At 37.1% G+C, this 144,179-nt stretch overlaps 2 protein-coding genes and 1 long non-coding RNA gene across 8 annotated transcripts in view; 2 read left to right on the forward strand and 1 right to left on the reverse strand.

Annotated features, from left to right (window-relative positions):
- Positions 1-12,577, reverse strand: part of LOC136855408 (girdin-like) — a 454,012-nt gene extending 441,435 nt beyond the window's left edge. Inside the window, 2 exon segments of the mRNA XM_067132402.1 lie at positions 7,223-7,311; positions 12,293-12,577. Of these exon segments, the coding sequence (XP_066988503.1) occupies positions 7,223-7,311; positions 12,293-12,346 (143 nt within the window). The 5' untranslated portion in view covers positions 12,347-12,577.
- An 11,049-nt stretch (positions 12,578-23,626) lies between these two features.
- LOC136855405 (protein dopey-1 homolog) lies at positions 23,627-114,923 on the forward strand. Of its 6 annotated transcripts, none has more exons than XM_067132395.1 (23): positions 23,627-24,057; positions 28,664-28,811; positions 33,833-34,019; positions 34,331-34,496; positions 38,497-38,686; positions 38,899-39,074; positions 39,419-39,721; positions 39,894-41,766; positions 52,235-52,453; positions 54,353-54,486; positions 58,407-60,699; positions 65,816-66,046; positions 70,338-70,559; positions 70,770-70,896; positions 76,489-76,642; positions 77,334-77,545; positions 78,059-78,211; positions 81,709-81,904; positions 87,935-87,949; positions 100,527-100,694; positions 103,067-103,202; positions 108,490-113,210; positions 113,986-114,923. In XM_067132395.1, exons 1-22 carry the CDS (start codon positions 23,975-23,977, stop codon positions 108,751-108,753), a joined length of 7,650 nt encoding a protein of 2,549 aa, XP_066988496.1. In that variant the 5' UTR covers positions 23,627-23,974; the 3' UTR covers positions 108,754-113,210; positions 113,986-114,923. The 6 variants fall into 6 exon arrangements, with proteins under 6 accessions (XP_066988496.1, XP_066988497.1, XP_066988498.1 ...); XM_067132396.1 differs by having other exon boundaries at positions 65,825-66,046; XM_067132399.1 differs by lacking the exon at positions 23,627-24,057 and adding an exon at positions 24,604-24,732.
- An 11,872-nt stretch (positions 114,924-126,795) lies between these two features.
- On the forward strand, positions 126,796-138,074 carry LOC136855407 (uncharacterized). The gene is made up of 3 exons (XR_010858018.1): positions 126,796-126,985; positions 131,178-131,320; positions 134,625-138,074. It is a non-coding gene; the product is annotated as an uncharacterized lncRNA (long non-coding RNA).
- Positions 138,075-144,179: the final 6,105 nt, after the last annotated feature.

Raw genomic sequence — 144,179 nt, forward strand, 5'->3', positions numbered from 1 at the left:
TGTATTCTTTCAACTTATTTTCTCCCTTGTATTATTTTCTTGAAAAAAAAGTTACCTCACAAACCTTATCACGAAAAACATCCCCTCCCACACACACACACACACACACACACACACACACACACACACACACACATATATATATATATATATATATATACAATAACATATATATAATATTACATACATATGTATACATATGTATATACATATATACAGTAGGCTATATATATATATATATATATATATATATATATATATATATATATATATAACTGCATATATATGTATATGTGTGTGTGTGTGTGTGTGTGTGTGTGTGTGTGTGTGTGTGTGTGTGTGTGTGTGTGTATACATTAAGCTAAAAATGCAATTCCATATCCAATTCGCTCTACCTCGAGAATATCAGAGAAGGGGGAGTTATAACTGATAAACGAGTATGCAAATGGGAGATTCGGGCGCCCGAAAGTACGGATAGACGACTGACGACTTCCAGGGGCGGTACAAAGTCGTCGATCCGCGCTGTAAGGGCGTACAAATCGCCCAGGGGCCGCAAAACGATTATCAGATTTATATAATTCCCCTTCGGCGGTATTCCCGTGGTGCAGCCAACAGGATATTTATATATACGATATCTGTGGCTTCATGTTTCTGAATATAAAAAAGTCAGGTGTATGTGATAAAACTGTGTATATGTATATGTATATGTATATATTATATTTATATAATATACCGTATATTTATATATATATATATTTATATATTATATATATGTACTATATATATAGTTATATATATATATATATATATATATATATATATACATACATATATATATTATATATAATATATATATATATATATATATATATATATATATATATATACATACATATATATAGCAAATGGCAGGCAAAATCACAGAAATGCCTAAGAGGTGCTACAGGGTAGGAGCAGTTACGAAACTAGCTCTTTAAACCGCATATAGTTAACAGCTCTTTACATAACAGCCACTCCATTGTGGTAATTAACTGCGTAATTCCTTTGAAGGAACAGCACTTCGTTTGTATAAAATTAGCCTTGTTAACATCTTAAGTGGAACGGAATGGTTTGTGAAGATTCACTTTACAGTGAGATTCATCAATAGCAGAAGGCTGTGATCTTCTACATAACTGTATGAAAAGTCTGAATAATCTGCAAATAACTGAAGGTAGGCCGAAGAAAATGCATTGTTACACAAGTACTTTGTCAATATTGTTAAGGTGTATAAGCAATTTATCCGGCTTACCGAGTAGGCTAATTGTACAAAACCTGTATGATTTGATGTCAATATCAATAGGGTTTTCATTTCTAGATAGGTTGTGCTTTTGGTCATATAAGCATATGATTTGTTAATTTTTGTCAATATATATATATATATATATATATATATATATATATATATATATATATATAATTATATATATATATAATATATATATATGTATATACATAATATATATAAGTATGCATATACCTATATAAAGTAATGTATTTATATATGAATGAAAAATTAAAAACTCGACCGAAGCTACTAATTTCGTCTAATTGACATCAAATTTGCCATGTTCCTTTCGTGGCTCTACACATTTTAAAAGGCCATCACGTGTTAACCCTTCATAACATTTACTCAAATTATATATATATATATATATATATATATATATATATATATATATATATATATATATATATATATATATATAATTTTATCAACATCTCCTCCAATGCCCCTTGATGCACAGGGCTTCTATGAAATTCCACCACTATCACTCCCGAGCTTCATCTTCGACAAATACCCACTTCTCTCCAGCCTCCCTTCTCAAAGTTCTCATCCAAGTAGGTCTGGGTGTCTTGAACTAGGCCTACCACTAGAGATAAAAGTCCTTTCTAAGAGCGGCCAGTCCAACAGCCTGTTGTTGAGTCCTCTCTGGTCACATTTTTTTCTATGCCTACACCAACTCAGATTAGCCTGGCATCTTCATTACCTATCTTTTACTGCTGACACACCCTTGACAACACGAAACACCCTACACTTCTTACCCCTTTTCGATATGCCCTCTCTCGCTGGGTAGAAGAGACATCTCTTCTAGAAGGCCACTCTGAAATAATGCAATGTTCTGCAATCTTAGATGGTGCCAGAGCCTTTGTACCTGGGTCTTCCACTATCTTGGATTGCAGTTCCCTTGCTTTGGGGTACATTCAAGCACGTTTTCCTGTCAGTTCCTTCTTCCTCTTGTTTTTCAAGTGGTGTGTAGGGCAAGCTTAACAGAAGGGTCAAGAATGCCTAGGGGTTTTACAAGGGGCTGCCTTATCCTTGTCAGTTTCTTTTTATCCAAGACTTCACTTTCGAAAGCATCACTGCTGTTCCTCCTCCTTCAGTGTCTGGCAAATCTGGTGATGTCATTGTCCTTCTTGGGTGTGCCAGCTCCTCTCAGTTGACTAGTTTAATTTTCCAGAAATAATTTTGTCTTTTTATGCGCATACATTTTGCTATTTTGATTTTACATGTTTATATTGTGCCTGTTTTTTCGAGTTAAATTTGCAAACATTCCTTTACACTTGTATATATAGTTTATCTCTTCTTTCTGGCAATACTGAACTTAAACCTGGTCCACAGAATCAATCACAGAAATGTCATATTTTTCATGGAATATCCGTGGATTATATAAGACTGAAAAAGGACCTGGATGTTGCTGCTGATAATTTTGATATCCTCTTTTGTTTTGAAACTCTTGAGTCTGATTTGCGAAACTTTCCAGAACTGCTGATTCCAGGGTTAAAGAAGCCTGTCGTCGGTTCCCTCTCTAGTCACGTCTGCCATTCCAAGGGCCCGTGGGGTTAATGTCTGTGGATACTAATAAATCTTTATGCTTCTGATAGGTGTAGGAACTAAGAAGAGTCTATTTATGGCTGCTTGCTTACAAAATGCCAGCAATTCAGGAAGCTGACTACAAGGCTCATTTCATGTTTGCTGGTGATTACAATGCTCACCACTGAATGACTGAGCTCAGTTGCTGCCACAGATAATCATAGCGTTGGTATTTACATTTTCCCCACTGTTTCTTGTTCTGAACATTTAATAAATAAACCCATACACCAATCCGTCAACCATCTTGACCTTGCAGAATACAGAACAGAATATAGAAATTAGGCCAAAGGCCAAGCGTTGGGACCAATGAGGTCATTTAGCGCTGAAAGGGAAACTGACAGTAAGAAGGCTTGAAAGGCGTAACAGGAGGAAAACCTAGCAGCTGCACTGTGAGAGGTGTTAGAGAGGGTGGAAAGTCAGATGAAAGAAAGAATATGAACGGAGGTACCATAAAAGGAATGAAAGAGTTGCAGCTAGCCGAAGGGACGCTGCAAAGAACCTCAAGTAATGCATACAGTGCACCACATGAGGTGCACTAATGGCACTACCCACCTACGGGAATCTTGACCTTGTATTCACAGATGTTACATGGATTGTATCTTGCGGAGTACAGTAGGTTCACACGGTGGGCTCATCTGATCACAGTTTATGAATAAAATGTGGAGATGGATCAGGCTGTACCTGATGTTGGCTTTTCAAGGGAGGAATACTTGAAATTCTAGGCCAATTGGAATGGTATTCACCGTGATCTTCTGAAGCTCAGTTGGAGTGATATTTAGTTATCTTAACACTATTATCGAGAGGAGAATTCTAATATCGTCACGTGTTGTCTTAAAGATAAGCCATGGTTTACTGCAGTATGTAAGCTTGCAGATAAGAAGCTTAACATTTATCGAGGAAAACTGATCAGATGTCTTTTGGCATAATTACATTGCAGTTACAAGTCGAGCTCAGGCTGTCTTTGAGAGAGCTGAGAGAGCTTTTAATGAGGGTGTGAACGAGATCCTGCCCTCCAGTGATGGTGACCATAAGTGGTGGTCTACCCTCAGGTCATCACTCCTCTGGCATGGAATCTACATTAGGATATAGAATTTAGGCCACAGGCCTAGCGCTGGGACCTATGAGGTCAATCAGCGCTGAAAAGGAAACTGGGAGTAGGAAGGTTTGAAAGGTGTAACAGGAGGAAAACCTAGCAGTTGCACTATGAAACAAATGATGAGAGGTTGGATCGCAAGGTGGAAGAATGAGAATATGAATGGAGGTACAGTAAAAGGAATGAAAGGGGTGCAAAAAAAGTAATGCCTACAGTGAACCGCGTGAGGTGCACTCACACGGTGCACTGACGGCACTATTCCTCACCCTACGGGAATCACTCTTCTCTGGCGCGCATTCTAGCATGCTTCCTGCCTCTTCTCCAGACCACTGGCGCGCATTGTCCCAATCAGCAGGCAGAACTTTTGGTTCAATGAACTAGTGAGGTGTGTCCTGGTTTTCCTTGACCAATGGCCTTGAGTGAACCTGACAGTTATGGTGGCATTGAAAGGGATCCTGCTTTATTTTTAACTCAGTGACAGCTGTTCTAAGATTACCACTATTTTCTGAAAGTTAGTGTGATATATATATATATCTTACACATATATATATATATATATATATATATATATATATATATATATAATGTAACTAACGTCATAGACTCGTGATCTAAACCTACCGACAAAAAATGAATAAAAAGAGTCATCGTGCAACAGTTCCATCAAACTGACAACGAAAACGAGGACTAAAAAACAATGTGCTCGTTACAAAAAAAAGGGCTCGTTAAAAAAAGACGATGTGCTCCTTAAAAAAACGATGTGCTCGTTGATCGTTAAAACATATATGTGCTCGTTAAAAAAAATGTGCTCGTTAAAAAAGACGTGCTCGTTAAAAAAAGTGGTTAAAAAAAGTGGTTAAAAAAAAGATGTGCTCGTTAATGAAGCTATAAAGGTCTTATTGTTTAAAACTGATATTGGAAAAGCCATCAACTGAAGGCGCGATGGAATCTATGCAACAATGGTTTTTTAACGGCGGGGATTGTGACCACAGACTGGCAGGCTCAAACTGGCTCTAAGACCACACAAAACGCAGTGTGCATTGGTCTGCATTACTGAGAGGTCACGCTGGGCTTTCTCTCCGCTAGCTTGTGTGTTTGTGCCAGTATTTTGTTGCATATTATCTGGAATGCACCTTTAGGGGAAGACAATTTTGGAAAGTGGGGGGCGGGAATAGAATGACATTCTGGTGAAATGGTGCATGGCCGAAAAGAGGTTAAGAACCACTCCTATACAAAGATGAGTCAGACACATCTCGATGAGAGGAGGTGTTAGAGGTGCGAAGTGTCATGGGGGATACGAGAGGGGAGGGGGTATGGGGCTGGGGAAGTAGTAGTCTTCTGCTGAAACACGGAGCCAGTTGATACGCAAGAGGACACTGAACCTGTAATAAAGTGGCTCATTTGAGCTGGAAATTAATGTTAGATATGACGGGCGGAAATGATCAGCTGCTTTCGCTCTCATTTACTGCTGTTCATAGATAAGGATAACTTTAGAAGCTGCGTTTGGAAACGTGATATAGTGTATCGCATTTAATTTCGTCAATAACGAAAAAGTCCATGCAAGCACTTGTTCTGGGTATTAACCCGGTGTGCATCACCTGCCGTCACCTCCGAGGTGCTAGTACTAAACTTGGCGGAAGCTCAATGGGACGCCATGTTTAGTACTAGCCACTCAGGACTGAAAGACATCGCTTATTATTAGACAGAAATGTATGTATTTACTACTTTGATCCCCGAGGGACTAGTGCTAATCACGGCGTCCACTGAGCTCCCGCCATGTTTAGTACTAGCACCTCGGAGGTGACGCGTAGGTGGGTGGATACCGGGTTAATACCCTTGTTCTGTTATCATGTTAACTGTAGTCAGAAGCTTCGACGAGGCCCGGCCCCCATCTTCTTCAAGGTTGTGATATTCTGCACCCCATCCCCCCAACCCCCACCCCTGACTCTCAGCCACATTTGAAATAATGGCAGATAGCAGTTGCAGCTTCTGAACAAAGGACATTATCTCCGTCTCTACCTCCTGAACAAACTACTTCACTCCACATGCGCGAACGCCAATTACCCCAGTGATCACTGCGCATAACGAACGTTTCCACACACGCCCACACACGAGCTAAAGGTCTCCACCCACTAAGAACACCCGCACGCCCACCGTAATGTGTGGGAGTCCTGATCCGTGACTTTACACCCAAAATCATAAGATGGATCGTTTTGGTATAGACTCCGCTTCTTATGGAGGCAAACTTGAGAGAGAGAGAGAGAGAGAGAGAGAGAATATACATTAGCCGTCACCTTCTGTGTCTTTGCGCGGCCTTTCCATTTCGACTTTCTCGATGAAAGTTGATTGTTTGTGTGACAGGACTGCATATATAGACGTCCTTTTCATCTTATGGAATGCAGAGTTTAGGCCAAAGGCCAAGCTCTGGGACCTATGAAGTCATTCAGCGCTGGAAAGGAAATTGACAGTAGGTAGGTTTGGAAGGTGTAACAAGAGGAGAACCTCGCAGTTGCACTATAAAATAACTGTTAGGAGAGGGTGGATAGCAAGATGGAAGAAAGAGAATATGAACGGAGGTACGGTTAAAGGAATGAAAAGGGTTGCAGCTAGGGGCCGAAGGGACGCTGCAAAGAACGAGTCCTCTCGAAGCTGACCTTCACGCGAAATAAAAGTAGGTCGCTAAGATAAAACACATAAAATCAAGGTCAAAATTGCATCCCATTTCTGGTGCAGATATGCACTGAGACAGCAAATGGCGCAACGCGAAATGAGACGGGAAATTAAGTTCGATTCTCAACTACCGGCCCTATTTCCAACCATCAGCAAACCCAACAAAAACTATGAGGCTTGTTAAACATGCTTTTTGAATATAATTAAATTTAACGAGATACAAATTAAATAAAATTATACATATATATATATATATATATATATATATATATATATATATATATATATATAATTTCCTCGAAATCGACAAAACAGAGATGTGCAGGGTAACAACTGCACCACAAAACTTGGCTTAACTTCCGCAAAAAAAAAAAAAAAAAAAAAAAAAATAGACAGCACCACGAAGTTTATTCACAATCAAGATTGAGCTGTCCCCCATTATAAAGCTCCTACAGACTTAAAATCAACACACAAATGAGTGAAACCAGTAATTAATTTTCTTCACACATCTCCCATCATTTGAACAACAGGACACTTGCTGTACTCACATGTGGTTCATGACGTCATACAGAAAGACGCCATCCGCCAAGGCAGCGTAAGTGAGGCCACCTCCGCCGTCGCTTTCGAAAGTCCGTACCTGGGGGAGAGAGAGAATAGTCTTTATCATGATTTTCTGCATGATCTGTACATACCTGAAAAAATAACAAGAGCCAAAATCTCCCTAAACAAACCCGGCCTAACGCCAACACGAGCATTTTTTATGTTTTCTGTAAAAGAAAACCATTTAAAACCAAATCTTAAAACTACTGAGGCTAGAAGGCTGCAAATTGGGTATGTTGATCCATCCCACCCCCTCCAATCATCAAGCATACCAAACTGCAGCCCCTGGACTCTAGCTTTTATTAGTTTTCTGTAAAGAAAACTGTGAGATAACTGTTGTTAATCACCCTGTCCGCCCTCGGATCTTAAAAACTACACAAGCTAGAAGGCTGCAAATTGGTGTTTATCATCCCACCCTCCAATCATCAAACATACCAAACACAGCCCTCTAGCCTCAGTAGTTTTTTATTTTTATTTTGAGGTTAAAGTTAGCCATGATCGTGCGTCTGGCACGCTATGAGATTACCAACAGCTCCAACCACCCAGGCCGTGGCTGAGAGTTTCATGCAGCATTATACGCTGTACAGAAAACTTGATTGCGCCAAAGAAACCAGCGCATTTTTTACTTTTTTTTCTCCTTCGCAAGACAAAGAACATCATCCAAGCAAAACACGTGACTTCGAGATTTCGTTTTGCTTGGACTGAATGGCCAAGGAAACTCTTTTCTCAGGGAATTTGTTTTTCTCTTCTACTAAAAAAAAAAAAAAAAACAAAAAAACACTACAACATTGAGGAAATAATGCATGTGATAGCCTCACTGCTCGTTGCCGTTAATGCCAAACCCATTAACGAGATAATGAGATAAACAAACAGAGTCACTGTTACGGGGTGGAACTACTTGAGTTGAAAGAACTGCTATAATTTCTACATTAACTGCTCCCTCACGCAGTTAGTTCTTGGCAAGAAAAAAATGTCTCTCTCAGTCAAGGGCAGCTTTAACAAAGGGAAACGAGTGGCCGATATCTTCCCTAAGAGCTCCAAGGGGTCCGCCGTTTTCGCTGGGTGCCTACTGCCAGCCTACAGCTGGTGCTGGGACCAAAATGAGTTAACCAGTTCGAGTTTCTAGCCTACCCATTACACCGTAGAACCTCGGCCGTGTCTCCATAGGGTCTGTTGTTCAAGACCCCGGTGTTCTTTAGTTTTGGCTTGAGAATCGTTAGCAATGACAAACGAGAGGGATGGAAAGTACAATAAGAATCTAAAGAAAACAGGACACAAAAATACAAGTTAATAAAGATGCCACACGTCATTTAAAGAGCACGGTCTAGATATCTACTGGAGGCCGTGGTAAGGAGCAACGGGGACAATCGAGAAAACGAAGTCGAGCACGATTCACAACGAACAGTCACAAGCGAAGAGAAGACCCTGCAGTTATCCATCTACCCGTAGTTTTCCCAAGGACCACAAAATCAGCCGATATTCCCTGTTCCACTACCACCCCGTGCTATAATGATGACATGCTACTGAACATTTACGAAGTCTTCAAACGTAACCCAATTTACAGAAAAGAAATGCATATAAACTTCTGGAGAGAGAGAGAGAGAGAGAGAGAGAGAGAGAGAGAGAGGGAATCTGCCATGAAACCGTGCATGAACTCGAAAGAAAGTAGGCCTACCCTACACGCCACTGGCCTCCAAACAAATTCCATACACCTGGATAGTCTGCGAACGAAAGCGCCCAAATTAAAAACCCATTTACATAACGGCATGTTACTCTGTAACCAACGTACTGCACAATACTGAGAATCAAGGCCCTTTAAATATACTCCAAAGGACCTTGTTGAGAATGACAGTATACACAGACCAAATAGCTACATAACCAATACCGGTATATCATCCACACAGAATTACCCCTGTTGATAAGAGGCCTGGTGACAGATATATGCCAAATGCTGTTAATATTGGGAGGCAGGTCGCAATATAACCCAAAAATGGGTGTTACTAGACATAATTCAACGAGATAATAGCACATAAGACAAAACCAGCACAAAATAAATACAATGCAATACGTAGTCTTCCATATCCAGCAAAATTCTGCTAATGGAAATACTAATCTATGAAAATATCAATCGATACAGGTGAAAGTTTTCTTGGCCTTTTCATCGTCCTCCATCAATAACGATAAAAAACCTCATCAAATATCACGTGTGATTAACCGGACTGCTCAGCTGAAAGATGAATCAACAACTTCAAAGATCGCAGTACACCGAGAGACTTTCACTTCCACTGAGCTTTAAAATACATTATTATTATTATTATTATTATTATTATTATTGACTTACCTATATGACAACAATTACGGTACTCTTACTACATCAATGTCACAATTTGGCCTCAACTACCTTCGTCTTTCGGTTGTTACTGAGTAACTATCACTTCATTCGTGCCTTGCGACTATTATAGACTATATAGCTAGCGCAATTGTTTTAGCTTTTTACCGCTATCAACGACCGCCTATCTCTTTAAATCTTTCACACTGTCTTCGTCTAACAAATGACAGAAGAGAGTATTGTGGATTAAGCCAGCAGTAACAATAAACTACGTTGAGCTCAAAAAGCCATCCTCGCGAGTTCGGCCGCACGACGTAGTTAACCTAAAATTCGGATACGCAAGTAACTACAATGCATTAAACAACTGACGAATTACCGAATGGGTAGCCTATCAGTTAGGGGCACAAAGCAGCGAAAACTCACGTGTTGTTTGTGTGTGTGTGGGGATCTAGATCTTGTCTACGAAAGACTGATGACAGAGGAACTGGCAAGGAAAAAACAAAGTCTAGACGTGTAAGAGGGTCTGTAGATAGACTGTTTATGAAACAGTTACCACATCTAAAGTTAGGAAGTAATAGGGTCAAGGTATATGGTCCTGGAAATGACTGTGAGGCAATGTGGATGGTGCTGAGGATGTAGGCTATAAGTACGGTATATGTAAGTTGAGGAATTATAATATATCACGTTTTTATTGAAACTTAATATAATGTTTTTCGTGTTTAGACATTAGATTGAATGACTCGTTGAGACAAGGAGAATGGACAGCATATGTACGTGCAAAATACTGAAATTAGAAACTGAGTCACGAATGGAGAGTGGAATTCCTGATATTTGCAGATGGCACAATAATGACTGGGGACAGTAATGGACACTGTCTAGACCGTGGTAATGGGAAACAGCAGGAATTAACGAAGGACGTTGAAATGTCAGCCTGCGTGAGCAAGAGTAAACGTATGAGGCTAAACTGAAACCACAAAGATGAAATAACGAATATTTAAATGGCTGGTGGAAGGATGAAAACATAATGGATGAATGTAAGATATGAGCAAATGAATGTATGTGGCATCATATACCGGTAAGATGCGAGTTGAGGTAGGGCACAGAGCTGATGAAACAAGGAAATCAACAAGTTGCAGAATAAGTGAAACAAGAAAACAAGTAGTCACAAAATAAGTTAAACACGGAGTGGCCGGGTGTGTGTTAAAGATTAAAAAGCCGAGGCGGGAGTGTGTGAGGGCTGAAAGCACTGTTGGGGCAGTGATATGCACAAGCTAGCTGATTGTAAACGAAAGAAAAAAAGGTTGAAGTTGGTCAACGGCCTAATGATAAGTTAGGTAGAAAAAGTTGTAGAATTGTTTGCTTCATTAAGTGAAAATATGACTTCAAGTGTTGGAAGATGGCTTGCTTAAGTGAAAAGAATGGCGAACGTTAGTTTCGTGATGGGGATACGGTTCGTTTAAAGTTAGGAGACGGGAGAGGAAGTAAACAAGAGGTTCTAAGGCACCGTATACACTGCTAATAAGGTCTGTGTTGATGTTCGTAGGCTAATTTCTTGTAACTTTTTTTTACAGGAGAACAATCCAACAATTCAGCTGTTAAAACACACTTTTTATATATATATATATATATATATATATATATATATATATATATATATATATATATATATTTATATATATATAATTTCATGTTGTCTGCTTATTTTTGCCTAAAACTCCAATGATCTACACAAATGCCTTAGTTTACTCAAGTTTGCAAACAATACGTTCCACAAAAATATATTTATTATAATACGACTTACATGCTTCAATCGGCTATATTCGTCAAGCCTTGGCTTCAATCGGCTATATTCGTCAAGCCTTGGCATACCAATGTTCATACAATTTCCAGATCTCTTTAGGCTAGCCTATACAGTATATATAACCTTTCAAGTGTATATATAACCTTTTAAGTGTTTGTGAATGAGCTGTATTAAAACTGTTTTTAATTGTATATTTCATCTTTTTTTTTTTAACAATACCATCATGTAGGACTGAACACACTGAGTTAATTCTACAGAAATGCCCCGTTTGGTATCAGCCCTTAGGAGACACGTAAAAACAAACAAAAGGTAAATTTCTCAAATTACCACCGTAAGGTTCTCAAATTACCTAGGTAAATTTCCCAAATTATCTCACATGTATTGCATTAGGCTACAGTCACCCTTTTCTATACTGTTCAGTCAAAAAACTCTATAAATAAACGATACCCTCATGGGAAGCTCTTCTGTAGAACGACCCACTGAGGAAAATATTTAATAAAACTGATATACTGAAAACCTATTTCATATAAACTGTGTACCGTGCGATTATTTATAGCAGCAGTTCAATGCAAATACATGAACCTATTCCAAAACACGACAATGACTGTCAAATCTATGCTCCCAATAGCAATCATTGACTGATCATTCAGATCAAAGCTACCAGCATTTTTTACTAGGTCTTGTTCGTTCCAAAACACAATATAAAATAAAATACCTTTTTTCTGGGTTACTACCCCATTCTAGACAATTCAGACAGTACGCTACTTAGCCAAAGCTCGTTAATTTTGAATGGTTCCGGTTTAACCTTTATCCCTGCGTAAGACTTCATTGCCTTATAAGTCACTAATTCTCCAGGGAATTCAGATTACTGTATTTGAAGATACGTACCCATGTCACCAGGGCCCCATTCATAAACTCCTCTATAGGATCCGACGATGCCATGTTGACCGACGGTTCCCCTAAAAGACTTCAGACCCAAAATTCACCGTCACAACACATACATCACATCACTATAAGGCCTCTCTCGGCCTCACCCTCCTCGAATTATAGGACACAATCTAAGGAACACGAACGAAATAATTAAAATATAAAACCAATTCACTTTCACATTTTCATTTACTTGTCACAGTAGAAGGCGCGCGTGATTCAACTCCCGAACGAACTATTGACACTAAATTGTGAGGAAACTAAACGCGCGAATCACGACTGCATGGCTGCTGCCAGCGGAAAACGTCTTGTACTGCTTTTTTCGTTTATTCATGAATCAGAAGCTCTTGCTTTTCGAAAGTTTAATGAATGTATAATTGAAAAGTAAAATGCGGAAATGGAGATTTGGTGTACCATGTTATGCCGATTTATTGCAATTTCATCGTAAGTTAACTAGCCACAGAGAAAGCAATAACAAGGTGGCATGCCAGACGTAAAAATTTATTCCCTCCAAAATTAAATAACATTGATTTCAACCTTTTGTAATGTTGAAGCATTTCACGTAATTTCATAGATGCGAGACTGCTATTAGAGTCTGACAAAAGTAGTCATAATGGGAAATGGTTTTAGAAATTCGAAGATATCAATAGTTTGAAAATCCAGACGACGAACTGGGTAAGGTGTACCGTTATCACGGGCATGAACGCTGACCACCCGACAGGTGACATTGATGATTGCAAGTTTTATATTTTGTGTCGTAACTCCCAAACGGCATGGACTTTCATGAGCGACTTGCATTTTTCATTAATTTTATTGTTATAAAGAAATGTGATGAGAGAAAAAAGTGTATTTCATGCAACCATGTGTATTTTTATGATCAAGAAAACTCTCATGCTTTATCTCTTAGCCATTGATGGGTGATGGAAGGAATTACATTAGCCTCTTTAGTCTCACTCCGCTGAGATGCTGTGCAGTGACATTCGAGAATTCATACGACGTGTTCCATATTTATTTTTAAATCCACACTGTTATAAAACACAGAAAATAAGTCTTTAGCTGTCCCTTGAAAGGACTGATATTTTCAGTCCTCCTGGTATCAGGTTGGAGCTTATTGCACGATCTGAAGACGGCAAATTTGAAGACTATAAAACCAACATTCGATTGTAGCTTGTCTCAAATAACTTGAAACCATCTGTAGTCAGTCTCGTGTTGACTCCATCCTTCTGTGTTTGCACAAGAATTTGTTCAAAGATTTTGGACTTACGGTCTTGATAGCTTGATATTTTAAACGTTATTCTAGCTCTGAAGGGGAATTCAGTGCAACTCAAACAATACAGGGGTAATCCTATTCCTTACAGACAATTGCCAATAGGCTGATTGACTATCCAGTAAAGCGCTTGCCCTTTCCAGGTGAATAATTAAATGTTCAGGCATCACAATCAATTCAGAACGGGTCTGGTTTTGAGTTTGAAATAAAAAAGTCACTCAGAACTGGTATAACAATACCTTAGACTTTATCAGGGTGGGAAACACAGTCCCATGTATCTATAACTTTTTCACCGTTATTCGGGCATGAAAATACAATTCAGAGTTGGTCTGAATCCAATTGCATTTTGAGTTCTGATAAAATAAAGTGAACCATTGAATCTGGATAGTCTTACTCCGGCATCACGGTCATTGCTGACCTGATTCGGGGTTTCAAAAAAAGCGGCATTTATATCCTTAACATTATCCCTCAAAAATTCCAAGAAAACTCTCAGACAGTTCTTGATCAGTGAATCATCAGGCAGCCCTTTTTTCCCCCCAAAAAAAATTTCCAATTCAACCATCAAGAAGTAAATACACCTTATTCAAATTCATTTTCTGATTGTAATAGTGTATTTTAGATTCCTTCTATCAAGTAACTGTAATGGTTCTTTACTATTCTGTATTCTTTCCACGCCGTTTCAGTCTTTAACCTTCGTTACTTTTTCTTTTTACTTTTTAGTTTTCTGTAAAAGAAAACAATTGTGCCAGCTTTTGTCTGTCCGTCACTTTTTCTTGCGCACTTTTTCTGTCTCCCCCTCAGATCTTAAATTACTGAGGCTAGAACAGAACACAAATAGTATGTTGATCATCCTCAATCATCAAACTTACCAAATTGCAGCCCTCTGGCCTCAATAGTTATTTTATTTAAGATTAAGTTAGCCATAATCAGCGCTTCTGTAACTATATAGGATAGACCACCCGGGCCGTGGTTAAAAGTTTCATGGGCCGCGGTTCCAGCATTATACCGAGACCACCGAAACATAGAACTATATTCGGTGACCTTAGTTATATGTTGTAGCTGCTGTAGAGAAAACTCGGTGCGCCGAGAAAATTTGGAGCATTTTTTACCTTGTTTAGTTTTAGTTTTCTATAAAAAACTATTGAGATAACTGTCTTGTCCGTCACTTTTCTGTCGCCCTCCAGATCTTAAGAACTACTGAGGCTAGTTGGCTGCAAATTGGCCTATATTGATCATCCACCCTCCAGTCATCAAACATGCAAATTGCACCCTATGACATATAGTAGTTTTTTTTAATTAAAGTTAAGGTTAGCCATGATCGTGCGTCTGGCAACGCTATAGGACAGGCCACCACCGGGCGGCCGTGGCTGTAAGTTTCATGGGTTGCAGCTCATTCAGCATTATATACTGTACATAAAACTCGAGCATTTTTACTTTTTTTTCCTCTTATGCACTGGAGAGAGGGTGCTCTCGTTATCACTACCTGACTCGCTGTTAATCACTAATTAATTTGGAACAAAGTTTAGCACATTCTTCAGTCGAAGTTGTCGTACAATCCACGCTATTAACAAATCAATGTGACACCAGTTAATCATTAGAGGCGACTTCTTCATGACTTCCTGGGTCGTTCATTCTTGGAGGTCTGTAAACAACTGTGGTACCACGTAGGTAGTAGTGCCGTCAGTTCACCTCATGCGGTTACGCCAGCAGGCGCCTTAGTCATGCAGCGTCCTTGCTTGCTTTGCAACCCCTTTCGTTTCTTTTACCTTTGCCTCCTTTCATTCTCTTTCCTCCATTTTGCTCACCCTCTCTAACAATTGATTCATAGTGCAACTGCGGGGTTTTCTTCTTGTTACACCTTTCAAGCCTTTTACTGTAAATTTCCGTTGCAGCGCTGAAGACCTCGCAGGTCCCAGTGGCGACTTTAACAAATTATGTTCAGTTAAACTAACAAGATAAAAGTTACTTTTATCAGTATGTTCAGAGTGTTACCTGGGTTCTCTTAATCATTTTAAGCTGAGAATAGCTGCTTAGATCAAAAGATCAGATTTCTTCCCTAAAATCCCTCTTGAAACATAAAAAAAAAAATTCATCATACATAAGAAAACTTAGTGGCACTGCGTGTTCCCTGTACTTCAGCATGTGGGGAATGGGTTACTTCAGAAGGACCTCAGATCGCTGACACAAACACTGCAACCAGTTGCTTTCAATTTGTTTGAAGAGAGGCTATAAACAGGGCTTTTGACAGAGGAACCCAAAATACAAAGTTGTTAAAGAGTAAACTTTATGGGTTAATGGATGGAAGAAATGAGGAGCTGGGGATAGTTGTACTTACAAAGCAAAAATAGGACAGATGGAGTGTATGTACTGATCCTACATACAATCAACAGAGAAAGTTTCATGGGTGGCAGTATGGTTTTTCTCTGGGGCTGGACCATATGGACCTATATCATTTAACCTGTCCAAAGCTTCGTTTATATGTAGGTCTTTGTCAAGAGTAATGAAGCTTTCCATTGCCATCATAGTTAGTGATTTTGATGTTCTGGCAAATGTTTATTGTGGTGATCAATTTTAGGAGCCTGTTGGGAGGGGTTTCTTCCGCCCTATTTCTAAATATCTGAAGAGTGTACCCTTCAAACAAGCTTTGTAATTGGGCGGGTGTTGCCACACTTCTCTTGCCACCTTACCTTGGAAAATATATATGTCATTAATAACCTAAAACTTTAAAGCTCCATCAAAATTTGTCCTGCATTCTGTGTCAGTCTTGGCTCTCAGCCACTGCTTGGCTAGGCTGGTTAATTGGGCTTCTTTCAACTGTCGAGCTCCTACATCTGGGATACTAGAAGCCATTGCCAGTGGCTTGATGCTATGTTCTTCTCAGTGAACTTGGGCTCAGATCGCAACTGCTGCTGTTTTTGTTCTAAACTTTTCCCAATACCCCCTACATCATTTTTTTTTTTAGCTGGTCCCTTGGTTGTCTGCTCCCTGCAGTTTTCTCACCCATCTCAGCCTTTATGCCTGGAATATTTCCAAGAATAAGTTCATAAATAGGGTTATCTTTAGTCACTGCAAAACTCAAGTTGCTTAAGTTTGATGGAAAACATGACATGACATGGACACTTTCATTAAAAAATTTGAGAGAGCCTAGGGACAAGTGAACCAATTGTCTAAGTCCATTATTAACAGGTAAAGGTCTGCTAGCTTTTTATAGCATGCCTTCTGATGAGACTTTGAATTATGATACCTAAAAATAATTGTTGAAGAGATATGAGAGAACTGAGGAGGGTATATCAGATTGTAACAAGGCTACAGAAACATTTCAGTAGATGGATTGAACCAAATGATACAGTTGAAGGCAGCAAGAAATCTGATGATATAACAAACATGTCACCAGTTTGTCATTACATGTTCAACCAAAATAGCAGTGTGTCCACCAAGAGATATTGGCAAGATGGTGATGGTTGTAGAGTGGTACTTTGAGGCTCACAGGCTAAGCTTAATGGAATGCCAGAATCCAGTGAAGAAGTCTTGTGGGGTTTTCAGAGACCCAAAGACTACAAGATGGCTGAACTGAACCTGACTGACAAAAGTAAAGGCAGGTGCTATGTGTATAATAAGCCAGGAACTGTGCTCCTCTTGAAGGTATGTGCTTTATGTGTTACAAACAAGGACATTTAGCAAATAACTGTGTTCTTGTAAAGAGTAAGGATCACTAGAAGTTCAAGCAAAAGGCAGCCAGTGCAACGGTAGTGGAAGAACTGAGGGAGGTAACTGCTATCATTATTTGTGAGGATTCTGACATAGCCCAGTTGAGACTACTGTCAAAGATGGCAAGGTGGAACTGGCAGTTAGTGAAGGGTATATAGGCAATGAGAAAGTTACTTAAATATTAGATACAGGTTGTAAAAGTGCACTTTGTATGTAAAAGTAAGGTAACTGAGGATCAAAGAACTGAAAAGAAATGAGTTTGAGGAATCACTGAAAGGAATATTCACAGATATCCATTTGCAAAGATATATGGAAATACTCTCTACCATGTGGCCAGATAACATTATTTAGGACCTTATATTTGGCAACATTACAAGCATAAAAGACCCCCCGAAAATTATCAAAATTTGAGCTGAGATGGTTCAGAAAGCTGTAGGGCTAGATAACCGGAAGAACTAGCCAGAGGAAACTGATGCAGGGATAGATTTGGAGAGATTAATACTAAGACAGCAGCAGTTGTGACCAAAGACCAAGTCCAGTGGGAGAAACACAGCAACAAGCAACTGGCAGTGGCTTCAAGCATCCCAGATATAGGAGAAGAACACTTGAAAGAGGCCTAACAGAAGGAGCCTAGTCTAGCAAAGCAGTGGGCAAAATCCAAAAAAGATGCAGAATACAGGACAAAGGGTTAAGGAACAAGTTTATTTTCCAAAAAAATCTTTGATTCAATGTTATATCTACATTTTCTAGCATGATCTGTGTGTGATATACAACAGTATCCAGTACCTATACCTGAAGATATTTTCCCTACTTTTGTTCAAACCAAATCTGTATTTTACTAAATTAGATATGAGTCATGCATATCATCACCTGAGACAAGATGAAGAATCAGATGTACACTCAGTAAGGAAAGTGAGGATACAGTTTTCGTTAGATATCATTCATCGAATTTTAATTTTTTTCTCACAGAAAACACATAATCTTGGTAAATTTACTCTAGAATATGAAAATACAATGCAAATTATATCATATATGTTAAATCTGTAAAACAAAACTTCACATACTAAAAACACCCATACATGTCCGAAGTAATCAGAATTTCTCGGATAACTTTGTTCATAGAGATCTAAAAGATAGTGTGTGTGGATATCTCGGTTTACTGTTTATCAGAACGGCAATATTTACTCGTTTTCAAACAGGCTTAATCATCAGAAGTAATTAATTTCTTTAATTTTTAGATTCATATTTGTATGAAAAGTCAGCTGGAATTAATGGCAGTAAATGTTGTGACAGCTAGGTGGTTGACCAAATCTATTTAAATCAAGAGCATTCATGATGTGAGGAGCAGCACGAGAACTTCGGCAGGAAAACACAAGTAACTGGATGTTTCTTGACGTTGCCATAGTCTCTCTCTCTCTCTCTGCATTGCTAAAATATACTATACAAATTTATCATAATGAGTAGCTCTACATATAGGCCTAGGCTTACACAACAACAGACTCTCTCTCTCTCTCCTCCTCCTCCTCTCTATCAAACATTGCATGGTTTTTATTGTTCCCCACACTTTTCGTTGGACATTGCTCAAATTTAACTCTTGATTTCATTATGGAAGATCGCGTTTCCGGTTATGCAGTATTCCGTTCATTGTGGCCATAAATTCATTTGTGTAAGGTTACTTGGTAGGTTATGTCGAAAAATGTTTATTTTGCTCAGAGCTGTTGCTGCAAATTACATCTTGAACGAATACTGTAAAGCTTGTATTGCATTCAAGTATCAATGATTTCAGAATCGTAGAATATGAATGAAAGTTATAGGAGGTCAAGCAAAAACAAACACAATAAGACTGAAAGCTTATAAAGCTGTCGCATTATTGAGCAATATATGTCCGAAGATTTAAAAACTGATCCCAACTTGGCCGAGTGTACATGGCTATTAATACCCATAAAAGATGGTTTTCTGTTACTAGGTTTACAGTATGGTCAAACCCTTGTTGGCATTTTCCAGTAAAATTTTTGAAGATTATTCCTAATGTGGAAGTGTGCTTAGCTGATATTTTGATTATTGGCCTCACTGCTGGAGCTCACCACAAACCCTTCAGTGTGTTTTGCAGACTTGCTAGTAAAGGGTTAAAAATAGAGAGAGAAATCCCCATTTACTGATAAAGAAGTGACTTATTTAGGACACAAGGTAAAGTTCTATCTGTATCCAAAGTTCTGAGGACAAGATAGTGGCTGATGTGAATTTTTCTAGACCAATGAATAAACAGGAGTAATTAAGTATACCATTTTAACCAGACCACTGAGCTGATTAACAGCTCTCCTAGGGCTGGCCTGAAGGATTAGATTTATTTTACGTGGCTAAGAACCAATTGGTTACTTAGCAACGGGACCTACAGCTTATTGTGGAATCCGAACCACATTATAACGAGAAATGAATTTCTGTCACCAGAAATAAATTCCTCTAATTCTTCATTGGCCGGTCGGAGAATCGAACGCGGGACCAGCAGAGTGCTAGCTGAGAACGATACCCACTTGTCCAATGAGGAACTAGAGAGTAAACAGGAAATGAGCATTTTCAGTGGCACTTTCGGTGGCATGGTCAAGTACAACTATAGATATTGCCTTGTGTATCAGAGGTTATGGCTCCCTTAGGAGTTTTAGAGAAAGAAAGTTGAGTGGATATGAGGTAGTGAGGTAGTGGAAGCTTAAAAGAAAGCTAAGGAGTTACTGGGGTCTGGTATTTTGCTTGCCCACCATGGTCCTAGTCTACCTTTATACATTACATGAGAAACAAGTGCCTACAGTATTGCTGTACTTGAACAGAAAGCTTATGCAGTGTGTTAAGACCCATATCGTATGCTTCCATCTCTAATTGCTTCCAAGTCAAACACAGAAAGAAGCTGTTATATGGGCTGCTCCTAAATTCAGTAAATATGTATATGGTAGACACTTTGACATTTGGACCAATCATGAGCCATTGTTAGGATTATTTGGCGAGATGAAGGGTGTGTCCAACACTGCATCAGGCAGAATTATTCGTCGGTCATTGCTGTTGCCTGGGTATGATTACAATCTTTGTTATAAATCAAGTTGTAGAATTCCAAATACAGATTGCTTATCCAGATTGCTCAGGAAAATAGAGGATTTTAACCCTCTACCACTGGGAGAAGTCATGTTACTGGAGCAGATGGATTATTCATGTATGAGGGAAGAGGATACTAGATGTGGACATATAGAGATCCTGCACTTTCTGTAGTAAAAACCAGTATGTTGCAGGATTGGACATGGTGAGCAGGGAAAAGTTTAAACCTTACTATGCTCGTAGAAATGAGCTGAATGTAATGCAAGGCTGTGAGCTGTGGGGACATAGAGTTGTGATACCTGCTCAAGGATGTGAAAAACTAACTGAGCTTGCATGACATACGGCAATGTATTGTTAGGATGAAAAGTTCACATCATTCTTATATGGTGGCCAAATATTAATAGACTCAGAGCAGAAGGTCAGTGAATGTATTATTTGTAAGTAGTACTACAACAGTGTTGTCCTTAAACCTCTACATCTTTGGGAGTTTCCAAGCAAGCCTTGGTCTTGGTTGCATGTGGATTAAACTGGACCTGTGGATGGTCATATGTGTCTTATTGTAGTAGATGCATAATCAAAATGGTTGGGGGTGATACCAACTGATGGGTGTACAGTAGGATAACTATTTCTAAATTAAGATTACTATTTTGTACACATGGGCTACCTGATGGTCTTGTAAGTGATAATGGGCCGTGTTTTATTCGTGAAGAATGTTGTTTCTAGAATGGCATTTTACATATAACTGATGCTCCTTATCATCCTTCTACAAATGGGCTTGCAAAAATGCGGTGGGAATCCTTAAGCAGTCTCTTAAGGAATGTGATGGAAGTTTGAAGATACTGAATAGAATTATGCTTGATTACTGCATAACACCTCATAGTACCACTAGAGTAACGCCCTGTGAATTGTTGAGAAGACAAATTACAGGTAAATTCGATTAAATCAGACTGATATTAAGAATTACGTAGTGAGACAGCAGGTGGCTCAGGCAACGTTTTACAAAGAAAAAGTGTCCAGCATGTTTGGTGCTAAGGAAGTAGAGCAGGTTTGTTTCAGGAATTTTTTTTTTAAGATATGTTCTCTAAATGTACCTGATGTTGCAGTACAAAACACTGGACCTATTTCATGTTTAATAAGGACTAAACAATGGGATCTTGTAGCCAGACATTCAGGGTCGTGCATAGACTTTCAGAAGAGCAGGGGCTCAAGTGGAAAAAAGGGCACTCTTTTAGTTTTTGAAAATTAAATATGCCACGTTTTACATGCTACAATTATATCATAATATACGATATATTTAAAAAGAACAAATGTTGAAAGGATATGATCCAATTAGATTATTATTTCTGACAAAAAGGGCACCTTAGCTATGAAGAAGAAAAAGGGAAGGGGCTCAAGCGCCCCAAGCCCCCTTCCCCTTGTGCACGCCCCTGTTACATCATGATCAAATGTTTGAATAAGCCAGTCCAAGATGTGAAACCCCTGAGGCTAGGTCTCATGATCATTTCAAACACACAGAGCCTGGTGATAAATTTCTTAATGTTAGTACTAAGAATTTCACTACTAGAAATGAAGCTGAAGGAAGGCTCGATGATGTAGATACTGATGTTCCCGTAGATGTTAGTAACGGATTGCCGAATGAGGGCAGCATAAATAATCTTCATATTTCAGATAGCATTGTGCCTATGCAGGTACCCCATATAAGGCGTTAATCTTGCATATGAAAGCCTATTGAGAGTCTTAATCTGTGACTGTTATCCTGGTTTTGTAAAAGGAAGTATAGTTAAAATTGCAGGAGTTTCCTTTGAGTACTAGCCCTGTATGAGTCCTAGAGGCGTGGAGTGTGGACTATTCTGTGGATCAATTGCACCTTACTGCATTTAGTGCCACCTAGTGAGTGTTTTTAGTACGAAGAGGAATAAACAAATATGGCGAGCGAGCAACCAATTTTATTTTTACCCCTCATGGCTTGAGACCTGTATTACGTACTGCTACCTCCATGCATTACAGCTGTGACATCATTAATAACACAGGACTGATGACCAGCGTTATTATATGCCACAGAATTCTTCATTATATATAGTGTATATGAAGCTTCATTGTATAGTTAGATATATTGGTTTATTATTGTATCTGTGTACCAGCCCCAGGAGAGCTGTTAATCAGCTCAGTGGTATGGTAAAACTAAGGTATACTTAACTAAATTTTGTGACCTTCAGCTAAATGAGCTGTCTATACCAGTATTCTATATGAGATATAGTTCTAACAATTGCCACCAGGCAAATGCTAGTATTGCTTCCAACCATTTAACATGGAACAAGATAAAAATGTGTAAAATATGTAAAATTCAAATAAAATCAGCATCGTGGGTAAGGAGGTCATTTTGGTTAGCTCGAATTCCAGAGTCTCTGGATTTCAGACTCTTGCCACTGTGTATAAAAGCAAAATTAACCTCACTTAGACAAGATCCTTGTTGGATTGTTCAGTTAAATTTTTGTATGGATCCACAATGATAGTATTTCTCAACAGTACAAAAACTGATACAGCTTCACAAAATTTGCAGCTGCGTATTTATTAGCTGCTGAGCTAAAGCTCGTCTAATGAGCTGAATTTCACTGCAAGTTCCAGCTTCGTTGATATCTTTATAACCCTAATAAACGTGTTCGTTTACTTCTCCCACCACCAGTTTGGATCACAGACAGTGAGGCGCGCACACACACACACACACGTGTGTGTGTGTGTGTGTGTGTGTGTGTGTGTGTACCAAGCTAGACTAATACGAATTATTATTATTATTATTATTATTATTATTATTATTATTATTATTATTATTCAGATGATAAACCCCTATTTACATGGAATGAGGTAAACAATTTCAGTGCATTTTCTTTAACGCCCTTTATGTGTTTGTTACAAGCTTATGTAATACTTTATGTTAAACGCCGCACTTAGGTCTAGTACTTTTGGCACTGCACAAATATCATAGTATGATAAAATTATTTATGCAGTAAGAGTAGCAACAGAAAATTGGCATTGATAAAAATCATGGCCGAAATGAGTTGCAACAACGATATTGTGATTTAAAGATCAATTACTGAAACATATTACAGTATTTAGAACGTGTATACCTGCATGTTATTGTGCACAGTATAATCTGTTTATGTCCAAACCCGTATCCGTCCATGACAACAGTGAAGATAGTGATCCAGATGAAACGGGATTTGGAGCACTGTATAAGCCTCAGCTTAGTGTGATGTGCCTAAACCAAACAACACACCGCTCTCTCTACTCCTAGGAAATTGTTACTTAATTACGTTTTTCCCGTTCGCTGCAACACATATTATGAGCAGATTATTGGTTATGTTGAACCTGGCACACTTACTGCGTTACTGCTATTAAGCAGAACCGTCTTTGCAGTGCTGAGTGACAATATAACTAATGGAAATCTTTGTAAATGAGGGCATTCCTATAGGGTTCATTGCCTGTCAGTCTCAGTTCTCGCTCGAAGCCATAGGCCTCGTTAGAGCAAGGGGCTCTCCTTTGAGTGATTTGAAACAAAGACACGGTGACTCTTATTGTACAGGATTATCATGTCGCTATTTCTAAGATTTTCAGTGGAAATGCAGACAAAGAAAAGGAATAGAGAACGATTTTTCTGGAGCACTGAAACGCCGTAAGTAGTGATTTTTACTAATTTTTTTAGTTGTTGAGATTACGCTTAGCTGTCGATATATGTCATATATGCATAAGCGAATCGCGCAGGAAAATAACAGGCAGAAGTTCAGTACCAAGCGCTTTCATGTTTATTAACACACATCGTCTGGGCACAAAAATTTTGTCCGGTAATAAACGTGAAAGCGCTTGGTACCGAACTTCTGCCTGTCATTTTCCTGTTGGATTCGCTTATGCACTGAAGTCACGTGCATCTACTGTGATTTTTAAAACATATATGCATGCGTTAAAGTCAAAGTTGAAGTCGCTTGCTGTTGGTTCTTCACTGCCTCAAGGGTACCTAAGCGAACGTTTAAATAGATTATCGAGATCGTTGAAGACAAAAACAGTGAGATAGGTGACCAGGCGAACAGCAAAATTATCACATTCTATTCACGATCCCTTGTATCAGTTACATCTTTTATGATACTTTTTAGCATTAATATTAACAATTATAAAAACAGATAAGATTTTAAGTTTAGATAACGATTCTAAGCTTATTATTGCTGGTGTGACAAAGAAGATCAACATATTAACGATCCCTAAATTTATGACGTCATATTCCAGCTGACAGCTGTAAATTGTAAACAAGAACGTACAAGAGATAGATAGATAGTTTACCGTGGCAATATGCTAGGTGAGTACTTAAGGAAGCGTAATGTGAACGGGGTTAAGGTGATGTGTTTTATGTTTTAAATTATCGACGAAGATTAACAGAGTTAGAAAAGTTTCAGTTCTCTCCTGCCTAAGTCTGACTAACAAACCCGTGGCTTAGGCTCGACTATAGCTGACGTAGCCTAGTCTAGTCGACGATGGGTTATCCTAATCTTACGTTTACCCTTGAGGTAAGATAAATTAGGACGCCATAGTTAATGTCATTGAAATGGGATTAAAAATTAATGGTCGATGTTTTCTTTAGCGTATACCATAATCACATTCTTGAGGTGAAACAGTAATTATCATATGCTTTAGTATTTTGAAAGTCAGGGCAATTCTGCAGAAGAGATCCCCACAGATTTATCGCCTATTGATAGAATAATTTGACCAAAAAATTCAAAATAGCACGTATATCATGTAGTACTGGCAAGGTAATTTGAGAAATTTGCTGTCGTTTGGAGGTACTGCTATGTGTCTTTGTGTTCGTCCCTGAGAGGCTGGTACTAAACATGGCAGATTAATAGTTTTAGAAATAGTGGAAATCCTCCTATTATCTTACAAATCTGAGGTGTTATTTTACTTTAAACCGCGTTTTGTTGTGATCGCAAGTTTCCTTAATGTGTAGTACGAAAGTATTGCAAGTATCTTTTACAAATTATGTTACCGAAAGTTCTTCTGATGGTGTGGTTACCTACTCGGATTTTTTCTAAGTTGTTAAAGTTAATACTATTGGGGAAGTGTAGCCTAGGTCCTGATCTGATTTCTTTGAGTGCATTATGGTAAAGGATGGATTACTTATCTGAAGTGTAATCTACTATTTTCCCTCAGAACTGTGGGTACATAGGAAAATTCAGAAACTTGACTGGTTGTTTTGTTACAATTTTCACATATTACATGCGATTGTGGAAATCAGGCATTACTTGAAAAAGCCAGTTTCAGTTTGCAGTTATGGTACCTTTGGTTTAGTTGTTCTTCTTCCTCTGTGGATTATTTTGGCTGCATTGCTAAATTCCTCACAGAATTTCTTCACCCTCACTCAGATACCCATATATATTTTCTGGAACATATATTACCTAATTCTTTGCAATGCTTCCTTAAATTATAGGGAAGAATGTCATAGGCCTATTTGGTATTACGGAGCTACAGTGAAACTGATGATGAAGAAGACAGTGATGAACTTTGTCAATTAGTTATTTCAAAGGTACTTTCAAGGAAGGTCCTCACCCTCCACCATGGAAGTTAATTTTATTCATGAACCACTGGTTAACCAGTCTGACACCCAACAGTCTTCAGTGGTAAAATTTTACTGTAAACCATTGTTATATTTTGCACTTGAAAACATAATTTTCCCGTGTTTTACCGTATGCTATGAGTGTTTCTGACTTTGGTTATGATAGAAAATAAGGAGTTATAGAGATAGTGGGCCCCACCCTTATATCCTATAATTTGGGGGGCCCAGAGGGGGGAAGTGGGGTTTTTGGGTGGGGAAAAACAGAAAATGGATAAGATATAGCTTTTGACCTACCTTAACCTAATGTAGGGTGTCTGCATCCTTATTTGGCCAAGGGGCTATCAAACCACCCTTGGACCCTCCACCTAACCAGGATGCCAGGTCCTCACCTAGACCTAAACCCTGTACCTAACTTAACCCCTTCACTGTGTGGGACTGTTCTTTGCAGTCATTAAAAGTCTCATCCATGACATGGAACTGATCTCCTCAGTCATCATTCCTTTGGGTTTCTTTAGGCAGCTGTAATAGAAAATGTATTTCCCTTGCCATTTTAAGGATCTTTTGTCTTCTGTATTTTAGCATACAATTGGCAGCACTTGATTTCCAACTTGCAGGATAATCACAGGTCAAGGGATAGAATTTCAGTAACCAAAGTGCTACAGATGGTGGAGGTTTTTCTTGATGATGAAGTAGTACAGAGTCTTTTATTTGGAAATTACAATGAGGTAGTAGGCCTGAACTGTCAGATGAAACCTGATAGTGACAGTAGTGAATATGGTGATGTTCAATATATCGTAGTTATAGATGGATGAGAGGAGGAGAGGCAATGTGGAATTACAGGGGTGGCGGGCTGTCATTGTCTTCTTCAGTGAGGATTTCTTAACCTTCATTTCTTCTTCATTTGGGGGAAGAAACAGTCAATGGAGATGGGGAGGTTCATGAGGTTGAAGGCACTGGTTTGATGAATTGGTCTAAGGAAGTTTGCATTGTATTTTTTTTTCTTTTCATTACATATGATACAATAACAATGCATATCATCTTTGATTGGTTGTTGCTACTTTTGAGAATCTCTAAATGAACATTTGGATCCTGATTCTCAAAATTATTCAAAGCTTTTTCTATAAGAGAAAACCCCTCGGCCAACAATTTTGTTTCAAACTTCTTTAAAGGAAGACGTTCCTCTTCTTAATGTTCTTCTGTTCTTTGCATTTCAGCCAGTTCCATTAAATCCTCTTTCATCAACTCCTCTGGATGAGACGCAAACCGTTCTTCAAAGTCTTCTTCCCCTCAGTCGAGCTGTAGCTTTTCACTTGCTGCCAGTGAGAGACATTAATGATTCCCTTTTCCTCCTCTTCCTGATTAAATCCTTTGAAATCATTGACAGACTGTGGGCATGTAGCCTTCCATGCTCCATTCATGTTGATGCCACTTACTTCATGCCATGCGACTTCAATATTCATGATGCAATTATAAATGTTGTAACCCTTCCTAAAGTCATGTAAGATCAGACCAGGGTCATTCGCTTCCTCCAGTGCTTGCCTATACGTACAGCGAGTGTAATATTTCATGACATTGGCTATTATGCCTTGATATATCGGCTGAATGAGTGAAGTTGTGTTAGGGGTAAATAAACAATTTTCACATCCAGATGGAAATCATCTACAGTAAGTGCAGTGGGTGCCCAGGGGCATTATCCAAAATTAAAAGAACCTTGAAAGGAATCCCATTCTTGCAGCAGTACAGCTTGACTTTGGGAACATAGTGATAGAAAAACCAGTCTTCAAGTACAGCAAGAGTCACCCAGGCTTTGTTATTGGAATCCAGATTATGGGTAGAGAGCTTTTTCTGATGTTTTTGAGTGCCCATGGATTTGCAGTGTGATACACTTAAGAGTGGTTTCAGCTTCAAGTTTCCTGATGCATTGCCACACAGTAGTAAAGTCAGCCTGTCCTTCGCCACCTTATATCCTGGCATCGTCTTCACTTCACGAATGCTGACATCTCATGAATTTCAGGTGTACTGGTTTTATTTTCCATTCCTTCGTACAGTACTGTATTTTTTATTTATTACCACATTCTCTCTCTCTCTCTCTCTCTCTCTCTCTGATGCTGATATCCCCTTGAAAACCTTATGGATTTAGTACAGTCTGTTGACTGTCCATTAGGGAGCTAAGCTGAAGATTTAAAGTAAGCAGGAATACAGTCCCCACTACAGTATACCGTTTTAGTGAAGGTGATCCATGCAGCTTACCACATGATAGGGATGTTTACTTAAATGATCAAGCGTTGGGATGTTCCATTAAATGGAAAAGAATAGTTAAATTTATTCCTTGATCAGTGAACTATTCACGTATGTAAATAAGTTGGTGTATAGACAATGTTAAGTTGTTTTATAAATTGTCGTTGAAGATTTTAATGTTTAGTGTTACAGTATTACTTTTGTTATTAATTGATCTTTTTGCTTTTGTACTCCATTGTGTGAGAGTGATTTTTACACTCAGTAGTCTTAGCTCTGCTCTTCTTGATTGAAAAGCAAGTTCTTGGTGTAACCATTAAACATTAAATGAGCTGAATGACAGGTTACGGCCTAAAAAAGATTTCAGATTTTTCGGTAAGGTCTTTGTTATGTTTGATGTACTGAATATTGTTATGATTATTGTTTTTTCTTCTCTTTTTTTCAGAATGAGTGGATTGAGTCTGGAAGAATATGATTTACTCGGCGATTCAAAGTACCGTGCCTACGTGGCAGCGGTTGATAAGACACTACGCAACTTTGAAAATACTAGCGAGTGGGCTGATCTCATATCCACACTTGGAAAACTTAATAAGGCATGAATTTTACTTTTCCCTGCTTGTATATATGTATTGCTTGCATATACAGTACAGTATTGTGATATTGATATACTATTTTGGTGCATTGCTTTGTTATAGTATTTCTTCAGCGAAAGGATTTTTAATGAATTACAACAATGCCCTCAGTTGTATTTGAGGTTGCTTACGCGGTGAAATTAGTGCATGGAAATAAATACAACTGCTTTACCGAAAGTATAAGTAATTGGAGGTTAGACTACTGTGTTACTAGTACTGTCCAGTGTACCATGATAACCATTAATATGTAGATCTACCTAATTGGGATGTTCATCCAAAGGTCTTTACAAATGTTTCCTATCTTTATAATTTTTTCCCACTAAACTCCCTTTTTATTGAAATTATTTATGCTAAAAGGAATACAACATGTCATAGCATCACTGTTATGTCAGCAATAACAAGAAATTCCAGGTTGAATATGATTTGAAGTGTTCCCTCATGGTCTAGAAAGCATTTTTCCTGGTCTGGCTGGAATTATTGCTGATATTGATATTGATTTTAAGCCTAACTACAGTGCAGTATAGAAATTTACCATTGAAATTAATACAGATGTATCTTCCTTTACTGACAGTAAAATTTTTGTGCATTACTATCCAGCAGTAATGCTGGATTTTTGGGAGGACATTATACTAAACTCGAGATGGCATTTTCCAACTGGAAGCCACATAAAACCATTCTGTTCTAGATAAGAAGTGTAAAGGAGCTTGTGAAAATTTTCGTATGCCATTTTCCTTTCTTACCATTACAGGTACTGTATAGAATAATAAAGCACTCAGTAACTGTACAAATAGTTATGCATATTGTTCTTTTGGAAAAGGAATATTAAGCATATTTTTTTTATTTTAAAAATTGTTTTTAATTGGGGAAAAATATAAACACAGGTATTGTATGTTGGGGTGTCTGTAACCCTTGAAAGTTGTGACATCATGTAACCTTCAAGTCTTAATTCTCACATTTCCAGGTTATTCTAATTACAATAGAATTATCAGTCTAGTCAGTTATTTCATCACAATAAAAAGCTTATTGCGTTCTTGATTTTAAGTCAGAGAGTTTAAAATGATTATTTTATTAATGAAATATGTTTTGAGGAAGAAAAAACCTTTTTTCGGTAGCTGCTAGAAGTCCGCAAAGAAGGTACTCTTATGGTCCCCTCAGGTCTCCATGAGACAGACCAGCCAATATCGAAGAATTCTCTTATAGTGGGTTAGTTATAGTTATAAATGATTTGCAGACCTCTGAACTCTTTTAGGGTTCCTCTTATAGTGGGTCTTGGCCAGGATAATGCCTTTGATAGACACAGTGATCAAGTATAAAAGGACTCCAGGCAAGAGGGTTCTTTCCCTTGCCTACAGTGATGACCCAGTTTTCCTTCATCCTTTTCTCACAGATGGCAACAGTGCACAAACTGGCAAAGATCCCCATTACTCGCAGATCTGTGGAAGAAAAATACTCTCCATAAATTTCCATGCCTTTTCATCAGGGAAAGTGGGTTAACTCACAGTGGCTAACAAAATGACTTTTTTCTTTCTCCAAAACCTGTTTTTGAGAGTGTAGCTGCTGTTCATCCTGAAAGGAACATACAAAAAGAAATTGACAGGTGACAAAATGGCGAAGCTCCTGATTAAAAAATCCCAACAACCCAGATGAAAAATTGGTCCATAGTAAAGTAACGTAAGTTTTTTACCTACCACCTTTTATTCAGGATATACATTAGGGTAAAGCAATGAAAGATAGGAAAAAACAAGATCCTGTGCTGTATAAAAAATAGGAAAAAACAAGATCCTGTACTGTATATGTGTAACTCTCTGTGGTTCTTAAGTGACATCAGATTATGCCAGGTTGGGATATAGCATTACTGTGCCCCTCCCCAGCTGTATTTCAGAATTATCACATCATCAAAAAGGCCCTTTGATTTCTACTAAGCTGCCTAGGGCACAGGGACTTACCACACCACCTACCAACACAGAGTGTACCCAAATTTGCTGGATGTCATGACAGCAGTGTTTGAGAAACACTGCCTCTGATGACTAACTTTTAAACTTAGAAACTTCTTTGCAAGAAATGTATCATACAGCAGTTAGGGATGCAACCATCTCCTGAGGGGTGGATTCCATCTTTCAAATTAGGGACACAATTCTCAACCTATGCAGAGGAAGTGAGGGGTGGATTCCATCTTTCAAATTAGGGACACAATTCTCAACCTATGCAGAGGAAGTGAGTTATTTGTGTTAAGATGTAAGAAAAAAGGACCATCTGGGATGTTTAAAGCAACACATAGGTAAACCTGGAGTGCTTGGACCAGGCATAACATATCTATAATTCTGAGTTCTTGTAGAAGCTGGTCTTTGCAATGCAAAGGACCGGATAAGGGAATTAAAACCTATATTTGGATCAGTACCACCCCCTTGAAGCAAGAGCTTTGTTATTGCAGCCTTTTATAACATAATTGTAATAGCAGCTTGGCACTTGTCCTCGGAGCGGTAGATTAGACACTGTTAAAGTGTTTCAACTAAGGCTCAACCAGCTCTTAGTGAGGAGGTAAACCAACCACACTTTCTATATGGATTGATATTCATGGATGAATGAAGTCCGTAGTCTTTGCACCAGGTACCTAACAAGGTTGAATGAATAATCTTCATGGCAGACTAGATTTTAAAAATTCCTCATGTGAAGACCATGTCTCAGAAGAGAGGATGCGTATACGACATTTCTTCTTCCTGTCTGGGATAGAACAGCAGACAGTATTAGGATTGATTTTCTTTTTTGTTGTTGAAGCAGTAGGAATGAATAATCTTGGCCATTTAGGTTACTAACAGGTGGTCTTTCTGAAAGTTAGGAGTTTGTTCAAAACCTTGAAAATCTGGGACAATGGAGGAAAAAGTAGAATTTCCTCCATTTGTTGCAGTCTAGTAGATATGTATCTCTTGCTATTGCCTGACTATTTAGGCTTGGAGACTCATACACTTGAAGTTGATAGTTTTTATGTGTGGGAAACAGGAAGCTTGTTAGCAGTTATTTGAAAGGAGGGTTTTTCTAGCATCCACTCAGCTCAGGCTGCCATCCGCCTTGACAGGGAGTCTGGTATGGCACTGAGTGACCCCAAGAGGTGGACTACTGACAAGTGCCACTTTTTGCCTGAGCCATTCTTAGGATAGACAGCATGACTGCACTTAGATGGTCTGAGTGGGAACCTGACCTCATGATACAAATCATCGATGTCATATTGTATAGGACCGACAAATGTGGGTCCACTTTGGAAGCTTCAGTTTTTTGAGAGACAGGAAGACAGCCATCAGCTCAGGGAAATTGATGTGACACCTCCCTAAAACAGGTGACCTTCTCTTTACCTGACAATCCTCCCAGTGGCCTACCCAACTTGCCAAAGAGGCAACCCTGTGTGTAACTACCTACATGGACAGAGGAGTCGGTTTGACTTGTTTTGCAGAATTCCCTTCCAGGTCCACAGATGGAATATCTTCCCGACTACTGTACCTAACTTCATGGGGAAAACCCAGGTTGAGCAAGGAACCTTTACAGAGCCTTTATTATTATGGTTTGAGTGTGGCTAGGAAGACAGCTGACCACGAAAGATATTCCAAGTAAGCCTCCACCACACAAATGCCTTTTTGGTTTTGAGGTGGGTGTCATGGGTGGTGACTTGTGTGTCTAAGGAAGGATAATAATAAGTACAAAAATTTCCTTTCTAATAAGTGCATGTTTTGTGAATGTCCAGTATGATGTTGTCCTGGGTTCATCTACACCCTTCATTGTATCCCCGTGGGGTCTGTGATGGAAAGCTAGAAAATTCGATGCCTAATGATGTAAGGTGTCATTGCATAACTATTAGAAGTTTCTAGTCTGGCGTGGTTTGATGAGCAGATTTTCGACGATGCAGCACAAGATTAATCTCTCTCTCTCTCTCTCTCTCTCTCTCTCTCTCTCTCTCTCTCTCTCTCTCTCTCTCTCTCTCTCTCTCTCTCTCTCTCTCTCTCTCTCTCTCTCAGTAAACTGTCCTCTCAAATTATATGGTACTTGCTCTCTTTCTTAGTAAATGGTCACCTTTAGGTAAAAAGTGCTAGCTCTGTCAGTAAGCAGTCACTTCAAAGCAAATGAATTGTACTGTATTTATGCACTTGGTAAAATTTAATGTATTTAGATTAAATTAGTATAACCACTATTATTACAATTTACTTTCCAGAGAGGACAGTACATTTTATGGGAGTAATTGATAAATATGTAACAGAGCCAGTTACAGAGCTAAGACAGTAAAAGGTGTTTGCAATAGGGAGAGGAAATTTTCTGCTTTTTTAGTGGTTGGCAGTTAATTTACATAAGCTGGTACAGTATATAGAAATGTTTCTTTCTTACGAGCTTTTTATTAGTTTTGAAATACTCCTTGTTACCTTTCTCTCACTCTTGCCCTGTGTGCATGTGTGTGTGTGTCTGATTAAGAGGTTAGTTGTTAGTAACATTTTAGATATTCAGTGGCAAAAATTAACATAAAATGCAGACAGCATTTTGCCATCAGACATAATCAAACCAGAGCCAGTGGATGAAAATAGAACTTATAAAGCCAGCCACTGTGGGAACTTCTGCTGGTTAATTTGTTTCAAAATACCAGCAAAACTTGTGAATATTACCTCTGGTGGCTAGTTCAAAATCAGATGAAGTGGTGTCCTTGGACAGACTACAGTAGTAAAGTATGTGAGGCACATCTATCCATGTAATTTTGTCCACTGGTCTGATGTTATGTATACTTGTTTGCCAAGTGTCTTTTTGAGATTTACAGTAAATGTTAAATTGATTAACATAATTGGGCCAAATTTCTGCCTAAAGAATAGGTCATCCTCCCTCACTCTGTCTTCTGAAGTTACACGAGATTTAAAGTAAATACTATAATATTTAATAGAGTTGGTTGAATCATCATGAATACATTTTTTAAGATTGCAATAAGTTTCTAACTCTCTTTATATTTTTAACAGGTATTATTATCCCACATGAAGTACCCTGTTGTCCCGAGGCGCATTACTATCAGCAAGCGGTTAGCTCAGTGCATGCATCCAGCGTTGCCATCGGGGGTTCATTTGAAAGCGCTGGAGACATATGATATTATCTTCAAATGCATGGGAACCAATCGTCTCTCTCAAGAACTTTTTATTTATAGTGCAGGTCAGAATGATTTTCCTTTGTAAATTATGACAGCTGTCTATTTACTGAATGAAGTTTATATATTTGGTTCATTTTCATTTGTTTGGTGTAGTGTGATAGTATTTCAGGTCATACTATTGGTAAAATGTTTGGGTAGAATTGATATTACACAATTTTATGATTTTTATAGTCAAACTGTTTGCCTTTCTGGACTTGAATTGGGAGGGATGACAATTGTTTTTCCCCCCAAAAAAGTGATGCAATCTGAAATGTTTATTGTACCAAAACATATTTGTTGGGTTAGTGCTGTATGTTTTCATGTCTCTTTGCAGGTTTATTCCCATTGTTCAGCAGTGCTGCAATGAATGTCAGATCTGCCCTTTTAACTGTGTATGAAACCCACTTTGTTCCTTTGGGACAAAGACTCCGTCCTGGACTCAATGGGTTTTTGTCAGGTATTCTGGCAGGGTTGGAAGAGGGTTCCGATCACTTGGAGAGGTATGTCTGTATCAAACGATTATTTTTATGTACAGTACTCTTTGATTTGACCATCTTTTCTAATTAGTTATAATTTTTATATGCAATCCATTTTTCTTGAAATTAAATATTTTTCAGTGTTGGCAGAGTATTGTGAGGTGTGATTATAGAATGCTAAGATTCATGGCCAGTGTTTGGTGGTAAGATTATATTACAAATAAGGAAGTGGTGGAGAGATTTGGTGTCCATCGGCTGGAAAATAAGCAAAAAGCTTAGAGAGACTAATATGTTTTGGATGTATAATAAGAGAGGATTAGGAGTACAGTAGTTAGTCAGAAAAGCAGTAGATATGGAAATTATCAACAGTAATATGAACAGGAAGGCATAAGAAGTCATGGGTAAAGGGTATAGATTAGAGCTTATACCTGATGGGAGTCCGGATTGAGGACAGAGGAGAGATAACTCATTTTACTTCTAACCTCACAAAGGGAAAATTGATGTAAAAGCATAAATAACAATGATGTGAAGAATTATGTTCTCTTAAGATTTTTTGTCTAATTTTATAAGAATTGTGTTAAGTTGTTTGAGATGGAATGTCCAACTTCTAATTCATAGAGAAAAATTTGAAGAAGATAAGAGACTAGTGGCTGGTGGGAAGGGAAGGAATCAGAATATTATCTCAGTAAAGATAAAGAAATGTTCGATATTGCAACAAAATTAAAGTTGAAGAGAAAGAGATCATGAAATACTGTAATGGAATTGAACCACCACTGATTGGAAAGAATGAATATGTTGACATACAGAGGATCAAGGACCATCTAGAATATCAAGCATTGTGTTGAAAAGTAGCCGGAGAACCAATTGATAATGAACGGTTCAGGATATATGACAATGCAATGAAGGAAGGGACTGGATAATTAAAACATTTGATATAAAGTTTAATCTTATTGAGATGAAGTTTTTTCTAGTTCAAAGCTGTGACTATTCAAGTTTTTTCTAAAGCTGTGACTAAAGTTTTTATAGTCTAAAGTTGTGACTTCAACAACTAGAGTTGATTTAGCCATCAGTGCAAAGGCCAGGTACTAGAGAGATATGATGATGAAACTTGGGCTAATTACCATATGCATTTTAGCTTGCTCTGGCACCACCACCCCTGTGTAAGCAAATTTACAGTCAGTGCATTTCTTGGATTCTTGCTGCTTTTGCTCAAATTTTGCTTATTTTCCAAAGCTTATTCTTGCTGGTGGACTTGCATTATAGTATCAGAATAAGGAGTAAAGTTTGTAATGTTGCAGGCCAGTCTCTTTTGTGAAATAGACAATTGAGATTCCGCTCATATGTATTCGTTCCTGTGGAAATACAAGCCTTCGCCTTGTATGAAGAAGTATCCTTCAGTGGAAGGAATTGGTTGTTGAAACTTGGTAACAGGGTAGCTAACTGGTGGAGATGGGAGTGAGTGGGGGAGTACACTTCATGGTAATAGGATAGCTTACTGGTGGAGATGGGGGTGAGTCGGGTGAGTACACTTCATAGTAACAGGATAGATAACTGGTGGAGATGGGGGTGAGTGTTGAAGTACACTTCACTGTAACAGGATAGCTAAGTGGTGGAGATGGGGGTGAGGGGGCAGAGTACACTTCATAGTAACAGGATAGCTAACTGGTGGGGAGGGGGGTGAGTGGGGGAGTACACTTCACAGTAACAGGATAGGTAACTGGTGGAGATGGGGTTGAGAGGGGGAGTACACTTCACTTTCTGTCACTTTTCACAGTGTTGTAGATTTACAGTGCTGTTCGAAGGAGTAGACTAATGCCAGTAAGGCTTACCAGCAATAGGTCTGATTTTTGTGGACAGAATATGAAAGGAAAACAAGAAAAATACAATCCTTTTACAGTTATTTTATTTAAAGAGAGAGCTTATATAGATTAGACTGTCAAAAATATGTGACATTACCATTTTCATACATCAGCCACCTACTTACCGGTTACCTAACCTAAATCTAAAAGAATGCTTACATACAGGTAGTCCCCGGGTTACGGAGGCTCTGACTTACAGTGTTCCGTACTTACGACGTTTTTTCAAATATATTCATCAAAAACTTGGTTCCGCGTTACGGCTGATGTTCCAAAGTTGCGGCACCGTAACTAGGATTATGGCGCAGTAATTAGGGTTCTGAGCGGCGTAGCTGTAGGAGTTATAACAGGGTGAGAAAACTGGTTCAGGGTTCACTATAAGGAGAGGAGATAACCAGTTTAGGGTTCACTATCCCTCCTTGAGGAAACCAGTTTATTGCCAGGGCAAAGCTTAAAAACCTGTTTCTTTCCCTAGGCTTATGTAAGTCTCTCTCTCTCTCTCTCTCTCTCTCTCTCTCTCTCTCTCTCTCTCTCTCTCTCTCTCTCTCTCTCTCTCTCTCTTACAATGTTATTGTTCCAAGTTACTGTGTTTTTTCAACTTATGGCATGCCACTGGGATGGAACCCCCACCAAAGCCAGGTACTGCCTACATCAAAATATATTTATCCATTTTTTTTTTTTTCTCAGCCCTTATTTAAATTTTGATCGGTATCAGAAAACACAAATAAAACGCAATGAAGTACTTCAATATTTCCATAACCTAAATGCCTTAACCTAAACAATGTGGTAATACACACATCCACACAACCCTTTGCCTAGAACTTATATGCATAAATTTTTATGCTACCATAATTTCTTATTCTGTTTTATATATTAAATTCTTTCCCATGATGGTTGTATGCTTTTCATTGCTTAGTTTACAAAAACCACACAAAAAAATGTACAATTTCTATTGCCACAAACAAATCAAGAAAAACAGTCAGCCTCAACAATACAGGTATTTTAACAGAAAACACTACAGTTACTGCTGATCCTTTTAAGCCCTCGCTTACATGAGAGCAGATTTTTCCATGTCAGTGTTAGTAGGTTTACATATTCAAATGAAGCCCTCATCAGTATTTATACTTATTAAGTATTGACATCACAGTTTTAGCTGTGAAGGCTCTCATTAACATCAGCACAAAGTTGACCATTTTCTAAGTAGCCTTCCTAACATCTGCAACTAAATCTTCCATGGAAATTGATATAATCCTTCTGTCAAATCAGTGAACATTTTTAGGGTGACCCCTTCAGCAGTAACACCATATATGAAAAAGGTTCACCATAAATGAAACTGACATATGTGTTTGGAAAATAACCCAAAAGATAAACAGATATTAAAATATAACTAAATAAATCCAATAAGAAAATATAAACAATAAAATCATACATATAACCCAGTCAGTATAATGCCATTACAGCAGGACTGTGAAGTAACAAATTAGGAAAAAAAAAATTACGAAATTGCTTTTACATAATAATGTGTTTTTTTTCGTTATATCTGGAAATTTCAAATATCCGGATGGGCCTTATATGTATTAATCCAGATAACTGAGGGATTACCGTAATGATACCAGCATTAGCCTTGATGTCAAACCTCAACTGAAGGTAGAGACTCTCTGCAGGATTACCTACTTGAGGCTAGAATTACTCATTGGTATACTTTTAAAGCCAATGTTTTCTGTGGTTTGGGAAACCTGCCTTTGACAAATGATGCATTATCCCATCATCCTTGTCAATGACGTAGTCAGTAGTATGAGTATTAGGTAAGATTCACAGAAATAACATCAGTTTACATATTAGAACTGGTTGTTTCTGTCTAAAGTAACATTCATAGTGTCCACCTAGCCTCCCTACAATCCAGTGGGCAGAAAACTGTAAGGCATATAAAATGGAGTTGCTCTCTCCATACCTGCTCCAGGAAAGGTAAACAGGAAGATGTGGTAGGCTGATAGACCCAGTACTACCCCTGTTTTATTTTTCCAAACTGCTGAGTGAGCTGGTTGCTTGAAACTTAACCTATATGAAAGATAGGTACGTATAGAAATAACAAATTTTTGCTTGAAAATTTGAGATTTTCTTCTAAAAAACAATTCTGTTTTTACTGTAATATATCTTCTCACATGCAGGACATCCCAACTATTAACACGAGTTGCTGAAGGTGTTGGGAAGGCAGAATTTTTTGGATGTTTGTGGGACTGCGTTTGGGGTAACTCTGGCGTTCGTCTTCCTGCCATCACCCACATAATGGCATGTTTCAATAAGAAGCTGTCAACAGAAGACCAGCTCCACATTCTTGGTACCAATATTGATGTAATGGTAAGATTTTGTATTTGTTCATGTATGTTGTTATTAGAATTATTTAGTTGTTTTAATTCTAGATGTGGGGAGTTACTAGTGTGGTGCTGAGAACGTTTGCGGATGTTCTGGATATATTTTCAAAATGATGCTTTGAGTATACTGAATACTAATTATATACACAAAGAATTCAGGTGTAGGAGGCAGTGAGATGTTTTTTCATATGTTTACAGGTATCAGCATTGTGCCAAGCCCTTGAAGACAGTAGTGTCTTGGTACAACGAGCAGCTCTTGATTTGACCTTGTCAGCTCTTCCCATGCATAATACACAGCTGCTGAGACCAGACCTTGTAAGGATTATCACTTCTGCCATTTTGGTACTCTTGAGAAGAGATATGTCTCTTAACAGGTAAGATGATGTTTCATTCATACGTACAGTACAGTGATAAAACCTCTTATTATACTGTTCAAGGATTTAGTTAGATATTTACAGTGTGTGTTATAGGGTTTATTGTAATCAGCAGTTTGTGAAAGGATAACACCAGAAATCTCAAGCTTTATACAGCTACTTTATATACAAAAAACTTATGCATGTTGGACAGTCCAATGTTTTGTAACAGTACAAACCTATCTATCCAGTCAGCTAACCTAACCCAAGAACACGCAGAACTCATAAATCAGATATTACTCTGATCTGTCAATTGATACTTTATTAATGTCTGTACTTATCACTTTCTCTTTTTCTTTATGCAGACGTCTTTATGCCTGGCTGTTAGGATCTGAAATCAACTTCTCATTATTATCCTCTGAACACCCTGTAGTGAAGCGCCTTGCTAGCACTATGAGTGACACAAACACTGAAGACGGAACAGATATTAATGCATACTTTGAAATATTCTCGCGTCCTCTTCTTGTGGAAGGTGTGAAAAGTTGTTTGAAGGCCAGCCAAGGTACTAATCCACCAGATTTGAGGCCTTATAGGCTTATAGTGTCCCTTTTAGATAAGCCGGAAATTGGTCCATTCATATTGGATGATATTTTCTTAGATTTGCTAAGGTAAGTTCTCTCTTTTTTGCTGATGTTATGTGTAGGAAATTGAAAATATGTGAGATAAACACAAAAAAATTTGATTGTTGTTTTATGGTTGTTGTTTTATGAAAAAAAATAGTGTTGTATGATAAAATATTGGTTCAGTAGAACAGAAATTTTCTTTTAATTTTCATTCCAGATGCTTATATCACACCTGCCAAACACTTCAAGAGCCTAAAGTTTTAGTTGAGTCCCGCTGTAGACAACAGAGTACTACAGATAGACAAGCATCCTTAGTACCTCCTTGTTCACCAGATAAGAATACAGTTGAGGGTAACAAAGGTCTACATGAAGTAACTAAGACTGCTACACTTCTATTTAGTGCTTTGCAGCCATCTTACCCATGGATTTATCTTACTGGATTGCTACGCACTGCTTGTGAGTCACATGAGACTGTACATGCAAATAATGAAAACCAGTCATCAGGAGTGCAAGAAGTGGGAAGTTCTTGCATGACAGTGATAGAAATTTGCACCTTACTGCAGCATCTGTTGACTTCTCTCCCTTTAGACACTCAACAACAAACACAGGCATCTAGGTTGCCTGAGGTCCTGAATACCATAACTTCCCTCCTTACAGACTATTTAGTTGTTCTAACATCTAATGAACTCTTTGTGGGACTGTCTCTTTGTAAAGCTATTCTGCTAAAACTCATACCTTCCGTTACGCTTCCTCCAGCCATTGCAGCGTCTCGTCCAGAGTCTCGTGCCAGTATTAATACGTTTACTTCCCTTCAGCTCCATGCTGTGTCACAAGTTTCGTCTCTAAGTCGTCCTCCAGTAGTCCCTGAATCTCGAGCGAGAGAAAGCCCTCCAAGTGAGAGTGGGATTGTTCAGATAGGTATAGAGGCTAATGAGGAAGATATAAATATAGAGGAGAAAGCAGATTTTGAGTCTGTTTTAAGTGAGGGTGAGCAAAAGAACAATGGTTCAGTAACTGATACAGAAGCTGAAACCTCATTTATATCGGTTAATTTGAGGTCTAAAGGGGATTCTGTTAGTTCTACTGAAAGTGATAAAGAAGATCTGCCTAATACAAAAGTACCAAAGAATGAAACTCCAAAGGAAAATATGTTGCCTGGTGAAATAAATCCAGTAGAAGATATATTTGATCTTGATAATTTGGATTTATGTAATGAAAAGGAACACCAGATAAATGAGGTGCCTTCAGATTCAGGAGTAGAAGAAGGAGATTTAACTCCCAAACATCCAAAAGGGGATAATGCCTATCTGTTTCATGAGGCAAGTGAGGATGAATATGAAAGTGCCCCTCAGAGTCCCAGTCATCAGGGATATTCACCATTACATGGCTATGTAAGGGAGTTTGAAAAGTTTTTTTTACGTTTTATTCAGAATAAAGTTCTCAGTGATGATTCTTCCCTTTGTGACTTTGAAAACTCTGTGTATCATTCAGAGATTTTAGGAGTAGATTCGCAGTCTGAATTAAAGCAGTTGCTAGATGAATGTTTACATTGTTGTGAAACGAAAAACTCCTCAAAAAATGCATCACCAATAAAACTGCGTATTAAGAAGAGGCTTCATTGTTTGACGCCTTCACGATCCCCTAGTTCACTTTCGTCTCACTCTTCACTTTCAGTACATTCAGAGGGTAAGGGAGAGTCTGTTGATTTATCATCAGTTCTTCAACTGAAACAAGATCTTAGTGAACACCTTGAAGTTTTTAAAGCCTCTTGCAAAGTCCTTGTTGATTTGTCATCTCTTCCTACAACTCCTGGTTCAGTCTTAAATAGACCATCAGAGCAGCTTCCTCACTGGTTTGTTGGATTGCTAGCATGTGTTATATGTGGAAATCAAGCCTCTTCGCAATTCACAATAGCTTCAATTTCAACTCTTCTTGAGCTGGTGATGCTCTCTCAGTCAGACCTCTCTGTCTGGCAGAATGAATATGGGGCAGGGTGTGACAATGAAGTAGGTGTGGTAGCAGTAAATATCACGCCATTATTACTTCCATCTCACACTCACATCCTTTTACATCATACAACAGTATACCAGGTGAGGAAGCATGTTTTTGTTATATTATTATTTGCTTATTATTTCTTGTCATCATGAGAAACCCCTTTTTTTTGCCATTCAGTATGTACTGTTTTTATAATCTGGCTGATTTTGTTTCTTCTAAAATAATTTCTTGTCCATCTGCATCAGATTTAAACATCACATATAAAAGATAGGAGATTTTTCCTTGTGTAACTTGTGAAAAAACTTGTGCCCATATAATTTGCAAACCTATTACAGTAATCCTTCAATTATCCGGATCACCATTATCCAGAATTCAACATTATCCAACACACCCAGACCAGGGACCAAGGCCACAAAGATATATGATCTATATAAATTTTTAAAAAATTTGAAAAAACCTCTGTGATGGTTGGCAATGCTGCATGTTCTCACAAAAGTGTTGGTAACACTGTTTACACTCATAAACAAACTGAAAAAGGGTTTTATGGGTGGGGGAGGCCTGGAGAAGTTTCCAAGTGGGGGAGTGGGTTGGATGGTTGGGCACCATGGGAGAGAAGGGATTGTTTTGGAAGGTGGGTTGAGCTGGGGAGCAGTTTCCCTGGCTGGGAGAGGGTGGGGATGCAGTATTGGATGGGTGAAGAGGGCTAGGTAGACTTCTGGCTTGCTAGAGCTTGTTGTTTTGTGTTGTTATGCTTATGATTTAATTTATTTTGGACACCATTCTCATTTATGTTTTTACTCTATTTTCTTATTCTTTATTTTTACAACCCAAAAGATAAACACAAGTGTGTTCGTAGGGTATGTACTTACACACATGCACACACACACAAACACACACACTCATTCAGTGGTGGTAGTGAGCTTGCTAGAGCTTGTTTTGTTATGTGTTTTTGTATGTATGATTTTTCCACATTTTATTACAGGATATGTAAACTGCTGTACTGTAACCTGTAGTGAAATGCATTAAGCACAAAGAAAAAAAGAAGAGGAGATACAGTATAGAGAGAGAGAGAGAGAGAGAGAAATATCACTAGTGATAAAATATTCTTTTGTGTACTGTTATAATATCAGGCATATAAGTAAAGCTTTTGTGATATTTTGAGTTGAAATGAAAAATAATAAATCCCAATAAAACAGAAAATGATCAACTACTTTTCAGTAGCACTCTTAAAATGAATTTGATTTGGATGGTCATCATTGAGAAAAACCGTACGTACTAAAGGTGTAAACGGAGGGTGTTTTATACAGACACGGTTTCCATGGTTATCTGTGCTTACCAAATAAATTTAGTTTTTGGTAGCTTGTGCTAGGCTAGGCTTTCAAACAAGATTACCAAACTTATAGCTTATGTAACAGTTCATAAAGATCTCTTATAATTAACAACCACTTACCAAAGAACTGACATAAACAACATCGAGTATGACGTAAACAAACGAATCAGGAAACGGCTGTTATGCAATTTTGAGGGATTTTACTTAAAATAAATACTTTTACATTCATTGACAAATAAAAATAATAATTCTGGTAATGTATTTGTTTCTTTTAGCAACTAAAGAATTGTTCTCCAAAGTCTTTTGCTAGTAGGTTCAATTGGCTGATTCAGAGATTGTAAACATTGTGTCAATGCCAGTGGCAGATGATTGTTTTTTTTTTATATATCTAATGATGATGATGTAACATGATAATAATACAGTTTAAATGGATTCAGTAAGTAAAATATCAGGTTCATCACCAATACTTTTATCTTAAATACATCTGTAATAGCATATTTGACTTATGCAAATGGATACTGTGAGTGTAACACCTAGCCCAGGTCAGTAGTTCACGCACACACATTTTGTACTCGTATGGTAATACAATATGGTAGCAGCTGATAAGCAAGTTACTGAATAAAAGCATATTAATGATCATGAAACCATGGCAGGCTGTGAGTTAACAAAGGTAGGGATACCTACCTACTGAATCGTGTCATTTCCGAGGGAGAGAAAAAGGAGTTACACTTTTTCACATTGTATTTATGCAATATATTTTGTCACAGTTAATGGGGAAAAAAAGATAGATGATTGCCTTTTGCATAAATTTTTCTGTTTGAAGTGTGATGGTTGTTGTTTATAAGCATATTGAGTGTTTACAGTTATGTGGTACTGACAAGGTTAGGTGAGGAAGGGTACAGAGTTGCCCTTGAACACCTGTCCTTTGGCTCTATTAATCCGGGTAATTGAAGGATTACTGCTTTAATTCTGCTGCACTGTCTGGAATGGTACAGTGTTGCCAAAGTAGTCATCAACTAAAGCTTTTCTTCCTCTTTCGTTAGTTTCCCTTACTAGAAGGAACAGTTTTATTGTTGTTATTTCAGTGTCCAAATTGCCTCACATCTATTTCTGGGTAAAGTGCTGTTATTGAAGACCTCTTAGCTTATAAGACCCCCTCCCCAATTTCAGAGGGAAATATTATTACAAAAAACTTTTTTTGCATTTAAGTGCTTCATGTTATTAAGATCCTATGTAACTACAGTATGGCAAAAAAAAAAAACACAGACCAAGCATGCAACTGGGACAGTAGGAAAAATTCCTTTTTGATAATAATTCCGTTGCACTTTGCAAGAGAAAACAAAAACAGCTTAGGTCTAGCAGAAAACATTTTATGACACTCCCCTTCATTGGCGACAATGAATTTATGAGTTCTTAAATTTGCAAACAAAATGAAAACAAAAAGCAAAATTATAGCTTAAGTATAACGTTATTTTAAAACTGGTGCCTACAGGAACCCATTTGATACTGGCAGTACTCTTCTCCCAATGGGTATGTGAAGGGCCTGTTTAAGTCATCGCCCTTTCATCTTTATCTCATCTGAATGTGCAACTTCCATAATTTTCCATTTGGTGTCAATTCTAACTCTGTTTTGTCATCTGGCTCCCAGTTTTCTTCTTAAAACCTTATTTTAAATTAAGTTCATTGGCAAATCATAATTCATGTCTGTAAAGCAATACAAATTGCACAGAATCTTTGTCAAATCTTACTCCCATATGCAATTTCAAGCTTTTCCTAGTTCTAAATCTTTATCAACTTGCTTGTTGTTTGATTTGCCTCTGATAGTCTTTCTGTGCTTCCAAGTTAAGATAACCTGTATTGGACAGCATTGTGCCTAAATATTTGTAAGATTCAACCTCGTTTATCTTTTCCTCATCTAATGTTGTTTCTTTCGTTTGTGCATACTCTGACCTCTACTTTTTTAGATTTACTTCAAGTCCCATCTCCTTAGATATTTGAGTTATTCTAGTAAGCAAGATTTGTAAATCTTTTGGTGACTGAAACAGCAAAACAGCATTATCCATACACAGACACCACCCTACTTATGAACATTCAACTTACAAACATTCAGAGGTACAAAAAAATAGGATCGCAGATTAAAATTGTGTTCAGAGTACTCCCATTTGGCACCTGTAGCTTCAGATTTTACTCTGCATGCCCTTATATAAAATACAGTACTGTATGTACCGTGAATTGTGTTTTAGGATGAAAAAACATACAGTACTTTATTGTTTGTTCATGAAACTTACCCGTCAGATATATATAGCTGTATTCTCCGAAGGTCCGACAGAATTTCAAATTTCGCGGCACACGCATGGCCGGTCAGGTGGTTAGTACCCATTCCCGCCGCTGGGAGGCGGTATCAGAACCATTCCCATTTTCCATTCAGATTTTCTCTGTCGCCGGTGTTGTCAACAACTGTTGTCTGCACCTCCGTCATAGGATTTGCTTTTTCTAGATTACTGAGTATCTCATTGTCTTTTGGTATTTTGACTTTGGATGCGGTAGATAAACCTCTGCTTTATTTCTTTAGGTTTTGATTTAGATTATCATTATGTCTGGGTCTAGCTCTGCTGAATTACACGTCGCGTGTGTGATGTCTGAATGTAAGGTGAGGTTGCAGCTACGGTTGACCCTCACACCTTGTTCTAACTGTAGGAAGCATATATGCATGTTGAATGATAGGTGTGATGAATGTGTGCTTCTTTGTCTGAAAATGAATGGGCGTGTAGTAAATATGTGAGAAATTGGGCGTGATCGACTGAGAGGTCTTCCTCCAGGGTGCTTCTCTTTGGAAGTGTTGATGTCGGCCCTAACTCCCCTGTACCTAGATCCCTAGCCCTGTGGTTTTGTCTCCTGCCTGAGATCGTGTGAGTGGAGACTAATATGCTCACGCCATGATGGAATCGATTCGTGCGTAGAATCTAAAGTGTCCAGCTCTCCAAGAAAAGTGTTGTGAAGTAAGCTAGTGCCCCCAGTGCAGTGGAGGGCGTCAGGCCGCCCCATCATGCCTCTGGGGCCTGGACCTCTGCTGGACTCCCAGGACTCAGGAGAGGCATGTCAGCCGAAGGAGGGTGAGGGAGCCCCACCGGTCTGGCGTCCCCCGGCGGAGATCCCTGAGCGTTTCCCAAGCTGCCCAGGTCGATCTCGTGTTGGTCTGAGACTGCTTCTCGTCTTCTGACCACGTCCTCCCACGCAGGGGTTGGAACCGTCAGGTAGACTCTACGCCCTCTTGAAGCTTTAGGGAGGAGGGCCTTTCCTCTCTCTCCTACTCTGTGCTCGCCAGAGTTTGTGGATGTGTTCCCCCAAAAGAAGTACAGGACGTCATCCCAAGAGAAGGCGTTTTGGCGTACGCTCCAGCTCTCCCTCCTCAGGAAGAGGATTAGGGCGTCCCCTGGTCCTTCTTCCTCCAAGTTCCGTAATTCTCCTCCAGAGAGAGGCGTCACCAGCAGAGGACCCTTATTGCCACCATGCAGCAACTCTCCTCATTCATTGCAGAGAGAGTCAGGTCCGTCCTCGTCGGAAGGATGTTAGACTTCCAGTGAAGAGATCTAGGCGTTCTCCTTCTCCGCTCCTGCGTTACGTCACCTTCATCTGCTTAGCCGCTCGTCGTGGAAGGAACCTAGACTCTCGTCCCCAGGAGAGGTGTTGGGGAGGACCGTCTTGACGTCACCCAGGGCGTCCTCCCCTCCCTTCGTTCTAGACGTCATGTTCACCTTTTTGTTGATGACGCTCGTCGCTCCCACGTGGCTCTGGGGACGCGATCCTGACGTTCGTCATGCTGCCAGGCGGCCAACCTTCGGGGGCGATCCTGGCAATGACTGCCCGTGGCGATTGGGCGCTCAGAAGCTCGTCATGCTGCCAGGCGTGGCCTTGATAACGTTTTTGACTCCCGCTAAGGCGCTCCACCTGCCGTTGCTATCGGCTCGTGTGGTTCCTGGTTCTCCTGCTGCTTTGCACGCAGTTCTCTTCCAAGCAGGAGTCCCTGCGGCGTGTTTTCCTCTCCAACTTCTCTCTGCTCCGCCCGATGTTGGAGATAGACTCAGGGTCTCGAGTCTGAAGATGAGTTGAAGGATCAGTCCTCGTCGTCGGACTACCCAGATTCTCGTCAAGCTTTGAAGGAATTGTTTCCTGACAAGTTTCTGCCGGCAGTACCTCTCTCTCCCTCCTTCTCAACTGACTTCTTCTAAAGTCTAGGAAAGCTAGGATTTCCTGAAAATGACTAAATCGCTTTCCACTAGCCGGGCCTTCAGAAAGTCCATTTGTGGATGGACTCCATGAGCTCAGGAAAGTCTTCTTTTCGCCCCTTCCCCCTTCAAGACTCGGGAAAGCGGCGATGGTATGAGACGGAGAAGACTTAGAACTACGTCTTCCTTCCTCATCTAAGGGAGACTTCGCCTCTCTGGGTTGATTCAGTAGGAAGACTCATCTGTCGACAGCCAAGGTTCCCTGGACTCTTACGAGGAGATGGACCACCATCTTTTGAAGGAACCTTTTCAAGGCGTTAAGTTTTCAACTTCCTTGACTGGTGTCTTGGAGGCTTTGGACATTAAGTCGCCGAGTCAGGACTAGATCTCCTTGTCGGACCTTTGAAGCATCTTGTCTTGCATGGACAAGGCGGTCGAGATGGTTCTGACGAATTGGCCTCGCACTTTGCAACTGGGTGCTCAAGAAGAGGTCTCTCTTCTGCGCGGTTAAGCTCTGACAGTCCGTCTCCTTGGCACAGAAAAGGAGAACTGTTGTTTGCTCCTTTCCAATCATCTTTTCCCGGCCGTTGGTAAAGGACATCGCTGCAAGCTTGCAGAAGACCACACAGGACCTGTTGGCACAGTCATCGAAGCGCCCTGCGGTTCCCGTGACCTCGGCAGCGTCAAACGTCAGCAGTCTCCCAAGATGAAGCCCTTTGTGGGATCATCTTAAAGCTTCTTCTCGAGAAGAACCTCTCGAGGAGGTAAAGCCCTTGCTAGAGTAGGGGCAAAGTGATGTGATTCTCCTCCAGATACCGGTGGTGCCGAGGCTGCGTTTGCCGAGGAGCCTGGAAAGTGAGAGGGCAGACAGTTGGTCCCTTTCGGTTTAGAAAGGATACAAGTCCCTTTCCTTTCTCCCCTCCCTTAAACCTTTAAGCCCCCCTTGGACCTCTCTCTCGGTAAATCTGGTCCAGGAAAGCAAGAAGTCCCCTGTACGACCTGCAGCAAATGCTCGTCAAGAGAGCAATAGAACAGGTCTTGGACCTGGATTCCCCAGGCTACCACAACAGGCTGTTCATGGTCCCGAAGCAGTCGGGAAGTTGGAGACCTGTGCTGGATGTCAGCAGCCTGAACAGTCGTGCGAAAGAAACTTTCAAGATGGAAAGCAGCGCTCAGTCTGTTCTAGGGCCTTAAGACCAAGAGGGATTGGATGGCCATCCTCGACCTTCAGGTTGCGTACTTCCACGTACCGATACATCCTCAGTCAAGGAAGTTCCTGAGGTTCGTCTTGAGGAAAGGTGTATCAATTCAGAGCTCTTTGCTGGCCTGTCCACAGCTCCCATGATTTTCACCGTCATCATGAGAATGTAGCAAGGTGGCTGCATCGGCAGCGTCGTGTGTCGCTCTACTTGGGCGACTGGCTGTTGGCGTCATCGAGGAGAGGTGTCTGGAGGATCTACAAGCAACTAAACCTGGCGAAGGAACTACGGCCCTGCTGGTCAACAGTCACACCTGACCCCAGCGCAGTCCCTTCGTGTATCTGGGGATTCAGATGGACTCAGTGGCTTCCGGGCTTTTCCGTCCCGGGCGATCAACAGCTGTGCTCACGGGAAAAAGTCCTCCTCCTAGGAAAGAAACATGTTCGGTGAGGTGGATGAGTCTGCTGGGAACCATTTCCTCACTGGAAAAGTTTGTTCCCTAGAGGAGACTACATCTCAGGCCTCTTCAGTTCTTCTGCAAGACAACTGGGAAGACAAAAAATCTCAAGTTGTCTCTCAAACTTTCCCTCTCGGTGAAAGGGCATCTCCAGGTGGTGGTTGGATCCCTCAAGGCTTTCAGAGGCGTGTCTCTCAGCCTTCGAACCCCGACCTGGTGTTGTTCTCCGGCGCGTCAATGTCAGGGTGGGAGCAACATTGGGGGAAGAAGTGTCAGGCATCTGGAGAGGGAACAATTATTTCTGGCATATCAATATGAAGGAATTAGGGGGCGATTTTTCTAGCCCTTCGATTCTTCCAAGATCAAGTGTCGATCGCACAGTCCAGGTGAAGCAGCGGACAATACCACTGCTCTATCACACCAGAAAAAACAGGAGGCACTCATTCGTTCCCTGTTCGTCCTTGCGAAGAGAGATCTGTTGTGGCGAGTTCCAGGAACGTTACGATCTGACGGGTTTATGGCAGGCGTTCCAGAACGTGAGAGCGGACCTGCTAAATTCGTCGTCATCAACTGCTCCCGACAGAGTGGACTCTGAACCGGAGGTGTGTCAAAAACTGTGGGGGTTTGTGGGATTCGACCCTTAGTAGACCTGTTGCAACATCAAAGAACAACAGGCTTACTTTCTGCTCTCCTGTCCTGGATCCAGGAGCAGTATCAATAGACGCCCTTCTTTGGGACTGGTCTCGTCTGGACCTTACGCTTTCCCTCCTTCAAGATCCTGGGAGAAGTGGTCAGGAAGTTAGCGTCGTCGCAAGATCGAGGATGACTCCTGATCGCTCCGTATTAACCCTTACAAAGGAGTGGTTCCCGGAGAGTAATGTCGCTGCGGTAGACTTTTCAGGGGGTGTTACCTCTTCGTCCAGATCTCTCAGGAACAGCCCCACTTGAGCGATACCATCAAAACCTCTCCGCTCTCGGTCTGACTGCGTTCAGACTATCGAAATGCTGGCGAGGCGAGAAGGTTTTCAAGCGGATAACAGAAGCGATCGCGAGCCAGAAGAACATCTTGATCGCTGGTTTACCAATCGAAGTGGGCGTGTTTCGGCAGTGGTGTGGCTCGCAGAAGGATTTCCTCTTCCTCGACCACTGTGAGCCAGATTGCAGACTTCCTTCTTTCAGGGGAAGTTCCGAAGCTGGCAGTCTCCACTATTAAGGGATATAAGAGTATGTTGTGTGATTCTTTTTTTCTTTTAGGGGAATAGATATCATAACAATACAGGACCTCCATGACCTCATTAGGTCGTTCGGGAGCGACTAAGGTGCCTCAGTTTTGGTTCCGTCTTGGAACTTGGACGTAGTTCTTAAGTTCCTGATGCAAAGCCCCTTTGAACCCCTTCATGCTGCTTCTTTGAGAGGCGTAACAAGAAGCGTTATTTTTAGTTGCTCTCGCTACTGCAAAGAGAATCAGTGAGATTCATGCGATATCTAAGTCAGTTGGTTTCAAAGGATACGATGCGGTGTGCTCTCTTCAACCGTCTTTTCTTGCCAAGAATGAGAGCCCGTCACACCCCTGGCCCAAGTCCTTTGAATTGAAAGGTTTGGCGGGTATTCTGGGCCAGGAACCAGAAGGTGCTTTGCCCTGTTAGGGCTCTAAAGTTCTACTTGGACCAAGACTAAGAGTCGAGAGGTCTTGCGGACAGGTTATGGTGCTCGGTGCGAAGCCTGACGTCCCCATGTCAAAAGAATGCGCTGGCTTTTTCTTCTTGAGGTCCACCATTCAAGAAGCGCATAAAGTTGTCAGGAGTGACTTCGAACTTTTGAAAGTTAAAGCGCATGAGGTTGGGCTGTTGCAAGCGTCAGTAGCCTTTCAAAAGAACATGGCTCTGAGCGATGTATGAATGCCACCTATTGGAGGAGTCATTCTGTGTTAGCCTCATTACCTAAAGGGCGTAGAACAGTGTAGAGTCTTTGTTCATTGGGACCTTACGTTTGGCTAGTGCGATCTTGGAGAAGAGGCAGTACCCATCCTATCCTTTAATGTATGGTTAGGATAGTTTTTAAAAATTTTTGGTTGTGTTTTATGGTTTGTGGGTAGACTGTGGGGGCAGTCTTCCCTTTCCCTTAGTTTTTAACTAGTCACGATGTTTGGTAGGTCAGGTGGTTATTTTGTCTCTTTGCTTCCTTCTTGAGGAGCTCTGATCTGGGCACATAGTGGTCACGTCCCCGTTGACAGATCGTCTGGAGACTCTCCAACCATATAGGTCTACCTCGTTGGAAACTCCAGTAAAAACAGGCGCAGACTTGGGTGACAGTAATCACAGAAGTCAGCTATGCTAAAAGGTAAGGAACCAAGATGTGTAATCATCTGCATTGTTTGTTTCTCAATCCTATGCTGTCTCTGCCCCACCTCAATGGTGCGATTCAGCTATATATATATCTGACAGGTAAGTTTCATGAACAAAATGATATTTTAATGATAAAATAAGGTTTGTTCATACTTGCCACAGCAGACAGTTATGCTATTCATGTGCCCACCCACACTCCCTCGGAGACAACGGCACTATGAAAATCTGAATGGAAAATGGGAATGGTTCCTGATACCCGCCTCCCAGCGGCGGGAATGGGTACTAACCACCTGACCGGCCTGCGTGTAACCGCGAAATTTGAAATTCTCGGACAGCCGAATACAGCTATATATATATCTGCCGAGTAGTATGGAACAAACCTTGTTTTATCATTAAAATATCATATTTTGTATCATACTCTACTTAAATAGGTGTGAAGAGTACAGTAACCAATTTACAAACAATTCAACATAGCCTTCTGGAACGTACTCATTTTTAAGTAGGGTGGTGTCTATATTCTAAACTGTCAGGTTTCTCATTTTACTACACTCTAAACCTTCTTTTCTGTCTCCAACCAGGTTTTTCAATGAAAAATCAAAGAGATTTTATAATGTAGCACCTCACTATTTTTGACAAGACTGCATTAACATTGAGACCAGATTAGCAGACAAGTTTCAATTCCTTAATATGCCTGTGTCTATTTCATTTTTCATTTAGTTTCCATTTAGTATATTTTGATTCAAATTTATTTATAATGTCCACTGTCATTTAGGGACGCAGAATGTGTAATTTTAGCAAATCAAAGTTATAATCAGGTGTAAAATTACCAGGTCAGAGGTGTGTTGTTGAAGTACCATTACATGACTCATGGTTCAGTAAATCATAAAGCCAGCTAGGTTTTAGAATCAACAGTGCAGGAAGGTAGAGGGCATACCCGTATCAATTTTTTGCTTATGATTTCAGTGTTACGGTGTGAGTTTTGTTTTTATTTATTTTTCTCTTGTAGCACGTGGCTTTGCAGCTCTGGGATTATTTAGACACTTCCAGTTGTCAGCTCCATGTCTCGAGTACGGAACTGCTGTTGCAATTACATAACCTAACATTACCGAGTTGTGACAGTGCAACTCTTACTTCAGCACCTCCGCAGCCACCCATTTCCATTGTTGAACGACAGATGCTCATGAAGTTAACAGCCACAGTACCTTCAGATAAAGCAGGAGAAAAGGTACAGAATGCTAAATTTTTTCTTGTGTTTATTCTTTGAAGCAATATTGTATTGTAGCATTGTTGATGGATTGCTGTAATTTAAGATTCTTTGGTTCCTCATCTTTAAATTTAATTTTGCCTTCTCAGATCCCCAGACCTGTCAAATGCACCATGTCAGTGGCTCAGATATACTGTGTTCATTTTATTTGCTTAAGGTTTTTCATGAAACATTTTTTCAGATTCCAAAACTGAAGCTTGCTCCGTAAATACACAAGCACAGTGTATCTTGAATGAAAACATTTTGTGAAACTCAAAAATATACAGCATACAAAATATCTGTAATTTGCACATTTACTCGTTTATTATCTGATCTTGGGTATCATGCGATCATTAAAACTTCATCTAAAAAAATTATTTCATCATGTACATTGTGTATAGTGCGAGATGTATTTTCAGTAGGTTATGCTGTGCTAGGCTCTCTATTCCTGTCTCGGTTTCAGTAGATACCTTTGATAATGCATATTACATCTGAGTTAATGTTCAACTAATACATAGGCTTAGAAGCAAAAGTTCATTAGGTTAAATGCAAAACTTCATACATTGAATCAGGCTTACCAACCTTGTGACTTGTCTAAGAGTTCATTACTGTTTTTTATAATTAACAACCACTTACTACTGTATGCAAGACACTGGCAAGTACTGGCAAGTACTGACACAAACAATCGAATCGAGAAACAGCCGTGTGCCGATGTCGGTTACCGTAACTAACACACGTTTATTATCTTTTTGATTTCTTAAGGATTGCCCCTGTTACCAAGGCCAAGATCCCTAGTGCTGTATTTTCTTGAAAAGCCTCAAAGACCAACTGTACTAACATAAAAGACGGTTCTGCTACAAGAAGAACGGGGCTATGGCTAAGGAAAGCCATTACTTTCTTGGATTTGCAAAAAATTGAAAACCTCATTTAATCAGCTGGGAGATCAATAACCATGATGAAGAGCCTTTCTGTCACTGAAATGTTCAAGAATAATACCTGGAAATGATCTGCATTTATGTTCCCAGAACATGAATAAACTTGAAGAAGGTAGTGAGAATGCATAAGTCCTGGGCCTCTACCCTCTGGCGGTGGGAAAATTTGATTAGTTGGACTGGAAGCTGACACATTCAGCCCTGAATCTAGAAGCACAGATTCCAGAAAGATGTGTCCCTGTCACCTGATTCTGTCATCAAGCAAGTCCATGGTGTCGCTGCATATCAAAGATCGACAGAAAACCAGTTCTTCATTTGTGTATCTACTCTCTCTCTCACCTTTAAGATCTTGCCAAATGATCCTGTCTTCATTGGTGAAGGCCTTATCCAAAAATATGAAGCTGTTCATGATTCATGCCTCTCTCTTGACCTTGGGTCATTCCAGAAACCCATATTATCCCAGTGTGTAGCTGAAAAAAATATTTCTGGCCAGGGACCAAGTGAGCTGCTGTCTCTCCTGAACCATTCTGCTGTTGTGGCTGGCAGCTTGTAAACAATACCTGGAGGTGTATAAGCTTATTTTTATGGGGAGGTATCCAGGCTTAGTTATTGTAATGGAAGCCTTTTATTTTCTAACTGCTCCCTAGAAACAGGAAAGATTGCATCCATAGCTAGTGGTGGAAGGGGTATATAACAAAGTTATATATTTGATGGAACTTTTAGGACTACAGATTTTCAAACTTGGTAATGTTGTAAGTAAGTCCTATGGATCTCACTTTCACTTGAAAGTTTAGAGCTGTTTAGGACAATGATTTATCATAATTTTATCACAAGAGCATGTTTCTTTGTGGGATAAAAGTGTATTTGTTCTCATATTTTATATTTGTCTATATGTTTCTTATAGAGTTCAGTTCTTTTTATTTGAAGCATTTTATTTTCATCCTCTCAGACCAGTGTCGTTTGGAGTCATGAAGGAATCCGTGCAGAGTATGACTGTTTATCAATGCACAAATGGATGACTCTTTGGCAGGTCTCCAGAAACCTCTCTTCAGGAGTATCAGGAAATTGCCCAGGTTTTGACAGGTAAGATTACATTGAAAAATATTCATAGTCGCATGAGCTTAAATGGAGAAGCAAATCCACAATTATGTATGGGTATATACCCATACATAAATGTGGATTTGTTTCTCCAAGATTATATTGTGAATGTGTCAAATAACAAAAGAGATTGTGGGTGCAATATTTGATAAGATTACATGAGGTGTTCAAACAAAATTTCTAAAGCCTATTTCCGAGGTATGTTAAAGAGAAGGGTAACCAAGGAGCAGAATGATTTTGTGATTTGATGCTGGTAAATATTGTGTTTGTTAATCACATATCCCAACCTCCTTTCTGGATTCCAGTCTGTTTTGTTTTTGTGTTAAGTGATCATAAATTCATATCAGGGTACATTCCTTATTAACTTCCAGTCACTCATGTAATTCAGATTAATCCAACTTTGTCTTATAGTCACTTAGACTTTTTAGGCTTCCTTGTGTAGAATGTACTTTCCATGTATTTCATTTTTCCAGCAACCCAACATTGCCACCTTGAGCTGAAAGTTGCAGTTAGTTATTATGTTATACTTTGGGTAAATCTGCACTGTGGGTACCCTTTAGTAATCATTTCATGTCTTTTTGACTCCACCCATCTGTCTTTTCTGTCTACAAATGAATTTTTCCAGAAAACTGCGCTTGCATTCATGGTCTTGTGTTCATTTTGGCTTCATGTAATTTCAAGAGATAATTTTTACCATGACCCAAGGTTTTTTTGGGGAAGATCAGGATGATGGAGATTTGGGTATTTTTCCTTGGGTGTTGTGTTCTAATTTAGCAGGGTATGTTGTTTCAGTGTTCAGTCTCACACAATCTGATCTTGACTGAAGATTTGGTCAAGATCAAGGTTTGTTTAACAATTGGTAGGGATTCCTTGCTTTGCCTCTCTTGGTATATTATTCAAGGAATTTATTCGTAATTGATTGCCCTGTAATGCTAAAAATTGATAAAATTTTAACTTTCATGCTTTAAATGTGGGCCAGAGATCCCATTGGTAAGATGTGCTAAAAATGAAATGGGGCATTGTGGAAGGTGCTGAGCTTGGTTTCTCTTTTTTATCTGAGTTAAGACTGGAGAAAGCTCTTTGCCAGTTATCCATCATATTTCAGTTTCTACCTCCTTTTCTTTCACACCCCTACTTTCTCAGGTTAACTTCCCTCAACTGGTGGTAGTTTGACAAATTTAGGAATTTCTTTTCATAAATTTATTGGTGGTACTTTTTCTTTTTACATTAAACCTGCTTTTGCTTTAGCTCTGGCTGAATCTACTGGTGTTTTGCTCATTCACAGCCAACTACTGCTCATTTTCTCAGTTGTCTGTTGATTTTGCAAGTGTTTCTTGCAAGGACTTTTCTATTCCTATCCTAACCACTGAAAGTGATAATAAAAATATTGTTGACACTGCCATTATCAAAATAGACAGATTTTTACTTGGATATCATCCTGTTCATAATGTTTTTATGTTGTGTTTCTTATACTGGATGAGACCTGTGATGAGTTCCTCCACTTTATTTTACCTTGTGGCCTTCCTTTATGAATTCCAGTTTGTTGAAAGTTCTCCATGATTTTATGACCTTTCCCAGTGGTTGGCATCCTGCCACTTGCATACAGTATCTACCATTTCTCAAACTGAGCTGTTATCAGGCCTTCTCATTACATGCTCAGGCTATAGGAATGTTGAGATCTTAATCCAGTTACCACACCCTGAGAACCACATTCATCAGAATATTCATCAGCTGTTGTACTAACAGAAATTTTTATTCACCAGTATGCTGTATTGCAATACTGGAGTACTTTCATACTTTATCCTGGATGTTGGCACTGTTTTTTGCCGCTTACTTACTTTAGGCTCAAAGCCTCAAAATCCAGATTGTCTCTTGGGTAACTGAAATATTCTACCTTCTCCAAGTCCTGCCATCTATTTACTATTAGAATATCTTATACTTGTTAAGCTTTAAAAATTCCAGGGGCATCACTTTCTGTGTTCTTGTGTAGCTTCTTCCAGTATTGTGGTAAATAAGAAAGGGCCCATTGTGGTCCATGGAGGGTACTGTTTATCTCAGATTTTGCTGATACAACTACCTCTATCAGCACGCCAGATCTTGTGATACTTTTAACACAGTATCATCACTTATTAACAGATATTTTCTTTGTCATTCAGCCTTCATCATTCCAATATAATTGTTTTTCATAGTATTGTGTTGAATGCATTTTCAGGTTCTAAAGATTTGGGATACTGTAAGTAATACGGTGCTGTACTGTTACACATGGTACATTTGTAGTTACCTCAGCCTGATTCGTTATTGCATTTTATTATCTGGCATGAAGCTAAATTGGCGATTGTTAATTTTAACAGTTTTTTTCTCTCCTTCCTACCAACACTCCACCACTCCCCCTTCCCCTTCCCATTCTCCAGCAGTCATGCTCTAGAATGTCCAGATGCACTAGTTCCCTTAAAAGAAAACTCATCATTCTCTGCAAGTTTGGGAGGATCCCAGTGCTTCAGCTACAAACTATCTGATTCTTTTGTTTCTCAGTAATGCCTCTACTTGTACCAGCTTTCCTTATCTTTAAGTCTAGCAGGACAACACTGCTTATTATTTCCATGTATATTTCTTCTTTAGCTTATGTTATGTCTTTGTTGACAATGAATGAGTTTGAACATTTCTCCCTTTGGTGATGTGAATATCTTTTATAAAGGATTACAACCAGATACTGTTCTATTGGTAGTTGTTTTTGAAGCTGAGCAAGTTATCCTATTATTCTTGAAGTTTAAACATGCTTTATGTATTCTTGATTTTTTTAGATAGGTTTTATTCTACTGGCTGAAATTAATGCTAGCTAGTTGATGAGCAGTAGCTGAGTTTGTAAAACATTTTATAATTTTCTTTTTTTCAGTTCAAAGTATTGACTTACTTTTTCGAATTCAGATGATATATATATATATATATATATAGTTAGTATAGGTATATATATATATATATATATATATAGTATATATATATATATATATATATATATATATATATATATATATATGCAAAATGAATCGTTTAACGGTATGTGTACATTCTTGTACAGTTCCTAATTGTGTTCCACATAGGAAAATGAAATGTGTCAGTGGTTAGATTATGCCCAACAGTTTTGTCCTCCAATGGACCTCCTCTTGGAGCATCTATAAGGCAAAGGTTTGTAAAGTACTCTATACAATGCCCAGTGAATAAATTGCATAAATATCAATGAAAATACTGTACCAGGGAGAGAGAGAGTATACAGTGGTTTGTATTTCACGTATCTTTTAAGCATAAGTTGATAGATCTACTGCAGTCACTACATTTTTGTTAGACTAAACCACAGTACAGCACTGTATTTGTGTGTATGTTTAGTAGCAGTTAATTTTGCTAATATATCTTTGAAAATGAATGATAAAAGTTATTTTAAATTCTAAGATAATTACCAAATACCAGTTATGACAGGCTATTAATTACTTGATATGGGATTGTTGTGAACTATAAGCTTTGTGAGTTACTCTAGGGTACTAACATAAACTAGGATAAATGCCACTCTTTGTTACAAGTCAGATTTAATTCCTTATTGGGAGGGACAGACCCTCTTTTCCCCCACTGTCTCTTAAGTTGAGATGTCCTTGTGCTTCATTCAGGTATTCCTAGCAGATTATGTAGGTTGAAAATAGCATCATTTCATTTAGACATAGAGATGACAGGGAAATGGGATTTTCACCATTTTCATTAAAGGTCTGTGAAATGTACAATGTTTCTCAGCTATCTGTTTTATTGCTGTATGTATCTCAGCAAACATCTATTAATTGTATTGTTTTATATCACATAAGTTTGCTGGCTGTATGTTCAAAAGATATTTTAGTTGAGAACGTGTTTTTGCATTTTTCCAGATGTCTGTTTCTCATGGTGGAACGCCTGCGTGGGGATAGTGGTCCAGAGCGTAGTCTGGCACATTTGTGGTTAGCAACTACTCTGCAAAGAGGTGATATTGCCAGAGTCATGGATCCTGTACTTGTGCGTTTACTTCATCCTCATACACGCAGAGTGAGCGTCCAGCATGTAAACATTGAGAAGTTACCTTCAGTCCAGCCAAACCAGGGTAACAAGAATATATTAGAGGAGTCACAAATTTATGCCATCAGTTCAGTTGGTGGGGAAGTGATGTACCATGTTAGCAAGGAGGGAAGAGGCTCACACTTTAAAGATAAGTCCCTTGCTGCCTCAGCCAAACACATTCTTGCCTTTTCATCAATATCAAAAGACAGTAAGAAAGTGGTAACTCATCATGCTCCTTTAACAGAGTTTGAGTCTCCTTCAAGTCACGAACAGCCTCAGATATATACCTGTATGTCTCTCATGGTTAATCCCTTTACTCAGCATCCTTGGATTGATATGGAAGACTTAGCAAAAATGAGCAAACCATCAAACCTTTCCAATGCTGTAAGGATACAAAATGGAAATTATCAAAATCTTCCTGCTAAAACTGTTCAGGAAGAATCTCAGATTGAGATCCCCAGTGATGTAGTGTCAGAAGATGAAGAAGAAACCCCTACTTCTGTACAGGTAGCTGAAGAGATTTTGGAAGATATCTTGAAGTCTGTGTTTCTTAATCACTACAAAAGCAATGAAAGTGATTGGTCTAGTGAAGTTGATACAATGTCTCATTCTGCAGTGAGTGATGGATTTGCTTCAGATTTGACTACTCACCCTTTCCATTCTCATATGCTGCTTTATACACAGGTTGTTGACTGTGGGCATTGTCTAAATGGGCTGTCTCTGATTCGTAATGTCATAGAAGCTCAACCAAAATTATCACTTTTAAATCTTGCTTCCACCAGTATAAGTACCTTGCAGTTAAGTTCTCCACTGATCATTTTACTGGCAAGACACCGACGATCTGTGTTTGGTGATGGATTTGATGGTGGAAATGTTTCTGAGATGGTTAGCCAGTTTAGGTCAACTATGTACTTACAAGTGGTAATCACGGTTTGTTTGTATTACCTTCGTTCGTATTACCCTTGTCTTCCACATTTAAGGTTGAGAGATGAGCACTTGATTGATAACCATGAAGTGCAAGTTGCTTCAGCAGAAGTCCTGGTTCTTGTTTTTACACACCTGTCACCTCTAGTCAAAGATTCCCCAAGAGGCTTTACACCTTATATCACAGATTTATTAAGCAAATGCAAGGTACAAAAGTGTGTATTGCATTGTTTGCTCTCCACTGTTCATGCCATGACGTGGTTCAGTGGAGGAGCTGGGATTTCAGACAGCAAACCTAGCAGTACCCAAGAAACACGTACGTTCACAGAGGAAGTTCTTGAATATAACTGTCGCTCACGGAATCAAGTCAGTAATTTGCCTCACCAGGAAACTTATTTAGGTCGAGTTATCGATCTTACGTTGGCTCTCATCCGACTCGAAGATACCTTAGCCTCAGATCGTGCAGAAGGTGGAGGAATTAGAGATCCCCCAAGTGTTAGTATGAAATATTCTGGGTTGAGTTCTTCAAAATATCAGCCAGGTCAACCTATTCCAGCACAACCTATGTTTATGGAAGTTGTAACCGTAGCATTGAAGCAGCATCACTTACGTCACCTGCATGGACAATGGCTCCATCTTTTTACAGCCGCATTGCCTCATATGGGTCCATCTTTGCCTAACAATGCACTGCGTGTAACTTACTTGATATGTGAAGTATTAGAGTGTATGGCTCATCATTACCTTCCAGGGTCTTACTTTCCACAGGCCCCACCAGACTACGTGTTAACGTTACTGCAATCACTTACTACTGTTGTCCATTATTGCCTTCTGGATCCAGCACAGTCCCCAGCATTTGGGTCCTCCACGTCACTCAGTACTTCTCCTGCTTCCCCAACAAGTCAATCTGCTGGTCAGATCTTGTACAATCTGTTGCACGTATTTTCTCCAGTGGGCGAAATTGTTGATGCACCTGTTGAAAGCGGCTTAGATGCAGCAGCTTGTGCTCGGCACACACTTCTTTGCCATCTGCCACGTATAATTTCGTCGTTGCTTGCTCTTTGGACTGCCACCAAGGAAGATCAAGATTCCCCATTCATTCTAGGCAGTAGACGGGCTGTGAGACAAAATATTGTGGAGCTTCTGTCCCCCATATGTCATCATCAGACACCCCATCTTTTAGCAGCCATCAGTGTAGTTTGGCAGGTAAGATGTTTTGATTATAAATTTACATGTTGTAAAAGCCATTACTCTGTGAGAAAATGTTTTTTTTATGTATTAATCACAGTTGGGTGCTAAAATTATTCTTATTATTGTTTAGGTACTTAGCTGTGTTATTTTCATAGTTGAAGAATGGATTTTATTAGAATTTTAGAAAGTTGATCTGTCTTTTGGGATTTTTACTGTAGTGACATAAATAATCAAATAGCACCCATGAAAGTCCAAAGTACATTTTCTGTAGACATGCAATAGATGCTGCTATGTCATTGTATTATGGAAAGAATTGATAATCTCAGAATTCGGTAACGAGAAATTTAAGTGAACTATTTCGGGAAATGGGCTCAAAGCACAAATATTTCAGGCTATCATCAGGATATTACAGGGTAGGTATAATAAATATTTGATATATATAGTATTTACATTTTCAGTTTCAAGATTTTGCAGCAAATCTTACAGACAGCATTTTGTGTAAAGCCAGTGGCATATCTAATGTTATGAATATTTTCATTAAAAGGATTTGCTAGTTGCACCATTTCAAAGCACATGTAGGGAGTGTACTGTATATTTTGATAAAAGTTTTTACTTGGCATCTTTCATGCGATTGTAGATGTATTTTATAATGTGCAGTTGCATAGAAGTGCAAATAGGATAGCATTGTAGGTGCTGTGAACTTAGGTCACATTCTGTACAACACACATATGGTATTTGTATTGGTTACCAGTGTACTGGACTCCATTCCTGAGTTTATGGTGACTGACTGTCTAAGTATCTTGCAGTACTTTAATATATGTCTTGTATTACATTGATTGTTAGCTTGTGACAAAGGTAAGGTTTTACAGTAAATTTCCAGTAGATTGATCAGTTTCCAGAAAAAGTAAGATAAGACAGGAAATTGTAATACAGTAAAAATAAAAGGCTTTAGCCCCATGTATTCAAAATTGTGAGGTCATAATTGTGTGTTAAAAACGAATCCCAAAAAATATAATATTTGGGGTTTGTGTATCAAGAAAGACTTTTAGTACAGTATATATATGTATAAAAGTTCCATTTTTAATATAAGAATAGTTTTAGTTCTGTAATCAGGAAAAATATGATTCTCGTATTGCATATTTGTCAGTAAAAACTTGAATACTGTATTTATTGTCCAGGCATTTTGCAATGTTTTGATTATTAAGTGTTACATCACAGTGCAGCAGTACATGTAATGTATGCCTTTCCTCATACTATTGAGTGTTTAGTTGTCAGTTTAGTGGCAGACAGGGTGTGCATTTTCATTGTAGTGAGTTTACTGTTTGGTTTGGGGGTTCCAGTCCCAAATAAATTAATTTCTGATTGTTTCATCACAACTCCATCACTCACATATGCTCACATATGTGGTTTTTGAACATTTCCAACGTAGCATGACATATGTGTCACTTGGACTCTGCAAGTAGCCATCAATCACTTTCCTTACTTTTTAAGAGTCTGCAGTGTTGTCTACAGATCTGTCTGAATTCCCTAGATTGTATCTTCACTGCAAGACTGCCATCATTCACCTTATTCAAACTGTTTATAATTATTCCTTAGATTGTATCTTCACTGCAAGATTGCCATCATTCACCTTATTCAAACCGTATATAATTATTAATTATCTCGATGATATGTACAGCGCCTCCATAAGTATTCACAAGGAATTTGTTGCCCCTAGGAGGATGGTGTTAACTTCAGGAGCAGGAATTTTTTTATGCTGAGTCAACTGGTTGAAGTTGGCCAACTCTTTTGACAGTATTCCAAGGGCCAAGGCTCTGTAGCCTCACCTGGCTCAGTTTCTGTGCATTATGATTTTCAGTCGACTTCCCTAACTCCTCCTCAGTACATTCTTATCTGGTGATGTGGGGATACTTTTGCAGTTTGCAGGCTTGTCTGTCGGAAGAAGAATAAGCACTTCTTGCTTCTTGAAGAATTTTAGCCCTTACGGAAGCTTCTTATGCAGTAATGGCTTTCTTTGTTAGGAAACATGGCCTCACTGGAGAATGTCAGATTAATCAGGTGCAATTACAGTACAATCTCTGCATAAGAGATTACAGTTTACAGCAAACATTCTTTAAACTTGTAAGTATTCCAGGACCATCATTGTTGTCAGGTTCTATAGGAGAGACACCATAACTAAGAGTTGACTATTTTATTCTTGAATTATGTCCAGTTTTTGTTTTTCCCTCTGCCTTGTAACACAAAGAATTTTGGTAAGTGTCATTACAGTGACTTACAATACACCATAGAATGGTCAACACTGCTACACCATAACCCTTATGAAACGTCAAGGTGGTGGAAAGACCATCGAAGATTCCTAGTAGGTCAGAAACAATGTCATAGTGGAAAGATTGATTCTTTGAGTGAAATAAACAACATGATATTGGTTTGATAGTTCATTCTGCTGAAGGGCAATGTTTTTGGCGATTGAAGATTCAGGAAGGACAAAACTGCCTACAGAGTGGTCACTACCTCCGCAAGTCCGACAGTCGCTTTGGGATTAGAGGAGCACTCAAATTTGGGCTTATTAGCATGTGAATAAACGGGAATGACCAGTCTACCACTACTCCTTTGAGGTTTCACAGGCTTGAATAGTGGATGTGTTTCTTCAAGTTTGGCCTGATTCAGACTCATATGCCTTCCCCCTTTATCTTATGTAAGGAAAATATTGGGCAAATTTTTTGAGTACAAGAATTGCTCAATGACTCCTGTAGACCCTTAGTAGCCTCAGAGCAGATGACGTTTGGACTTTCTAGCTCTCTCAGTAGATGTCTCTCATATTCTTATAAGGAGAAATCAACTCAACGTACCGGATTCCATGTGGTTCCACTAACTTCCACATCTCACACTTAACCGCTTAGAGATGCTCAACTGTCTCCTCCCATAAGGAGCCTTGTATAAGAAGCAGCATTATGTGTATTGCTCAGGGTGCCATTCTAGAGGAATTTTCAGCACCTGTACCCCTGTAGACATCAGTTTTTCTCCTTTCATAGATATAGTGAGACTTTTTCACTGTCTATTCACAATTATTGTTCCATGCTTTCCTTGGTATTTTGGTTGAGATTGAAGCTCCTACAATTCAGCATTAATCTCTCTCTGGAATTTAAATGCAGTTCTAAATTTCATCTGCAGATCATTTTGAGAGTCTAGAATGAGTTCCATTGAAGTATTTACTATGAAACACTCTTAGTTAGCGCTATCGGCAGTTAAAAGAGTAAATTTATTGCAAGCACTCACCTTAAGGCTGTTGTAAAGGTGAATGCTATTTTATCTTTTTGCCTTAGAGCTGAGAATGATGTTAACGCTAAGTCGTTCCAAAACCTGTAAGAATTCCAGTTTAACCTCTTTGGTTTGAAAGAAGAGGAAACACTTCTTTGTTCTGTTAGGGCAATTAGAATTTACTTAGATAGGTTAAGCCTGCAAGAGGCAAAGTTATCTTTTTGCTTTGCAGTTTTAGAAAACCTAGAACGTCTTTGTCAAAGGTTAACCCTGGAGGAAGCAAAGTTAACCTTTTGTTTTGTAGTTTTAGAAAACCTAGAGTGACATTGTCAAAGATTAAGCCTGGAGGAGGCAAAGTTAACCTTATGTTTTGTGGTTCTAGAAAACCTAGAATGCCTTTGTCAAAGGTTAAGCCTGGAATAGGTGAACTTAACCTTTTGTTTTGCAGTTTTAGAAAACCTAGAGTGGTGTTGCCAAAGATCAAGCCTGGAAGAGTCAAGGTTAACCTTTTGTTTTGTGGTTTTAGACACTTAGAACATCTTTGTCAAAGATTAAGCCTGGAAGAGGCAAAGTTAACCTTTTGTTTTGAGGTTTTAGAAACCTAGAGCATCTTTGTCCAAGAACACAAGGTTGTCTGTGACGTATTTGATTAGGATAGCGCATGAGAACTAGCTCCATACCTTTACCTTTATTGAAGCTAAACATTCATAGTTTTATGACAGTTTGTTACTTGAGGTTGGGATTAATGTGGCATAGTACAAGTGCTATTTGGTTTTTGCAGCTCACCACCTTAAGTATGCAGAATCGTGTCCAGAAACAGTAAAGTCCTTAGTCTGCTACTAGTAGTGGGTAAAGTCTTTTCCTGAACCTAAGAAAGAGCAGTCTTTTAGGCTCTTTGTTTTAAATTCCAGGTTTGGAGGACCATGAAGGTACATGTATTGTATAGGAGCATACTTTTATATCATAAAGGTATTTATTTTTAGTTGACTGTCATTTTATAGGGCTTTTGGACCCAGGCACAGGGGTCCCCTCATGTTGCTTCTGTTTTATTCTGGCTGAATTGAAGCGGTTTGCTCCGCAAGGCTTCTTTTCGCTGCACATGTATGAGAGCCTTGCTCCCTGAATGGAATCCAACTTCTGGAGCAGTAGGATCCAGAAAGGATTCCAGATCAGCTAAGAATGTTTTGGGTGACATGCAAGAAACCTTTAGCTCGATTACTTGAGCGGATTTTGTCTAGCTGCACTACCCACCATCCTCTTCTCAATGTGGGAATCAGCTATCTTTAACCATAGGTAAGATTCATCCCTAATAATATAAATTTTCATAATAAGATTTATATGGATACTTACTTACTGTTGAAGTAGACCCCACCCAGCCCCCCCCACATAGTGGGCTGTCAAGGAGAATTCTGACAAGAGCTAAAGCATTCAAAACATGCCTGGTGGAGAACAGGTGTACTGGTCAGTCATCCGGGCAGCAATTTGATCTTTTGTTTGAATACTGATTTACCTATCAGCTTGGAGATATAAGCTATTTTTAACAGTAGGTAAGTATCCAAATAATACATTTTTTTATGAACATTTTTATTTTCACTAATTTGCTAAAATTTTATAATTGTGTATTCTTTTGGTAGTAATAGATTTACCAAATTCCAGGGAAGGATATATCTTTTGTTTTTAGGGTATTTTTATTTGACTATTGGAGTTTTTGTTTTTGTTGATGTCAGTAAACTTGAGCTGTTTCTTTTTCATAAGGAAGTGGAGTGGCATTGGTAACAGATTGATGCATAGGTATTAATTTATTCAAAATTATTGGATGAAAATATTTATCTTTCTTGTTCATCTCTTTCCATGATGTGGTGCTATCTGAAAGATTTTTCAGGGTGTAGGCAATGCAGCACTTTCATCTACAAGTGTGAAGAATAACAATAGTGACATCAATAGCAGACAGAGTAGCATTGGTGGATTGTTATGGAGTGGATGCTCACAGCAGCTAGGCCTCGTGGAGATGATGTCATTGTTAAGAGTGCTGCCATTACATACTTTGGTAGCAACAGTGAAGCAGGTCGTAAAACAGCCACCCATAGTTGAAGGGGCACAACAAGTGAGTTGTAGTTTTTCGTTAAAGCTGTTAAGAAACTTAGTTGCATCAGTATTAAAGTGATTCTTTGCTTGCATAGATGCTATTTCCTCTTCTCTCTCGACTGTCAAACAACCTTAACTGTGTCCAGCTCCATTTTTTGCCCTTGACAGGTAAGAATAATAAAAAAATAACCAATAATTATTCTATCCTCAGAAGAACAATAAAAAAAAATTACCCACAATTATTCTAGCTTTAGCAGTAACTCTGTTATTTTCTGGTTTTCTATCTGTAAAAATTTGGCTTTGTGAAATGGTTAAATTACTGCATACTGTAATGGAATTTTTCCTGGCTTCACTGCAAACATTTGATTGCATTTAATCATTGTTTGTGTTTATTTAACCTTAGAATTTCACTTAAACAACAAGAATATTTAAACAAGCTATGAAAAGTTGGGGAAATAACTCACTGTAAAGTATATTGTAGTGCATGTAGCTATTTTGCTTATTGCTGTTTGAGAAATTGAATAAGTCTGATGTACATAGGTGTTTAAATCCTTTCTTAAAAATCAGTGATGTTCATGTTATGGATTGAAGTTTGTATGTAATATTCTTTCTCTTCAGGAAGTTAATAGATGAATGCATGATGTAATTTGTGTTGTGTTTAATTATTTTTCATTAATAAAGAAAGGAAAAGAACATTGAGGAATACCAAGGAGTAATGATCACCAACTTGTCATTGCCACTCTGAAGTGGGAATTAAAAACACCCAGCAAAAAAAGTTGACAGAATACCTAGGTTTAATACAGTAAAGCTTCTTGAAGATGAACATAGAGACTTTTGCAGTTGAATATCAAAACATTTGCAAGTCTTGAAACCATATCTGAGGAGGAGTAGACAGTGAATGAGGACTGGTTTGACATGAAGACTGTATATCAAATCTGCTGGAAAAGAAGCACTGGGATATAGGGTAACAGGACAGAAACCTTAGATATTGGATGAAACCTGGGATACTACAATAAAGGACAGACAGAAGGAAAAGGTCATCTTATACAGTGAACATACTTCTAAACATACATTTTTACACGAAAAATTGCCTTATACACTGGCATATACGGTACCTTTGTCGATGACAGGAAAGAGGTCTAGAGACCCTCACTTAAGGATTGCTGCTACCACCGGGCAAACCTATCAACAGGGATTAAGTGCATATACTATGTTCCAGTGGCAAATTCGACAAAAGCCCTCACTGAGAGGCATGATTATATAAGTATTAAATACAAAAATACAGTTTTAATTCAGCTCATTCAGCTTTGTTATGAAAAGGAACAAGCAAATTAACATTTTTTTTGTAAGGATCTAGTTTTGAGTAAATAAAGAAAGAATATCTAATTAATTTTTGCAAAATTTATTTGTTAATGATCCAGCAAAGTGAATATTGCTGTCGTTACATTAGTATTAACAAACAGTAAATTATTGTGTAGAAAGTTTTGCATTGTCATGAAGTACATGAGTTTTAAATTATAATCCTCGCTTGATTATCTTAGCATGTCAACTAACGAATGTGAAATTACAATTAGACAGCAACAAATTATATAAATTAATTATTATCCAGTTGAAGTGATTTGTTGTAAAGTACCATATTTCCTGGCATTGAACATGTTTTGACCTAGAAGACACATCCCAATTTTGACTGGCAGTATTTTGAAAAAAAAAACTAAAAGATGAAAGTAAGGTGGCAGTTCTCATTAGTTGGTGGCTTTGTTTTGAATAGTGTGCGCATACATTTGGCAGGGTCAGTGCATCAAGTACTTTGGCTCCTAAGTCGTACAGATTATTGTCATTTTTTGAGTTCATTTATTCTAAAAATGCTTTGTTTTGTCAAGTTCAGTTAATATTAATAAGCTTTGCAGAAGTTGACATACCATCAAACTGAAATTTGAACAGGTTATGAAGTAACATATGGTTTAAAACTGGACCAGCAATGTTGCATCAGAAATATAGCTAACAATGTCTCAGTTTGTGCAAATGGATAGAGCTACAGCTGGTGTGGTGTTTTAAGATTTTGAAGGTAGTGGATTTTTTGTTTCTGCAGTAATTTTTTTAAAACCTCAGGCAAAAGAAGAACAAAACACTACAATAAAAAATATTAGAAATATGGAAAAACATTTTGTTGCACAGCGTAAATATAAAAAAATAAAAATGAAGATTAAAATCCACACAGTACTGCTATAACAAATAAAAAAATTAATCTTTAACACCTGAAAATATTTTGCACATTGTTTCGAAGTAAAAAAGGTTAAATGTGAACTTTTGGAGTAAGTACCCTATAAGAGCAGTGTATTACAAGATTTCCACTTTGATTACTATATTCTGGCTCTAATAAGGCTTAAGTAAACTCTTTTATTTACTGCAGTTTTACTTTTGTCATTTAATAATGATCCCTTACAGTGATGGTTGTTTGAGAAGAGTAAAAATACTGGTAATATTGATATACATTTAAGTTATTGCTTATTAATGAATTCATCCACCATAAGCTGCCAAAAATGGGAATGAAATTGTGTGACTTTTTTTATGATATTTTTGTTTATTTACTAATTTAACTAAGAATGATTCATACGCTATTCAGGGAGAGATTTTGGATTATTATTTTCAGCAAAAGATAACCTCTGTTAAGGTTGGGTTGATGAAAATTTAATCTTTTACCGCCTATTTCCGAGACTTATTTTAAGAAAAGATAAAAATAGCATCTTCAATGCCAGGTAATATGGTTAGAAGACAACTGAACCTGAGAATGTGCCATCAACAGTGATTAAAGAGAGAGAGAATGAATATATCTGAGAATGGTTGCAAAACATGTTCTTGTGAGCTAAGTCATTAGTAAAACTAGAATGCTAGAAGCAAGATGCTTTAATTCAGTGTGAACATATTTTGTATATAAAAATGTATTAAAACTACAGTGGCAGTTTGCAAAGGTTAATTACTAGTTACCATGGAATATGCTATAATGAAACTCAAGAGGCAAAAAAAATGCTTAATATTTATTAGTGCTCAAAGGGAAGATAGAGCTGTTAATTGAGATAAGTTTTGCTTTATTGATATAAACCATTGCTGTACACTGTAGTCATTCCTGCCCTTCCACATATCAAGACACATACATGATATTGAAAGGAAAGATTCTAACTTAGCAGGTCTATAAGAGATTATTATTATTATTATTATTAATGTATTATTATTATTATTATTATTATTATATTATATTATTATTATTATTATTATTATTATTATTATTATTATTATTATTATTATTATTATTATTATTCAAAAATGAATCCTATTCATATAGAACAAGATTTTCCTCTAGTATTATTGATCAAATTCAAGCTTCCTAAGAGTATGGTGGTATTAGAAAGAAGTAGAAGGATGGGAAATATGGAAAGAAAGAAGAGATCACATATTAAAAAAGAAAAAATAAAGTACATTAATAAATAGATAAAATGTAAATTATTGAAATACAAGGAGAATTGTATTAGGTAGTAATGCATTTCATCTTTGCTTGAACTTTGGAGATGTTCCAGTTACATGACATCCTCAGGGAGACTGTTCCACAGTCCAACAGTGTGAGAAACCAAGGACCTCTGGAACTAAGAAGTTCAACAAGTGAGGCATATTTACTGGGTATTTTGGTGCTGGTGAACAAAGCAAAATCTGCTGCTTCTGCAGTGAAAAGGCAATCAGGATCAACTGTGAATGTGAAGAGATCTCTGCTTAAATACAACTTATGAAAATTGACAAGCAAGAGACCATCCATATACAGTCTAAGTCATAGCTTCTAATGGTAGGAAACAGAAAACCAAGCCACAAACCACTCTTATCTGAAGAGATAAGCTCTGGCAGAGCAGACATCCATACCAGAGAACAGTATTCTGTAATTCCAGACAAATGACCCAAGACAGGTTGCACTGATTTTATCAAGTGTTATATACATGAGGCCGTACTTACAATACCTACCTTGTGTGTGGCATTTGCCGACACTTTCATTTTAGATGTTTCTCAAAAGTAAGATGTGAATCAAAAGTTACACCTAGAATAGTTAAAGCTTCAAACTCATTCAGGTCACAGTTCATATGGAGGATGTTTCTTACCATATGGTAGAGCAAGATGATGGTACATTCTGAGTTTGTTGCCAATAGTGGAGTTTGTATCCCTGAAACATAAATTGAATGAATGACATAATTTTTGGTTGTTGATTGAAGTTCATTCCTAATAAATTTAGGTTTAAAGTTGATTTACCATAGAAACATTTGTTTTTGCAGAGTCTTCCTCTGGAGGTGAGTGTACTGCAGGTGTTCTACGTGTATGTACAACAGTGCCCAAGTTCTCAGCTAGGAGAATGCTGGGGGCCATTGCTTGTCATGGTAAAAGAAGGTACCTTGACTTTATCACCTCCAGCCCAGCTTGTTTTGTTAGCCACACTCAATGAGTTTGTTCAACGAGCAGCTCCTCTACAAGAGAAAAAGGACATAAAAGAGTTGCAGGTATGTATTATTGAAAGAATACCCCCATTATTTATTGAGCTTCCAAACTGATTATGAGAATAAATTTATTTTTGTTCTGAAAATTGATTGCCATTGTTAAACGTCTTAGGTTGTACCCGTTTTCCTCTCTAGGGAGGTTTTACTTCGTTATTTTTTAAAATTCATTTAACTTTGTCATGTAATGGTATTCACTCATTTTTTTTATTTCAGGAAGTCTCGGGTAAATTGCTGGAATCCTGTAGTAATATCGCTGGATCCTGTCTTGAAGCCACTACTTGGTTGAGAAGGAATTTGACTGTAAAAACTGATTCAACTGACAAAAAAGATGGAGTTAATGGTTGGTTTAGTTTTTACACCTGATAATCCAATAATCCAATTGATGTTTGAATTTAGGCTTTGCTAGCAGCACAGATGTTCATCTTTGCTGAAGTAAACTAAGCAGCTGTGTCATTTGTTTTAATATTTTTTTTAGCTACTACTTCCAGTTCCTAGTATTGATTGATTGCTTTTTGTACTTGTCAAAAGTATGCTTATGGTTATTGATACTGAAATTTTTGCTAATACAGGTAGATGCAACGATAAATTATTTGGGATGAATCTTATCTACTGTTAAAGTTAGCTTATATCTCCGTGCCGATAGGTGAGTTGACATTCAAACAAAAGATTGAATGGCTGCCTGGATGATTGTCTTGTACACCTGTTCTCCACCAGTTGTGTATTGAATATTTTAGCTCTTGTCAGAATTCTCCTTGCCGCCATTGTGTGTAGGCGCTTGTTGGTATATCATGGCTGTTTGTTGCTATCACAGTACTGCACATTTATTTTTCCTAGATGCTTCCACTGGAATGGAAAATTCTGTAGGAATGATTACTGTGTTAGCAGGATGTTGATTTTTAGGGAGATACGCACTCTTATGCTGGCTGCAATGGCATAAAGTGTGATCTTTGAGAATAGATGTGAGGAGTAGGGATTTTTAAAGTGATTTTTCTGCTTGAGTTCATTAGTTTAGAGGAGAAGGGAGTAGATAGACAAAAGTAGTTAGATGCCAGGTTATCAATTTTTTCCCCTCCAGGTCCTTTTGTTTTGTAGTTATCCATACTCAGTTTAGCTTGTCCTTTTCTAATGCTTTAGTTAGTACCGAGGTTTCCTCTTTTAGCTCCACCTTCTTTTGGTTCAGAAAAGCGTATTGAGTATTTAGAATAGACGATATTTTGCGAGTACAAAAGTTTGTCTGGAGTTGTTAGGGAACCAGTCCGCTCTTTGTGCGCATCATTTTCATGCTCCTTATAACCCTTATAAGAGGTAAGGTGTCAGTGCCTTGCCCATCTGTAACCTGGAGCCTCAGGGACTGCCCAGCTTATTGTTGGAAGAGCCTTCCCAGGTCAGGACGATGGAACTGTGTCCTCCGTCACCTGCCACTCCATTTTACATGTTCATGGTCTCATATAATGCATTGGCCAAAAGATTGTTTTGGTAAATGTTAATCTTCACTACGTATGCGACTTCTGCTGTCTTTGGCATCTAGTATGAGGTTATTTACAGAGGAGGTATTGCTGTTCAAGGGGCTTTGTTTGGGCTCGTGTACAGCACCTCTGTAAGCATGCACAGGGAACTTATTTCCCATAGGTGGATGGTGTGTCAATTTTAGAGCAAAGAAACCTACTTCAGGTTGGGCTACCTTTTGTCGACAGTACTTCAAAGGCCAAGGATCTGTTGCTTCACCTGGCTCAGTCTCTATGTATTATGATTTTCAGTTGACTTCCCTAGCTCCTCCTCATTCGTATTTAGTGATGTGGGGGTGATATTTGAAATTGCAGTTTTGTCTGTCAGGAAGCCGAGTAGGCACTTTGCTCTGGAGCACCCAGCCCTGAAGGAAGTTTGCTAGTGGGAAGAGCTTTCTTTGTTAGGAAACATGGCCTCACTGGGGATTCTGTCAGAATAGTCAGGCTCAATTACTGTACAGTTTCAGCATAAGAAATTGCAACTTACAGCTAATGTTCATTGTTGCCAGGTTCTGTAGGAGGGACTCTGTAACCAAGAGTTGACCATTTTATTCTTAAACTTACGTCCAAGTTTTGTTTTTCCCTCTGTCATGTAACACGAAACAAAAAATTTTGACTAGTGTCATTACACTTTCATACAACATAGAATGGTCAGCACTACACCTGGTAAAACACTAGATGTCAGGGCAGTGGAAAGATCATTGAAGATTCCTAACAGGTTTATCCCTGGTCAGAAACAAAGTCATAATGGAAAGTTTGCTTCTTTGAGTGAAATGAACAACATGATATTGGTTTGATAATTCATTCTGCGGAAGGACAGTGTTTTTGGTGATTGGGGATTCAGAAAGAACAAAGCTACCTACAGAGTGGCCAGTACATCTGCAAGTTCGACAGTTGCTGTGGGATTAGAGGAGTACTCAAATGTAGACTTATTAGCATGCAGGCAAACAGGAACAACCAGTCGATTACTACTCCTTTGAGGGCCGTCAGGCTTGAGCAGTGGATGTGTTTATTTAAGTTTGGCCTGATTCAGACTCATAAGCCTTCCCCCTCTATCTACTTGAAGGAAGCATTGAGCAAATTTCAAGTTCAAGAATTGCTTAGTGACTCCTGTAGATTCCTAGTAGCCTTAGAGCAATGATTTTCGAACTCTCTAGTTCTCTCGGTAGATGTCTCTCTTATTTTTCCGTTACTCTGCATCTCACACTTAACTGCTAGGAGATGCTCAGCTGTCTCCTCCTAATAAGGGGATTTTCAAAGATATCATGGGTTTTATCCTTAATGTAGTGGAAAACAACCATGGCCTTGTGTCAGAAGCAGCGGTTTGTGTATTGCACAGGGTGCTGTTCTAGAGGAATTTTCAGCACCTGGAACCTTGTAGACATCAAGGTTTCCCTGCTTTCTTAGATATAGTAAAACTTTTTCGCTGTCTACTTTCAAGGTTATCATTCCATACTTTCCTTGTTATTGCATCATGTGCTGTTCTGATGATCAGCACCTTAAGGTGTTGAGATCAGTTGAGATTAAAGCCCCTTCAACTCGGTATCAGTCTCTCTCTGGAATTTAGATGCAGGTCTAAATTTTATCTGCAGATTCTTTTGAGCCTCTGGAATGAGATCCACTGAATTTTTTCCTATGAAACCTGCTTTTATTTAGCACTATAGGCAGTTAAAAGAGTAAATTTATTGCAAGCACTCTCCTTAAGGCTGTTGTAAAGGGAATACTGTTAGGGCAATTAAAACTTACAGTACTTAGGTAGGTTAAGCCTGGAAAGCAGTTATCAACACATTTTATGGTTTTAGAAAACCTGGCTGTCTTTATCGTTAAGCCTGAAACAAGTTAACTTTTTGTTTTGTGTTTTAGAAAAATGTCTTTGTCAAGGTTAAACCTGAAGAAACAAAGTTAAACTTTTGTTTGTGTTTTAGAGAAAACCTAGAACATCTTTTCAAAAGAACACAAGGTTTCTCAAGCGATGTGTTTGATTCAAAGTGCATGAGAACTACCCATACCTTTTACCTTTATTGAATGTAAACATTCATAATGTGAGAGCTGTTGCAACTTCATGTAGTGTTATGACAATTTGTCGCTTGAGGTTGGGATTAATGCAGCGCAGTAGAAGTGCAGTTTGAATTTGCCCACCAACTTCCTTAAGTGTGCAGAATTGTGTTTGAAAGCAGTAAAGTCCTTAGTCCACTACTAGTAGCGGGTAGTTTTTCTTGAACAGATGAAAGATCAGTCCTTTTGGCTCTTCGTTTAAATCCCGGGTTTCAATATTTTGGGGAGCATGAAGCTTCATATATTGTACAGGACATACCGTTATTTATTTTTAGTGACTGTCTTTTTATAGGCTTTTGGACCCAGCTGAGGGTCCCCTTACTGTTTCTGTTTCATTCTTGCTGAATTGAAGTGGTTTCTCTGCAAGGCTGCACACATAAGGAGAGGCCTTGCTCCCTGAATGGAATCCAACTGTTGCTGCAGTAAAGATCTAGAAAGGATTCAGATCAGTAAGAATGTTTTGAGTTTCATGCAAAAGAGAACCTTTAGCTCGATTGGCCGAGCAGATTTTGTATGCTTACCACCCCATCATCCTCTTCTTAATGTAGGAATCGGCTGACTTTAACAGTTGGTGAGATTCATCCCAAATACTATAAATCTTCATAAAATTTATTATTTCGATACTGTATTTAGCTACTGTTAAAGTAGACCCCACCCAGCCTCCCAACAACTTAGTGGGCTGTCAAGGAGAATTCTGACAAAAGCTAAAACATATAAAACACACCTGGTGGAGAACAGGTGTACTAGACAGTCATCTGTGCAGCCTTTCGATCTTTTGTTTAAATGCTGACTCGCCTGTCGGCGCAGAGATATAAGCTATCTTTAACAGTAGGTAAGTATCCCAATAATAAATTTTATTATGAAAATTTATATTTTGCAGAGGTAAGTTCTATTTTATTTGGTGAGCAGTGAGCTGTGATGCATGTTCTTTATTTGCTGTGGCACATAGTATACAGAAATTTCATATTTCTGGCAGAAGACATTTTACTGTAGTATTTGAAAGATGAGCACCCTAACCCATTGTAGATGTATGTTTAGATAGGAGGATATCATGGGATGGGTATGAAGTGGGCCACCATGGAGAGATAATCATTAGGTAGCTACCAAACGAGCTCTTAGAATGCAACAATATGATCATGTTCTCTTGAGTAATATATAGTGATATTTGAGTGTCTCTTGATATATATATATATAGCTATTATGGAGCATCACTATTGAAGAATGAACCTCTCATGTGAGGGAGGATGTTCCTGTTGTGTTTGACATTCCAAAAGTTATCAATATTGCTTTTCCAGTATGTGAACAACTGGCTAGAGAAGTTTGTAATTTTTTTTATTAGGGGAAATCCAGGTTGGATACCAAATAAAGGTGTAAGGCAGGAGTGAAATGTGATTAATTGCTAGGACATGGCACAAAAAGAATGGTTTTCAAGCCTGTGTCTTTGATGAGCCAAATGTTCGAGTACCTTTGGGACCAAATCCCTTGGTAATGAAGTCAGGCTTATATGAGGGCTATGACTAAAATGAAAACTCTTGATAATCTGAAATAGAAGAATTAAAATTGGAAGACTTTCTCATGAAACCAAGTGAAGCGTGTTTTAGGAGATTTATGAATAAATACTTTAATCCATCTTGATGATTGATGGAAGCCTAGCAGTTGTTTTTAAATGGATTGAAGACTGAGGAGACTGTTACAGTCATGGAGGAAGTCTTAATGTGGAATGATTTAGGCATTCTTCGCCACAGAGCCTTCACCTATAGTAAACTGTGTTGGTTCCAGAAACTGTATTTGGCTTGTTTTTCCAGTAGGATGGTGAGTTTGTGATCAAAAACACAAATCTTCTCGGATCCTGGGGGATAGGGGCTGAATATGGGAAAAGATTATGAGACTCAAAGAAACCAAGGGTTTTCTTTATTTGGTTCAGGGATTGGGAAGCAAGCAGTGGTCCTAATACAGAGGGAGAAAAGGCTGTGCGGGAATCGGCAGCACAGTCAGGAAAGATGACTGGCACCAGCACCTGTGCAAAAGCTACATAATTGAAAATATGAAATGATGATGAGATGTTAAAATGCTGAGGCTTGCTACTGAATAGGGGAGAGAAAGATCTTAACCCACTCAGTGGAAATCCATTACACCCAAGAATATCAAGATCTTACTTAGTACATATTTATTTAATTACCCACGTAAAACTGAAACCTAGCGCAGTTTAAGACATTGGTTTTCTTTGTACAAACACTTACTTTTTAAAAAGAAATCTAACTGAATATGCAAACAGTAAATATACTGTACTTAAGTAAATAGTTTCTTTTCATTTATGCAAACAGTAAATTTACTGTGCTGTACTTGAGTAAATAGTTTCTTTTCATTTCCAGATGCTGTTTCATACAGCGTAGCAGCACTTAGTGTACTGGCAGAGTTACTGGCTCCCCTTCTGGATGTGTTGTATGTGAGTGAAGAGAAAGACAAAGTTGTTCCTCTCTTAACGAATATTATGGCTCATGTTGTACCTTACCTACGCAATCACACGTAAGTACCTCGTTTGATGTTTATAAATCAGTTTTTAACCATTTTGTTACAGATATTGGGAAAAGTTAGATAATTGCCTTTTGCGTAAGTTTTTCAGTTTAAAGTGTGATGGTTGTTGTTTATAACTATATATAGTGTTTACAGTTGTGTGGTATTGATAAGGTTAGGTGAAGAAGGGTATGGAGTTGCTCTTGAACATCTGTAGATTTTTTATTTGCCCTTATCCAGATTTTGCCATTATCCGATGGGCTCTTGGCTTTATTAATCTGGTTAATTACAGGATAACTGTAATTATCAGCAGTGCCATTTACCAAATCCAGTACACCAAGAAACAGATTTATGGGGTTAGGCTGAACTGTGACAGTAGCCACCCACATGGTTTGAAATTCTTTACAATCCGCATTCCAAATATATTTTTCTATATTTAAGAGGTAGGCTGCTGTCACCTAAATGGAAAGTTTTGTTCTGTGCTAGTATTTTTTTGTATTTACAGAGGAGTAATGCCAAGTGCATACAGGTGGCAGTTGTGTAAAGAATACCTTGTGATGATACAGATGAGTATTCATGCCATAATAAGAAAACTATGCTTCTTGTAAAGTCTCTATATATAGTAGTTTATGAAACAAAATATGTGTATTTCTGACCAAAACAATGTATGTGTGACTTTCAAATTTCAATTTGCTCATTCCAGGAAAGGAAACATGGCAGCTTTTGCAGCATGCTCGCAGTTGCTGTCTTCCCTGTCTGGTTACCAGTACACTGTGAGAGCTTGGCGACGAGACGTGTTAGACCTTTTGCTGGATCCTCAGGCTTTCATGATGCTTCCTCCCATTTTGCCTTATTGGCGAACAATTGTGGATTATCTTTGCACGCATGATAAAACTGTTTTCAAAGAATTGCTGAGTAAGTGTTTGTTCCTTAATATTAATTGAAATTCAAGGTCTCTGTGATTTTTTATTATTAGGGCTACTTTATTTCAACCCCCCATCTTTTGTTATAAAGAATATGAATACTTTGGTAATGTAGCCTCCTTGCATAAGTAGTTTTGTGACAAGATTTCTGGAAATGGATAAATAGAAAGAAAAACATAATCGTGGAGTGAAGATGGTCAAAGAGGAGTGGAGGGAAGATGATAGAAGGAAGTAGGGAGGCTTTGAAGGACATGGTAGGAGCAAAAATATTTTGAAACATGAGGGGAGATGGAAGATGTTTTGGAAATTAAAGTGTATAAGGAAAGATAGAAAGAAGTATAATGTGAGGTCAGCATGTATAAAAAAAAAAGACTGAAAAAAATGACAGTAGAAAATTTAAAGAATAAGTAAAGGGGATGTAAAAGAAATAATTTGATAATTTAGTATATCAGGAGAATAAATATGAAAAATAACTGCATATTTAACTTTATTTTCTGAATTACAGGTCGGGTTTCTATGTCCCAGGGTGGATCATTAAGCTTGTTTTCTAGCAAAGAATCAGAGTATGAAATTCGGGCAGGATTATTGAAAAGATTATCTTTCACCATATTTTGCTCGGAAACTGATCAGTACACTCGTTATATACCTGAAATACAAGGTATTGTATCATATTATGGTTTTAAGTTCTTCATTGAGTATTATAGTTGTTAAATAGTATTTTCACACTTTCTTAGTAACTTTGAATTCCACCCAGGTTTATGTTTTTTGAAAAATTTTTTCACATATAGAATGGTCAATCCTCTAATTTTACTTAGTCATTATCATATGCAGGACAAAAGGTTATCCAAGTGCTACCTTGAGTCATTCTAGGAACAAGAAAAGTTGCCATCTTCCCTGGTGAGCATTCTGATTCACTTGTGTAATTTTTGGCCCTGTTTGTTCGTACACAAATACAAACCTTGATCTTTACATAGGATTATGCTTGCGAGGGCGAGATGGTACGGCCGTTAGGCTTATAGCTACCAATGTTAGGGGAGAAGTCCCTGCCCACTTGTCGGTCTGCACTCCACTTTGCTTTTGACTGCTGTTAAGTCAAGACGGCCCGATTGCCATTTGACTTTCTTTTTGTTTTTTGTTTTTGTTATATGAGTGTGTATTATTTGTTTGCCTTATATCTATAATGCAAACCCATAACTTGCAACTGCCTGGGGAGAGGAAACCTTTGGTTTTTAGGCATTGTCCTGGTAAACAAACCTTGTAACCGGTTCCTCTCCTTGTTGGAGATAAACCCTCATACTTTGTGTGCATCATGCTGGAAGCATGCTTGAAATCAATAGTCCATGCAGTGAGTGTCACATCTGGCCTTCTGAAGGGTGGGTGAAGTTTGCCCAGGAGGAGAAGAGAGAGGTAGGTTTATTCGGTATCATCGAGATGCAATACAGTACTCTGCCGATGACACCGAGAATTCTCTCTGATTCCTTCTTGCTCGCTCCTGGCAAACTTCCACTGCTGTTGCTACTCCTAAGTGAGTGATTTTCTCCTTCGCTGTCTCCTACTGCTTCGTCAGTAGAGAGCCAATGTAGGGGAACGGTTGACCAATTTAACTTCTCTCTGGCAGTCTCTGTTTGCTCGGAGGGGGAGCTTTCCTTCTCGGGCTGAAGGGAGATTGCCTCCCTTAACCTGACTTGTTTTTCAGATTTTTTGGAGCCCAGGGGGCTAGGGCATCCCTAGGTCTCCAGGGGGAGTCGAGTGTTGAGGGTTTGATCTACCACTTGTACGCCTCCAAGGACCTTCCAGTACTGCTGCCACCATAACTGTGAGTACGGTACTACAGTAGTGCAGTCTATGGTTACAGTATCTACCGGTTCGAGGGTTATCACTATGTTGCCATACATTTGATCATGCCTCCGGCAGTGTTCCCACTAGTGTTACCCTCTATATTGTCCTCCCTTGGTGGCTCACTCCACACCCTGTCCAAGGCCAAACGGCTGGCACTGCTGGCAGAAGTCGCGAAGAGGATTCAAGAATCATCTTGGTCTTCACCTTTATCTTCGTTGTGTGCTGTCGCTTCCTCTCCTTCTTCCAAAGCTAGCAAGCGGAGGAAGAAGAACGCTGCCTCTTCCAGCCGTAAGAAGTCAAGATGGTCGTTTATAGCTCTGTTTATCTTAATTTTTGGGTAATATAACAGTACTGGACGCTGTTTGTTGTATCACATTTTGTTACTTTGACACTAATGACATCTGTAGTTTTGAATACCAGGTACCTTTCAGATTGACTTTTGTTGGTGGTTTCAGCCAGCCATTTGGTTTCCTTAATTTTTATAAATGCCATTTCTTCTGCTGGATATATAATTAATAGATAATTTTCAAACTTTAGCGAGGATATCTTTTTATCTGTTTCTAGTATCAGAAATCTTAACCAATTTTCATTCCCAAAAAGAGAATCAAAATGAATCAAGGCTAGATCTTCCTTGAATTTTCCATTTCTTGTTTGGCTAGGACATTCATATGGCTCCAGTGTACCATACTACATGACATGCTTTTGCTTGATTTGAATTTTTGAGAGTGGTTGGTGAAATGTCCATTTCCATGCTTTTGTTAATATGATCACTAAATTTATTAAAATGTATCCAGGTTTTTTCTCATGCCTACCATAAAGCTTACACTTAGTTAAGGACAGATGAACCCCTTTCTTATCAGCCACTTGATGGTTAATACCCAGACATATGCTAAGCTCAAAGTGCCTTGAGGACTGTCAGTCAAGGTCTGACCCAGCCCTAGGAGCAGAGCTGGGTATTAGACTTTTACCTAACTTGGCCAGATCAGCTACTTGAATGAATTTTTTGTGTGAGGGGACAAACTGTCCTCCCTCAACCTGCAGGTAGGGTAATGCAGGAAAACCAGAGTGGGTAGGGAGAAAAACAAGCCTATGATTTAGTTTAGGGCAACCACTTGGGGCCCAACTTTGGTCAGCTCTAAATAGTAGCTCCAGGAAGCAACCACCGACAGCCAGGTGCTAGGAGTCGGGGGTGTTTGTTGCAGGCAAGCACTTACAATTAGCAAATTTATTTTTGATCTGGAATTAAGGTTTCTGTGTAATTATGGCCGAGATATTTTTCATATTTTATAAATACTGTAAATATTTTATAAGTTCTTTCACCATTACCTTTAGATACTTTACCTTGTGTATCTAGATGTGTAACTTCGAAGCTTTAGCATATATTTTTATCTAAATGGGCTTGTAAAAAAATATGCTGTCACTGAGTAACTATGTGTATTTATTCTTAGGCCTTCGGCCTAAATTGGATATTCTATTCTACATTCTTACTTTGTAATCTTATATTACTTACATAAAATTTGCTCTATTTTTCAGTTATACAATAATTTTATTTAGACTCTACTGTTTGTTGTTACAAATCATAGTTTTTATACTGTACTTGGGTTATTTTTTCTTTCTTGAGTGCTTTCCTCCTTTCATTGCTTTCACTTCCTCCTGTTTTGAGTACTGCTATGCAAGTATAATAGTGCTATAATAGTGCAAGTTAAATGCAGAAAGAAAATTTTGTTTTAGTCATAGGGTAAAGAATCATGTTATCTATTTTCAGTGTTATAGCTCAATGTAGCAGTTAGTTAGTTATAAACGATTTGTTTAACCAGACCTCTGGTTAAACAAATCGTTTATAACTAACTAACTACTACATCGAGCTATAACACTGAAAATGGATAACACAAATCACAGGGGATAACCCATGGTTTCTATTTATTTACTTAAATGTAGACTACACTAACTTCTCTCTTTTTCAAATAGATTTTTCACAAATTTCCTTTTGAAATCTCATTTGTTTGTTTCTTTGTATACTAAGTAAATACTTTGTGCATGTCTTGTATTATAAGTATATAAATTAACATAAATAGTCTTGTTTATGGATCTGTATCATGATTAGTGTGATATGCTATAGACTTACGTAAAGTGAATAAACACTTCCATGGAATTGATTAACACTGTCTATGTGAAATTGTTGATGTTCCAACATCATAATGAATTACCAAATTGTCCTTACAGACATGGGAGAGCTGATACCATTACTGTAAGTTCTGGCTATGAATACTATTCTAGTTACCTTTGAGTACAATTGTAAGTTTCCGTGTTTTTCAGAGAGATTGGCTGAGGTAACTCGATTAGGACAAGTTGTTCCTTCTTTAGTGGCTCAGGTACTCCTCTGTTTTCGAGTGTTGCTCCTACGAATGTCACCACGAGGTGTGACATCACTGTGGCCTGTTATTATTACTGAACTAGTTCAAGTATTTCTTATGATGGAACAAGAATTGGCTACAGATTCTGAACAGTTCAGGTATGAGTTGGAATAGAATTTTTTGTTTTTAGCAATTTTTTTAATAGTGTTGCCCTTCATGATTATCAACTTGTTGCTAGGCTCAAGTATGTAAATACAGTATTGACAGTTGCAGATACATTGAATTGAAATTATAGATGAATGTTTGTGTTTCATATACCTTTTGTGTGAGTAGGACCTAAGATTTTGTAGAAGTATGTTTTACATAGTCGCCGACCAATTCATAGTTATGCTGTTACTTAAGAAGAATGGTTATTTGATGAAATTTTCAAGGTATACTAACAAATTTACTGGAATTTAGAATGTGTCTCTTGTTGGTATGTGAGGTAGAGTTCTGTAAGGAGGCAATGCTTGCAGTAATTGTATGGCAGTAAATGGCACTGAAGGTTCTTTACAGTTCTTTCAGTTCCAGGTACATTCCACTTGGCCTTTTACTTTTTATCCATTCCCATATCTCTTTCCTCTCTGGCCTATCAATTCTTTCAACTTTACCTTTCCCCTTCCCCTTCCCCAGTGTTCACCTCATTTAAGAACAAATCCTTTGGATAAGCCATATGAGAGTACAGATATGTGTCCAGTTCAGCCACTTATACTTATAATAATCTTAATAAAGGTAGGTTGGGAGCTGTTATGCAAGATGTTGGAGAAATTCTATAAAATTAATTCTAGCAAGTTTGTGAGGGGGGAGAGAGAGAATTATGACTACCAGGCCCTCTTATTTGATGGTGTATATTTTGACAGATTAATGAGCACAGGTGACTATTGTTTTATTTTGTCTCTCTCTCTTTCTCTCTCCATCACAAGTAATACCCTCAGCATTTGACTAGGTACCTAATAATTCACTTCCTAGTTCAACAGAGCCATACTCAATATTCAGGGAATGCATCACGATGTCCCGAATTGAATACTGGTCTTCCTGTTTATAGCTAAGCTAAACTTATTGTGTATAGAGAGAGAGAGAGAGAGAGAGAGAGAGAGAGAGAGAGAGAGATTTAAGTTTCAAAGGTGAAAACAAATGTGAAACAGCCTCTGGGTTTTAACTCAAAATCTTACCTAGACTTAATCTTACCAAGTATTCTTGAAAACTCAATGCACACGCAGTTTCTGTACCATAAGATTAATTATGAATTTCAAGAGATTATATTTGACAAGACCAGAGTTATAAATTAATTTATCTCTGAACAATAGATAAAAACATTTACAGTAATTTTAGACCAGTGGTAAGATATTGCATTTTCTCTACTAAAAATTAACTACATTTTTACAAGTATATACAAAAAAAAAAAACAAATGGATATTGTGTTTTCCAGAGTAATTTATGGGATGGTTTTGTGGGTGTGTACAGGTCGTAACTTCTGGTAGCAGGGGTGACATAATCTTACTCACTTCCATAAGTGCTTATGGGCAGCATGATTAATGCAAGATGAGGGGACAGCAATCCTAGGTGCTTCAGTAATAATTATCTTTCTCAGTGATGATGATGATGCAGCTCTGCAGTGTGTAAGAAGAATCCCTTTAAGTTTTGATAAATTATATTTGGTCATCCAATAATGTATTACATACATAATAGGAAGGAGATCCCTTTTTGCTTAGGCCTTGTTAAACTGGGTAGTACCAGATTCCTAAACCAGTAGGGCAGTGGAATTTTGATGGTTCATCTTTCATACCTATTGCCTGCATTGTTTGCCTTATGGATATAAAATGGGTTTTGACCCCCTCTTAACAGCTGATAATCGTTTTAAGGACATGGGTCACTTCTGCAGGTTTGAGACTGAAACAAAGGTGTGAAAGGAATGTATAGCATCTTGTGAACACATCCTGTCAAAATCGATAAACAGGCAAATATGCAGGTGTTGTTGAGATATAAATTGGGAATCAGCATGACATGAGCAAAAATGGAAATTGGAATATTTGGAAGGAGCAATGGAAAATAAATGGGGTAAGATACTTGTAGAGCTATCTTAAATTGAGTTCAGATTAGTCTGTATAAGCCCTCATCACATTTATTTTGAAGGTAGATCAAACCAGTATTTCGACTGCCTCACCATCCATGTGTGTGGAGAATTTCCTAGATGTCAATTGACTTATAGAGTAAATAGGATAGCATGAAAATCATAGAATTCATTATTATTATTACAGTCCGACCTCAAAAATCTGGCATCCGTGGTCCAGGAACTCCCATGACCTGGGACATTTTTGAATCAGCTGCCATTAGTTCATGAGCAGCTGTGAGGGTGGCATCATGTTTCAGTTTTGGGATTTTTTCGGATTTCGGAACTGAAGTTTGATCTGTAAATACATGAGCACAGTTTATTTCCCAGTTTATTTCCATTGAAAACATTCTTTGAAACTCAAGAATATCACATGTACAAAATAGCTTATTTGTGTGTATATAAGTGTATCTTGATCTTATATCATGATCATTAAAATTTTGTCCAAAAACATGATTTCATCATACACATCGTGTGTAGTGCGAGATGTATTGTCAGCAAATTACACTATGCTAGTCTTTCTTTGCCTGTCTTGGTTTTGGTAGATACCACTGATAATCCAAGTTAGCTTTTAACTAATAAATAGGCCTAGAAGCCAAAGTTCATTAGGTTAAGTGGAAATCTTCATACTTTAAATCAGGCTTATCAACATTGTGACTTAAACCAAGAATCATCACTTTTTTTAATTAACAACCACTTACTACTGCATACCAAGACACTGCTTTTAAAAACAGAAAAGTACTGACGCAAACAATTGAATCGGAATGACCTTTTGATGTCAGTTACCGCAAACTTGAACATAACGCTTATTGCTGGTTGCTGTCGAATTTGTGCGACCTATTAAAATTTTCTGACTTTCAAAGTTGTCTTCCATAAAGAAGAATAAAATAAATCTTTATTAATCCTTCGCTCAATGGAGAGGAAAGTGTTAAGAAAGTATGCCACTAAATTTACGGTTGTAGCTGTGGCAGAAGAAACGAATGATGTGAAGGCCACAAAACGTTTTGGAAGAGCCAAAAGTAAGATCCAATACTTGTGAAATGACAGCTTTACTTCATTTAGTTCACTACTTTTATAAATAAAGTAAGTTGCATTTTTAAACCCTGCTTTGTTAATTTATGTATGAAACAAATCTCTGAAATGCATTTCATTTCGCAACTCATGGCTGTGATGATATCGGTAAAATGCCAGCAGCTGATTATTTTAAGAATGCAAACATTAATAGAATGCAAATGGTGTGTGCTTGCTATGTTCATAAATTATAAGACAGTAATGTGACAATAATGCATGAAATATAATTGCATACAGTACATAAAACAACAGTTTTATTAAAATTATCATTAGTACTTTGAATACAACTGTATTATTCGACTTTTGAAAATGGTTATCAGTCAGTGTAACAATCTAACCGGGGCCAATAGTCTCTCTCTCTCTCTCTTGACTTATGGTGAAAAATCCGAAGTTAAGGTGGTTCGAAAGTTAAGGGAACTTTAGGCTGGGCACTAGTTTTTGAGCTCCCTCATGCAAATAAGTAAGTATTGCCATCCTTCCAGTGTGCAAGCCAACTGCAGGATTAAAGGTAAGGCTTTCAGCACCTTTTTTGTATTTTTATAAATTTTTTAAAGTTAAGATCCTACTTAAGTCAGATTTGACTAAGTCGCGCCTCAGGAACTGATCTCCGCCTTAACTCAGGGACTGCCTAATAGGTTTGTGGTAAAACAGAATTTGACTAGGTGCTATCTAAGGTTGGTCTTCATTAGAATTACAATATTACATGGATATTGTAGTGTCAATTCCATACAGGCTTTGGGGTACAATTACCCAGTACCTTTTGGCTTTTCCTGTATGTTAGTTCTTGAACCTTAGAGTAGTTAAGGGACTTGCAGTTAGGTACAGTTCATTAAGACTTAGTATTTTAAATTGGTTTTAATAGGCAATGAAGGTATGTTTTCGTACACATATTAAGAGTTAACTACCAGTTAAGGGTTGTATCTAACCCTGTCGAAAGTAATGAGATGTACCTAGTAATAGCATTTATTATGAATGTTGAGTATGGTGATGGTGGTATTTGAGTAGTACTGTACCCTTGTTGTCTCTTGTTATAGCTTAATTAGTTTTATCAAGAAATTATTCAAAAATATGATAGGTATCTGCTGAGAGGTAATTTTGCTGTTTGTTCTCTTCACAGGTATATTGGTTTGTGTTCCTGGTTTGATTTATTTTTAATCCTACTCTGTAACATAGTTACGTGTGTAAGATTTCTTTTATGCTTCTATAAACACTAGCTTTCTCATAAAAGGATTCTTGAGTTACTTTTTTTGTTAGCAGTGGTTTTGTAAGTCCTGTTTTATTATGTAGTCCTTCCTGTTATAATTCCTGCGTGGCTTTTTATTCTTCATTTGCTCTTTTTTTTTTTTAAATAAGGGGGGAATGATATTTTGTAACCTGTCATCTCATAATTTAAATTTAAAAGTTTAATTTTTTTCACACCTAACTGATTTTACTAATAGGTCATGTCTTTGGGTTGGTGTATAATTTTAAATTTTAGGTGTCCCTTAAAAGCCACAAAAATTGCTTTTATGAACTTCATACTTTATGCGCCTACCAGGAACTACATAGTAATTAATAGGTTTATAGCTGCTGTTTTAGCCTGGCTACCTGTAAACTCCAAAGGTTTCCATAATTGGTAATCCCCAAAGTGGGTACCTTTTAATGATTGTTGCACAGCATACATATACATTTGACCCCAATTAAACACGTTGCTTTTTTCATAGTTTTTTTTTTTTTTTCATCTCCTCCCCTCCCAGCTCCTCAGCTCTATACTTTGGTATCACCCCCCAGTTGTAATATTTCATGCAAGAAACACTCCATGCAAGTCATGGTTTTGAACAGTGTTTATTCATTTTCTTTCTAAGGGGATACATTCCTTTAGAGGTACGAATATTTTTGAGAATGAAATTATTCTTCTGATATGGGCTGTTTGCTTATTTAAAGATAAGTATTTTATTTCCAGAAGATACGATTCAGAAAATTTTTGCATTAACCTATCGTTATTGAAGTATGAACTTTTTACTGGATTTAAGCATCCTGTTAATGAAACTTTGACTGCAGTCATTATCAGCAGAAGTGAGTTGACAGTACATTGTAGCGATTTTACTCTTAATATGGCTTACCATTGGATTTATCAGAATTTAATTCTTTCTATTCATTAATTACTGTTGTTAAAAAATTCTTAGAACAAGAATTCAAGTAAATCTCAAAGGGGAAATGTTTCCTTGAAGGTGGTTGTTTATGTAGCTAATATCAGAAGTCATTAGCTAAAGACCTTTTGTTGCTTTCACTTCCAGCAAACTGAGATAGTGCATGTTTATTTGTCTAGGAAATCACATTGTCATTAAAGACATTATAATTATAAATCATGTAAAGTCTACATTTATATAGTTATAGATAGTTTTTTGGTAATGATTAGATACTTTATGTACAACTGCTACAAGCACAACGGGTTTTTAAAACAACGAGTACGGTACTATGTACAGAATAAATGAGTACCTCTATATTTTGAGTGTAATGAAGAATCATGTGAAAAGGTGAATATAAAAGTGTGAGGAGTATGTGTATCCTTAGGCATGTAAGCAGATCGCAACTAGCATTTCACGTTACTGAAATGTGTTTTAAACATCAGCTTTAAAGATACCACTAGTTTTGTAGCAAATATAAATAAATATCAGTTATTACATATTTGAAAATATGCTTGTATCATTTAAATAGCTCTGATGTTTGTTTTTTTTAGCTTCACCTATGGTCAATAATTGTACAGTGTACTGCTTCTAATTTGCATTTTAAAATTTGTCATGTTCCATGCAAAATACATAATACTTTAAAGCTCAGAGATAGGGAATTACCATTAAGTCTGTTCAGGCTTGTGCAGTAAAGTACCACATTTATAATAAGAGTATAGTGTTAGCTGTTACTATAACTTACTCATGTATTTCTTCCACAACTTCACTATGTTGGTGATGGTGCACTGATGCCGATGCAGCAAAAAGGGGGCCAGGTAATAACCCGTAGACATGGGAATCTTACATGTGAATTGCTTTGTAATTAATCAAGCTTAGCAGTTTGCTTTCTTCTCTTGCTACATAATTTAGTTTTTAAGTGTTTTGTAGGTTGGAGAAGGTTTTCTGTTGTGGTTTCTATGTGTTAAATGTTTGGAATGTTTATCACATGTCTGTTAGATTTAGATTCATAATTTATTTTTGTAAATAATTTCTTAGAATGGATTTCAATGGTATATATATTACTGAAATAGTTCCAGGCACTTACAGCATGGTAGTTTAGTGACCATTGAAAAGGGATTTACACATGTTTTGGTGGTGGTGGTGGTGTTACATCTAAGCTTTTTGAGCCTTTCACTTTTTGTTTGTGTTACAGTACAGGAACAGTTCATGGACTTTTTTAGGTTTTGTTAATGTTGTAGTAGTTTACCCAGACCATAAAAATTGGCATCAGTATCAGAAAGGTTATGTACCATCCCGGGGCTCGAACTAAGGTACCTTCATTCTGAATATTTATGTAGAGGTCGGCAGTGAAAGAGGTTGGCCCCAGGGAGGATGATGGGGAGTCTAAATGTGGAGTTTTTTAACCTGAGACTATTGTTGTTATACAAAGAAAATAATACTGTATATGGATACACATTGCATTGTATACAGATTGCTCTGAGTTTATGCATTGATTAAGTTGTGTTTTTTAACTTTTGATGGATGCTTATAAAATGCTTGATTATTTTATGAAAACTTTTAGAACAAAAGTTATACTGTAAAGTTGGACTTTGGTTGGATTTACAATATTGCCACCAATTTTCATGCACTCTCAAATTTGGCACACAAAAATAGTATGCTTAGAAATAAAAATCTGCTTTCTAATTAATAGGCGCAATTTAACATCTTTCCCTGCTTTTGGTGGGTTACTGAAGCATTCTCTTTGTAAAATTTTTTACTGATTAAGAATAACTCATTGTTTTATGAGTTTTGCTATTAGTTTTTCTCATGAGAGGTACAGCGTGATAGAAGAATATTCAATTGGCATTTTCTCAATTATCTGTTACAAAAGTCCTCCTTGCCTGACCTAAAAGGCCATATTAAGCATTGTAGTAGGTGGGATGTGGATTCAGTTCCCTGTTAATTTGGCAGAATATCGCTTTCCTTTAGTTGTAGAGTACAGTACAATATAACTCAACAGTTTTTTTATATTTTGTGTCTCAATGAAGCATAAGTGATGTGAAAAGAGTTTAAGATTTGTAATGAACCATGCTTTTTAAAATATTAGTAGCATTGATAGTAATCAGTTGAATTTCATTTTTTAATGAATTTTGAAATTTTGAATCCATGAAAAGATATTTAGACATCTGCTTTATAAGATTTTGTTTCTTTTTTTCCTTTCTATTTGCTGTTTTCCTTAATGACCAGTATACTTTAAAATCATTCGGAAGATTTTTGCTTGCCTAGCCTTGATTATGTTGCCATCATCATATGTAATGCTGGAAATTATAGAAATGAGCTTTTAAAGGAAGAGTAATGTCTTAATTAGAGCATAGTTTTGAAAAATTAGTGCTCTTTCCAATTTTGGTGTACTTCAGATAGGCATATCATGCATAAAGTAAGGAATGTCCTCTTAAATTATAATTGAACTTTAAACTGCTGCTGTAGTTTTTTAAAGAAGCATTTCTTATTGGCTCCAAGGATTCTTGACTTATGAGAAATAAAACGGGAAAGATTTAAAACCTGAGAATAAATCCATTTTTGGTAGATCTCTGTTCTACTCACCAAACCAAGATGTGCTAGCAGAAATTGCAGGAATTACAATAAATCACTTTGGTTTGGGTTTGCAAGGGAAAGTCCTGTTTCTAGGAACTTCATAGCCGCCTCAACCTGGCTGGGTAAACAACTTTGCTTAAAGTCAGCTGTTCTGGATTGCATTTTAAAAAATGAAATCTTTGCCCTAGTAATTGAGTAGAATGCATGTTTGTAAAGTAATGAATAGGCAGTATAGTATCCTGAGAAATCGTTGCTGGTGGTTTGGGATAATTTATAAGTGTTGTTATTGATGGCGTAAATATAAACAAGGTTATTGTTGTTGAATATAAGAGTATGGGGAGTCCTCTTTGGTGAGGCAGTGTGTTTTTGGCATCACAATTTTATGAATTGCATTTTAATTCACTGTTGCTCTTTTGAAATAAAAGAGCATTTGAAAGAAAGAGAACTAACAATGCTTTTTGTTAAATTGGGTACCTTGAAGGCGAGTGCAAAAAAAAAAAAAGGAAAGAGGGAAAAATTATTCATGATTATTCAGTGACACTTGTCATAAGTGCTACTAATTGCAGAATGCTTGAATTTTTAAAAATTGAGTTTAGTTTCTATGTAGTTATCACATTACAGTTTATTGTTATAAAGTCATTCGAAAGTATAATTAACTCATTTGCAGCATTAGTAAAACAGTACTGTATTCTGTAAATTTTATCATCCCATATACCCAGTGAAGGAAATTAAAGTAATTACATTTAAAGCCAGGAACTAATAAGTAACAAATCGCCTTATAGGTATTCAAATAATTGGAAGTAATGAAAATAAGATTTTCAGTTTTTTACACGTAATCTGTATATATACATTTGAATGATCTGTGGGGAGCTTAATCATGGTGGTTATTATTGTCATTACATTGAAAAATAAATGTTTAGAGAATTTAGTGTTTCCACAGCTTGGTAATTGTTACTGGAAGACTTGTGTCTCATTCTTGACAGCATAAAACATCGGAAAATTTATGTATACAATTTTTGTTAAATATCAGTTTCACCAGCAGACGCTAAGTATACAAAGGTTTAAGCTTTCATGACATATTGATACACAGGATATCTGGAAAGAGGAAATTTATGCTAACAAAAAAGCTGCCATGGGTTGTGAACTGCTTTTGTTTCTTTGTGGGGTTTATTTCTTACCTAGCAGACCTTTAACTGTGTATTGTAGATGGGATACTTTCTGTTATTATTTTACAGTATTTGACAATGTATATATCATTACAGTATGTTATTGTAGATATTATATGCTTCATTTGGAACATGACTGAATCATAACTGGAGTTAGATAATTAAAGAATAGCATAGTTAGGAAGATACACGGTAGGTATTGTGTATTTGGTCATTATTGTGTTACTTGGTTTATACCCTCCTGTATTTTTCCTTAATGTGAAGTACAGGTATTTAAGTCTAATTTGATGTGTAGTCTCTTTGCATTTTGCATTACTATAAATGTTTGTATACAAGGTACTTGTGAAAAAGAGCATGCAATCTACTATGACTTCTGCATGTTGAAGTAATTTAATATAGCCATGCTTAATTTTCTTTGGATGTGCCTTATTTATAAAATAATTATTTATTTTAAACAAGATGGAAGTAAGTAATGCTCTGCTAATGTATCAGTGTTTTTGATGCCACTGAAACCATTATAACTCTGGCATCAATTTTTTGGTTTAGTGCCTCTTCGTTACACTTACATTTTGTGTTATAAACCATATGGGAGCTTGATCTTAAACCTCATTCGTGTGGTTCAATAATTTTATAATGATAATGCTTTGTATTTTGTCATTTAGGGATGAACAGTAACTTTTACTGATTAAGAGACTGTAAGGAACTTGATATTTGAATGATTTTGGCCAAACTCTGGATTGATTGTTTTGGGTTTTCAGTAATATTAACAGAAATTTGTGGAACTCTAAAAATAGGCCACATTTTACATCTAAGTTGGAAGGGATATTTGTCGATGAGAAGGTTTATTTGGCAAAGTTATTATTCGTGTGGAAGTTCATGGCCATTCATTTTATCATTTTATGTTTGTTGATGTTGTCGAGTGGTAAACATCAATAATGTTTTTATAATCAAACATCCCCAATTCCCATCACCTTGCTGCTGATTTGGGGTTTTCAGAAACCAACTACCTAGACCTGAATCAGCTTTTTGCTTAACCTTTTTCTTATTAGTTATTCTAAAATAAATAAGCTACGCTTTGAACAAGGCAAAAAACTGATGTTACAACATGCCATCAGTGTTGGGTCAGATAACTATGGACTGGTAACTCATGATGCATTGGTGGTAAAGTGTATACACTTTCAGAGATACAAACAGACAGGGTCAAAAGTTGAGATTGTGTCCGGAGCACTTCCCTTTGCCACCCGTAAGTTCAAATTTTGCTCTGGATGCCGATTCTGCTAGTAAGAAATTTTGCAAAGAGCAGAACATGAGGAAGAAGAAGATCCTGTTCCCTTAACCCTCTCCCTGATTATCCCTAGTATTCTCATGATTAAGTACTATGTATTCGTCTTACAATCACGAGAATATTTGTTCATACTCATAAAATATTCCCACTTATTTCTGTCTTCTCGATTTATCTCATTCTGTGATGAATACCCATTTTCTAAATATCCTATTTTCTATAATACAAACTTGCATTATACAGTATTTGGTATTGTGACATAACTAAAGTAGAGGTTTGCATTGATTGAACCTAAAAACTTGAAAATTTTGATACTACTATTGAAGCCTGTCTTTTCTGCTAAATACAAATAGTAAAAAACTATGCCTTTTTTGGATGTATAAAAAACATTGCAGATCTCAAAATGTGTTTGGATAGTTATGGTAGACTGAAATTTGAATGATCTTTAGTTAATACTTTATTAGCAGCTGTCAAGTTATTTGGAGGATATACTGGGCATTGTAGTTTGTTATTCTGTCTAATTCTAGCAAAAGAAATTTATCCCAGCTATTGAGGCCATTATTGAATAACAGAAATCATCCTTTTCAGTGAATTAAGTTCTGAGGCAATGGGTTTTCCGTCTGTGACAGACTTCAGGCTTCTGATGACTTTTGCGGAAAAATTAACCAGTGAAATTATGTATGCCAGGTATTGGATATAAAATGCTCAGAAAAAATGAAAGTTTTAAGCTAGTTGTTATTACAATCTTGGCCAATTTCTTTTATGCTAGAATATAATATTGTGCTGTACGTCATTTGTAATGGTATTAGTTTTAATTACTTTGTTTTTTATTTAGGATGCATTGCTCAGTGTGTTTTGGAAGGTTAAAATGGAAAGTAACTTCTAAATAGTTTTGTATGCTAATTACTATATAAATGCATTATTATAACCAGCTTATGCTAGTTTGGCAGTTATGAAAAGCATATTTTTACCTCTCTTGCTGATTTGACATTCAGTGTTAACTTCAGTATTACTAGTCTCTTTTTTTGTCACATTCAGTGATATTTCTTATCATATACTGTATAGCTGTTGCAGTTGAATTTAGAATTAAAAGGCTGCACTTGTTGTGGAAGTTGTAGTGGTGCATTTTGTAGTTTTTTTATTTAGAAGACTTGCTATGGAAGTCATTTTTAGTTTGTACTATTATTTTATTATTCCATTTCTTCATATTTCCGTTTATTTTAAATTGTTTTTCATTTGATGTTTATGTCAGTAACTAGCTGTTTCAAGGACCATTAGAATTCTATCTCCAAGTTCTTGTTCTTTTCCGTTAGACTTCTGGTAATCAAATGGTTATCTCAAGCTTCCTTCTTATTACATTAGAATGCCCCTGATCATGTGAATTCCCCTGATCAGCCACCCCGTTCTTATCACATAATTCCCTCCATTTTTGGTAGACTGTGTGTATATCACATTATTGTCTTTTGTCTTGGATTGCCTCTTCACTTGACTCACTTTTCTATTTTACCCCAAATGAGAGCCATTTCTACTTATTTACTTATATGCTTTTCAACTTTGTGTTGCTCAAATTTTTGACCCCTCATGCCCCTCCACATACAGACTGATTTCAATTACCCATTTTATCTAAGGTTTGATAAAGTGCTCTTCAAGCGTCTGTGTAGGTTTGTTGAAGATACTAACATGCTAGCAGCCTTGGCACTTGTGATGTACTCTTGTCAATATTCACTGTCTTGCAGAGTGCTCTTGATGAGGGTGCAATGGCATTCATGATTGGTCTGCATTTTAGGGCAGCCTTTGATCGCATGAATCATGAGACACTTATCCATAAGCTAAAATAATTGGAAATTGGTGGATCTTTTATTGATATTTTAAATGACTTTTTAATAGGCAGAACCCAGAGGGTCTGTGTTGATGGCCAGTACAGTAGCTTTATTAATTTCAAGGTGCTCCTCAAAGTAGCGTTCTTGGCCCTTGGCTATTTAATCTATATTAGTAACATTTGGCAAGGTCTGGAGAACAATCATTTGGAAAGGTCGGGAGAACAAACTGATTGTGTATGCTGATGATGCTACTCATCTAGCTATTGTTCCTTCTCCAAGCTTTAGGTGTGTGGTTGCAAAATCCTTGAATAGAGATCTGGCACATATTCATAAGTGGAGTAGGCTTTGGGGCATGAAGCTTAACCCATACTCAAAGTATGATACTTAGTAGATTCAGATGCCTTTGCATCCTGATTTACATATACAAGTAATCCTTCAATTATCCAGATTAATAGAGCCAGGGGCCAATTGGATAATGTTGAAATCTGGATCATGACGAGTGAAAAAAATCTGTGGGTGTGCAAGGGCAACTCCATATCCTTCCTCGCCTAACATTGTCAATACCACATGGTGGTAAACCCTTAATATTCTTATAAACAACAACCATCAGACTTTAAATTGAAAACTTTACTTAAAATGTAATTATCTACCTTTGTTCCTATATTTGTAACAAAATAAACTCCAGAAATACCCTTAAAAACGAAAGAAATCAACCTCCTTTTCTCTCGTACCCGACACTTAGTTCGGTAGGCTACACGTTTTTCATGGACAGCCATAAACAATAATATGCTTATAACAACAATCATCCACACTTGAAACTGAAAACTTTATGCAAAAAGCAATTAATTACCTTGTTTTCCCATATTTGTAACAAAATATACTCCTTAAATACACTTACAAACAAAAAAAGCAACCCCCTTGTCTCTTGTACCTGACACTTAGTTCAGTAGGCTACACTAAATATGCTTATAAACAACAACCATCATGCTTTTCACTGAAAAATTTATGAAAAAGTGATTGTCTACCTTATTTTCCCATATTTTTAACAAAATAGATGGCATAAATTACACTTAAAAACAAAAAAAGCAACCCCCCTTCCTTTTCTCTCGTAGAAACACGTAGTTTGGTAGGCTACATGTTTTTCATTTACTGTAAAATACATCATATTGGTCACAAAAAAGTAATCCCTTTTTCTCACGTACGCAACACAATATGATGATCTACACTAATTAATCAAAGTAACAATTCTAATAACAATATAAAAATATTTTACTCTCTCCCTTACCAGTGTGAGCTGACTTTCTTGCTTAAGATGACCGGGCAATGCCGTGCTCCTCCATTACATGTGACCGGGTCCAACCTTTGCTCCATCTTATCAACAATTTCCAATTTTTGTTTAAGGGTCAACACCTTCCTTGTCCTCTTAGAATGAGGTGGGGTCATACACACAATCAGCAGCATGACACACAACACAAGCATGACCTGCAATGCTGCAGTCACAACTAAAAATTCCACATGCTCCAAAATAGGTATATCAAATACAGTTCACTCAAAAACAGTTCAAACACACGACTGATCAAGCACTAAGATGAAAAACGGTCTATGGTATTGAGTGCACCGATGCTTTCCAAATGTAGCCAATTATCACATAGGTTTTGACGCTATGTTTATCAGCCATTCAAAATAAAAAACAACAATGACGTATTACTTGTCCACCCACACATCTTCTATGATTCGCTTGTAAACTGATGATGTATCCATATCAGCCAATAACAAGCGACAAACAACGTGACGTTTCATGACGTGTTAAAGGACGTCTAGCTTTTGAAACAATAGCCATCGCAAAAGCTAACTCTTTCCCTGTAACTCTTTCACTATGTATGTTCATGAGTTTGTTTCTGAGCACATTACTGTATCACGTTTTACCATTTTTTTCTACATTGCTCGATTTAATGTATCGTACTTCATCACAAGTTTATAACAGTACACAAGAGAATATTTTATCACTGTTGAAATTTTACCTCTAGTCACTGTAAAAATATTTAAAATGCAAATTTCATACGTAGGTAAGACAGTGCCACGGAATAGAATACAACACGTATGTGTTGCCTTTTTTTATTCTTTGCTCAAATTAATGTAGTGTACTTCATTACAAGTTAGTTGATTCTAAGTATAATTATCACACACGCATATCAGAACAATACACAAGAGAATACTTTATCACTGATGATATTTCATCTCTAATCACCATAAAAATATTTAAAATGCAAATTCCATGCCAGGCAAGACAAAACCAAACAGGCTGTAGAATGTTTACCCAAGCCATGGAATTAGTGTGTACGTACGTGTTGCCTTTTTTTTTTTTTGCTTTGCTGCAGTGGGAGAGGGTGAGTTAGTGAACTGTGGTGGACTGTCAAACAGCTTGTGAGTCATGACTTCCTCAGTACAGTATTGCCATTGAGAGGATTACTAAGAAGATTGTAGAATCAAATGAGTGACAATGAAGAACCATTTCTTCAATTTGTTATGAAAATCAAATGACGATACCCTACAAATAGGATAAACACAATGTAAAAGACAAGTTTACAAGTTGATTCTGAGTATGATTATGACACATGTAACAGTACATAAGAAAATATTTCTCTCTCTCTCTCTCTCTCTCTCTCTCTCTCTCTCTCTCTCTCTCTCTCTCTCTCTCTCTTTGTACCCTATGTGCATGATTACATTTGTTTTGGTTTGGAAGAATAAAAAATGAGAAAATACAGTACAAATATAAATGAGAATACAGTAGCATAAAATGAAAATAAAAAGTGAAGGAGTGTGTGTGCAATACTTAGAAACTTCAATATAAACACTTAACTAGGTGTGTTCTCTCTCTCTCTCTCTCTCTCTCTCTCTCTCTCTCTCTCTCTCTCTCTCTCTCTCTCTCTCTCTCTCTCTGTACTGTACATATCCTTTAACAAAATGTAGATTAGTATATCATAAACGTAAAAACATGAAACCGAACATGCTCTGTCAAGTCGGGTCTACCCAGCCCTCTTCACCCACCCAACACTGCATTCCCACCCCCTCCCAGCCATGAAACTGCTCCCCAGCTCCACCCAACTTCCAGACAACACCTCTGAACCTTCCTCTACACAGCCTCATTGCCCCTCCTCCCCAATGGTGCCAAGCCATCCAAACAACCCCCCCCCACCATGGAAACTTCTCGATGCTCTCCCCACCCTCAAAACCCCTTCGGTCAGTCCGGAGGCAGTGCCAGCATTTTCTTGAGGCTTTTGCCAACCATCAGGGTGGTTTTGCAAATTTTTTAAATTCATATATGTCATGCATCTTTGGGGCTTTGATCCCTGGTCCGGGCGTGTCGGATAATGTCGAGTTTCGGATAGCGTCGGACTGGATAATTGAGGGATTGCTGTACAGGTGTAAATGGTTTAGTTTTAAATATCAGTGACTAAGATTTTAGGCATAACTTTTGTTAAGAAACTGACTTTTTAGAAGCATATACATAATATTACTTCCTCTGTTTCTCAAAAGTTGGTATCTTATGGAAATGTTTCGAGATGAAACTGTTATAGTGTTTCAACTCTTTTTCTTCTTCCTGTTCTCCAGTGTGGTCTTCCTATGCTGACTCTCATCTCTGAAAATCTTGGATAGTGTTATGTTAACAGTTTACTTGTGGCATACATTTGAAGAAAGTTCATTATGTTTGTTGGACAAATGTACTACAATGACAAACTTCCTCTGTACTCTTCTTTACCTGACTTAGTTGTTTTTGCTCACAACACTAGGCAGGCTGTTGCTGCAAACAGTATGCTGTTTTCTAGCATCAGGTTTAATACTGCTCAGTTTCCTAGGAGTTTTATCTTGGCTACAACTAAAATGTGAATATTTTACCTAGTGCAGTTGTGGAATCCTCTGATTTCCAATTATTTGAAAGAGGTGGAAATTCATTCCTGCTCTCTGCTGATGTCTCCTGAATATCAGGTGTCTGGGTTTTATTATCCTAATGTAATGTAACCTAACCTAACCTCTGCAGGCTGATGTGCCTTTGGTGCCTTCTTGGGTTTGTAGTCTGTTAACTCGGTCCGTAAGAGTTTACAGCTGAAGAATTAAGAAGGAGAAACAAATATTTCTTGCTTGTCTAGTTAGTTTAGAAGCCTAAGTTATGTGATGAAATTCTATAATCATCCTATTGATTAAACTTCTTTTTCCATTTTTCATTTGAAGATGGATACCATTGCTTAATAAGCTATAACAGACTTAATTGGTTATACTAATCTATGTATCAATTGGGGATTTATGTGACACGATTTACTGTATAACAGATTCACTGAGGTGATGGTGGCTTCAAAATCACCAGCCTTTGTGCAGTTTCACATAGTTTGGCTTTTATGATTTTGTTTCATTTATTTTGAGTGCTTGTGTAGCTAAGTTTCATGTTTTTATGAATGTTTGTTTATTTGCTTTTCAAGTCCACTTGAAAATACTACAGTCGTCCCACACCCACCCGCGAATACTGGAACCCCCCCTCTAAAAATGCTTATAACTGCCTATTTTAATAGTTTGAACATCAAAGACCCCTCTAAAATGCTTATAACTGCCTATTTTAATAGTTTGAACATCAAAGACCCCTCTAAAATGCTTATAACTGCCCATTTTAATAGTTTGAACATTAGAGACCCTGTAAAATGCTTATAACTGCCAATTTTAAATATACCTTAAACTATCATCCTAAAACATTTGGTCTCGAAAATATGAGAATACAGTAATTGCTCTATGAAAAATGCGCAAATAGGTGAATTTTCCGCGAATAACGTGGATATATGTTCCACAGAAAAATCTGAGAGTAACTGAAGCTGTGATTGCTGAACCGCGAATAAGTGTGGGTCGACTGTACTTTAGTTTTTGAATATGTAGTTGTCATATCACTAAGGTAAGTTATTTTCTGACCCTTAGGAAGCTTTTAGTAATTATCTACTACAGGTTCACAATCCCTTATCTGAAACCCTGGGAGGCCAACTGTGTTTCGGTGTTCAGATTTGTTTAGATTTTGGAACTAAAGCCTGCTCCTCGAGTGGGGTCTGGAGCAGCATCTTATAATCAGACATTACACATGAATATTCCTGAACATATGAACACCCACACCGAGTGAGATAAATAAAGACTATGAATGTTATTAAAGTTTATTTATAGAGTAATATATTGATAGTGTAGCTGAAATACAGTAGCACCTCAACTTAACAGATGCTTTTGGTGTCTGGTCCTTCCAGTAGTAAACAAATCTTGTAAATAACAAAAACTGTGTATTATAGCCTGCACTTGAATCTTTTCCCAATATCTTAGAGCCAACAGCATTTCCACATAGTTCCTAATGTAGACTAACCTGTACTTTGCTTACAACATTTTATATAAGAGACATATCTAAAAATGCATCACATCTGAAATGGCAGCTTAGGGAAAAATGATCATAATAAATTGAGGTCTGTTAAGTTGAGATGTTACTGAGATATTTAAACCTGAAATAATGAAAGAGTGGTTAATTAAGACCATAAATGTACTAGCACATTTTATTTTCAACGACAGCATTATGTAAAACTCAAAGATATGCGGTGAAAAAACTGTAATTAAATATGTGAATTTTTGTACTAAAGTGGGACTATCATTGGTATTATAACACATCAGTCTTGGAGAAAAGGGTTCATCAGCATCACTGATCTTGTCATGAGTAAGTTGCCGCATAGAAACACCATGGTCAAGTTTCTGCAATAACTGCACTTTCTGTGTTATTCTTTCCTTTTCTCACTATTTCCCATAGGGGTATCTGCATTTTCTTTTGGGATTTTCACAGTAATTTCAGTGTCACAGTATAAAGCAAGAAAAACCAGCAAATAGCAATTGCATGTCCACTTACTGTGAGCACTGAGCCACACTGGACATCTGGCACACCAAAGTGACTCAGGATGTCTTAGTTTAGCTGCTGGCACTCCAGGTGAACCACCGTATGAGTGACACCCAGCCCTCCACAAAACATTTTTTTTAGAGCTTTGTTGGTTTTACAATTTTGGATAAGGGATTATTAATCTGTAGCCTAGAATTTGATAGCACACTACAGTATTTCTTATCATTCCTAATTAAGTGCACATGTATTTATTTATGGTGGTTTAATTTTTTATGTTGCTGTGTAATTTTTCGTTAGTTTTGTTTTTAATCATTGCACTATCAAACCCCTAATGTCCATCAGATTATATCACAGGTTAATTATGGCTGTGATATGAAATTATTTACCTTCAAGTGTTTTGTGCATGTACAGTACTCTTAAATATAAAAGAAGCAAATATTTAATTTTTTTATAGCGAACTTCTACCAAGGTAAGTGTGGTTAGGGCAATGTTGCTTGCTTGCTCATCAAGATCATAATATAGAGAGGTCTGATACAGAAGTTTTAAAGTATTGAAGTATTAAAGTACTGTAGTGTTAACCAGAGAGGATTTAGTTTTCAAACAGTTTTCAGTGTTTGACATATAAACAGCTTGATTATTTATTTTCAGTTCACACCTGAAACGTCTTTCAACTTTGGATTCTTCGTGGGTTTTCAGCTCTCAGAATGGATTGAATGCACGGAATCATCCTGCTTGGCTAACTTTATATCTAGAAGCCTGTAAGCTTTTAGATCTAATGTTAGCTTTGCCTGCACAACATTTGCCACAGTTCCAAATGTGAGTACAAATATAGTGTTGTGTAATGCAGTTTAAAAGTATAGTGTTCCAAGACTGCAAGTATGTACAGCAATTGTTTTTAAAATCAAGTATAGTATGAGAAAAGCTGTTTTGTCAGATTAGAGGAAGTGTCAAAACACCATAAAATTCTCTTATATTATGCATACTTTGTCAAAATTTCCATCCGATATGTCTTCTCTACACCCTTTCTCATCATTATCTTGGCTTTTGCCTTTTATCATCAGCTATTTTTATGACTAGCGGCTCCACTCCCCTTCTTATCACATTGCTAAGCGATATCAGTCTCTGAGATTTCTGTCTATTTTCTAGTTTCCAGAGACCACATCTCTGTAGCTCACTCATTAGCAATGCACTTCAGCTGTAAATCCTAGCATTTTTAAGTCACACTTGTTTTCTTTGTAAGTGGTCATGTCCTCTTCAGAGAGTAGTACAGCCCTAACACTGCTAATACTGTTATTTATCAGTTGGCCAGCAATCTCTTTCCACTTCATGTGTGCTATTTGGTACTCCTCAATACATGTTTCACTGTGAAGTATTGCTTCAATGTACCAAATGTTCTACTTCTAAGGTCTGCAGTTCCACCTGAACATGGAACTTCTCTCAGAATCTTAACCTTCAGCTATTGTTTTGGGGGCTTAGAGGGTGGCAGCTGGGAAGCAGTGTCCTACTGCTTTGATAATTTTTGGCATCAAAACCCTGGAAGCCTTGCACCTCAGCTGCTGACATTGTGTAATTACCCTGGAACCCTATGCTTCAGCATAAAGCAAAGGGAAATTCACCAGAAATGTATGTGAAATAAGACCAGGGATATTTGAAACCTCTTCTTACAAGTATTTGACCTTTAATCTTGAAGACTCTAATTGTGACATTTTTAACATGTACAGAGACATTGTGAAATGTTGTGTCTGAGAGCTGAAGATATCATCTGAAGGTCAGGGAAAACTGACAGTAGAATTGGCATTGTGAAAAGAGAGTGAAAAATTAAAGGCATTTTTGTATCTGGGAGGAGTTAAAGTAGACTGATCAGTCTACTTTCTGGAATTGCTCCAAGGGAATGATATTTGCACCCCAATTGATGATGTATTTAGAAGAGAAACTTCTAGAAGAATTAAGAGGTATGATTAGAGTTGAAAGTATGAAGATGATGATCAATGGAGCCTCATTTTCACCTCCAAATTTAATTATTACATTCAGTTCTACCTGCTTACTTAATGTAATAAAAGCAGCATGGTTATGTTTTAAGGTTAAGCAATATATCCCAAGACAGGAGATGTTTTCATTGTCAAGAATATGGTCATATCTTAGGATCTTGGAGGCAGAAGCTACAAGGCAAGCCTGCCATGTGTGTCAAGTGTAGTGAACCAGAGCAAGAAGTATGTTATAAAGAAGCGAAATGTATACATTGTGGAGACAGTCATCCATCCTCTTCACAAAATTGTGATTTGTACACCATGGAAAAAGAAATACAGACATGAAGGGTGACTGAATGTATCACATTTACATGAGTTTGCCTAAAACAATGACATACTCCCAACCTCCAGTTGTATCACCAAGCAAGTACTGTATTATGTGAAATGGGTGTCCCCAACATGGCTATATGAATTTGTAGAAGAGACAGCAGAAGAGGGAAAAGGAAGGGTGGTCACTTTTTTCCCATTCTTTTTGGAAAATATCAGTTTGGTTTGCATCAGGGATTACCCGTGCCTCCCATGAGCAGCATCTGGATCCCTAAAAATGCCTAAGAGTGACTAAAACATAGATACTGAGATGAATGTACCCGCACATCTTAACCACGCTACCATCACCCATAAATACTCAAACAAACATGCTGGACGTAGGAGCGGCCAAGTAGGCCACATTAATGAAAGAAGAGGTCACTTGGGAGAGCAGTTGATAACATGGGTCACCTCCTGGACAGTTAATGTATGAATTGGGAGGAGAGGAGAGAAAGAAATGAAAAATAGGGAAAAACATTTATAATTTCCCCCTAATACAGTCTGGAACATTTTAAACTACAAATGTACATACATGTACATTGGACAACCAAATGTGGATGGGAATGAGAGAAGAGAGAGGGTGAAAATGAGAGAAATATTGATAATTTCCTTGTTGCAATGCCTGAACGTTAAAAAAACCACAAACGGGAAGATAATATGAGTCATGAATATATTTGAAAAATAAAATTCTGTTTTTCAAAATCTAGTGCAGAACAGTTATTACAGTTATCCATTTGACAGGCAACATCCATTCTCAAAAGTAGTTAATAAGGCCCAGAAAAGCACTTATCCTCATTTAATAACAGATTTTTGTATTACAGTAAATATGGAACATAAATTTTTCTCTTTTTGCAGGTATCGATGGGCATTTGTTGGTCCAATTCCTAATGTAAAGAATGAAGAAAAGAATGAAGGAGCTGGCAACATTCTTCTTAAAAGCTGTGATTTTGTGCCTCACATTGCCCGCATAGCTAAGCTGATGGCTGATAAGGTATTTTAGTACTAAAATCCAAATTGTTCTTTATATTATTGGTTTTTATTTGATATAAATACTTTTGTCATGGTTATATTTTTCAGTATTTAGTAGCAGAATTGCAATTGCATTAGCCCTCTTTTTTGGTATTTTTCATCAAAAAATTTAGTAATTTGAGATCTCATTCCTATCTCTTTGTACCATATTTATTTTGTTAATACAAGCTAATGGTATTTTAATACCATAATCTCTTGTTAAGGGAGGAGGCTCAACTGGAATTCAAATTTAGCAAAGTTACCACTTCTCCTTTGACCGCATATTAAGTTTAGCTACGGTAAAAGTGATGCCATATGATTCTTTTTGTATCACCCTAAATCTCTGATGCAACGTAAAATTTTGTTCAACCGCCAAGTTAAATTTTTAATTATTTTGCATTTTAGCGTCATATATGTCGATAAGTTTGAAAATTCACAACTCACGTTTTCCATGTGGCTATATTAACCCTTAAATGCCTATTGGACGTATCATACGTCGACTAAAATTGTCTGTTGGGTGCGCAGTGGAGCGTACGCACGTGAAGCTACAAAAATTTCAACCGTCAACTTTGACCTCGACCGAAATGGTCGAAAAACGCAATTGTAAGCTAAAACTCTTACATTCTAGTAATATTCAATCATGTACCTTCATTTTGCAACAAATTCTAAGTCTCTAGCACAATATTTCGATTTATGGTGAATTTTTGAAAAAAACTTTTTTCTTACGTCCGCCGAAATTCTTTCATCACGTTGTCGTAATGTTTGCACTGTTTATATTGGTCGTTACATAAAGTTTATATATGGAAATGTGCGCAATTTCATGTGAATACAACAGAAAATAACTCATGGTTGTAGCTTTTATCAGTTTTGAAATATTTTCCATATAAATCACGATAACTGCAAAATTTCAAGCTTCAGTCAATTTTAACTCGGCTGAAATGGTAAAAACGCAATTGTAAGCTAAAACTTTTACATTCTAGTAATATTCAATCATGTACCTTCATTTTGCAACAAACTGGAAGTCTCTAGCACAATATTTCGATTTATGGTGAATTTCTGAAAAAAAATTTTCCCTTACGTCTGTCTTGTGATAACCAGTTTCGAACATCTCAGAAATTCTTTTGTCACGTTGTCGTAATGTTTGCATCGTTTACATTAGTCGTTACATAAACTTTTATATATGAAAATGTGCGCAATTTCATGTAGAATACAACAGAAATAGCTCATGGTTGTAGCTTTTATCAGTTTTAAATATTTTCATAAATCACGATAACTGCCAAAATTTCAACCTTCGGTCAACTTTAACTCGACCGAAATGGTCAAAAAACGCAATTACTGAAAGCTAAAACTCTTACATTCTAGTAATATTCAATCATTTACCTTCATTTTGCAATAAATTGGAAGTCTCTAGCACAATATTTCGATTTATGGTGAATTTTTTAAAAACATTTTCCTTACATATGCTGTAACTCGGCTTAACATCTCAGAAATTCTTTCGTCTCATTGTCATAATATTTGCACTGCTTTATATTAGTCGTTACATAAAGTTTTATATATGAAAAATGTGCAATTTCATGTACAATACACCAAAAATAACTCATGGTTGTAGCTTATCAGTTTTGAAATATTTCCATATAAAATCCACGATAAAAGAAAAATTCGACTTTCGTGAACTTTAACTCAACCGAAATGGTCGAAAACTTGCAAGTGTAAGCTAAAACCTTTAGCAGTCTAGTAATATTCAATCAATTAGCTTCATTTTTCCCTTAAACGGGAAGTCTCTAGCACAATATTTCGATTTATGGTGAATTTTGAAAAAAATTTTTTACGTCCGAAAGCGTTATGAATTCATGCATCATTTGTGATAATATTTTCTGTGTTGCTTTGATCGTTTTAAAATTTATTTATATACCAAAATCATCGCAATTTAGTGTACAAGTACAACTAAAAAATTTAACTCATTAGCTTTAACCGTTTTGCTTACAGCACGATTTGTATACAATTATATACGAGTTTTTTTCGCTGTTATATATTCCAATATTTATATATGATAATGATATTTTTTCATTTCTGATGGTTGCATACTAAACTCAGGCAATGACAAAAAGGAGCCAAAAATGAATGCTTAATCTTAAAAACTAAGCGTGTGGTGATTTTTGAAAAACTTTTTTTTTCCGCTCGGCGCTAACTCACCTAACGCCCTTGCGGCATACGGGAGGACGTTTTTATAGAAATAGGGTCAAGCGTTAAAGGGTTAATATGATCACCATTATGCATTGGTGTCATTTGCAATCTATGTGAAATTATTTTTTTAACATTGCTAAGCTCAAAGCACAGTCTGACAAGATTGGTAATGTTGTCGATGTCAGCACATACCACTTGCTACTCGAATTGGTAATTGAAATTACCTCTGCAGCATGCAATATGTAACAGTTGATCTGATAAGTTCAAAGTTTTAAAAAATGTTCAAAATAGAAATATGAGTAGTTTTCTTTAAATTTAGAAGTTTTAGGCTATGTTTAAACTGCCTGTATATTAAGATAATGATTTAAGGCCTCACATAAACAATTCTTGTTTTTATTTTCACTGGTTTCCAGTTGGTGTCTTTAGATTTATCCTAATGTTAAGACTGCAGGTTTTTTAGCTATGAAAAATACAAATTAATTTAAATTTGTCCTTTTTAGAGATAATGTGTTCTTTGCAGAATAAAAGGTAATGGTTCTTTAAATTGTATTAAGAATATGGTTATCAATTTAAATAGTTGTTGATAAGTAATCCCTCAATTATCCAGATTGCCATTATTCAAAAGTCATCATTACCCGACACACCTAGACCAGGGATGAAGGCCTCAAAGATATATGATATACAGTGGACCCTCGCCTATTTGCGGTTCTGGATTTGTGGCCTCACCTATTCGCTGATATTTCTGTGGAACATATATCCACATTATTCGCGGAAAATTCGCCTACTTGCGGAATTTTCCATAGAGAAATATTTAATAATTACTGTATTTTCATGACTAAATATATTTTCCATGATAAAACTAGTAAAATAGTCAGTATAAGTATTTTTAGAGGGATTTTTTTGGTATTTGAACTGTCAAAATCAGCAGTTACAAGATTTTTAGGGAGGTGTTAAGTACTCACGGATTTTATTCTTGGGGGGTTGTGGTCCCTATCCCCCGTGAATCCCAGGGGTCGACTGTACATATAAATTTTAAAAAATGAGAAAAAACTGCCCACCGATGGTTGGCAATGCTGTTTAATTAATAAATTATTAAATAAAAAGATAAATAAATAAAAATGAAAAATAAATATATAAATACAAATAAATAAATAAAAAAAATAAGAAAATGTTGGTGACACTGCCTAGATTCAGACTGACCGAGAAAGGTTTTTGCGGGATGGGGGAGGCCTCGAGAAGTTTCCATGGTAGGAAGGGTGGTCGAATGGCTTGGGGCTATAGGGGAGGAGGGGCAGTCAGGCTATGTAGGGGAAGGCTCAGAGAAGGGGATTGTTTTGGAAGGTAGGTGGAGCTGGGGAGGTGTTTCCATGGGTGAGGGAATGGGGATGCAGTGTTGGATGGATGAAGAATGCTAGGTAGACCTGGCTTGGTAGACCTTGTTTGGTTTGGGTTTTTATGTTTATTATACAGTAAATTTACATTTTATTAAAGGACATGTAGAGTACTGTGATAGGGTAGAGAGAGAGAGAGAGAGAGAGAGAGAGAGAACAGTAACAAAGGTGTTAACACTGAAGGCTAAGTGCAGAAACACACACACACACTCCTTCACTTTTTACTATATTTTTGCTACAATATTTTTGTTTTTATTTTTACCGTATTTTTTTCATTTTTTATTCTTTCAAGCCAAAAGATAAATGCAATCATGTGCATAGAGTACAAGAGAGAGAGAGAGAGAGAGAGAGAGAGAGAGAGAGAGAGAGAGAGAGAGAGAGAGAGAGAGAGAGAGAGAGAGAGAGAGAGAGATGTTTACATTAAAGCCTGATACAGTAACACATACACACTCCTACACTGATATGTTTATATTTTATGCTACAGTATTCTCGTTTATATTGTGATTAAAGCCAAACACAGTAACACATACTCCTACTCTATTTTGTTTATATTTTATGCTACAGTATTCTGGTTTATATTTTTATTGTATTTCCTTATTTTTTCATTTTTACAAACCAAAAGATAAACACAGTCGTGCATACGTTACGTATGTATGCACACACTCATTCCAGGTTTGGTGAACTTGCTACGGCCTGTTTGGTTGTCTTGCCTACATATGAAATTTGCATTTTTAATATTTTTATGGTAATTAGAGATGAAATAAAGTTTTTATGTATAATACAGTAATTCACATTTTATTAAGGGATATGTACAGTACTGAGGTACTTAAAAACCAAAAGATAAATGTAATCGTATGCATAGCGTACAAAGAGAGAGAGAGAGAGAGAGAGAGAGAGAGAGAGAGAGAGAGAGAAAGGTATGTTTATATTAAAGTTCATTATACAATAACACACACAATCCTACACTATTTTGTTTATATTTTATGCTACAATATTTTCTTTTATATTTTTACTGTATTTTCTCATTTTATTTTTACAAACCAAAAGATAAACACAATTATGGGCATGGTATGTACATATGCACACAATCATTCCAGGCTGTTGGTGAACTTGCTACAGCCTGTTTGGTTTTGTCTTGCCAACATGTGAAATTCGCATTTTGAATTTTTTTACAGTGATTAGGGATGAAATACTATGAGTGATCAAATATTCTCTTGTGTAGACAGAAAAGAGAGAGAGAGAGAGAGAGAGAGAGAGAGAGATATGTTTACACTGGCAAACAAACGAATTGGGAAACAGCTGTTTTGCAATTTTGAGGGGTTTTACTTTAACATAAAATATGTTAGCTTACCTTTGTAGACCCATTTTACATTTTTTGTACAAAGATAAAAATTAGAATTCCTTTAATACATTCGTTTCTTTTAGTAATAAAAAAATGATTTTCCTAATTCTTTTGGTAGTAAGTTCAGTCAGCTGATTCTGGGAACAGAATTATATATATCTAATCTATCTATCTATATATCGAAAGAGGAGAGCTGTAGGGGTGGTACATTGTTATTTTATTTCCAAAGTGCTCATTACATAACAGAATAAATATATACTTCTATTTGCAAAGTGCTCGTTACATGACAGAATAAATCTATATTATTCAGGAAATATTTTTACTTGAAATTTCTCATTTTTTTTTTGTTACAGCCTGCAAATAATAAGAACAGCAACAAACTGCTTGACCATTGCCCAGGTCATTTGCTACTTACCGCCCCTAACATATCTACTCTGGTAGATCTTCAGCCATTCTTCAATACCTTGGTATCCCCATCATTTACTCCAGTAGCAGCGACTGTTGGTCATTCAACTACTTCATCAACTGTTTCAACTTCAGGATCTGGTCTCTCCTCTAGTCTTTCTCACATAGAGGCAGTTATTGAAAGGGATTTTCTTGAACCCTTGCCTTCATAGATTGTGGTTTTCATGATTTTCTGTTTTCTTCAAATGTGATTATTGCAGTTATCTACCAAAGATTTATTGTAGCTGAACTGGGTGTGCAGTTGACTGTGCAGACAATAATTCTAATTGATTTCTAAAGTGTAAATCACTCAGGTGCAGCTGTAGTTGTTATTGTAGTCACAGAATATTTTAATCAGTTTTAGTTTAGTTGTTTTATCAAAGATTTGTTTAATGTAAGATTTCTCACGGAGCAAAAATCTCTGTCCTTTTGTGTAATTGTTTGACACTCCTCTTCTGAAATTGAGAGGTATCTTGATATCTTTCAAATGATATAATTTTTCTTTTTATGGAAGTTGTCAATAATAGAATTGCTTTAGAGCACAATGTAAGAAGACTGGCCCAGTGGCATGCAGATACACATACTGATATATGAAATTCCTTTCTATACACATACTGAAAATTTTTCTAGTTGAGATTTAGATTATTACATTATTACTTCACTTGGAACTGCTGTTAAAATATAGGGTGCTTGAGTATCAGCTTTTCTGTTGTTTTATGATTTGTCATTGGTTATTTACCTTTTAGTCACAATGTAGATATGGTACCGCTGTGAAGAAAAATGATTCCCATTGGGAGGTGGAAATGACGTAACAAATATTGTAATTTGAATAATTTTCTCAAATTTGCACAATGAAAAAATCTATTCGTGAAAATTGCTGTTACAGCTTCCAGATTATTTGTTGTTGTGCAGGCATAATTTTGACTTGTGTTTACAGTGATGGTTATCACTCATGTAAATAAATATATGAGTAAACCCTCATGTAATACTATGTGATATATGGGAAAGGTATTTGTTTTGTAATCATGGAATATCAGACGTAATTACATAAAGTAACAGGTACAGTATTTTGTGATTGAAGCAACTGTGGTATAAGTCAGGGAAATAATTATGCCATATTTTATTGTCTTTGTTAGTGTTTTTGTTGTAGTTGCTTGGGATTAAACTGTCTGTGAAGTGCAGTTTCTTTAGGAAATTCTCCCAGTTTGAATGAAATAATATTTTCACTGGAATGTCTTTGCTGATGCTATTTTTCCTTTAAAGAATATGGGATTTATCAGTGCATATTGTTTCCTTTATGCTTAATTTTATGTCTAATTGGTTTATGTGCAGTTCTCCTAAATTCAGAGTGTATGTAATTGTATATAACTGTGGGACTTTCATTTTTTTGTAACTGAGTTTTTTATTATTCATAGGTGCTAATAGCATTTTGTTGTTTATTGAAGTTGTTTGATATATACTAAAAAAAAGCATATCTCTACATTTAAGATGCAGTATGATATTTAAAAAGCAGTGTACAGTCAGTACAGTATTGTTTTGTTAAGTTACTTGATTTGTATGGATAATGATTGCTGTGATTTGGAACTGTACCTAGTTTTCTCTAAATAATTAATTCCTTCTTTAAATAAGCCACTACAAATATTTTTATCAACATGAAAATTAATCTTCCAAGAGATACATGTGTGTATGTGGTGTAAATGGTGTTCAGATGAACATTGGTTGGATCCTGAACCAAGCATGAGCAACCAGTTCATGGATTTGTATAATGAATTCATTTTCTTTCTGTCACGTTGAAATAGGCCATTCTTATCGTGAAGTACCACAATACTGTATATAGTGAGGCATTGTGTTTTGACTTTCATTTGCAAGGATTACTAGAAACTGACTTTAATTTGCAGTGATTACTAGAAACTATACATTTATGTCTATGATGAACAGACAGCGGATAGTAAATACAGAAAAACTAGCATACACACTGTTGTAAGGGAATGATACCTGTAGGCATTTTGTGTGCCAAACTTTAAAGTTGAAATGACCAAATACAACATAAATTTTGTGTACGTTGGTAGGTAGGTGTTTGTGTTGGCTTTGCCCTTGGAATTCTGGGACTACACTATACAGTAGATGGATTTTATCCAAAAAATTTACTGGTGCTAGTTACTGTATAGCTACCATTGGGAAGTTTAGGTATGAAAACATTACCTTGATAGGGTTCTGTTGTTAAGCTTCATGATGAATGTGCAAATCTGAGTAGAGATGATGGCGAATAGGGGAATGTATTGTGTGGGTTTCACAGTTTTAAACAAATTTTATATCATAGTCTAAATCTCATGAAAATACCTTTCTGCAGTTCTTGATAGGAGCGATCATAACTCAGAATACAGTACATTGCATCTTTTATCCTGGGGATGAGGACAAGAAAAATACATAAGAGATTCTTCTTTGTTGGTCTCACCCAGTTCTTGCCATTCCGCAACATTTATATCTTGAATGAAATTTCATATAAAGTGGTTCATCTTTTCCAGCCTTCTCCCACAACCTGTTTCCTCTAACCTATAGATAAATTACTAACCCCCAAGGAAATTGCCAAATTATATTTGTCTTATACTTTAAAAAAAGGCAAGTTAGTAACACTTTGTCTTGAAAGGATCAGACCATGGGAAGATGAGCATATAATCTCTGGAAAGAGAATATGATGCAGAAGATACAGTAAAAGGCATAGTTTTTGATGAGGGTGGTGATGAATCTTATTTTCTGAGGGTGTTATAATAACACAGGAAGTTATTCTGAAGTGGTGTTATATATTATAGCTAACATCATGTTAGAAGGAAACTATATTTGTTGTATTATTTGTACTGATTACAGTGGAAATATGAACTAAAATGTGGTTTTAAAGGTTTGAATTGAAGGATTAAAATTAGAGGAGTACAGTTGGAGAAGTTGACCAACCAAGAATGAAGAGAACAAAGAGAATGAAGGTGGTGAGTAGAAGAGACAGTACAGGTAGGAGTCCAAGGGGCACAGCAAAGAGTCTTGACTACTGTTTGCAGTGTGGTACATAGTACAGACTGTAGGTATCATCCCCATTTTGATTACTGTTTTGTAGATATATGGGATATATTTTTAATATTGTTTTTAAAACTTAAAAGATCATCGACAGATTTCAAGAATTACAGTGAGAGAGATGTTGCATCCAAATTTAAACATATTTAATATTGCATGGCAAGGTGGACTTTAAAAAACACCAGCAACTTATGTAGCCTTATACTGGGAAACTGCTGTGGATGTTAGGAATATTTTTGAAGTTGAAGAGAGTAGTCATGTAAATTATACTTAGAGATATACTTGATTCCAAAGATGAAAAGGACCATGCAATAGTAGATAATGGTGGAATGCATACATATGAAGCAGGAATCGTTTCACTGCTGCATGAAAGATAGAAATTTATCTCATCTTGCTTTTTATGTGAGCTTAAATGTTGCGTTGTAAGATTTGATTTATTAATTTAAAGGCGTATGGCATCACCGAGTCCAGTATTATTAATAAAAGTAATTGCTTGAGTGATACATGGTGTTATAGAGGGTTTTGTAAGTGATTCAGTCGAGAAGAAAGAATCTTAGCCATAACTAGCCTGTTATAGGATCTGTGGTTAGTTAGTTATAAATGATTTGTTTAACCAGACCTCTGAACCCTTTTAGGGTTCTTCTCGGGCTGGGATATAGGATCTTTGGCATGTTATACTATTTTGTTAACAGTTTATTCATCTTGTTAGTACTTTGAAATGGAGAATTATTAATATCTCTTCATAAAAACCTTTTATTAGCATTTTGAGGGGTACCATAAAGTTCTTCCTAAACTGTCCACATTATATGCTGCATTTAATACAGTAAATGCAAACTAATTATAATTTCTTTTTATTTTTCTGTGACCTTCAATAAAATAGTATATACAAGTTTATTGTCATAATATTCACATATGAAATTTTTTTATTTAAACCTGATATCAGGTCTGTGTACATTATTGATGTATCTGATCATCAAACATGCTCAGAAAGTTATAGTATATATATATCATTGTATCTTGCCCATATATGCAAGCCTTTGACATGTCAAGCCAGTGGTAGTGAACTAAGTATTAACTTGTTTAAAAGGTAGACCACTTAAAGAATTTAGTGAACACTAATAAGGCTTTTTAAATGTCTTAATATAGAATTGTGAAAGTAATATAATGTTGGAAATTGTTTGCTTAAAAAAATTAAGTTGGTCATTCTGCATCCTTCCTTTATTGTAAGATAAAAAGCATTGACGAAGCATCCAATTTTTTTTTAGTAAAATATTACTGTACAGGAAAGAATTGTTTTTACTGTGAGTGGCCTTTTTTTTTTTTTATTTTAGACAGAATTTTTTTATACTTTTTTTAGATATTAAAATTTGTTGGCAATGTAAATTTTATATGACCTAATCATGGTGTGTAGTTTTATATGTTTGTGGAAGGGTCACTTCCTATTTTAGTTGTATGGTGAGTAGGGTACAGTGGAAATACTGTGGCATATATTTTATCAAATAAAAAAATATTGACATAAAATAGTAAGTAGAGAATAATTAATTGGTTGTTTTGATCACATTCATAGGTGTCGAGGTTTTAAAGGGTTATAAGATGTAAACAATTGATGGTACAGTGATGTTTAACTTAAACCTGACTACCTCAAATTACTAAAATGTTTGAGAAATCACTTCCAAATACAGTATTTATGGTGAAAACAAAGATATAAACATTTTTATATTTTATTTAAAAAAACCTTAACAACATATTCTAAATGAAAAATGGTTTAATAAAATATAAACCATAAGGCTGATTAGATGAACAGTTTACATAATTCAATAATAACAAAATTCACTTTAAACAAACTTTCCTTTGTGTATATTTGAAGGTAAAGAATTGAGCTCCACATTATGATGTTTTTGCGTCCATTAAGATTACAAATGGCAGTGTACAGTTCATTTCTGACAAGCTTAGCTGGCAGATTCGTCAGGTTATAAAATCTGCAATCAGCACAAAATTTACAAATAGTATTTATACAAATTAAGTGAATATATTACAAATGAGTTAATTTCCAACCATTAAACATTTTAAATTACATAACTTGTATAATATTTAAATTACATAAATTGTATAATAAGTAATACTTACGGTCCGAGATTGCAATGCTTATGGAAGTGAATTTAAAACACGAACACAAGCGAAAACAATTTTCAAGGAATATGGAACAAAAGAGAGCGACAAAACGACAACGCCATTACTGACAAAAAACGACATTTGCAAGGACAACAAATGCAACAACACCTTTATATACAAGAATAATAAAATGTATGAATTATTTAAAGTGACTTAAACACCGACAATAGGAATGTTTTCAAAAGCTTTTATGTATGTATGGAATGTAATATTTTTTCCTTATTTCCTATCTTCTGGTGTCTATTTTATTTAAATCTTGTGAACAGGAATTGAGCTTTTGCTATTTTGCAAATAGTTCATGATGTTATATTCACGGCAATGTTGGTCAAGATATATCTTTTGGCTTTTGACAGACGTCACCAGTGTTATTTTTATAAGTTTATTAACATAGTTTTGTTTTCATGTGTTCTGAGTGACTTAATCATAGGCCTTTACTTCACTTCCACTTGCCTTTTGTACTGAGTTTGACATATCAGAATTCGTCATCTTGTTATCACCAAATCTCTGAGTTAGCCATTGAAACAAGAATCATGAAACCTAGGATGGGGTTTCATGTAGATATATGCTTTCCAATTATTTTAATATCCCCAAACAACATTTCATAAAACCGATGGTATTTTGTTGAGAAATTGGGAATGGAAAGTAGAAAGGTTACAATTAGCAATTAAGCATTCACAGCAAGCTGGCCTCGGGCTGAGTTTTGACGGCCACCTGTGCAGGCCTACAAAGCTGATTGTAATCAAATGATAAAAAACAGGAAGCTCTGTAATTTTTCATTTGTGATTCTTTTATTCAACTGACCATGAGAAAGACAAGGAAGAGAAATGGGACCATGAAATATCGTAAAATAGATTGTTGTTACAAATTTGCCCTTAAATAACATCATTCATTGTGAAACAATTGACATGGGGAAAAGAACATAATGTATAGAACCTTATGCCAGTTGTAAGAACTTGGACTAGGTGTGGCTAACCAATTAGTGAGTTAGTACAGCATATCATTAATGCTATTAAGTGTAAAGTGTGATGCAACCAGACTAAACAATATGATAAAAGAGATACTGCTACGCTCAGAAACAACACACAAACAACAAAAAAGAAAAGAAAAATATTGCAGCCTTCATTAACATTCCAGCCAAACAATTATACAGTGTCCTTGACTTACGTTTGGGGGATCCGTTCCAGCACTACACCGTAAGTTGATTTTCTCCATAAGTCGGTTTTTCGCCATTATCAGCGTGTCAACTGTGCATACAAAGCTGTAACTTGAGTTTTGGCGCTGTAAGCGACGTTAACTTGATGCGTATTCTTGTTGTTAGCGCCATCAAGTTATGATGCGTTACGTCACTGTAGAATGCCATTAACGGTGTTGAAAAAGCACTGTAAGATTGAATCGCTGTAATTTGGTGGCACCGTAAGTTGAGGATGCACTTATTATGTCAGTCTTAAGCTGATGGATCTCCTCACTCTTGGTGAATCACAAATGGGACTTCCCTAGCAAATGTTTATATTTGTCAAGGTCTGTTTCTGGTAGTATGACAAGAGGTGTGAAAGTAATTTTTTTTGTGGGGTGGGTTTTAAGCCTTATTTTATCTTTCTGTATAAAAAGATTTTGAATATTCGCACTACAGAATGTTTTAAAAATGCTGGAAATTGGTTTTTTAGAATTTAAAATGGCCTTATTAGCCAGGGGAAGGGTCCCAAACTTTCAGTCCCACTTTTGACCCAGATGCTCTGGGGGTCTAGCTTTCTGTTAACTAATGAAGTCTGTTAAGTAACAAAGATTCTATGTTATAGCCTGCACTTAAATATTTCCTTGATCTTACAGTTAACAGAACCTAACCCTAAACTAACCTGTATACTTTACACTTAACATTAAATTTAGAGCTTCACTTAGAATGTATCACACCCAGGACAGTAGCATAGAAAAAACTGATGATAGTAATGTAGCTGGTAAGCACAAATGTCTGTTAGGTTGAGGTGTTACTTTATCGTCACTTCCAAGCTATTGGACATCAGCTGATGAATGTTGTGAATGCTGTACTCTGTGCTTTCAATAGGTACAAGGCAGGTTTTCTGTAAGGAATTTGTAAAGGAACTGGGTGTCATTTTCAGTGGAGCCGAGCCACCTTAATTCATTATGAGGTGAACTTGCAACTATGGTATTATGTATATTTCCACTGAAGCACTGACAACCTGTTCAGCACCTTTCAGTGTTTTAAACAGTCCACGGCTTTCTGCTTTCCATTCCTATATTTGTCTATGTAATGTAACTTTCTATTTTGAAGGTAACTTAGAATTTGAAAGGCCTCGTAATTGTTTTATCATTAATTGGAAATCTGATATTCAGTAAGTCAAGGATAAAAAAAGCTAACAGTATGTATGGAAACCCCATATCCTCTGTGTTTCTACTATTTTTTTGTTTTTGTTTTTGTGAAAGTAAAGTGGATGTGTGAAATTTTATTATGTAAATATGAAGCAGTTCAGTTACTGTCATAGAATTAAGCTATGTAGGTATTGAGGAGTTAGGAGCAAGATTTTGATATACAGCAAAAGTCTACTGGCTGTTGGTACATTGCCAGTTTTGAAGTGGATTAGATGTGCATGGGTTCAGATACAGATGATGTGGTTTCATATAAGCTGTAGTATATTCATAGTTGATATTTATTTTTTATGTGCTCTTAATAACAATATTTTTGCTTTGTTATTTCAGGTAAATGTATCTCAGAATAACCAATGTTTTAAGTGGAAACCTGTGTACAAGCAGTAGTTTTGCAGTCATACTGTTATTGCTTAGTAATAGGCATGGGAGTTTCACTTCATGTTGATTTTAATTATGTGTAATAACAAAGCTGAATATATTCATTATGATACCAGTCTCATGGAAATATGAGTTATTGCAATAATTGTAATCCCTCCATTCCTTTCAGTTTTATTGGTTTCCACTTCTGTTGGGTATTTACAGTTTAGTTGGAAGCAGAATAAAAAAATACCATGTTGTGCTTAATAGTGGCCAGAAATAAGGTAGTCCTTCTTAGAGGCTCTATCTATTGAATCAAAGTTCTGACAAGATTGTCAAACAATATGAAGGGATTCTTTAGTATTAATATTTAATATAATTCACTGATGGTTCTGAGGAAGGAAAATGATGGTTATGATGTATGATATCGAACTTTTAGGGTAAGCTTGAAAAATTCCTTTAGACTTGTGCAGAGTGCGACCGTTTCTTTTGAATATTTGTCCTTTTACTTAGATTTTTGTCCTTTGTTTATTCCTCTGAGTTATTTACTTACTTTTTCTCCATTTCTGTAAGTTTTCTCCATATTAATAGTTTTGTTCAAATTCAAATCATAATGTCAAATGTGGTGATGTTATTTAAGGTAAATGGTTTTGGAACTGGTACGAGTGACAGTGTACGTAAGGGTTACTGCAGTCGGTTATTTACTGGATTTCTTTGTAAAGTCTGTATTCAGTGCTGTACAGATTCAAAGATAGAAGATAGGTACTTAAATGCGAGATAATATTGCCATCAGTGTGGTGCAAGATTGAAGAGCTTTTGCAAAATAATTCATGTCCTTCAGTTCATGCATCTGGGACCTTACCACCTACACTTTTTGTATCTGATTGCAAGTTGTCAGTTTGAGAGGCAAACAGCATGTCTCAGTTTACAAGGCAAAACTTAGTGGCCCCTCAGCATGGATTATTATGAACCTTTATAGCCATTGAGATTTGAATGGTTTTACGGCCTTGATCTCAGCAAAGAAAAAGATATTTATCAGAGAAAAGATATTTTAAACCCAATTATTGATATTTAGAAACACTGATTTTTTATTCATGAGGACAATGGCTAAATATTGAAAAGAAAAGTGATTTTCATCGACAACAGTAAATTGGAGAGTGATTTCCAGCCTTCAAAAGCGTCTGAATTTTTTTTGGTGTTAGCACTTATGGTATCTTTAAAAATTGGATGTTTTTTAAGTCTATTTTAAAAAAGTTTGTTATACAAAAGATAATCTCTGTATACAGTACCATATTGTTTATATTATTTTGTTTTTGACACAGTCATCTTCTCTCTGTTACCTACATAGTATTAAATTATAAAAAGTGATTTTCTGTCTACTACAAACTTAAGGTATTAAATCAGTAATTTACACTCAAACTTCACTTGCAAATTTTCCTCCATCGAATTATTTCAGTAAAAGGTTTAGCTTAGCAATTATGTAAAAAACTTTGAGCAATATGTAAACCTTTGCCACTTGATGTTAGGTGCACGTTCAGAGGTGTGGCAGATTATACTTTTTGGTGATACTTTTGAGCTTTATGTCCTGTACCTATTATAGAACCTTAATCTTTTAGTGAAGTGCATCCAATTCAAAAACCAAGGTTTGAGCCAGCCTTGAGGGGATAATGGTATCTGGTGAGTTTTTGTTTACTATTCGAGGGAGGAGACTCAGTTTGGAAACCAACTGGGAAACACAAGATGAAATACTAGTTTTAACGTCCTGTGATCATGGTTCATGAAGGATGAGGTTTTTATTGTTTTGTACATATCTCCAAATACTACATATATGCAAATACTTGAAGAAACATTTTTCTGAAATTTCTTTAGATACACAGTTTACAGTACAGCACTGTATTCGCTTGAAGTACAGTACCATGTTAATTTTTGGTTGCTTGCACATCATTGTATGTTTTAAGTGTTGGTTCTGTTTTCTTATGTGCTATAGACAGTGTTCTCATGTTGAAGTAGTTGTTATACAGTACTATTTATATTTTTCATATTATTGGATATGTAATTAGAAAAGTCTGTAAACATTTATCATTTGATGTCTAACTACTGTACTTATATTACTGGGGCTGTCATTACAGTACTGTATATTGGTAAAAAAAGAAAGTAGGATGCATGCATGCATTTATACCCAAAGAGTATTTTGGTAGGCATGCAAATTTTCATGTCTAGATGAGACATTACACAAAGATAGATTGCCCTCAAGCAAGGCTTGTAAGTACAGATTATTCACATTGATGGGCACCTGAAATATTTGAATGTTATCTGAAAGTGCTTTGTTAGTTTATTCCTCTTAACTATAATTAAAGCCTTGGGCCCCACAGAATACAAGTGAAATCATTCTCTAAAAGGTAAATCAGCTGTTTCTTCGTACTACAGTACATTTGAAAATATGAGGTATATATAAATAAAGCATATTTTTTAGAGGTTTTAATAAAATCATCAAAATTCTGACTTCTCATGCAAGTGGTGTATACATTAAATGATACCGAAAGTTACCATATTAGTAGAAGTGAAAAAAGTTGTATACAGTATTAGCTTTGTGTGTGTAGAATGAAGGGAGCGAAGAGATACATTACAAGTAACTTGTGAATTTGGAGAACGTACATTTCTTGGATCCTAGTGCTTTAATAAGAGAATCAAATTTTGCAATAAATAGTAAATAAGAACATGAACAGTTTCATTTTACAGAAGGCCAGGAGTTATCATGCAAAAATTAAATATTCCATAGTTAATTTTAAATATTAATATGATGTTTTTTGTTACCTGAAACTTGTTGCATCCCAAAAATTTCATAGGTATTGTAAACATGGACTGGTCACTTCAGCTTTCGAACTGATTCTTACATTTGGCATGCTGTAAATTGTAGTTTTATTCAGACAAAAATTATTGGAGAGGAACAAGTTAGCATTTTTTAGGGATATTTTTTTTTTTTTTGGAGGGCTGAAATATTTGAATTTGGTGATGCTGTGTGTGTGTTTTTCCAGTGCATTCTCTTAGGTATAGAAATGGTCTAGGCTTTTTAAAGAACACGCTTAAGAAGTCACTCTTATTTTGATAATGTTTTTGTTGATAATTAGTTTAGTCACACTGCTGGGGCGTTAACATTCTGAACCTTCACAGGACTGGCCTGAAGTGTGCTGTGTATTAGATCTTATTTAATGCATTTCAACTCCTAAAGATTTAATTATGGGATAAACTGAAAATTCTGAAGATTCTGACCAAATTTCTTTCATGGCTTTGTTTCTGATACAGTACCTGAGATACATAGTTTGTTGAAAGTTTGCACTAATATGCATTAACTGCATTTAGGGATTGAATCATATGGGTTATTCATCAAGCATATGTGGGCAAGAAGTATGTGACCAATTTGAAGATGGGATATTGCTTCATTTAGTCATTCTTTATAGAATGCCTAAATGTTTCACTTTCCTTGTTTTTGGGATTTATTGCATTAGATATGAAGCTTGTGCCTTTTTCAACTTGATTTGTTATTTATTTGGGTGAAGGACACAGGAAGACCTAGAAGTGTAAATGTAGATGTTGGGTAAAGATTTCTGATGATCATCATAAGTGAATACTAATAGTAATATACTAACATTAGATATAATTCAGTTACACCATCTCATGCATTCCAATTTTAGAACCTTATTATTCTTGTCTTTATACAATTCAAAGTGTAATTTTGCCAACAAGTTTTCAGTTAGTAATTTCATAATATTTTGACTAAACCTATAATTTTCTTTAACCATAATGTTAGAAAAGGATTGTTATAAGCTCGTATAAGCTTGATATATGTACATAATTTGATTGTAATACTGTATGTGCATTGTGTTTCATTTGAATATATGATTTGAGAGCAAAAGTTGGAAGCATTAGGGCAATATGTTGTGAACATAAGGGCAATAAGTAGACGACAACAACTCAGGAGCTGATATTTTTCAGACATAATAGATTTTTCTTTTTAGGAAGTACAAAACTTTCACTGGTTGGAATTCTTGAGAATGTCACTGTACTGTACAGTAGAAAAAAAAGTATGCCGTTCCCTCCCTGACTTCATTTTTATGAAAAAAAAAAAAACAGTAATAGAGATCAAGAATGATTTTGTAAATAGCTCTATGTGAATAGCAGCAGCAGCAGCTTTTATCTAAAATTTTGCACCTACCACATAGCCAATATGCTGAAAGTTGTCTTGTTGTGTATGGAAATTAGGACTTCTTCTAACATTGTATTCATATTGTCAGTATTTTGCTAAAAAGGTGCCTTATAGTTAACATTGAAGATCTGTGATTTGAATGCTACTGAGATTTTGAACAATAATCACCGTATGTATATTAGAAAGCCGTAAGGAGTTGTATTTTGATTTGGTCTAATCTAAAATATTGAATTAGTTATGTAATGTTTTTTTATGGTAGCCACTTTATGGAAACAGATTTTATTTGATAATTAATTGTATATCAGTAACCATTTTGCTTATGCTGTATATATTATTAACTGCTGTAACTGATCTGTATGGAAGATGTTTTGCTACAACCATAATTTCACAAGAGTTTTGAAGAGGTGTAAAAGATCTTTAACTTTTCTTGAAATAAAAAGAAGAAAAACAAGCATTTAAAGCTTTTTTTTTATTCACCTCTTATCCTGAGCAGGAAGGAGTTAGAAGGGATTATTATACTGAGAACATTGATGTAGTATTCTTGTACTATTATGAGAAGACTGATTTTACGTTCACTTACAGCATCATATTATCAGTGTTTTGTTGATTAGTGCTGTGTACTCCAAACGTTCATTATGTATTTGCCTGACCTGTGAATAAGTTAAATAGCATTAATGTTGATCTTTCAAAGCAATGTAAAATGCTGACAAAACTTTTGAAAGAGCTTGAATATAAAAACAAAACTGTTTTACAAGAGCATTGTTTCCAGTGAGGGGTCCAAGTTAGTTGCCAAAAATACCAGATTTTTCATTTAGTTCATTTAAGTAGCACAATGTCAACCACCTTATTTAAGTATCTTACTATCAACCACCATGTTCCAATCCCTTGTTATTGATGTGAAACGTAAATACAGTGGTACCTCTGTGCTTGGACTTAATCAGATCCAGAAGGCTGTCCGATCGTTGGTGTGTCCCAGCACTGATCGAAGAAATAATGTAAATTGGATTTACCTATTCCATACCGCAAAAATACAAAATGGAAAACATTTTAACTCGAATTCAGTAAGCCCACATACAGAAGTCATACAAAAAACCTAAACAAAGTACACAGATAAATGAATAATCTCACTTTACCTGTACTTGAGAGAGTTGATGATGTATGTGGAAGATGAGGAAGATGAAGAGGAGGAGAGATTTCATTGCTTGAAAGGAGAGTCCCCCTTCCATAAAAAAGGTGGGTAGATGCTCTTTTGGGACCCCCCTGTCCACCCATGGCCCGCTGCCATCGTTAAGGGGCCCAGAGGATGGTAGCTGGGGAGCAATGTCCCAGTGATGTAATAATGTTAGATATCAAAACCTTGGAAGCCCTGCACTTCAGCTGCTGACTTAACAAATTGTAGTGTAGTCATTCCTTTTCTTCTCATAGAGTTTTGTTCCTTCTTTTGTCTATCAAAAGATTTAAGGTGATGACTCTAAAGTGGTTTTGATTGCGGTAAGATCTGCTCTTGAAACTTTGATTGAAGGTGCAGGTGGACAGGATCCCTCCCCACCCTGTAAAACTGAAGTACCTGATATGATCGAGCGAGGGGAGGCGTTCTGTCAAACCTTCTGCTCAGGACGGGGTCCGATCTGGCCTGAAGAACGACCATTATGCACTGACGGTAGGCGTTACATTTAAATAATCTGTGTCCTGGTGGAACATTCAGCACCTGGTCTCACAAAACTAACACAACCCCAGCTTCGCACACTTAAGGTGATTCAAACTGATGGTTTGAGAATTACCACTGATGCTCTAATCTGGACCAGGTTCTGTCTGCTTAGGGCAGAAACAGTTACCAATCTTAAGCTTTCTCACAGGATTGGCCAGGGGAACCCCACAGTCATCTTGAAAACTTTGAAAAGTGGCAGAGACTGCTCCTGAGAAACAAGCTGATAAGGATCGGCTATTTGCACAAGGACGTTGATCCTCCCCACAGTTACATTGGGAACCTTCTTGCTGGCTTGAGAAAAGTCAGTATGCGAGAAGCAGCAGTCGCAACAAAGAAACTCCGTGTAACACCTGCACTGAACCCCCTTCAACTTTCACTTTGCCACTCTACCTGAAAGCAAAGAATTCTGCACTTCTGCGCAACTAAAATAAGCAGTGCAAGGGGCCATAGATGCTCACAGCAACCCAGATATGTACTACACAGACAGCAGCATACCTGCCACAGCTGCAGCAGTAGCCTCCCCCTCCCAAAAAGAGCTGGAGAATATCAAACACTGCCTCTATCCCACAAACAAAGCTAGTTACCTTCCTAAAGGAACTAGAAGATTCCTTAAACAGACAAGGCAACACCACAATACACACTGATTCAAGAGGTGCAATCCTGGTTTTAAAAACCAGCACACACTGAAAATGGGCAACTGATAACCAACATAAAAGCTGCTGCCTTCCCTCATCAGAGAAACAGAAGGAAAATTACGCTGAACTGGATCCAAGTCATGTAGGAAGTCCAGGAAATAAAGAGGTGGATCAGTTTGCGAAAACCAAACTGCAATGTCATACGATCAGTATCATTCTCAAACAAATAGAGCAAGATGTTTTCAGGTACTGCCAGACTCAAGCACTCAGCAATGTTTGTCACACCAAACACTCTTCCAGGGTTCCAAGTCTGCAGAATGGTATGCAGAGAACGATAACCTACAACACTATTCTGTTTCCAGGGGCTTCTCCAGGAAACTGGCAGTTATTCTCTACTATTTGCAGTTAGGATATCTGTGCACCTGGCAACAAATTGATATTGAAAATGGTGCCTGCAGTGGAGTGGATCAGCCCTTAGATCATGACCTGCTACACTGTCCTGAAACATCTCCTCTACAGAAAAATTTCACAGAGCCACCTGATACCGCTACTAAGTATACCTTAGTTTTACCAGACCACTGAGTTGATTAACAGCTCTCCTAGGCCTGGCCAGAAGGATTAGACTTATTTCACGTGGCTAAGAACCAATTGGTTACTTAGCAACAGGATCTACAGTTTATTGTGGAATCCAAACCACATTAAAGCGAGAAATGAATTTATATCACCAGAAATAAATTCCTCTAACTCTTCTTCAGCCGGCCGGGGAATTGAACTCTGGCTCATCGAGTGACAGTCTGCAGCTCTACCGACTTACCCAACGAAGAGATTGATACCTCTACTACAATGGTAAAGCCCGTAGGGGGTTAATGCTGTCAGTGCACCCCATGCGGCGCACTGTAGGCATTACTGAAGGTTCTTTGCAGCGTCCCTTCGGCGCCTAGCTGCAACCCCTTTCGTTCCTTTTACTCTACCTCCTTTCATATTCTCTTTCTTTCATCTTACTTTCCACCCTCTCCTAACAAGTGATTCATAGTGCAGCTGCGAGGTTTTCCTCCTGTTACACCTTTTACTGTCCATTTCATTCTATATTCAATTCAATTCAGTTCACAATGGTAAAGTACATCATTGAAAACACCGATACAATCTCATCCTTCCTCTACTCTCAGTCACCCACCCAGAAGATCGCAGTTAGGCTTCACACCTTACCAACTCCATTAATCAGCATGACCACTTTGGTGTGAGAACTGCTTCTCTTTCATGTCGTCGTCGACTAGACATTGCCACATCAACTAACAGTTCTCCGTCCTTCATGTACTTATTCATCAAATTAATTGATTTAAATTTTTCATCTTATATTTTTCCATCTTCTGCTTAATTTACTTTCCTTGTCATTTAATTGTTGAGTTTCAACTATTTCTTTAATTATTAATTTAGTAGCTTAAGATTATCATAATTATTATTACAAGTATATCACTGATGTCAATTTTGATTTTTTTTTAATAAAATTTCGTTATTATTATTATAATTGTCTTATCTTTAATTTTTTATATTTTATTCTTTTTTTTTCTCTAGCAACGTGCTTTTGTTTTAGAGCTTGCACCATTTCTTTTTTAGTCTGCCATTTATTAAGACTAAAACTGTACTGTTACTTCATCTCGTCTTCAGAGATGCCAGCGATTCGTATCAATGTCTCCTCTTGCAAAGGAGTAATAACATTTGCTTGCCATACAGACAATGCAAATGCATCATTAGAAACAGCCTATGTGTCAAATGGAAATATTTTCATTTGATAGGTGTAGTTATAGTGAAAGGAAATGGATGATCTTTTCCTAGAGAGAGAGAGAGAGAGAGAGAGAGAGAGAGAGAGAGAGAGAGTCTTCAAACGCACAAAGTTATATACTTGAGTATGGTATGTATGCAATACATGTTTTCCATGTATTAGCCTACATACCACACGAACGGAATTTTGCTCTGGAGTCACTGCCCCACAACCATCCACGTGCTATAAACACTTTTTTTTATAGAATGGTTTATGGAAAGGCTACTAAAAAAAAAAAAACACAGTTTTGAAATATGACCAACAAGGGTTTTCCAATTTTCCATAATTAATATTTCACATAAATGAATTCAGATTTTGTATTAATGAGCTGTTATACAGTACATAATCTTTGAGGCAATCTCAGGATGTTAAGTTGCTTCACAATGCATATATTTGTGAATTAGTTTACTGACATCTATCTGTATCCAAAGTACCATTTCTTCAATAGCATAACGAGAGTCTGGTTTCAATGAGGAGATAATTAATTAGTTTTGTCGATGCGAAATGTCTGGATGAACTGAGTTCACATCTATGTGGACATTATAAAAGTGTAGCAATGACTAGCTATGTCAACATTAAATAACAACTCCTTTCAATTTTCATCACTAAAAGAGTAATCGTAATGGATGTTATGATTTCCTGTAGCAATGCGTTTTGAAAAATCGTGCTAAAGAGATTTTCAGTTTTGATGGAACATTTTAAACATTGTTCAGTGAATGACCCACGGTTGGTTTCAGTCCCAGAATTGAAATTATACTTCAATGAACAATGTAACTTGAAACTTGGTCTGCTGATTTGATGCAAAGAAACTGGGAATTATATATATCATTTGCTTACTTTCTCACGTTTCCGCTTTCATAACAAACGCTTGATCGAAAAGCCTTTCTCCTCTTCAGAACCCACACAGTACTTCCCCATCAGTCCTTCTGTCATCTGTCTGGTTTGCTCTGTCAACTAGACCTAGTTTACCAGGTAACGTCATGTCTCTTAAATTCTGACATTCTCCCTTATCACTTTACGAACTTTGAAGGATGTGTATATATATATATATATATGTGTGTGTGTGTGTGTGTGTGTGTGTGTGTGTGTGTGTGTGTATAATCTTACACACGGATATATATTATTCAGTTGTTTTCCACGTAGGAAAATGAAATATGTAAATGATTAGAATATGCCCAACGGTTTCGTCCTCCAATGGACCTCTTCTTGGAGCGTTTATTAAGGAAAGAAAAATTGTTTACAGTGTATGCAGCCAAGAAATCCTAAAATCTTAAACAAATGAAATACCGCTACCAAAAACTAACAGTCTGAACTAAAAACATATAACAGTAAAAGAATACAATAAAATAAAAATGGCATTTGAAAAATTGCAAATTACCAAAACATCAAATGGGATAATATGTCCATGTGAAACAGTATAAAAGTAAGTACATATTAACTAACGTATAGTACACAATATTTAATGGGCAACATTATCCAATTTGTACTGACGTCTCATAACATGTAAAATATTAGGATCTAATTTATATAAACCAGGAGATAAATTAACATTTTTTTCCTTCGCTGTGATCAATGCAAGCCATCTCTATCAAATTTCTTTCGATTAAACCTGTGCTTTTAAATAAAATCTTTGACCCGAGTCTATCAATTGGTGAATTACACATACTGCTGAACACAATATTATTTGTTCTTATATTATACTTATGATTCAAACTAAGTTTTTTAGTGCCTTCCAGATTATCCTATAAAAAAACTTCTGCACTTGCACGTATCTTATAAATAATTCCTTCATTGCCTTCCGGACTATTACAAATTAAAGTTTTACTAATGGTGCGCAGTCTTGGGGATTGGGTGGGGGTTTGTAAAGGTGAAGATGGGAAGGGGTTGGTGTAGGTGAACTTGGGGAAGGAAGCGTGGCGCCGTGGCCTGTCCCCAGAATCGAGAGTCCATGTTGGATATGGTAGAGACCGGTTGTAAATTTCTGGTTGTTGTAACGTTCAAGTCTGTTGTTTCATAGGTTGTGAGTTCGTTTTGGAATTAGTGCTCTGTATTGAAGTGTGATAATGTGAGTTTTTGTTTATACATTTTTCATGTTATGTTGAACTACACATACCCTAAGATTTTAGGTCTTTCTTGGCTACATAGGCTGGGCTACTGTAAACAATTTTTCTTTCCTTAATAAACGCCCCAAGAAGAGGTCCATTGGAGGACGAAACTGTTGGGCACATTCTAACTTGGCCATTTACATATTTAATTTTCCTACGTGGAATACAGCAGAATAGCATAATATATCTTTGTAGGTAAGATTACCAGTGGGTAGAACTAGCCTCTGTATTTGTTGTGTGTTGGGTATTACCTAGGAAATTGACTTTTTCTATAGGTTTTTTGGTTGTTTATCAAGAATGTACCGTTATTTTTTGTCGCTCAACTGTAATTAACATCAGAAATGATTATATTTTTGCTATTGTGCATGTGCCGTGTTATAGTGGAACTTTTGGTAAAAAGTGGTGTTTCCTTCCCCCGGGGTTTCTGGGGGCCAGAGCCCTCCAGCTAAGTAACACAGCCCACTAGGTTAGGTTAGGTAGGGTACATTAGGTTAGTATGGTTCCTTTTACAGTAGATTTCCTTTGACAATTTCTTCTTGAACATATGACTCCCGGTATTTTTAAGTAATAGATACACGGCGGGTATTTAGTGAGAAATGGCAGTTTTTTATAGTATTTTGGTTGCTTATGTACAGTTTGTTATTTTTTGGGGGTCAGCTGTAATTAAACTGTAATTAACCCCAGAAGTCCATCCAACAAGGGGTTTCCATACACGATCTTCACAAGACAGAGCACAGCTATGTCTGTTTTGAACAGTTCATATCCTGTCCGGCAAGTGCAATACCTTGGAAACTGGTTTGGTAATTCTAAGCCGGCTGTCCGCGGTGAGCTAGACTATGGCAATTGACGTTTTCCTATGTTATTTTGGTAGAACTATATAGCAGCTCCGTGGCGGCGACTGCCTTCTAACTTAACTTTTTCTACAGTTTTTTGGTTGCTAATTATGAATTTAACCTGTAATTAACCCCTGAAGTCCATCCAATGAGGGGTTTCCATACGCGATCTTCACAAGACAGAGCACAGCTACGTCTTTCGAACAGTTCATACCCCGTCTAGCAAGTGCAATAACTTGTTAACGTATGGGCACCCAACACCCCCAGGCCAGTACTAAACATGGCGAAGGGACATTCCATTTGGCCGACAACAAACAGATGCACCGCCAGTATCAGAACCCCTAAAAGTGTAGAAAAAACCAGTTGAAAAGCTAAAAACGGGTGCGGAGTTAATATATAGAATTACTGTTATTTTACGTGCTTTACAAGAATTTAAAGTAATATTTTGTTGGTCGGCTGTAACTAAACTGTAATTGACCCTTGAAGACTACACTACTGACAGGGTAGATCTAAACTGGCATTCCGCGGCGAGCCCCCCATCCCCCTCCATAGCTAATACGGCAAAATTGTAACCAGTAAACCCCTAAAAACACCAACCTAACGTACTGTAGGGGTTTTTACTGGTTACAATTTTGCCATATTAGGTATGGAGGCAGGTGGTGGGCTTACTGCGGAATGCCGGCTTAGACCTACCCGGCGTTAGGTAATTCAAGTCGTGTAGTCTTCAAAGGTCAATTACAGTTTAGTTACATCCGGCCGACAAAATATTACTCTAAATTCTTGTAACGCAAGTAAAATAACATAGAAAAACGTCAATTGCCATAGTCTAGCTCACCGCAGACAGCCAGCTTAGCATTACCACTGGTTTTTTCTCCACTTTTAGGGCTTCCGACACATGTGGTGCATTTGTTTGTTGTCGGCCAAGTGGAATGTCACTTCACCGTGTTTAGTACTGGGCCCAGGTGGGGGTACCCATACGGTAACAAGCTATTGCACTTGCCGGACGGGATATGAACAGTTCGAAACAGACGTAGCCGTGCTTTGTCTTGTGAAGATCGCGTATGGAAACCCCCTGTTGGATGGACTTCAGAGGTTAATTACAGCCGACCCCTAAAAAATAATGTTAAATTGTAAACGAGCAACCAAAATACTATAAGAAACTGCCATTTCTTGCTAAATACCCGCTGTGCATCTATTACTCTGATCTACCTTGAACATTTTCAAAGCAACACCAAACAGTAGGTATGTAAGGATTTGGTGACCTAGGTTAGTTAGGTTGGTGTGTCTAGGGTGGAGAAGAGGGCCTGCCCACCAAGCTAAGTAAGGACTGAGTTTTCTAGATTAGCCTAGAGTAGGTGTGGTGTGGTTTACATTTTGGTAAAACTATACCTTAGTTGTGCGGCCTGATTCCTGCCAGTCGCTGACTGGGGCAGGTTACCGTTTTTGGGGGAGTCGCCCCCCACCTCCCCAGCCAGGTCAGGGCATGTCACCCTTAGTTAGGTTAGGTAGGCTAGATCTGGTTAGGTCAGGACCTGATACTATGGGAAAGGTTATGTCTATTTATCTATGAGTAACCTGTCCCAGTCGGTGACTGGCGGGAATCAGGCCACGCAACTAAAGTAAAGTTGTACCATAATTTTCATTTAAAGTCCTTAGTTTGTTTTAGGCGGGTGAGGGTCCAGGTGTGGCAAAGCCCCGTTGTCAAGTGAGGACATGCTGTCGTAGGTTATGTTAGGTTAGGTCATAGCCCTATTATTTATTTTAAAAGACAGTGTCCGAAGTGAGGTTAAGACAAAATGCCCTAGGTTATCGTAGGTTAGCTATGGTCAGGTGAGGTCATAGCCGTATTATTCATTTTAATAAACAGTGGCCCAAGTTAGGTTGGGACCCAGCCCCTTAGGTTATGTTACAATAGATTACTTTGCTATATTTAATTTGTTTTGTGTTTCCCCCTCCACCCAAAAACCCTGTTCACCTTGTGGTCCCCATAATTGTAGTATATAAGGGGGGTCCAATATCTCTAAAAACTATTAATTTTCTATTGAGGTGAATGCAAGTAACATTCAGAACACAATAAAACAGGAAAACCATATTTTCAACTTTGGAAAATTATGCTTTGAAGTGAAAATGTATACTAGATGTAGATGGGGAAATATGTAATCATTGACTAGGTTTGGAATATTGAATTGCAAGTAAAGTAAACCAAAAATATATTTAAACATTTATTTGAATGCACTGTAAGTTTTAAAAAATAAGATTTTGCCATTTTTATTCCATATCACCGTAGCAATACAAGTTTTAAGGGTACACTCATGGATTTAGTGTTATCTTTTAATAAAGTGAAGTTTTGAAAAGGCAGATAGAGGACTTTGTAGTTTTGTATTGACTGTATGTACAACTTGTATTGCAATCTTAAAGGATAGTCTTGTTTCTCTCAAGGTAATTTATGAAGAGTTCTCATAACTTGGGTTGGGCATAGTACCATTTTTCTGACAGATTTGCATGTTTTTGTCATTGCATGCTACGAAAGGATACATTTTATGTAAGGACATACTGGTAACTATAATGGCCGGTGTTATACCCTTTTCATAATCAGTATAAATTGACAGTAGATTCACTTAAATATTTTTTGATAATTTTACTGGCTTGTGTAGGAAACACAAAGGATGGTACTGCAAAGGATGTTAGAATTTTAATGTAGAGCATTAAACTATATGAAAGGACTATGGATAATGATCATTTTGTCTTTTTGAGGTGAGGACGAAGACCAGTTTTGTACTGGTCGATTTATGCTTTTTGGAACTAATATTGTTTTTGTTCTAAGTGTTAGGGAGAAATTGCCTTTATGACTAATACATGATCCCAGTTGCCATCAATTGAGTTTTATTCAATTTCTTTCCTGTTTGCATGTGTAGTGGCGGGGTGGGGGAGTAGGTTAATTACAGTATGATTTTCCAATTCTGCAGTTCTTTGTAAGGTTTCTTATGCCCCAGCTGTGTTGCTTTCAACCTTTTACTTGTTGTTCATTCCCTTTGATCTCCCCCCAACTATGAGCTGTCTACTTCTGCAACACTTCCTTAGCTGCTCCTATTTCCAGTTATCATTCAAGAACGCGTTATTTAGACAAGCCCTGTAAGACTCTCAGAATATGACTGTTATTAGTAAACTATTCTGATGATTTCTACAAAGTTGCTTGCTTATGGGTTAGTTTAGATTACAGGCTGAAGTAAAATCTACGTGCTCCGCTGTTCATTTTGAAAGTTACTCCAGTTTGCATTTTATTTGAAGATGACTGAGAGTTTTTGTATTTCCATTTCAGGTGTATCCTGCTGTAGGGCATGGGTTGTGTAAGATTCTGAAAGTCTGGGATCCAACTCTTAGCTGATTGATATGTCCCATTCCAATGTATAAGGAAATATACCTTGAACCCAGCTTGTTGACAGAATCCACTGCTATTGCAGGGTGAGTAAAAGTAGAATTGTCTCCTTAGGAACATTTCCCCTTGAAGTGTGCTCGCAGCTTAGGGATCTGAAGAATTTTAAAGGTTAATGGGGACAAATTGCCCATTTTTTTTAATAGTGAATTCGGATTTTTTTTAAATGTATGTAAGTTGAGAATATGCAATATAAGTTAGTGTGGTATGATGTTAGCTGAAAACATTCCTTCAAGTTTATGATAGGGTAGTTTCCAGAGAATTCGAGGTCTTCTCATACACCTTTGGACTGATTTCGACCTTATTTGCCTAACCCATATAATAAGGATTTTTGTTGGAAATTAATTTATATTTCAAATAAATTCGTGATACATATTACCAGGAAAGGAATGCAGTACAAGGAAATTTAAAGTACTACTAGGAAGAGAGGAAAAGAATCGTACAGCACTGTACTTAAAGCTGTTTATTACTGGCATGTAGTTTTAACTTGCCTTTCATGTGGTAGTGAAGTTATGAACACTTCCCAGAGAAGTAATATGGTGTCCTTGTTTACAAGTGATGAGGGTGGTATATGATCAAAGATATTAATTTATCAGAGTCATGGCCGACGACAAATATGAGTTGAAAAAAGGTGTTATTCTTGTGTTTTTCCAATCTTCATTTCTCATTTAAGAACAAATCCCACGGTGAACCCTTAAGGGAATCTCCAGATTCAACTACTTAGATAATGAAAAATCCTTCAAGTCATGGTATAAAGGCCCTAGTTCTTGTCTAGGGTAAGATGCTTTGAATATGTGTGCATTTCATAAATCAAGAAGTGTCTGGTCATTCACTTCTAAAATGCGGTAAAGATTAGGTTTGATAAAGTTTTAAGACATTTTGAATGGGATATTCTTCTGGCAAACAAAATCTTTCTTGAATGGCTTGTAGAGGTTGAACTAATTTATATCAAATGTGTAACACTCTCTCTTTCTCTCCTAGCCTTGAACCTCTAGTCTCTTTCATTTTGTTATGGTGTTATTTTCATAATTCCGTAGTGGTAACTATAATATTACCTCAAGAAACGTACGTTGTTGCTTTCGTGAATTTAACTGATTATGATTAATAGCCTAGCTTTGAATCTCTTGTTATTATCGTTCTTTTCTTATACTGTGTGAGCTTTTATTTAATCGAATTTCATTGGTAAAGTAACTCTTCCCACAATGAGCCGTGAAACAACTAATTGGGACAAATCGAATGGTTGTAAGAGTATGCATAAGTGTTTGAAATGAAGGCCAAGGAGCCGTTGCAGAGACAAAACCACCGACATGAGAAACTACGTTTCAGTGTTTGTGACTCGGGAGGAAGAAATTTATAAAAGATGTACTGTATGGTATTACAGAGACAAAGAACTTAAACACAAGGAAAGGAGGAATAGAATAAGCAAGGGAGCCTCGACGGTAGGGGAAATAAATCTGGTGTCTGTAGGGGGGATAGGGAATACCTACGGGGAAAATGACCTGTGTGTAAGGGGATGTAGGGGAATTTCACTTATTTCCCTTATAAATATGTTTTTTCTTCAGTATCCTAGATAAAAACAAATAAATATTAATATAAAAAATAGTATCCGTGACATATATTAAACAGCCCAACATAATGATAGTATTAAAACCTGGGTATACAGTAAATGTTATTGAAGTAATTACTAGAAATATGATGTCATTCAAGGGTGTTCCCTCATAGTAAGAAATAAAACACAACAGTACAACGAAACCGTGGATCCCCAACCCTGAAGGTATTCTAAACCAAAAGGAGAATGTGAATACAGATTCATGCTTGATAGTGTACTGAATTCTCTCTCTTGTTGCAGCAAATATCTAACCAACTGCTTCTCTTTGGGTATGAGGAAGAAGTATAAAAAGAGGTTTATGTATAAGAAGAGGTTTAAATCTACTATGTATTCCGGGAAGTTTGGGTCATCGTTTTTTGCCAATACTTTGAAACAGTTTCTCACACCCTCCCCTAATTTTTGATAAAAAAATCCATGTCCAAACGCAGATTTTAAAGTCGCTTCACTCTTGAATTTTGGGACATAGCCAAACCTAGCCAGTCAAGATTTACGAATTCATTCTAATAAGCACTCCTGGGCTACTTATCCTTCCCAAGGCCAAGAAGGGAGCCAATTGGGTGGGGTCGCCTCCCACCTGGGCTAACTACGTAGGTGATGACGTATCTTAGAGGTACCTGCTCATTATGGCAAGTCACCTGCCGACGCAGTAAGGAGGTAGACAAAGCTCCGCCTACATGGGGGATTTTGGGGGGAAGTGAACAGACCTCTTTCTCTTGGCCTTGTGCCCTCCTATCACTGACCCTACATTCATTCCCCACTCTCTCTCTCTCTCTCTCTCTCTCTCTCTCTGCAATATTTGTTATGTATAATGGAATGTTTTCAGGCACACATTAGCATTGCAATTCTTCAACTGAGCAATGCAGGACGAAATGAACTAAGACCTACATGGCTATACAGAATTTAGGGGCTTCCGAAATCTTTGTAGATGATGAATGTAATGTCGGGTTAAACGACAGGTTTATCACTTGTGTATCCAGTAACTACAGAGAAGGTTGTCCTGTCGCGTTTCAGAGTTATGGCTTACATGTAGAAATGTTTATAAACTCTGTGATTTTAGCCCATTATTTTGTTTATTATATACTTTATGTAGAACAGTGAATTTATAACAAACATAACCTTTCATCTCAAAATTATGCAAACAAAATAAAAACAATCGTGTTCATGAAGACAGTAATGTACGCTACGGGTTGTAATGACGTTAAGGAAGAGTAGGGAGATGAAGGTTGGAGTCGAAGAGGAAAGTTGCAGATATTGAGGAATTTACTATAAGTAGATACTCAGGACAAGTTCAGTAGTACCCAAGCTCGTATGTCCGAAAGTGTTAATCAGTTTGCTGGCTACCCCATCAAATTCAAGAGTAAAGTGCCTGAAAAAGTTGAATTTGGAAATTGAATTTATTACCAAAAATAAGGGGATGGTGTGAAAAACACTGTTGCAAAGTAACACACTGACCCATCAATTAATTTGAAAGATATTGGCAAAAACGATGACTCAAACTTCCTTAAACACGTAGTCGTTTTCTTTGGTGTTGAGAAGTCTGTTTTGTTCTATGTGCAGAAAGGGTTCTGGCTTAGGTGGCTCATAATCAAATAGGTATTTATAGAATACAAAAAGTTTCAGTCAGAACATGAGTTATTAAGGTCTCTTTTAGGTAATTTCATATTTTTTTGTATAAACGTATCCAAAATAATACACTGAATTTATAGTTATTTCTTTCATTACAGGCTACATGAAGATTTCAGTACACTGCACTGTTCATCCTCGTCAAGAGCGACCTTGAAGTCCCCTCTTGTGGCTCTGTAATGCCCAGAGCAGAAACCATGGTTGAAATGTGACTTGTGCCTTAGGCTCTGGGTTGAATTTTGCTTTGCCTTTAGTGCTGCTTACAGTATGGAAATAATTAAAGGGCTATGTAATTTGGAGAAGTATAGGGACATTGTTTTTAAGTTGTACACACACACACACACACACCATTCTCAAAAAGGGATTGGATTTAAAGCTTATAATAAAAAAAGATGGTTATTGTCCTGATAGGATTGTTGGACCAGACCATTGCATCTCACTGTTAAGAACATCAGACTTCCCTTGGGGACTTGGTCTTGAATAAGAATTGTAAATGGAAGGAAGTAGAGTTAAAAGAAGTTGTACAGCTAAGTGAGAAGAACAATGCACCTGAGGCCAAAGGGACACCAAAGAGAAGCTTTAGTACATTCTGTGTTGGCCTGGGGCTTAGTTTATACCTCCAGTTAACCTATAAATGGTTACCTTGGAATATTTTCCATGTATGTATTTTACACATCAGCATTCACATTTTTGTATGGTTTTCCTTGCATAAGATTAGATGTCCAAAGAGCTCTTTTGCATAGTCTTATGCTTTTACACTGTCAGCATAAATTCCCTTGAAATTAGTCTTGCTCACTTTAATTCTCAATCCTCAGTTTTCCATCTGATGGGTCTCCCTCTTAATTTCTCTATGTTTCTCTATGATTAAGATGAACTATGATTGGCTCTGTGTTGATCTGGGATGAACACCCTTTATCTCAAATTCTCTAGAAGTAACTGGTATGATACTCACTCAAAATCTTATATGATGAAGTACCAACACTTGCATAGTTAGTCTTCTTTTTTGTGTGCCTTGCCTTTGTAATGCCCCTTCTAATTACAGATCTGGTTACTCCATTCAGTGCTTTTCTAAGATAAGCTAACTTATAACTGTTTTCTTTCATGATTTCTTCTAATGGAGTCATTAATGTTAACAGATTTCTTAATCTTGCTCCACAGCCACACCAACACCCATACTTTTTGTACCCAGTTTTAGCAGTTCCTTTTCTGTATTTTGCACATTGTAATGAGTTGTATGAACCTTACACATGATTGGTGTAATACTCTCTCCCATCCATCTGGTCCCATCTCTTCTTGATATTTATCTCCAGGTGTAGGTATCTGTGATGCTAGTTAATGGCCTCTGAAGCTTGTTCCAAAGGCAAGTAATGTTTGCTCATTTTGAAAGGCATTTATTTCCATATATTCTGGTCAAAACCTTAGTAGGCTTTTATTCCCTTCTGCCTAATTTTTGTCAGAATTGGGAATCATCTGATCTGTTACTGTGCTTAGGTCATTAATTACTAGGATGCCTTGCTGGCTCTTACCAGACAGCTGTAACTGTTGTCTCTTTATCTATGATACCCACATAGGGGACTACTAATCACATTACTGACTTGCATAGCTTGCTGTAGATGGTACTTAAGGTTCCATTCAGCATATCTTCTATCTCAGCTTCCATATACTTTTCAGCCATTAACAAAGACCCCTTCTAACCTGCTTGCCCGTCTTCATCTTTGTCTTTTTTGGTTTATGTTTTCTGTTTCTCCTTTTGCTATTTATCTTACATCATCTAGTCTTTGTAGAGTAGGTAATTTGATTTCCTCCAGTTTCCTGTTATTTCATTGTAGAGAGTGCAAAAGGTTTATTTTGTTTTGTACTTGCTGTTGTTTATTTATAAAACCATTACTTCAGAAAATATAAGCCACTGTAGAAGGAAATTGCAAAGCAGCATGCCTCATTAACTGGCTCAGCTGTGCAGGGTCCTTCAGGGATACCCAGTATTGTTATGGCTAACTACTGATTCCACCTTCTTGGACTCACGGTGAGCTTTTAAGGCTTTTCAATCAAATAGAGTGGGTCCAACATCCTTTCAACAATGAAATGGACATTGTTTTTGTATGTAACCAGGTATGTCCTACTACAAGGGAGAAATTTGTGCTTTATCTGTCAAGAAGCGCCTTGTCTCTTTAACCCTTCTACCTTACCAATATTAGTTATTTGCAGCAGTCTTTGTGTCTGTGCTCTAGAATTTGGGAGTGTATATACTTACTGGCCCTCCTTCACTGTGATTCTTCTGTTTTTGGAACCCATAATCCATGGGCCATATATCTGGTCTTGACTTTGTCAGGACAGGTAACACCATGTTTACTCACTGAATCTAGTTTATTGTAGGTGAGATACTAACGAAGTGAAGAGAGAAATCAGAACCTTTTCTGCTAGTCATTGCTGTCCTGTGGAATGAATGAAGCTCAGCTCATTCCAGTTCTTTTTGCTGATTATGCTGGGTCTACCCAGCAATTGCTCTTTCACTAAGAACCATTGGGTTCATTTTTTCACGACAGTTTTGGATGGAACTGCTTGATCAGCCTCCTTAAAAGTGGTCTAGTTTTGGAATTTTTGGCCTTTATCACTTTCAAAGATCTTTTCAGAGCCTGGAATGAGCAACATTCTCTTTCCATTTCTTCCAGTGTTTAATATTTAAGAAAAGTTGGTTTTTCTGCCATGACAGTCAAGATCTTCTTGGGTTTGATGATATCCCTTCTGCCTTTCATTTGAGGGAACTTGACCCAGGCAATTCATAGTCCTCCTTTGTCAGGTCTTAGTACCAGAAGGGCTGTCTGTCTGCACTGCAGGATCCAAGATGGCTGTACAGTACTCTTCGTCGGTTCAATTCCTCTTCCTAGTGAACTGGTCATTTAAAAGAGGTGTTGAATAGAATTTTCTTGCTTTGCCAGCTTTTGTTATGCAGTTTTGGAACCTTGTATGATTTTGAAACTTAGAGTAATTAATATAAGCAAATTAAACAAACTGTTTGTTTGTGGTGTCCAAAGCAAAAAGATCACCTGCATACCCAATCTCTGAATGTAGAACAGTCCTTACAATCAAACACAATCCAAATGTATATCAAATGTTGGAAACAAATCATTAAACAAAACTGGGCAGTATCTTAAGCATTATCCATTTATTCAGTTGTTAAATTTTCAAGAAATTGAAATGTAAGATTTAATATATTCATTAACATTCAGTCTCTCTCTTCTCTCTCTTTATCTCTCTTGTTGAAATTCTAAAGAAATACACCTCAAATAAATAGTATTAAAACAAACGGTTGTGATAACGTAGGTCGTCCCACTGTGTATTTATAAAAGACAAGAAAATTTATGGAAGACAAGGACCAAAACTTCCTGCAGTAAAGACATTGAATGTCTTTATGTATAAGATTAAGAGAATGTGGTAAAAGGATTCAGATATATTTTTATTACTTATGAAATTATGTGGCTGAAAACTGTTTTGAGTCAATGATTGTGATTGTTATATTGGATTTTTTTTCAAGTAAAATGTGTCTTGTGTTTTACTGATAGGTAATGAATATCCCACCAGAACAAACCTGTTATTTTGCAGATAGCCTCTATTATTATTTTTAGGCTAATAGACCAGGTTTTATCATTTATTGAGCCCATTTTCAAAATTCTGGTGGTGCTTTTTGCATACACAGTACAAGTTGTTGCTGGGCACATTATTTACTGTCCAGCAGCTGGTTCCTCGTATTGCCAAGCTTTGGAATACTTATTTTGCTCCACCCTTCAAAAAGTACTTAATTCCTTTAGAGCAAAGTCCACTTCTCAATCTGGATTAGCTTAAAGCAGTTGAATATCTGAACTAATATCAAAGTCCTAAATATGGCGTAAGTACCGACTTTCAAGAAAAGATAATTGGCATCTTGATAACCTTTGACTGCCCAAACAGATAATTAGCCGTCTTGATGTTTTTGTTTGTGAGAGTGAAGCTTTTGAATAGAGCGGTGTTACGGGAAGGAAGTGGCACGTCATCGTTGAATGGTTATCCCTCATTCCTATGTAAGCTTAGGGTTTTTTTGCTTTTATTATTCTGATTGAGTACCAAAATAATAATCCACATAACTGCATTGGTTTCAACATACAGAAGAAAATTCTCCAGCTTTGATAAATATATTCCAGCCGAAACATTCCTCCCTCGTTGGAGTGCGGTTTTTCCCTAAGTCCAACATGGTGTATTCTCTCTCCTTCAAAATATCTTCCAATATCTATGAGAACAGCCAAGGTCATACTATTTTGTGCTCAGCAAGTTGTTCTAATCTGTCTGACACCAATTATGCGGTTACCAACTTTATTCCCATTAATGTAGCTCATGTCCAGTGCTACTTTTCACCATTGCTAAATCCTCTGTGTCTGTCAGTAAGATGACAGTTCTCATTCCATATTTTTCCTACATTATCATCATTACCTCCAGTGCTGTAGGCACAATGGGTGTCAAAATTCTAACCCTCGTTCTCTTGTCCCCATCCAAGCAGGTGGGGAGGTCTGTGTCAATGTTCTGTGTGTCCATAGGCGACCATCTAAGACTCCATCACCCTTTTATCACTTGCCAACCTGCATGGGGATCAACTGTAAGATTAATTCATTAGAGTAAAATTTCTGACGATCCTGCTATATGACTCCTAATAGTCTTAATATAACATTGTTTTCTAATAAAAAAAATTTTGTTTACCGTTTCTTGTCTGTATAGCAATATAGACTGTAGTACATATGTACCCTACTCTGCACACATTTTAGTTTTAATTTTCATGGTATTTTCTTCCCCTGGCATTGCTTGGATGACTTGTGTAATCTTTTGTCACACTACATTTTTATTTTAACTCCATAGTTGTCTAAAACCCTTCCATTTCCCAACTGAATTCTTTGTATTTCTACAAACTCTGCCATCCTAGTCAAATCATCTTGAAAGTTAGTTCCATGTAACCGTTACACCTTTCAAGCCTACCTACTCTGTTTCCTTTCCAGCGTTGAATAACCTCAGGTCCCAGTGCTTGGCCTTTGACCTAAACTTTATATTCCATTCCTCAACTAGTACTCTCTACAGTACCCATCACTATCACAAGTTAGTTGGAGTTTAGTGCTCTCTTAAGTAATAAATAACTACTTTGTCAAACCAGTTGACTGATTGATTTTTTTGACCTTTTTGTACACTTCACTTGCTCATTTTTTACAGACATTCCCTTCTGTCTTAGGCACTAGTATTTCGATATAGACATTGAGGAATAATCATGTCCCACGACAAGTTGAATTTGAAAGATCAACAGCATATTGATTACTTCTCTATGAGCCTGAACAATAAATGAATTAGTAGTCTCTCTGACTGCAAGTTTGGTGGCTGGTATGGGTTTGGCATGATGTTTTAATGTCCTGTAACTGGTCATTTGTCAGCCATATTTGGATTTGTGTTTACTATTCTGGGAAAAAGAACATCTGAGGGTCTTTGACTTTTGATAAAGTTTGCTTGAATTGGTGGTCTACTTTTCCCAACCATGGTAAAATTTCAGATTTAACAGGTTCTATACATGACAAAGTTGCCCATACGACTTTAGTAACAATTTCCATTGTCATTCTTAGTCCTTAAGTGTTTTTTAACTGATATTAAAGCGCATCAAGATACTGTACTTGTCTGTTAGTGTGTGCCACAGGGTTTTCATTCGCTGAAAGTTACACTCCTAGGTGTTGTTCTCACCAAGTGAGTGGATGTAAACATGGTTGGAAGTACCATACCCTTATTTTTTAACCTCACTTTGGAAGATTTTTAAGCCTTTAATGAATTTTATTTTTTACTTTCCATTTCCAACCCTCAGTTCTGTAATGCTTGGAACATAGACATTACTTTAAAGAAACTTGCTGTTCAAGTTGTATAATTTTAGTTGAATGCATTGGAAAAGATTGTGAACAATACAAATAGGAACTGGTACATGCTCTCTTCCTAGTGTTTGACTGGCGATGTGCAAATTTGTGTTGATGTTTACTGTGGTCAACACCTTTTTCCTCCGTTGGTTATATGGTTCTTAATCCAAGGATTTATTAGGACGACTGTTGAGAGCAGAGAACTAACATGAGTGTAACAACTAGATTATGTAGCTTCATCTGATTTTCACCCTCTACAGTCTGTAGCATATGTAAGCAAATCCATTTCCGAGTCTAGCATCCGTACGCAGAACCTCCAGGGACTCCTTTGCAAAAAGTGTAATCATAGACACTGCTTATGATTATTTGGACTTTCTGAGGGGAAAAAAGGGCCAACAAACCTAGAGGTCCCTTGAGGATTTGCATCTTGAGATCACATCATTAAGTACAATTCATCTTTTGTCTTTTCCTTATATGATTGCAGACGTTGTAGGATGAATGTCTATTTGCAACCGATTTACAAAGCATCAATTGGTGGGCTGTAGAGGTGGTGTTAGCCAGCAATGGCCCGTCTGGGAAAGCTGTTGTGAAAGGGCATTCAGACTACCTCTTTGGTAGAAGTCTTTCGTGTGGTGAACTAAATGTCTGTTCGAGAAATCTGAGTTTTCCTTTTCAGCAATTTAAAGTTCTTTGGCATTACTTCAAGAATCTATCTTGGGCTGTTATCCATGAGCCTACCTCCCCAATGTGCTTTATGAGCACTTGAGACTCTTAGGCACTTGACCATGGCGACTATCACCTTTATGATCTTCACTGTGCTGAGCATGTGGGTACACCTGCAATTACCAACCGTAGAGGGCAAATCCTTGCTTCACAGGGACAGTTGTACAGTTACTTTAGCTGCTATGTTTTCTGCAGAGGAGTGTCCAATTGTTTAATCCTTGACGTCAAGTAGGTACATGCTCCAGTCCAGACACACTCCTACTTTGAAGTGAAAGACGTAGTTCAAGTTGTTGCATTATCATCCCAACAAAACCAACACCTTGCCTATCTTAAGAACTGCTCAAACAAAACTGCTGTGTTACAAGCAAAACACTCTACTACAGGCGTGTTTAGATACACCCCTTGGCTACGATTCAGACTGAACATCTAAATGGTTAGGCAGGCCAGATTAGACCAGGTCTAACTCCACCATGACTTTTTTTTATTTTTCTTGGCAACCAGACCATCTTTCAAATCTTGAGCTACATAAGCTACTTCTAGTTTGCCGCAGTGCTTGATTTTTAAGATTCCCAGTTCACTCCTTCTAGACTGTTACTTCTCTCCAGGTTGCATAGATTGGTCATTAGTCTATTGCAATAGGGTCTCACTATCACTCAGTACAGCTACTGGCTTAGACTGTCTTGTTCCTTCCATGATACTGCTCACGTTAAGTGAATTCTGTTAAGATTTGTCAATTTCTCAACCAATCAGATCAGCATGAGAATACCTGTTCTTCAGGCATTTCCTTTTGCTGATACCAATGTTGTTAAAGCAACCCTAATTTTTCCTGAGAGAAACCTAGTCCATCACCAGTTTATTTACAAATGAAACTTCACCTTTGATGCCTCTGCATTAACAGCCATCCATTTTAAAGTGTATCAACACTTTCAAGGTTTGATTCGAGTAATATACTTTCTCCATTCCTCCTGACATCTTGATTCAAGTAATCTTGTGTTTTATATGCTAGAAGCTAGTAACTGGGACTCGTGGGTAAATTTGTGGTTCTGCTAACCTTCAGGTGGTTCGGAAATCTAGAATCGATTTGAATTACAGATAAACTGACAAAAAGTCGTTTGTAGACCTCATAGGTTTGTTTTGAAGCTCTGAAATGTTTCAAATCTTGCTCTCACACTTTGGTAAAGTATAATTAAGTTGCTAAAACTAAAAAGTCTTGATAAACCAATATGGGTTTAAACCCAAGTTTACATTTGTAAGCCACATAGAGTCATCAAGAGTCTTGCAAAAATGCAATGATGTTAATTGAAAAATAAAAAATGTCTATACAGAAAGAAAAACTTGTTAGGGATGGGCCAGAAATTTTTCTGTTTTAAAAGTTAATGCCAAAAAAGAACGTCCATATTCTTTTTATTAGGGTTATAAATAAGCCTAAATTTTGATTAGGGATACCAAATTTAAATGAAATTTTACATCAAATTGTGGTCAAGGGAAGTCATAGCAGGCTATGCTAGAGAAGTTGCATGAATGTAGGTGGTGGTCTAGCCTATATTAAAGTGTATAGAGGAAATAAAAACCATCAAATAACCGGACAGTCTTTTATTTAAATCCAAAATACAAATTTTCAAATTTTGGGTGCTATTCATCTTTATGATAAAAAGATTGTTTATTTTTTTTTTACCCCTTGGAGCTAGCATTGCAATGCCCGAGGAGGGAGCATCCTCAGCAGAAGGCATTATAACCAGTCAGTTATCAGCTTCGAAGCCGACTCTAGGAACTGTTTTAAAAGTTGACAGCAGATTGCCAAAATGGGAAAAGCTTAAGTAACCCCTTTGTGCTTTTCCAGATGGATTCCCGTTTTCTGTCACTGCTGAAGAAAGTTGGAACCGTTAAAATGTTAGAGAGGACTTACGTAATGGGAGTCCAAAGGGGAATGTCATTACACCACTAAGACTAGCCTCTGAACGCCTCATTCTTATGGCTGTGATTTTGTACTCGGAGCAAAGAACTTGGCTCGGTGTAGTATCGAGAAACATGGTATTAAAACCACGTAGACTTTACAGCCAGAATTTCATTCTAATCGAGCGACTGCTACAAAGAAGTCATGTCCCTTAATCCATAAAATGACTTACGGATTGGCATTTTTTCGACTACGTTAAAGTTACTTTAAAGCGGTCTCACGTCATTTATAGAAAACGGGTGTCATTCACCCTCATAGAAAACCGAACATCATTCAGCAGGACACTAACTACGATAAATATATTGTCGGTTATTAGCCATTTTAACATTGACTTTGTACTTGATAGAATACTTAACCTTGAGCTTTAATGATAACTTACTTGTAAATATTAATCAGTACGGATGTTCATCCTTACTTTCGGAAATATTTATATGTAAAATAATCAGTTTCTCAATATGGAGCCGACTTAAATAACTAGCATATTTTAGGTTAAAAACCTATTCTTCGGTGTAGCCTAACATTTTGCCATCAAAATTTTGACACCAGTATGTCAATAAGGGTGATAAAATTGACCATTAACTGTTTATCAAAATGAGAAACTTTTATTTTGCCAACAATGGCCTCTGATGTAAAAAGTGACGTTAAAAGGCAAAAAGTCTTAGAGAATATATTGCTCGAGCTATCCCCTACACATAGAAATACTCGTATCACTGACTTGAATCTTTCATTCTACCCTAGAAACAATATTCTTATAGAACCTTTTAAAATCGGAATAACCCATTTTGACCTATATTAGCCCAACAGATTTCGTTCTTTCATCACCATTTCCTGACATGTAAATTTGTCAACTAAATGCACCCCATTCCAACTTGTAAAAACATTAAATTACCAGACTATCGTTTCATTTGCTTAACGAAAGTTTATTTACTGATATTAATTTAAAAGTCATTGCCTATTTGTGACTTTGCTAAAATATAATTTTTAATGAATTTAAATGCATTTTTGGTATTTTACTTTAACATCACTGGGAATAGAAAAATTTTGAAGTTTTTTTTTCTGATATTCAAACGCAC

Source organism: Macrobrachium rosenbergii, chromosome 31 (assembly GCF_040412425.1).
Source record: "Macrobrachium rosenbergii isolate ZJJX-2024 chromosome 31, ASM4041242v1, whole genome shotgun sequence".
NCBI lineage: Eukaryota > Metazoa > Arthropoda > Malacostraca > Decapoda > Palaemonidae > Macrobrachium > Macrobrachium rosenbergii.

Coding starts and splice junctions, on each gene's coding strand:
- LOC136855405 (XM_067132395.1), top strand. CDS start 23,975: ATGTCGCTATTTCTAAGATTTTCAGTGGAAATGCAGACAAAGAAAAGG. Junction 28,812..33,832: donor CACTTGGAAAACTTAATAAG/GCATGAATTTTA, acceptor TATTTTTAACAG/GTATTATTATCCCACATGAA. Junction 38,687..38,898: donor GTACCAATATTGATGTAATG/GTAAGATTTTGT, acceptor ATATGTTTACAG/GTATCAGCATTGTGCCAAGC.